General features: G+C 39.1%; 5 protein-coding genes across 19 annotated transcripts; 2 read left to right on the top strand and 3 right to left on the bottom strand.

Annotated features, from left to right (window-relative positions):
• Positions 1–417: 417 nt before the first annotated feature.
• Positions 418–46,309, bottom strand: FNIP2 (folliculin interacting protein 2). 5 transcript variants are annotated; one of them, XM_085222005.1, is made up of 18 exons: positions 45,994–46,309; positions 25,776–25,902; positions 23,319–23,453; positions 22,181–22,281; positions 22,030–22,101; positions 21,292–21,392; positions 21,050–21,139; positions 19,800–19,871; positions 19,050–19,179; positions 16,272–16,473; positions 15,613–15,701; positions 14,666–14,812; positions 14,350–14,519; positions 10,228–11,548; positions 9,368–9,524; positions 8,396–8,596; positions 4,903–5,018; positions 418–4,209 (listed from the first exon to the last, which is right to left on the bottom strand). In XM_085222005.1, exons 1-18 carry the CDS (start codon positions 46,086–46,088, stop codon positions 4,131–4,133), a joined length of 3,405 nt encoding a protein of 1,134 aa, XP_085078131.1. In that variant the 5' UTR covers positions 46,089–46,309; the 3' UTR covers positions 418–4,130. The 5 variants fall into 5 exon arrangements, 4 of the variants coding, with proteins under 4 accessions (XP_085078131.1, XP_085078130.1, XP_085078133.1 ...); XM_085222004.1 differs by lacking the exon at positions 45,994–46,309 and adding an exon at positions 32,570–33,079; XR_014882809.1 differs by lacking the exon at positions 45,994–46,309 and adding an exon at positions 32,570–33,082 and having other exon boundaries at positions 4,070–4,209; positions 4,903–5,801.
• A 5,700-nt stretch (positions 46,310–52,009) lies between these two features.
• PPID (peptidylprolyl isomerase D) lies at positions 52,010–62,560 on the top strand. The gene is made up of 10 exons (XM_085222018.1): positions 52,010–52,169; positions 52,679–52,819; positions 52,911–53,017; positions 54,514–54,702; positions 54,814–54,936; positions 55,942–56,048; positions 59,198–59,339; positions 61,566–61,652; positions 61,739–61,781; positions 62,313–62,560. Exons 1-10 carry the CDS (start codon positions 52,085–52,087, stop codon positions 62,399–62,401), a joined length of 1,113 nt encoding a protein of 370 aa, XP_085078144.1. The 5' UTR covers positions 52,010–52,084; the 3' UTR covers positions 62,402–62,560.
• Positions 62,561–62,696: 136 nt separating this feature from the next.
• On the bottom strand, positions 62,697–77,869 carry ETFDH (electron transfer flavoprotein dehydrogenase). Of its 2 annotated transcripts, none has more exons than XM_010709442.3 (13): positions 77,717–77,869; positions 75,568–75,714; positions 74,545–74,774; positions 74,247–74,328; positions 73,851–73,969; positions 73,481–73,558; positions 71,575–71,721; positions 69,840–69,980; positions 68,638–68,781; positions 66,218–66,386; positions 64,375–64,557; positions 63,828–64,049; positions 62,697–63,546 (listed from the first exon to the last, which is right to left on the bottom strand). In XM_010709442.3, the coding sequence occupies exons 1-13, from the start codon at positions 77,748–77,750 to the stop codon at positions 63,383–63,385; spliced, it is 1,860 nt and encodes a 619-aa protein (XP_010707744.1). In that variant the 5' UTR covers positions 77,751–77,869; the 3' UTR covers positions 62,697–63,382. The 2 variants fall into 2 exon arrangements, with proteins under 2 accessions (XP_010707744.1, XP_085078143.1); XM_085222017.1 differs by lacking the exon at positions 77,717–77,869 and adding an exon at positions 76,826–76,948.
• Positions 77,870–77,918: 49 nt separating this feature from the next.
• Positions 77,919–80,356, top strand: C4H4orf46 (chromosome 4 C4orf46 homolog). Its single transcript, XM_010709454.3, has 2 exons — positions 77,919–78,097; positions 79,281–80,356. Exons 1-2 carry the CDS (start codon positions 77,987–77,989, stop codon positions 79,434–79,436), a joined length of 267 nt encoding a protein of 88 aa, XP_010707756.2. The 5' UTR covers positions 77,919–77,986; the 3' UTR covers positions 79,437–80,356.
• A 293-nt stretch (positions 80,357–80,649) lies between these two features.
• Positions 80,650–137,713, bottom strand: RXFP1 (relaxin family peptide receptor 1). 10 transcript variants are annotated; one of them, XM_085222009.1, is made up of 20 exons: positions 137,536–137,713; positions 134,594–134,697; positions 133,082–133,522; positions 111,710–111,865; positions 99,980–100,084; positions 99,112–99,217; positions 96,870–96,941; positions 95,537–95,608; positions 94,292–94,363; positions 93,832–93,903; positions 92,749–92,823; positions 92,391–92,462; positions 91,253–91,324; positions 90,817–90,888; positions 89,348–89,419; positions 87,489–87,560; positions 87,025–87,254; positions 84,564–84,974; positions 83,885–84,103; positions 80,650–82,360 (listed from the first exon to the last, which is right to left on the bottom strand). In XM_085222009.1, exons 5-20 carry the CDS (start codon positions 100,020–100,022, stop codon positions 82,059–82,061), a joined length of 2,034 nt encoding a protein of 677 aa, XP_085078135.1. In that variant the 5' UTR covers positions 100,023–100,084; positions 111,710–111,865; positions 133,082–133,522; positions 134,594–134,697; positions 137,536–137,713; the 3' UTR covers positions 80,650–82,058. The 10 variants fall into 10 exon arrangements, with proteins under 10 accessions (XP_085078135.1, XP_085078140.1, XP_085078136.1 ...); XM_085222014.1 differs by lacking the exon at positions 111,710–111,865; XM_085222010.1 differs by lacking the exon at positions 133,082–133,522.
• Positions 137,714–144,179: the final 6,466 nt, after the last annotated feature.

Here is a 144,179-nt window from a genome sequence, read left to right as displayed (position 1 = left end):
GGCACTTATTTTCTGTTAGACTGAGTGATTTCAAAATAGGAAAAGGACATATAATGCAACAGTGGCATTCTTCTGACAGCTCTTTTCACACGCATTTGAGCTCAGTGCCAACCACACACGTGGAACCTCTGAAGAAGCTGTACTAACAGCCAGAGTCTTGATTAGCTGCAAGGAACAGTGCAAAGCAAAACTTTGCCAGAGTTCTTTTCTTACACATATAAACAGAGTAAGGCTTCCAAAGCTACGAATAGTACTTATGTTTCAAATCTTGGAAAGCCTTCCTGCTGGATGATTCTTGCAACTCTCACTTATGTCACTAATAGGTAATTGGATGCACTGTTAGCCATCAGTTACAAAAACAAGCACAACTTCTTCAGAAGTCAACTTGAAGAAAGAAGATACCAAATACCATTTACATTAATTTCAGAAAGTTTATTGCACCAAATGCAGCAGAGAAATAGACCAAAGTGGTAATGTACATAAACAACTATATGAAAAAAGCCATCAAAAACATGTAGTCTGACATCTGTATTCAGTCATTCCTAAATAAAAAAAAAAAGCTTGTGCTCTCCAAACATGCAAAATAGCAACACATGTTTTTATCTATATGGAAATCCTACTGTGTATGACAAATTAGCATACTCAATATAAAAAAAAAACACATCTAGAGTGCATTCAGCAGTTCAGACTTCGGTTTGATCCGGGTCTTCTTAACTCAAGTAGAATTTATACTTGAGGAATAACTGATCATTTTGTGTAAACTATATACAAGAGTTCGATGCATCGAAAAAGGCTTTTTGACTTTTAAAAAATGCATTCGGTAGGGGGTGGGAAAGTCCAATCTGTTACTCTGAAGATGTAACTAGAAATATGAGTTAAATAATTATAGAGTAAGTATGCGTTTGTTTCTTTTGGGGAGAAGACAGTTGCATACGTTAGATCAGAAAATACTTATTTAAATTAAAATAACTCAATCTTGGTACTGTTTTAGGTTAAGGAGCTCATTAAGATGCTACGAAATTTAGTAGTTCATTCCTCCCCTCTGTGTAGCAATGCTGAGTCTTGCCTGAAAAAAAAAAAGAATACATTCTGAAATTGCATTGTGTAAACTGCATTTCCGTGGGATTCTGGAAAGAGTGTGCACTCCCACTTAAAGTATGCATTTATTAAGTTTACAGAAAAACCTACATAATACTGATAAAAACTTTGGAGTATTTGAAAACTAAGCTACATAATCAACTTTCAGCTCCTCTGTACATTCATATCATCTCATTCAATTAAAACAAAAACATGCCCTATAAGATGTCTAACAGCGCCTGTGAACACCTACTGCCCCGTCATGCCATACTACATCACATAAATGGCAAGATGCTACCAAAAACAAGTTAAAGACTGAGTCAAAAAAGCCCTAGAAGGTGGAATCCCATCAACTGAGGTAGTACCTTTGGTGGAGGGGAGAGAGATGTATTTAACTTTCTTTAGACTAAAACCTTTTTAACGGTAATAGAACAGATTTCATGTTGATTTCCCCCTCCCCAAACTAAAACTGTCAGAACAAGGTAGTTCTTCATATCGTTTCTGAAGAGCAGCAAAATGTTGGAGAAAGCAGCAAGAACTGTCAAGTTTTAGCCTGGGCTGAAGAAATCCAAGCACTTTGTCCATCAGCACACATGCCACTCCTAGATTAGTTTAATATCTTGCCAAAAAGGCAGATTTTTTATTTATTTTTATTTTTTTTTTAATAATCTGTGTAGTAAAAATCAGATGTTACTTGTTATGGTATTCGCCTTGAAATCACTAAGTGTGTTCTAAGGAAGTCAAAGTCAGCCAACTATGATAGCAAAGGTGTCTCTGCACACTTTGAAAAACTGTCAGTCTGTTCAGATAAAAAGCCTACCAATGCCTTAGGAGAACTGGAACCGTCTTTTAATAAATTCAACTACTAATTAAGAATGACATGAAGAAGTACATGAGAATTTTTATATACACTCAGGGAAGGAGTTTCGCAGTCCTACACACATGCACCCACACGCTCCCCATACAGGGACAGTTCAGGAATACACAACTTGCTCTATGGTTCTTACTTTGTTTTGACCTTGTGAAATAGAATGAAATCTGCTAACAAATAGATGCAGAGAAAAACTTGCCTTCCAGTAGATACAAGGATTCACAGACCAAAGATATGAAAAATTTGCTTAATTATTTGCAGCAGGAGTAGACCTGAACCACAAAAAGATTTTAGCTTCAGTAGGCTAGAGATAAGTCTATGAAAATACAATAAAAGAAACATCTGGAATGTCAGATCAGAAAGCCAGCATACAAGGAACAGCTTTAGAATCTTTGTATCAGAATATTAGGTATCCCTCTACTTGGAAACAACCCCTCTTCACAGTAAGTCAGCCTACCCATTTCCCCTCAGAAAGCAACACGAGGTTAATCAAGACCCCAGTCACGTTTAAACAACTCACAAAATGAACATTTCAGAGTTTCAAATCATTTAAAGTTTACTGTAGAAAAGTCCAAACATCAAGGTAGTATGAAATAAAACCACTTTTAATAAAAGTGCATCCCTTCAGTGTTAAAAATCTCCAATCACCAATGAGGACAACAAATAACTGGTGACCAGAAGTTTCTCAGTTTGCTATTCCCAAACAACTGTTTTGCCAGCGACTCGCTTGCAAGCTGTCAATTTCAGACCTCATTCATGCTGGCTCAGATCAAAATGGTCCAACATTTATTTTTCCTTTTCCTTAAGAATGCTTTTTTTGATTTCTTTTCTCTCCTCAGTCTGGTCTGTAATTTCACATCTGGCTCAACAGGGCTTTATGCTTTTTTTTTTTTTTTTTTTTTTTTACATTCATGTTATCACCAACATGAAAACAGTAAAATACAAAATTTCATTTTGCTTTCTAGAAATATAGAAGGCCAGTATCGACTCATGGAGAAGTAGTTTCTGGTCTCAAAGCAGTTAATCTACTAAGGAAAGGCACCTGTATGACAGTTTAGGATTTCTGTAGAATGAAAAAGGGTAATTGCAAACATTCATATTAATATCAAATACCAGGGGGGGGTTTGCTCTCTACATTTCATTTGACTTTAAGCAACGCTCACCTTTTACATCTAGTATGACCAACTAATAACCAGAAAGAAGTAATACTTTCGACTGAAGGTTCCATAAAGATTCTTCCCCCAGTAAGATTGTCTTCGGTTGGAGCCAATTGTCTGGTGTACGTGCGTACACGTGTGCACTACAGCACTGGTATCATACAGAAGTTTGTCAAATTCATACTCCTCAGGGATAGCAATACTTGATGACACCAAGACACAGGTTAAATTCATACAGAAACTCAAAAAGTTATTGAAGTTGCATCAGTAACAAATGTAAACTTGTAGCAGAAATTCCATAAGGCTTTCCTACAAAAGAATCTCAGAAGTTCATTCCATTTTCGGGGTAGAATTACTTCTAGTCATAAGCCATTTGAATGCCTCATTAAAAGAGAAGCAGTGGGAGCTTTCTTCATTTCTTGTCCTTCAAGGAAAAAGTCACATCACCTCACACACACCACTATTTCCAGATAACATTTGGCTGCTAAAAACAGATTCCTTTTCTGAGCTGGTCACTTTTACTATATAAAATCATGCTTATGCTCTGCAGGAAAATCATGTTCCATCAATATACTTGTGTATAGGAATGCTATATACATAGTTTACAGCTTTTCCTCCCCAGCAAAGAAACATACACCACACCACACTCAGAAGTACAGTGTGATGAAATCCTTTCCAGCCCACTTGTTCTTTAACTGTTACTTCATGGTTTTGAGCAGCGTTTTGGATGGCAGCTCACAGTCTGCCACATAGTGTTAGCTTTTGTCCTTTGATTAAAAACAAAATGCAAGGATGCAGTCACTAAGTCAGAAGAGAGATTATAAGAAACACCTGAATGCCTTTTATGTTATGTAAACTGATGTCCTCCAACCAAACATCCAGCTGAAATTGGAATGGAAAGTGGTAGAAGGTACAGTTATCTGCTTTTCTCAGTGTTCCCATTTACCAGTGTTTGGCACCTCTGTTCCTCTTCCAACATGCCCGTATTCTTTATTTTAAGGGAATGACTATCCTGAGATTTTAATTTATAAGAGTATCTGAGCAACATATGGGGAATGAGTACTTGCTATAGCAGCCAACAAAGGCAAGTCATTGGATTCAATCCTGGGGGAAGAAAAAAAAAAAAGACTTTAAAATATACAATCACTTTCACAAAAGAGTAGAAACAAGAGGATATTCCTCATACAATTTAAGGAAATTCAAAGTGTCTTACTGTAACCAAGGCCACTGCTTAGTGATTTGTTCCTAATGTATCAACAAAAGCATAAGGTACTTCAAAAAACAAACAAGAAGTACGTTATCATTTGAGTTAAAAAAAACAAAAAACAAAACTAGTCTCCTTACTTAAAGCTACACTTCTCAGAATGAGATCTTGAACAGCTGGGATAAAGACAAATTAAGTTTTAACTGCAGTGCTAAAAGTATCTTCTGAGAGTGTATGTTCACTTCTTGCCCCTTCCTCTCCTCCTGTTTTCACAGCAGGTGCATCCTTAAAGGTTGTGCTCCACTCAGGTATCATTTTTGGATGACCTTACAGTAACCAAGTCACAAACTTTCTTCATTCTTAAGATTTAAGAATGACTAATGATTAAGTCTTGACTTGAACTGTCTGCTGATTTTCAGATGGCTCACTGGAAGTTATTTCTACACTTTTAGACACGTAAGAGAAGGGGAATGCTAAGTATGGAATAAGCAGCAAGTCCCCATGGGAACAAAATGACTATTTTCAGAAAATGGAAAGGAAAATAATTGGTTTAAGTTTCACCATAAGCTAGGACTGATATCTACAATACTCACCCTAATACAATTCCTAGTTCTTTTATGTGCACTCTTGTATGTCCTCGCAGATATTCCGAAAGCATCTTGCTTTTGAGATACATCTCTTGTAGTCTATCCTCAAGATGCATTATGCACTGTAAACACACACCAAAAACTTCAGAATGACTTGAAAAACTGCAGCATCACAGAAATTAGCTAAAATAATACACTGACATATATTAGCAAGAACACGTCAAAAGTCCCCTCTCCAAAATGTGGAGAGGGTATGTTACAGTTCTGCTGGCAAGTTTAAAAAAAAAAAATACACTAGCCTTTCTCACCTCAAGGAATTGGAGCATTTCCAGTTTTCTTAGGAAGCAAGCTTGTTGCAAGAGTCAAAAAGAAACACACCCAACACAACCAGTTCCCCTCAAAGTCAGACACAGCATTTTGCCAACTTGGTTTTAAACAGGCCTATAGACAATTAAGACAGCTCATTATGTATCTAACTTTAAGACATTAGAGACATCTCTTTACTTTGAGGCTGACAGAACACTGGAACAAGTGGCCCGGGGAAGTTGTGGAGTCTCCTTCTCTGGAGATATTCAAAACCCCACCTGGGTGCCTTCCTGTGCACCTTGCTGTAGGAAACCTGCTTTATCAGGCAGGTTGGACTAGGTGATCTCCAGAGGCTGCTTACATGCCCCTCATGTTACTGTGTGATTCTGTGATTCATAAGGTGAGTAGATAGGATGCCTTATCAGGTATTTTGCACCAAAACACAAGGTAACTCAATTCAACATATTCCTTCTTCCCACAGGGATGTCCGCTTCAAAAGAAGTTAAATTAGTTCAGTTCTCCAAGCTCCAGAAGATGAAAACAAGAAGCACATGCAGAACCTCCTATTATCAAATACATAATCATCCAGCAGGTGGAGACTGCAATTAGAAACAGCAGTAAATATCTTCAGGCTATCGTCCTATGTATAGTTTAAGTTTAATGGAAACCATAAGCATTAGAAATGAGAACCTGTGAAAGCAGTTCTGCTAATTAAATAAAAAAAATAAGAAAAAAAGACATACTGGTAAGTAGCCTATTTTTCTGATGGTCTTGAGCAAGTTAAAGATTCTTAAAGATACTGTGAATTTTTATCAGGTCTTAATTGTGAAATGCAAAGAGACATTTTATCAAATGCATTCCATAACAGTAAAATAACAGCCACTAGTAGAGGAAAGGCAAAATCTTTTTGACAGCAGTTTGATCTGTCTGTTTCAAGCCAGTTTTCACCCAAGCCATTCTAATTATAATAGCACTCCTGGATTCTAGCCTAAAGCCATTCTTATCTTTTCCACTACAGGTAACACTAATGCACAAAGCCTGTTAGCACTTCCCCAGTGCTTCAGGAAGACATGCTGCTGGTTCCCAGAGTAGCAGCTCAACACACTTCAATTCCAGTACACTAGAACTAAACAATTACAGATACTCTTTTACTTTGAAGTTGAGGAAGCACCTAAACAAGACCTGCACATTGTCTTAAGAGAGATTCTTTATATAAAATTATCTGTTACTCCTGAAAGCTAAAAGAAAATACTTTTTTTTCCTTTTGATCTCAATCCATTTTGTTTAAAAATAATCATGTAAGCAAAGTACAATAAATAAGTCATAAGTCTTTTTTTTTTCCACTATTATTTTGACATTCAGCTTTCTCTGTGGCTTCTCACTGGTTAGATGAAACAAAAAATTGAAGACATTTAAAAACACACGAGAAGCTTAAAATGAGCTGGAAGGAGCAGGTGAAACTTTTGACGTGCTGCTGACAAGCAACAGTTGCAGTATCTACTACCCTCTCCCTCCTGCAAAGCTCTCTACAGGATAGCTGCCAACCTCAAGTCCTTCATTCAGACTCAGGTTGGGTTTAGACTACTGTTGTACCACAAAAAACTTAAAACCTATTATGTGGAAAGTAACTGCAGGCTTGTACGCTTGCAAAGGAATCTTCAAACATAAAGCATCATGTAGATGTTTGATCTATACTAGTACTTTTGTCAAAATTTAAGTCAGCATGACCATGATAAAAGAGCCACGCTTCTCCCCCTGGAGTTCAGTGGACCACTTCTCCATTCTTTCACTATTCTGCTCCTGTTGGCAAGAATCTGTACACTGGTGCTTCTGTCAGATTGTATCTTTAATGCAGACTACAGAAAAATTACAAGCTTCCATGATTGGAAGTCATTTTACTGCGACTATTCGTTTAAAAAAGGAAATAAAAATACTCCACTTCCTCAAAGCTTACAGAAATTGCATATAAGAATCCCAAAGCAATAATGGAAAAAACATTTAGTTGTAGAACCAACTGATGAGTTTCAAATTGCCAGAAGGTAAGGTGCTCCTAAGCAAGCACTACAATTAACCAAACCCACAAACTTTTCAGTGCCCAAAAGAATCCTGAAAGGACACTTATATTCACATTCTTGGTCTTAGTACTTGGCTTCAAGAACTTAAAGTAATCCATACCACTAATTTTATCCCAAACAGTGTCAACTAATACTATTTACAGCTGTTGATACTGAGCTCCATCATTCTCTTCCATCTACTAGCCCAGTCATTTCACAGGCTTCCTACAAAGAAAGTTTTTCAAGGTCTCTGCTGTAGAACAAACTGATTCTGCTTACTTAAAACTTAAACGCCTACTACTTAAACACCTAATCTTCCCCCAGATACAATGGTGTGTTTAAAACTGTATTATAATTATTGCAGTCATACTTGTGGGTAATTTGTTGTTTTGGCTCATTAGAGCAACTCAAGAAGAGCTACTTATTTGCTTTGATGAACTTTACTACGGAGGACAGGAGAGGATGCTGTGGGAAGAGCATTATGCAGTATAAAAAAAAAAACGTCCTCTGATGCAACCCATCCAACTCAAAGGGTTTTCAGATTTCAGTATCCTCCCAGAAATCCAGTGGGAAGCATGTCAGCAAGGTGATCTGAGGCAGGACTGGCTGACAGAGTTGCCTAGAATATGCATGAAATTGAAAGGTCAGGTAAACATGCACAGGTACACATATTTGGAGGGAAGAGAGAAGGCATCCACTAGCTGTTGTTTGAAAAAAGAATTGCCCAAGAACAGAAAACTGTATGGTAGAAACTGGCTTAGGTAGACAGAAGCTTCCAAAAGTAGGGAATTGAGAAAATTACAAAAAAAAAAATCTAAGTCAAATTTAACAACCCTAATCATAAATTTTAGCCATGCTAAAATTGCCTAAGTAACTTTAGTTCTGTCACATCTATTTTGGAGCACTTGATTTTAACTATTACAAGTAAATTAAGAAAACCAGTATGAGTAACCGAACTGTAGCATGTCTGTGTTTTTTTGTTTTGCTTTGTTTTTTTAAATCCGTTGTATCAACTTACCTAGATCAACAAACTAATACCTGGCAGGATCCAATAAAACACACAGCATACAAAAGTCTGCACCTGTTAACTAAGCTAAACAATTTTCATTAGCTTTGGTTTTCAGCAAAGTAATACTTACAAAGTCAGCTGGGAGGTTGAGTTTATAAAGCTGTAAAATAGACTGCAGTAAACTGGATACTTGACTTGACACCAAGACATCTTTGCCTAACTTCATATTGTCCATCATTTTTCTCTGGCTCGTAGCTACTTGTACATTCCATTTATCTGTGTCTGCAATAATACAGACAGCTTCTGCTATTGGTTCATCTAGCACTGGATGCTGCAATAGATACAAGACGAACATTATGCCACACTTCCAGACACATTTCCACAACTTAGTTTGCTGCTCCACTTTTATTCACGTTGTGCCAAGGGATAATGAAGTGATCCAGATGAATGTTTTTGTCCAATAGGATAATTCTTAACTGCTCTGTAAAGAAGCAGTGAGCAATCACTAGACAAACACATAAAATTGCACACTAGATGTTACTTTAGTGAAGGATTTGGGTACAAATTAATCCTTTGGTGTACCTAAGAGTAAGAATATCACAAAGATCTTATCTACAGTCAACTAACTTTATTTTTTTAAGTCAGTCATTCCTGCTACAGTCTAGTACAACACAAGCTTCCACAAGACTTATCTGCCTTGCAACAAATGCCACTCAGTGGCAAGCTGAGATGTTTCCAACAACTCACTTAATACCTTCATAAAATACTGGAGATAACTGTCTCCAATTGTGACTGAAAATAAGTGGTTTCACAGATTTTTTTCCTCGTAACTTCAAGCTGCAACCATTTTTCCCTGTGTTTATCTTTTAAGGGAAAACTGAAGAGAATACAAGGAAAAAAAAATGATTCTTGTGTGAATGGGTTTCCCATGCAGTGATTTAAGGGGCTTTCTTTCAAGAAGGATGATGTGTCAGGTGTGGCTGTTAAGAACTAGCAAACAGAAAAAAAAAAGCAAGTTCTAAAGTACAAAATACCACGTTTCTGGAGCTTCTCAGTAATATCAGCAACTTTTACTGTGACTTGGAGCAGTACTTGAACTCACATGCATTGCATGAAGTAGGTCTGCTAGTAGACACTGCTTAAGTTTTTCATCATTATTTACTCCATGCAGCACTAGATCAGGCACATATGTATGACAGTAACCACCTAGAAGCGATCTGCCGAAGTTTTTCACACACTGTCTGCTGACTGTGTTTGATCTGAAATAAAAAAAACAGAAAGCAGCTAGGATTTTCGCTTGACAGACTCCATTCAGATTATAAGAACGTTTGATTAACCCCCCTCTGCTTGGTTTTACTGCAAATGTTCATCAATAATTGTACTAAAAATACTGTGAATCAATTACTAATTACTCTTTGAAACCATAATTTTGTTACTTCTGTGCTGTATTGATTCCTTCAAATTTCAGAAAAGGCAAATCTACATGAACTAGAACTTGTGGTATGTATGACTCGTTTAACAGTCTTGCTAAATTTGAGTTCTCAAACTCAGCTCAAGCAGCAAAAATCTTTCTAGCTACCTAACATGCATCAGGAAGCTCCATGTGCCTCTGTAAAGCTCAGAAGTTTTCAAATGTGATGCTCTTATTCAAAGTTGCGTTTAGTCATCAGTTTAAACAACATTGAAGTTTGCTTGAATAGGACAAGACTACACTAAGTGTTTCAGGCAATTAGCCTCATCACTTTTATTAAGCATCTGAAGAACAGCACTGTCAAAAAAGTTCACTGCAAATAACAGCTTGGTCTTGGTCATCTTTTTGAAATACACTACCTGTGTCTGTTACGGATTTGTTTGCAAGCAACTTAACATCCCAGCAGGCTTCAGACTTGAAATTCTGAACACCTCTGACGTACCAACAACTTTTGACTCCCCTCAGTTCTAAGTTAATTAAAACTCCTTTACCTTGGTAAAGGAAGTTCCACTTCTGCAAACTCTTCAAGTCGCTTGCTGACGTTATCGTGACGCACTTCATCAGGAATACAGCAATCACCTTCTTCGTCGCTGGCTCCAAGAGCACTGTCTGAACTCTCATTCCTTGGAATGTCCCCCTCAACTCTGAAAGAGGTTTTTCTTCTAGCATCCCCACAGGGGACATCTTTAGCACCTAGTTTAAGGGACTCTTTTTTGACAGCAGAATCTATTTCTACACAGCCAGGTGAATAGCCCTCCAGATTGCCAGAGCATGAAGTTCTAGTTTCTTTTATGCTTGGCAATGTTACAGTTTCTACGTTATCAACTGACAAAAGTAGTTCACCTGGAACTGTGTTCTCTGAATTTACTTCAGTTCCTGTATTTTCCATACGTTGGTTATTAAGCATACTCCCCTGCCCCTCACAAGATGAGATCTGTGCGTAACAAATACTATGCTTACTGTATGGCAAAGAGGCAGCTTCACAGCTTTCTTTTTGATTCTGGGAAGCATCCACAGTCAGATTTGTAGAACTTGAGGCACAGTGTATTACCTCTGGATTTTCTCTCAATACCTTCAGATTCTCTTCCATTTCTCTCCTTCGAGTTTCTAAGTCTGACTCCGGTGATGCAGAGCTTCCAATCCGAAAGGTGACCTTTTCTAAATGTGAACTCCTGTGGCCAGACCTTTCAGGACAAGGTAAGGCAGACGACCTACTAGACAACTGCTTTTCCACTTTTCTTTCGTTCTGGTTTTTGTTCTTCCTCATATCTGTTAAATCCTCCAAATTAGATGGTTCTTCAAAGTGGTAGGGCACAGCTCCTGTATCAGTGACAGTTCTTTTCCCACTGTCAGTTGCTCCTTTATGTAAAGTGCTAGTTAGACAGTCGACAGATGTTTCAGAATTCTGACTGACTTTTCCTATTGTTTCTTTCTTTTCTTTTGAAGAGGCTGGCACAGGGTAAGTGCCTTTTGGGTTGTATACCCACTCTGCAATAGTATGGTTCTTACTTCGATCATTTTTTGGAGGTAGGATTGGAGGCACAAGAGCAGGTTCATTTTTGACAGTGACGACGACATAGTCAGACTCTTCTATCTCCCCTTTTTCTAGTGCAGTTGTGATCTTGCTTCCATTTAGCACTTGTTCTTCTTCTCCAACTGCCTCGCTCCATGTCAGCTGATTTTCCTGTAGCTCAGAGCACCGAATGAAGTAAGTTAGAACATAGAGCAAGCGCTGCACCAACTCTTTACGCTTCCCAACAACAACAGTTCGAGTCAATCTAACTGGAGAGCCTATGGCACCATAGAGATCACCTAGACAGGAAGATAAGAATTTCACATGGAATTCATTTTGAAACAGCGTTTGCTACAGACACAAACTGACAGAATTTATTTCATGGTCATTTGTAGGAATCTAAAGCACAGAATAACAAAAGAAATCCCTTGACATTTCCCACAACTGGCTCGCATCCAGAAGGTTTTTGCTGTTCTTGTGAGGGTTTGGCTGTTATTATTCAGTTTCTTCCTGTTCAGATTTTTATTTATAAAATGGTTACAAGATATTATCATGTAGAAATTGACATAACAGATGGTAAAGAAGGAAAAAAGTCTCTCTCTGAAGCCAGCTATGCTATTTCCTAATTTACTGCTAGCTATTTTTTATTCCCCTCATATAGATACTTTGTTTGATCGCAGTCGCTTTTTCTTCCCCTTTCTGTTAAACATACAAATTCTCATATAGATAGAGTCTATATCTTTCAGGACTGAGATATAAAAAAAAAGAGAAAGATCCAGTATCAGTTTAATAAATGAGATTAAAAAAATTAAAAAAAATAAAAAACCCTTTCCTTATTGGGCAAGGCACACGTGCTTCTGTATGTTAGTGAGGTTGACTCCAAGTAGGAACCTTTTACTTTGGCAGAGAGGAGGACTAGGAGATATATTTACTACTCAAAACACAACTGTAACGTGAAAGGGGGGTACTAGGACATAATCTGAAATAAAAATGCTAATTTCATCCAACAATCTGTTATATTCTACTTTCAATGCCTTTGTTGTGAAGACGTATTTGTCTTCCAGCTGCCTATTATTTTCTATCAGCTGGAGGGTTTCCACTCAATGTTCTGAGTGAAATAAACATAGGCAAACAGCCAATAAGGCAGTTTTTGCACACTCTACTATAGATACAGATGAACTCAAGATATGTCCACTGCCAGGTTGAGTTAACTTGAGTGCATCCTCTAAATGTCTTGGTTCAATCTAACTGGCTGTTAACACCAGCAGAAGGGAAATTGCTACCAAAAGCTCTGTTTTCTATAGCCAATCTAAGCGTTTACATTGAAACCAAGTTTCTCTAGTTTGGGCTTTATAAGCTGCAAGCTAACTTAGATTTCTCTAAGTACTAAGCACTTACCGAGGCTGCTCAAATGTTCTGAACCAAGTATCCCACCAGAATTCTTGTACAGACCTCATGAAAGCACACTAAATGAAACCTTTAAATGATACCTTTAGGAAGATTTCTACCAAGAGCAAGAGGAAATTTGGTTTCAACACGAGGAAGGTAAACTAGTGAAAGAAAATGCATGCCTAACCTCCTAACCTCCTGTGAGCCATAAAGGACTCAGAAGTAATAAGGCCCCTGACTTCATTCCTGCAGGAGAAGCATCAATGAGACTGTCTTATTTCCAGTTGTACCAATATGTAATTGCAATCAGTATATAGTGGGAACATAGCTTTGAAGGTGGAAAAAGCAGGTACATAAATTACTTGACAAGAAGTCATTTCCATTTTAAAGCACTAGGCTTCATGATTTTTTTTTCCCCTTTCTAAAGAAAGAGACCAGCAGAGGGCAACATCTTACTTCGCACATCAGTTACTGCAACCACTTGACAACAACTTCTGGGCTTTGAAAGAACAAGACCAAGTCAGAAAGCATTTTGAGAATTTGTCTGGGCTGGTAGCAACACACAGCTTAGGAGGGCAAGAGGAAGAAACGATTTCTTGACAAGTCACCTGTCGTACCTCTGGGAGTCACCATAAGACCTACTGCCCACTTCACACCTCCACTTCAGCTGGTTTGTTTACTTCCAGGCCTGGCTCCACCCTTAACACCCTGAGCAAGTTTGTCTTTTTCCTCCCTGGGAAGTCTAAGCCATTACTACTCCGTGTTACCTTTTAAAGACATGCTAAAACAGGAAACAATTCCACAACTAGGTAACAATTCTTAATTTCTCAATGACTGCAGAGAACTAAGCTAGACAATAAGCAAGAAAGAGCTGGTAGCTCATGGTGTGCCCATGTGTGACTTCATATGCCAATACAGTATATCATTTAAAGCTAAGGCTGATCTGATGCAAGATTCACACCTGTTGCCCAGACCACCAACAATTCTGTTGCCCACCAGTATTTTCAAGGTTTGATCACTGGCAGCATTATTCTCTCAGCTCTCTTTCACCAACTTGTTTGACATAATTAATCCCCAGTATCAAGATAATTTGTAAGCTGTGTTATGTTAGAGAACAGAGTGAGGAGCTGGGCATTAAAGAGAAATCCTATCCCAAGCCCCAATCCTGTAACTCTGAATGAATGGAGGCACTGCTAGTTGCTAGACTTTTACTCTGCTTCTCGGTGTCCATGCTAACTCTGTGAAGAAAAGGGGAGCCTGGACAGTCCCAACTGTATTCTCTCCATCCAGCCCATTTCCTTTTATTCTTCCCAGGCTGCTCAGGTCATTCACAGCACTTGTAGCCTTCTAAAGATGTCTAAAGAAGTTACCTTACCAAGCAGCGTTACCGAGAACAACAAAAAAACCAGGCCATACTAACAGATGTCCAAATACAACTTGCTTAGCTTGATTCAAGGCATCTGTTTGTAACTCTGCCCAGCTTATACCAAAGAAAATTAGCAAATGCGATCCAGACTTCTATTACCACTCAAGTTCCTGAAGTCAGTGGCAGAGGACAGCAATGACAATGAAGCTCAGCCATAGTAGTCCAGGTCTAGCCTGAGAAACAACATCTGATTTTAACATGAGGAATTCACACTTCCAAGTAGCTTACAGAAGAGTAGTGGATGTTAGTTACAGAGAAAACTGAAGCTTTCAAATTTTCACTGACCAAGCTGTGCCCAAAGAGGGTTATATGGATGGGATTTTGCCAGCATGTTCACAAAGTGCGAAGTACGCTTCTCAGAGAAGGCCTTTATAGGAGGATGGTCAACTGGCATTACTGTTGGGACCCAAGCCAGATGGTACGTCAGCACTGCAGTTAACAAAGCAGCAAAGAACCTAGGAAAAATAAGATAACATGACCAAAGTAGCACTGGCAAAAGAATATCACACATTAAATGCTTGGAATATCCACATGCTCTGAGAAGCACACGAGCTTTCAGGAAATATCGACGGTGGGAAATACAGAGCGGAAGAAAGCTTACTGATTTTTGTTGATCTGTTCTATCAGAAATGTAAATTCTTTAAGAAAACGCTGGCATAGCTGGTTCTTTTCCAGGGTATTGGACATCATATTAAGCCACACTGGCTCTGCAATCCGTGGAACAGAATAAAGGTTCCAGATGGTAATTCTGCTCAAAAAACAAAGAAATCCCCCAAGTCAGGTGTTAACATGTACACTTCAAATTTGCAAATACAAGTAGAACATTTTCTCTTCTATTGTCCAGTGCTTTTTATTTATGTAAGAACTAGGAGACAGAAAAGGTGTTTGCCTGGAAAACATCTCCAATTACCAGTGTCCCACAAAACTAGTCTGTTCAAATCTGTGTACAAATAGCAGTGTCTTCATACAAATCACATCTCCTTCTCTTGCATTTCTCTGTGAATTTGTATTTAGAGAAGTGCAAATCATTTACTGTGCGGGTTGCAGCACTTTTCATTCCACGTTCTGGACTTTACAGAACCTGCATCCCACCAATGCCTTGTCTCTCTGCTGGCCTGCCTTCCTTGAAGTGTGATTGTCCCTTTCTCCATCAAGTATCAAAAAGAAATTCACAGCAACTTTCCTCTCAGTTCCACTGCCCAGTGTCTAGCTAGGAATAAACAACTGATCTGTCTGAATATAACAATCAATCCACTTGTCTGCACAGACATCAGCAAAAGTCAAATCTTGACAAAGTCTTCAAGAACTGACAATTGAGCAAAACGAAGTATGTTTCACTTTCCTTCTGGAAATGGCTAAGACAGTTTTGTTTAAGTTCTCTAAAGAAAAATTTATGCAATACTCAGCACAAAAAGTTCATTCACAATAAATTCAAGACCAGCTAAATTACAAAACCCTGCAATCACTTGCTTATGATTCAAAGTGACAAATATCTTTAGAGACGCGTGAGAACAGCTCTCCTTGTAAGTCAGAATTCCATCAACTCACCTGAATTCTCCCAGGGCATCCATGACACGGCTGATATAAACCTGCACTCTCTGGCTGGATTCTGCTATTTTTCTACATGAGATCATGGCCTTGATTAAGAGTTAAAGACACAAAACAGCTTCTTAAAGGACTCGCATTCTTCAGTTTTTAAGCTTCATAAACATGTCAAAATAATTGAGATCTAGCCCCAATTTTATGCAGCCAGTCAGGACAGCAACGGCTGCCAACCTCCCTCCATCTCATGATGAAAGACCAATCCTAGAACTAAACAAGGGGAGATAATAAACCATTGCTGATAGTAAGGGGAAAGCAGCAACACAAATTTGTTGTCACTCTTTTAGTAACAGCAGGAAAAGGATAGAACATCGTTTCCACAGTCTCTAGGGAGTCAGGACAACCTCAGTGAAATATGACTAGAACAAAAGAAAAGCCACCCATAGCAGAAAATTCTCCATTTTCATTCTGACTAGAAAGGAAACCACACCTCCTTTTCAGCAAATGCCAAATTCCAACACTGGGCACAGGCTCAAGACTACATGTATAAGGAGGGAGGGAAGCTTCAAACCACGCATCTCCCACTCTTCATCTATCAGTCTCTAGAATTCTTCATTCTGTTTGACACTTATGTTTTCACATTAAAAGAAACCAGCGTTCTGTACCTTTTCTATTGCATACTTCAGTTTGTTCATGTGGGATTCAAAAAGAGGGAAGTGAGAGAAAAAGAAATCTTGGAAGTTCCTCTGAGCATCTTCTTTTTCAGGCAGAGAGAAGATTATGCTGATGGCAATTTTTTTCCTCCGGACCATTGCAGGATTGGAGCTGCAGCTCTCATCAGCCATACTAAACATTTCTTCAGTTGACCTAAAAGATATATATATATATATATTTTGGAACAGTTAGCTATGTATAGACAAGTCATTTGTCTTCTATCCTTAACTCTATACATTAGAAGGAAATTTATTCTTTGGTCTCCTTTGACTATTTATGTAAAACTGAAAAAACTATCTTAAGTATATTATACCAGTAAGTAAAACAATATTGTCAAAACTTCTTTTGGAAGGAATGTTTTAACTGAAAAACTGCTTTTAATCCACACTGAGGAACTATAAGGAGAGAACTGTAAGTAAAGACAAGAAAAAGCCACAGGAACAGAAAATGAACACATTTGTAGCAGCAGCTTTTAGAGAAGTGGCTTACTTTTGGACTTTGTGAATCTACATTGTCAGTGAGCAATAATTAAATGCTTGAAAGCTTTCAATATCAAAATTATCTTGAAATGAAACTCGTCACATTTTTAAACCACTCTGGAGCAATTATCAAGATGAAAGTCTGAATCCTAAGCTTTCATTCTAGGCTTATTCTAAAAAATAAGTGCTTTACAGTTTAATTGGTTTATTAAAGCTATATACACAAAAGTTTCTCATCACAAAGGTACAAGTCCAGGAACACAGGAAAAAATAAACAAAACAAAACCCCAGCAAAAACAGTCTGTGGGAAACTGGAGCTCAAGACAAAAACACAACCTCATTTGAACTTCATGAACTTGCATGCAGAGACAAAATTCCCAAGGAAGTTTGGAAATGATGGGTCAGTGAACATCTTAGAAACATCACAAGAATTCGTACTGCTTCCCAGGAACAGAAATTGAAGAATCGCAGTTGCCTTTCAACAAAGCAGCTGATCTAGCTTGTCTGCCAATTGACCACATGAAGTTCCAGCTACACATCTCATGTTCTGAGCTATTGGCCTAAAACATCACTCACTGAAACAGAAAATCTTGGCTGCACAAACTGAAATGCAAGCTCTGTTGTCATTGAAGTATTCAGCCAGAAACCTGCTGTTTCTCCATCAAGTGATCGTAAAACAAGTAAGTATTACAAAGAGGTCTTTTGGCATAGAAAAAAACCCCAGCCAAAGGTAATTCTAGACAATTGAACTAATAATGCCCTGTTTCTGAGATCTTTCTACAGTATGGATTCTCCATCACGGAATGAAAACAAGCTATTCCCACTAGTGATTAACAAGCCCAGTAGGAGTAGGGTAATGTTTAAGTAAGTTCTTGACAGAGAGAGTGGTGAGGTGCTGGAACAGCTGCCAGAGAGGCTGTGGATGCCCCGTCCATCCCTGGAGGTGTTCAAGGCCAGGTTGGATGGGGCCCTGGGCAGCCTGGGCTGGTATGAAATGTGGAGGTTGGTGGCCCTGCGTGTGGCAGGGGGTTGGAGATTCATCATCCTTGAGGTCCCTTCCAACCCTGGCCATTCTGTGATTCTGTGATAGTTTAGCAAACAATAAGCCCGCTTTCCTTTAAAAAATATTTTTCTAACACTTCAACACCACATTTTGTTCCTTAATGTATTAGATTCAATTATTTCAAAGAGGAAATAATTTATTTCCCTCTCAATGTTTTAACTTCTTCTGCATATACGCATAACCTTATTGCTCTAGGAAACTAGACAAAAGAGTATTTTCATTTACTGAAAGCAAAATGTTTGTTAGCTCATTCTCAACTGGAAGTGTGCTTGATTTAGAAAGCATGACTGCTATGTGAGCACAACTGCACAATTAACATTAAAAATATTTCTGCAAGAACACCCAAGAAAACCATTGAAGGGTTGAAAGAAGTCGATTCTGAACTAGGACATATTTCAAACTGGGCTTTTCAAAAAGATGTGGTTTTATTTTTGACTGACCACGTTTCAACTGGCAGCTTTCAAGATTCTCCTAACCAAAGACAGCAAAGAGAGACAAGCCAAACAGTAGAAACTGCTCGTAGTTCTCCACTAATTCCACGCTGTCTCTGGGTACAGGTAGACGAGCACATATGAGCAGATAATCAAGACTCATTCACTATTTTGCAGCTGACAAGACAAGAATGTGCTTATTAGCTACAAAAGATCTGCTGCATTCCATGCTTTGTTGTGCCACTGAGCTGTAAAAGCTAATATAATTCCAAAACAGAAGCCAATTTTTTTTTTTTTATTTTTTTTAATCACAGCTCTTTTCCTCCTCCTGTTTTGGCAGAAGTCACACCAGGAACATCCTGTACCAGCCAAAAGAGCCATCATGAGCTATTACTCCAAGATTTCAATAAATGCTCAATAGTCAGACTTCATCATAATGTAACATAATTAAGGCAGTGGTGTTGTTACAGGCTTTCATCTCAATTGATTGTTCCTTCAGAAACTTTTCAGAGTGAGGTCTTTTGACACAACCTATCCATTCATTAAAAATGAGTATACTTGAAATCAGGCTTTGTAGCTCACATTCAGTTAAAATCTTTCCTCATATAGGCAATCTTACATAATAAGGACAAGTTAGAATGAATTGCCAGTATTTTTTAAACCATGATTTCTCACTTAAAAGAAAAGAGGCCTAAGATCTATTTAGCTTAAATTATTACCAAGCAACTGTGGTAAGCAGAAAGGTGTTACACTCACCATCTTGGAATAATTCCATTCTCTAAACTGGTTGTCTGGCTTCGGAGCCAACGACGCTGATAGCTGCTAGAAGATGATGATGAAGAGCTTGGAGATGGAAAAGGAGTAACCAGAAGACTGCTCAGAGATGCTATCAAAAAAAGAAGGAAAAAAGCAAACACATACTAAATTATACTGAGTGCCAGTTAAACACTTTTCTTTATACATTGCCTGGGAACAAATTCACACAAATATCGTTCTTGTTTGCTGATCTTTGTGATACAGCTAGAATAGTTTTCATTTAACTCGCTGCAAGAAGTGGCACGATTACTTAAACAACTATTCTCATCTTAGGACACGACTACATGTAGGGTCGGAGATCTTCCCTGCTAGAACATACTAAAAGCAGTCTTATTCTCAGTAAAAGCATTCTGAGATAAGAGGTGCTTGCAGACTAGATAGACCTCTTGGTTTCCCAAGGTTTCTCCTCTTTCTACTCTTCTCTTCCCTTGCTAAAGCAGAAGTTCCAGACAGTTCTTTCTATGTTTATAAACTGGTAAAGAGCCTGAAAGTCATGGCTGTAAAAAAAAAAAGAATATAATTACGAATATTCTTGCATGAAGGCTTATGACAAAAGCAGAAAGAAAACTCAACAGATGCTAAAAAAGATTGGATTTCAGTTCTTAAGGTGCCTAAATTCCAGGTGATCCAACAAGTCAAAGAACTGTAACATAATTACCAAAGGAGGCAAACAAGACAAACAGCAGATACCTGACCGAGCAATGCCACTGTCTCTGTCCTCATTTTGTCCTCTGCTGGGCATATCGACAGGTGTACTATGAGCTAAAACAAACAGATCAATAGAAAAACGTTACTTAATTTGTTGCATTACTTGTCAGCATTAAAAAAAAGTTTAAGATTAAAGGTCATAAAATACTGAAGTTACATCCTGAAATGTTACTTCAAATAAACAATATGTTGGGAGCAGAGGCAGTAGCAAACTCCATGCTCCATACTCATTTAGTTTTACCAGAGGAAATGAGTTACTTACCCAACCTAAAAGTTTCTCTAAAAAGCTTAAGAACATGAGTTCTCTTTCACCAGAAATCAGATCCACTTTGAAAAAGTGGACTGGTAGTACTCCCATCTGTCAATCTTGACATTTGTTTTGTGTGCAAGATTATAATTTTACAGAAGTTAATATTACAATGGAATAGCCAAACACGAGGTCCATTAAGCTCCTGATTCACTCTCCAGGCAGATTTATTAACTATAAAGTCTCACGAGTAAGAAACATTCACTTTATGTTGTGCTACGTTGAGGTGTTAGTAGTGGAGTCACCAGAATTGTAGAGCATGCAAGATTTGCAAAGGCTGTGAAGAAATGCACTGGCATTTTAGTTCACTTTTTTTTTTTTAACCATTAAAAAAACTAATTAAGCCCAGTATCTACCTACCTGCATGGATCATCATAAGCCTGTAGAAGGGCACTATGTAAAGCAGTCTTAATTTTAGGAAAATTAAAGAAACTGATACTGTAAAAACCTTAAAGCTGCTGACACTTGGGTGAAGAATACTGAAAGTCCACTGTCATATACATATATATATCATATACATATATATATATAATATGTATTTTGGGGGGGGGAGGGGAAGTAGTAAGGCACAAGAAAAGAAAAAGCAAGACACCTCCATACTAGCAAGAAATCAGCCATAAGGCAGGAAACAGTAGTTCTCTAAGAAACATAAGGGCTCGTTCAGTATTAGACACACTGCATAAAAGTATCTTTAAATACTGGAATTATAAACAAAAGATGAAGAAAACACAACTGATCCATCTAGGTTTTTTTGTTTGTTTGTTTTGAGGAAAAATTCTGATTATAAAGCCAGATCTCTGCTGTCACCATCTTAGCCCTTTCTATTTCTAGAGAGTGATTATGTATTCTTTGCAAGGATTCAGAAAGAGCTGAATTTGTGTGTGCTTATGGATGGGTCACACTTTGGTTGGCATTCCACACAAACCTGCAAAGAAAGAAGCACTGCGGATGAGCCGGAGGGGACCTCCTTCAGACACACCCTGCAGCAGTTTGCTGCTACACAGCTGTAACACACCTAGGAAACAAAAGCAATGTAGAGAAAATACAATGCAAAGGAAAAAAAAAAAAAAAAAAAGGTGATGCACAAGAGAAAAAAAAAAGAAACCAACCCTAAATGAACAGATGGTATCAAGGTATCAGAAAGACACAGAATATGGAAATATTTACCTAAATTACTTCCACTGCGACAGGTACCCAAGCCATTCTGATTAGAGCTCAGCTTTCCAAGGCTGGGATCTTGGTTAATGTATTCAAAGCTATCCTGTAGGCTATAAGAAAACCAAGTGAAAAACGGGAAGTTTCTAACTTGATCAACAGTCATTAATATCAGCTTGAACAATAGGTTCTCTTTACAAAAAAAGAAAAGCTGAAGATTAACTTCACAATAAAACTGAAAGAACCAGTATGTTTTCTGAAACTAAAAGGAAATAGTCACTGATATTCTATGTAAATTCCCTCTTCGAATCACACGTGGGATTGAGTTTATTTAAATTTGCAAGTTTTGAGACAAAAAGGGAACAAGTGAGAAACAGTGCCTATTCTGTTAATATTAAAGGAAACTGAATGGACATAAAGCTACTTCAACATACAGGGTTGCATGCTTCTGTCAGAAGGAAGAGACAGAAGTTTTGAAACTATAATCTCTGGAGCTTGTTGCCTTGGATAAAGTTAGTAGCACAAACTAAATCTTTTTTTTGGAAGTTGAATAGCCTGACAGAGATCTATCGAGTCAACACTTCTTTGCAATACAGCTTCCATTTTTCAGTTTTCTACATCTTTCCACTTGAGCTAAATCAACTTTAAAAGCAGTGACAGAAGATCTACAAAAAGAAAGACGAAGGAAAGACAAAAGCATTGGAGAGGAAACAGGGTGCCAAGGAAGGAAAAAAAAAAGGATGTTCTTACTTGTTGTTGCTTCCACTGAAGCTTCCTACCCTGGCTGAGAAGACTTTACTTATCATCAGCTGTGGGGGAGAGCTGAAAGGATAAACAACCATTTCAGTGAGTCATCAGTTCCAAGCGCCTGACAGAGCACACCACAGAAAAGGACACTCACCGTATGTAGTGAATTTTCAAGGTGGAGCCTTTGTAACTCATTGCCACTGAGCCAAACATCATTTCTCCCAGCATATTGACGTCAGAAGCTGGTCTGGTGTACTACACAGTTAAGAAGGGAAGAGTCAGTAGTGACTATTTCAGTATTACTTCAATTTCAAGTAGTGCTATAACGATAAATTGTGCATGGAGAAGACAAATAAATTCTCCTTTCCCACGAAAACTAGGATCTGGTGAGGTTCTAACACAGGGAATTCAAGTACAATCAAGGACAGTGAAGTTGCAGTTGATTTTGATCACAAAGGGTTCACTGTTACATTTCTTGCCGGGGTGACTCCAGAAAGAAATAAGACAATTTACCATCCTTCCAAACTAAACAAACAAGCACACACCAAAGAAAACCAGCTACATGTCCAGCAACATTCCTATATAACAGAGTGTCAAAAGAGAACTGTAGATGCTTGCAGGATCCAGATCCTATGGCCTGGATCCCCACATATCAAACCATCTTACTGATTTAAATTTTTTAAGTACTTCTTCCCAGCCCCCACAGAAAGCTTTTTGAAAGCATCTTCAATCAGAAAGTATTTTGTGAAGACTGTTTCCAAGACTGACCATCAACAACAAATATTGAGAGAAGTTTGTCAATTCTGAATGAAGTTTACCTTCTCTTTAAATGTAATTCTACCCTAATCTGTGGATGCTTCAACCTACATTTTACTAGATGAAATACTTACGCTTTCACTTAAAGACAGCTAGAATATCTTAAAAATAGTTATCTTAAAAATTTCATGTTACAGTAAGATATATTAAGAGTCCCTTTGGTCCATGCTCAACAACATTTTTTTTTTTTTAACAGCTGACCTGAAGCACAGACAGTCACATTTGTAAGAACAGATAGATGTCTAGTGACAATTTCCTATGACTTTCAGAATAATGCTATGAAGTACTTCTGTAATGCCTTAAGACATGTCCATGCATTCTTACTCAGCAACATTTTAAAGATAACCACAAGCTTGAGCTATCTTCTCAAACCTGTAATAGACTGTAACTATAGGTTCAGCCCATGCAAGGTAAAGTCTCTTTATATGAGCTTGTTCAGTAAAAGAGATAAATACAAGAAAAGTAACAAACATTACCTGATACTTTGGTATTTGCTCTTTGACATTTTGTGTAACACTTATTGAGAGATTATGGGAAGAAATACTGTTGTTCCCACTGCTTGCTTGACAGGTCCTGACAGAAGTCTTTACAGGAGCATCCTCTGCCATTTTCTATGTCAAAACAGGGCAATACAACGAAAACAATCAAAGCAAATATGAAAATCCTCATCTGTAGAAATACCATGACAAAAGTTTTTCCTAAAATACATTTCAGCAACAGAAGCTAAAGTAATTATTTGGTCTGAAATACACACACCAGTTTCTAAAGACAAGAAGGCCCATGAGACAGGAAGTGGTTACTCTCACATTTAGATCCTCACACAAATTTTCACAGTAACACAGAATAATTAGACAAAATCATATTGGAACAGCATTCCCAATTGTTATGAACACACGCTCTGTGTAATGTTTGCCAAAGTTTACATAAACAAATCTCAGCTTACGAGTTGCTTATAAACCAACTTCTCTAACCATCTGCACAATTAGTCACTCTAACTGTATATTATTTTTGCTCTCTGATCAACAGATCCTTAAACAGAAGACAATAAAAAAAAACAAGAAATACAACACATCATTTGGTAGAATCAGCTATTGGTTAAACCTGAATAGGAGTTACAAAAAACAATCTAATGGATGCTCAGCTGTTTAAGTTTACTCTTAAGTCACTATGACACAACATCCTAGAACTGATCAAAACAATGTAATGGAAGCCTTGGAAAAATGTCAATTACATTAACAGTGTTTGTATATGTTTCATAAGAAAAGATGCATTTAATTCATGGAATTTTCTTCCAATAAGTTTTCTGGAATGAAACAATTTCATGATGTTTTTTCTTCTTTAAACTTAAAGTCAAGGAGATGTCAGTTAAGGTGACCAGATCACGACAACCTTGCAATGAAGACTGCTTACACGGCCTCAGAAACCTATCAATTGCACATTTAAGAAATTTTAAATCTGTTAATAACGGTATACTGGGGATATATTCACGTAAGCATTCCTTCCTTTAGTGCACATTAAATTGAAGTGCACTTTTATAAATCTCATTTCAAGCCAGTTTGTACTTCATTGGGAATACGCACTGGCAGAGGTCAAGTTAATTAGGTTTATTTTCTTGTAGGAGACTACATTAACAACACTGAAAAGAAATTGAGTACATAAAACAAACGTATGGTTAAATGGAATATAAATCTGCCAGTTATCCCAGGTAAGTTGATGACACTGTCTGTTTTCAAGCTATGTATTTGAAAACCTAATGTTAAAAGATCTAGTGTATTTCAACAGGGTGGGTAAATGCACAGTATATACACAATCTTGACTTCAGTTTAAACAGAACAGACCTTAAGAGTAATTCTCTTATATTTGACTAAATCAATTTCTAGGTTCACTAGTAACACAAACGTTTAAGAGTGATCTTGACTTTTTTCTTTTAAAAGTGCACCTAGACCAGTGTTTGCCAAGCAAACAGACAATATTATTTGTCATCTTCTATGAGAAAGGTTATACTCTGCTTTATGCCAGGGTTGCATAGCTTTTGACAAAACATTTTGCAGCTAACCTTTAAAGTGTTAAAAGCAAGCACAACAACGTGCGCTTTTAGATGGAGCCAGAAACATTTCTTCCATTCATTTACTTCCCACATGTTGTGTGTTTTAAACCAACTTGAAGATATAAACTAACAGCCTGGATACTTGGATTCTTATCACAGTGGGTGGTGGAGAGATTAACAGACCAGTCTAACCCACATACCCTCATAAAAGGATGATCAGTCATCAGCTGGTGATGCTCAGTCCTACTGATTTGGAACCATTATATATTTGCAGAATGAAGTTGTTGAAATTATTTAGCAAAACCAGCAATTTCTGACAAGTCACAGCCATTTCAGTATAGCTAGTAATTCTACAAGAAACAATGTTGGTCTGTTGGATTAAAACTCCTGAACTTAATAAAGACTTATGAATTTAAAAAAAATAAGTAATTGAGCATAAGAAAAAAAGCCATATGTTATTTTTCTTCATCTTTCACAATCACCAAATTTTACCTGAAATGTTTTAATTCACGTAAAACCAACAGTTCTACTAATCTAAACACCAAAGCAAGTCTAGCACATTTAGAGATATACTAGACATCAGTGGAACAACAGGCCTGAACAATGAGAGCTAAGAACTAAGCCAAATCCCATCCAACACTGAAAAGGCTAAGGTAGTTCTCAATTTAAAGATCACTTGGCTTTGAATTAACTTAGGCTTAAGTTCTTAAGTTTCAATACCATATTTGTATTTAAAACTACCAAATAACAAATGTGTGTTCACAGACTTCTTGGAACTTAACATTCTTACTGTAACTTTCACAGAAAAAGATTAAGAAATTGAAATTGACATTTTAAAATTCCTGCTTTTTGCAAAGGAAACAAAAGCCAAATTAGCATTTCATACCTGAATCACAGCTTCATCAATTTTGCGGACTGCTTTGGAATCAAATAAGACCTGTCTGCCTCTTCTCTCACAGTCCTGGTAAACTATCAGACGAATTTCATTCAAGTCAAACTCTGATGAGGACCAGCTGCAGATTATAAACAAGATGTTAAAATAGAATGCTTACTTTGCATTAAGCAAACAAATATATTTAGCAAACACATCTTCTACTCAGCATTTACAAGAACCAAGCTGCAATAACAGCACTTGGACAGAGAAGGAACTGAAAGGACAGACACACAACACAGTCAAGGCTTTTTCGAAATTTTCAAGAATATGATCTAACACACCAGCTCAGTAATCTGGTGCTTAAATATATTAAACTTATTCCGTTCTCCATACACAGTTTTGATCACTTCCACTGCAAGTTAGATGTACTTTTTTATGCAATTCTCTTGGCAGCGATAAGAGGCAATGGATTATCATCCAGCCTTGCACGCACTGGGAGGTCTGCACAGTTCTTCATCCCTATCTTCTCTAAACAACAGAAAACCAAATCTTCTCAAGCTTTTCAGTGACAATGAGTAATGATTTTTTCTGGTATTTAATTTTGCAACTGAAAGACAAGGTTTATGTTGATCCTTTATTCCCCCTCCCTTCTCCAAACTGTTTCAGGTTTAAGAAAGCCATTGGATTAACAAGAGAATGACGAAACTCCTTCAGAACTGCTGAGATTCTCTCTCAAGTAAAAGAATTCCCTAACCTGGAGTGCATCTGCCTCTGCGAGGCAGGCCCTGAGATGCAACTTGGCTCCTCCAGCCACCACATGAAGCTGAAGAGCACAAGTGACCACGGCTACAATGGTGAGAAACACTCCTCCCAAATTCTTGATGCACTTGGTGTATGTTGGAGCAGGGAGGTTTGCTTTGCCCCTGATTCAGCGCAGAAAACGCTTGTCACATCCAGCAGCTGACAAGCTGGAATTAATGGAAAAAAACTAGTGCTACATAAAGCACTGCCACACAGCTCTGGCAGCAACCTGGTGCCCAGTCACACTGCCTCGTCCCTGACCTGCGTAGTCCACATCCAGGGGTAAGAGTACAGCTGTTATTATTAGCTGCTGGTTCAACAAATTGCATAACAGACTTCAAGTCAAGGCTGCCCCGATCTCCACCATTTAGGAATTTCCCCAAATTATGCCTGATGGAGAACAAAGGTGGAGAACTGAGGAAAGAGCACACAACTGCTACACAGCTGGAAGGCGGGGGCTTCTGAAGCGTCTTCTTTGATTCCATGCTCCAGTAGTCATAAATCATTAATGAAGTAATAGCATCAGCTCCTGCTAGGCAGTAAGGTAACCAGGGCAACTGCTTTTGAAGCACGCTCAGAACTACAAACAGCCATTACAAGACAACTCAGCCTAGTTTCTTCGTACTTCATCTTGGATTTCAGGGAACAGCTTCCCTTTTCTACTTAGAAAGAAATTAGGCTGAGTAACAGAACAGTAGGGGTTGCATGAGACCTCTGGAGATCATCGCTTGGAATGTGCCAGAGCATCTTTTTCCTTCACCTGGAGGATTTAATCCTAATTTTGAATACGTTTGAACAGAATAAACCCATCTCCACTTAAAAACGGCAGTGCAAATACATGATATCTAATGGCCCGGCACACAAAGTTAGATGGTGGAACAATGCTAAAGGCTGTTTTGCCATCAACAGTAAGGAAACTCGAAACATCTGGAACGCCTTACCTCAAAAACTCCAGGAGTGCCAGCCATTACTTTTCAAGTTTCCCCTTTGAGAGGGAATCACAGCGTTAAGCTAACCTGCATGACAGCAGTCCTGATTCCACAGCTGACAGCTGCCTGAAGATCTTGTGCACCTCACATACACACAGAGCTGCAAGTAAACCATCTGTTTTACAAGCTTTTCAATAGTTTCTCAGGTGACCACCTGTGCAACCCTATTACAAAATCCAGTTATATCAAATACAAGAGTCAGAGCCATCAACAGACTTCACGCTGTTCTAACCAATGAACTAAGCTCTTTTCAACACCTGGTACTCTGAGACCTCTTCAGTACACAGCTGATCACTTACTGACACATTTTTGTAGCACATAATACCACAAGCATTCCTGAATTAAACGTGCTACTTTATTAAGAAGGCCAGAGGTCACCCTTCTTTTCAACAACAAAGAAAACATACATCTTGACATCTTTAATTTAAAACGCATGCAAGAACAAAGCTTCCTAAAACCAAAAGAAAATTCCAGGACAGGCACAACAGGGTCAATAGTTGAGACCATAGGACTGCAAGTCAAATCTGAGAAACATTCATCTCGGGCACAGATCGAGGCAGTGCAGTCTTGCATTGGACCACCAACGCTAAAAGCACATTTATCACACAATCTCAGAATCAAAGGACTCGGAAGGGACCTCAAGGGATCAAGTCCAACTCTCCTGCCAAAGCAGGTTCCCTACAATAGATTGCAAGGGTAGGGATCCAGATAAGTCTTGAATATCTCCTTAGGAGGAGACTCCTCAGCCTCTCTGGCAGCCTGCTCCCTCACCCATACCATAAAGTTCTTCTGCATGTTAGCACGGAACTTCCTACGCTCAAGTTTTAGGTCACTGCTCCCTGTCCTATCTCTATACACCACTGAGAAGAGCCTGGCCTCAGCCATTTGCCTCCCACCTTCCTTTAGATATTTATAAACATTTATCAGAACCCATCTCAGTCTTCTCATCCCCAGGCTGAACAGACCCAGGTTACTCAGCCTCCCTTCACACGGGAGATGCTTCGAGGCCCTTAATCATCTGTAAGGCCCTCCGCTGGACTCTCTCTAGGAGGCCCTTGTCTTTTTGGACTGGGGAGCCCAGTTATACTTGTGTTGCATGAGTTTAGGTTTCTTTATGAATATGTGAACTCCCTTACTCTGCACAAAAGCAAGATTCACGTTCGTGCAGCACTCACTTAAGTAAGAAACAAACAGGGTTTTATAACAGAAGCTGAAGCCAGTTTGAGAGCCTGCTCAGATGCCTTTTCCATGAAGCAAAGCAGAATTAAAGATATCTGCAATCTTTCAGAACTTCAGGAAGCAACAAGTTAAGGCATCTATTAAAACGCATCATACAAAGCTTCATGTGAGTAACAGATCCACAGTAGGGAAGTAACTTCAGATAACGCTCCTGGCAGCACTCAGCAAGCATCAGACTTATTTCAGCAAGGCCTTCACTTTGAGGCTCAGCATTGCACAGAACGCAGATGCAGTCCTCACAGCAGTCTTACACATTACAGAAATGATCCACCCTATTAAACATCATTTGGTAAGCTCAAGGACATCTACAGGCAAGCTTACAGGCATATAAATCCATCATCTCATTACCTGCACGTGGAAGCAGGCACAAGACTAGGCTTTTTCCCCCTTACACAAAAGTTGATGAGCAGACTGATTACAGTACTTCCACCCCTTATTGTTTAAGCCAGTCTGTATAACATACAGCCCTCAAAACAAAGACAGCACTATTCAACCATTTCCTAAAAGCAATGCTGAAGATACACAGTACACAGACTCGCAGTACACAAACTCTGATTTCACGTGCATGGAAGCCAAACTTTTGTTTGGCTTAAACCACTGTTTACGTATCTTTAAATAAGCAAGAAGTTAACACAGCAATGCTGAAAGACCTGCTGCTTTTTCTTCCTTCACTGATACCTTATGATAAAAAGGGAAGATTCTTTTACACAAAGTACCACTCATTTGAAAATGAAGCTCATTTCTGCATAGCTTGACTTCCTTTATGTTTAAGTAAAAGAAAAACCCTTTCACTCTCTTGCATTGGTTGTTTCTAAAAAGAGACATGAAAATACCTGAAATAAGCAGAGATATTTTAGTCTATTTTTCCTAAGGAAAAAAAAAAGCTCCTATGTGTGTACAATGTGTTGACCTTGATCGATTATTTACAAATTTCTTAATCAATTTCCACTGCCAAGCTTGACCAAAGGACATACGTCTCTATTCATACCATAAAAATAAATCCTGAAGGAAAGAACAGACTTTCCCCTCTTGTTGCAAGACGACAAAATAAACTGATGTTAATTTCAAGGCAACAAAAACTCTGTTTTAGATGATGTGTTTGTGAAAGATATGTATAAGGTGGGGAAACAGAAGATTCTGAAAACATTATATGAAAAATTTACACCGGTTTGCATGTTATTAAATTCTCATTTGTCAGCGAAAATAAAAAGCCACCCATACCTAGAGCTTTATTCATTCTTCTGCTTATGGACTAGAAAATCAACACCCAACATGCTTACAAAAAGCCTCCTGCTTGCTGGCTGCAGCACATGACAAGATGCTGGCAGTCCATTCCACTCCCAGCTACTAAATGCTGACAGCTAATCAAACCAGAATTGCCTTTTCAGTTCTTCAGCACCATTCCTAACACTCCCCAACTTCATCTCTCAAGACTGTGTTCCTTATACTCATTTGGTAATTATACTCATTTGGTAAAATCAAATTGGGCACATTCTTGATTGTTTCCTTTTTCTCTGCTTTTGTCTAAAACAGCTTACCTAACTACACTTTAAGTACCCAAGGAAATTATGTGATAGTTCTATTTTACATATGCACCTACTAATCGAAGTGTTACTTCTTGTCAGCAAACAAGGTAATTCCCCAGGTAAGCATCAGTCTTGATAACGTTTTGTATAGAATGTGATACAGTCATTACTTCTGAAAAACAACTGCTGCTTCTTACAGGGACTTTAAAGTCTCCCAAAAAAAGTTCTCCTAAACACTGAAACACCACCTGCCACGGCCATGTCTAACTGCAAGCAGAATGAGACAAATTTTTACAAGTGAAGATTTTACATCTTCAATTCTTACTAGAGAACTACTTAACAAAACACAATGCGAAAGTCTCCCACACAAAAACAACGTGTTCTGTGCTGGAAGAACTGCTTATTGCTTAAAAAGCACATTTTGATTTAAAAGGAAATTTTGCAAACAAAATAAACAGGGTTTGGTTTTCCTGGTATTTTTTAAGCCCTTGAACATCAAAATACTGCATTACATTCAAATGGAATTCTGGTAACAGCAGGCTATAGAAAAGTAAGAAAGTGAAGAGACTAAAACCTAACCAATTTGTTTCACTTCAGCTTACAAACCATCATTATGTGAGACCCTAAATATTCTTTAAAATTAGATAAATTCAGAAAGATGAACAACTTTGTGTAGTTGTTCATCTTTCATGTTAAAGAAGGCTAACTGGACTGAACAGTTTTCTTAGTCAAGAGTAAATACAAAAGCTTACTGTAACCTTTCTCCCCTTTTCCTAACTATGTGACCATCCTCTGTCACTCGTGTTGGCTGTGGTAACTGCTGGACTCTGGCTAAAGTCTCCATAACAGCAAAAATTTATCCCAGATAAAAGCAAGCAGCTCAAAAACGTAGCTGAAAAAGGGGATAAGTAGAAGGCAATGCAACCTCCACCTCCTGGTGGCAGCATGAGTTACGCTAACTCACCTCATCCTTGGAGCTGGATATCTCCAGGAAAGGGTGCAAGTGCCCTGTGTACTTCAACTGAGTATTGAGGCTACTGAGAGCGTTAATTGGGTTCTCTTGTTCCCGGCGTCTGCTTTCTGTCTGCTTACCAAGGTGAGCTGACTCCCTAAGGGAAGTCGGTTCCAGAAGGTTTGGAACCACTGGAGCCAGCAAACGGGGAAAGAGGACACAAGCGTGTTGCCAGAAAGCAAAGGACACAGAGGCAATGTCACTACTCCCTTTAGCATCAGCAGTCTGTTTGAACCATTCAGCTTATCTAATCTCATCTTCACAGTGGATCTTTCCCACATCTAGAAGATGCTAGAATAAAGAAATAACATCAAGCTGTCTACGGTCATACAACAGGAAAACCAGCTTACCTATGCCTGCAACATTAATAAGGACAATTCCTGTTAAATTTAAGTCTACTTTATTTCTCCAATGATGGCACATACGTCACTGTCCTTTGGCTTTTTCACAATTTCTTCCATTACAGATCACAGACACTGAGGCTCAAGTCTCAATAAGGGGAAAGCAGAACTGTTTACTTCTGGAAGGGAGCCACAACAGCTTGCCCCATACTGTCTTAAATCAGTATTCTCAGTTAATAGAGATGTAGAGATCTCCAAACTCTTAAAAAAAAGAAAAAAGCAGATAAAGCTTTTAGCTCACTTTTAAAGCAATCAGAATGCATGCAATAACTGAAAAAAGTGACCTATTTATTTGTATTTGAAGATTACTTCAGCAGACCTTAGAAAGTGACTAATCACCACTTCAGCACAACACCTTCAGGTTAGAGAAAGAAGAAGCCCAAAAATCTACAGACCGATCTGCTGCTTTTTCTAAAAGCAATACTGAATGTACAAGAATTATTCTAACACTGTTTTAGAAGAAATTGGAAAAGGCTGCCCTCAACCACATTTCCACATATAGTCAAGTAGCATGCTGGCACACACCTGAAAGAAGACACAACATAAATGCTGTTGATGCTCGTTTACTCAGACATAGTGCTCAATCTAGACATCGTTTACAAGCAAAGCAGAGGGTTGCCTCCCCTGTTCCTCCCCCCACTTCAGAGCACTCTCTCCTGCCTGCAAACCAGTGCTATCTGACCCACTAATGCAGAAGGTGGCAAAAAAAAAAATAAAATTAAGAAGTGGAAAAGCAATTAGAAAAGGAAGGTAAGGTTATATAACCTTAAGTGAAAAGAGTCCATTATTCTTCAGAGAACATCAGATGTCTTACATCTCAACAAAATTCCATACATACCTGTTTTGCAGCAGCCTAGTCACTCTGCTCACACAGCTGACACTTCTGTCTCTCAGAGATTTTCTAATCCTTTCATCTAATTTGGTACAAGAGAAATCACTTCCAAGCGGTACATCACTGTTGTTTCTTGCTCTTTCTATTTGTTCCCCTGCATTTGTAGCCTTTGGTGTACCCCCACACATTTTCTTTTCAGCTTCTTGCAAGAGGATTTGTAGCAAGAGATACAGCCTCAAGCAGGTTTCTTTACTATAGATCAACCATTAACGATGATAATTCCTATCAGATTTCTTCCCTACACAGGAACACAATCCAACGATTTCTTGTTGGAGGAAGAGGAGGCAAATACACGCCATTCATGAAGAAATACAGCTGAAGCTACAGTACCAATGCAATCATTCCAGAGAGAAGAGCAGACACTACTTCCAAGTTTCAGAAGCCATTCTCTTGCTGTGTTAGTTTCCTACCAAGCCTGGCGCAAAGCTGCAGCAGATACAACAGCTAATATTGACTTAAACTGTGTTTGTTTCCTGGTATGTGATTAGGTAGCTGGCAATTATGTAGTCACAAGACCAAACCATATGGCCTCTTAAAAAAAAAAAAAAAAGCATAGTTGCTTTTGCAGTGACTCGCCCTTCGTTGCAAGGTTGTTCTAACACTGGCTACAACACCCTGTTAATGGCTCTCATGTGAGCAAGTGTCATCTGACAACTCCTAGCAACCTCATATAGCATAGGAGCAAATAAGAGTCTGTCATCATCGCCATATGGTTAAGGGGGGGGAAGGGGGTTGGAAACTACCACCAAGAAACACTAGCTGTTTTGCACTGTAATGGTTTTACTTTCAAGGACAATTGACATTTACACCTGAAGGAGAATTTCAAAGTACCCTTTTGAGAAGCTTTTAGAAAGAAGGGAAAACAAGTTTGTCATAGATATTGCCCGTTTATGAGAACTTACAGTCACAGGCCTATTAAAACAACTCAGTGGCAGTACTGGTAACAAATACCTAATAAAACACTTCTGGCAAAGATCACATAAAATTTTAAACAGACCAATGGAACTTCACACTTGGTTCAAGTTCATGGAGTTCTGCTGGAGAATTGAGTCTTCTTTCCCACCATTGCTCTTAAAGAAACTAAATAAAACAAACACATCCAGACAACTGCTAGTAACTCCTCTTACACAGCTTTTTTTCCAATCAGTACAGTTTTAGACACTTTATGAGATGACAGCCAAGGAGCTATTCCCCTTCTGAATTAAAAAAGGAAACTAACCTTGCTAATGGTCACCCAGAAATACAGCAGGAGAGTGAGACAAGATGTCAAAACCCAGTGATACACGCTAACTGCTGAATATCAGAGCATCCTCCTTAAAGGCTTTTTGTAAGCTCTGTAAACCACAACATCTAAACCCTGGAAAAAAAGACAAGTGATCAACTAGAGCATAGCAATATTGAACATCTTGCCCAGACACACAGGAGGAAACCTGAAGCAGGAAAAAAAAAAAAAAAAAGAAGAATACTGAGCGAAATATGACTGGAAATCTACGGAACATGTCAAGTCTAAGGAGCAGATACTACAGAAAATGGAAGAAGGCACCCTCAGAAGTTATCCTCTGAGAAGCAGAGTTAAATCATTCTTCTTTTTCTAGGCAGTGTGACAGCACATAACCTGTTCTGTTTGTAGGTCATTTCCTGCCCTTCATCTCAGCTCTTACAGAGTTGTATACATTATTCCAATCCATTCCCAGTAAGGAGATCCAAGGCGAGGGGCGGTAAGAGGAAATATATATGATGGAAATTATTTAAGAATTTTCTGTAAAAGTTACAGTTGTCCTCTAAAGTCTAAACACTGTTTTCAAATAATAAAATATGTGAAGTGTCCAACAAGGTTTTGTTTCCCAGATATCTTTACAAAACGTAGAAAAACAGAAAGTTCGCATCATACCTGCTGTTTCAGTGAGAATTTCATTTTATGAGTCATACTTACAGAACTGATACACAAAAAAACAATGCCCACAACCCAGACATTTGGGATGAGTGCCAGAATACATCTGTAAGTAAAGTGAAATCTATTTCGGATTGCTTAAAGATGAATTTCCCTCTTTAAGACTATTTAACAGACAACGTAGATGTGTTTTCCCTTCTCTCCCAAGATAGTATTTACTCCACGCTGCTCCTCTTCTTTTTACTGCCTCGGAAGAGCCGTGCCAATGCCACACTGCATTCGTTTTCCACAATCATTTAGAGTAGTCCTAATAAGGTAAAGCACTGTTTAACCTTAGCTGAACCGCCTTGTTCCAGCATGATACATACTTACTAGTTTCATACAAGTTAGGCTGGATATATTGCAGATTAGTCACGCAACAAGTGAAGGAACATGTCATTTGCAGCACTTCCCTCACCTCGAGTTTTCCTACTGAAAGACTTGTGGTACAGTTCTCAATATTAGATCACTGCCCACAGATGTTGCCTTTTTAGAAGATTAATTTCGTATGTTACTTCATGAAAAAGAAAACAACACTGGGTGTATTTGTTCACTGCAAACGCAGAACTAAACTGAACTATCTGCTTACTGTTAGAGAATACACTGAATTTTTGCAAGGTTGGAATCATTTTTCACCATCTTCGTCCAAAAGCAGTATCGTCACATATACATATAAGACACACACCTGATAGAAGCTAACAAACAGTTCCATGCCAAGTTAAAGTCACCATAAGCTGCCCACATCAGCTTTTCACAATCAATGAGAAGAGCCTACTAAACCAGCATTTCGCAACTCAGCCAACTTTCATAAGTTTGGATTCACTGTTCAGAGGCTTATCTGTAAGTCAAAAGTCTGGGAGCTAGGTTCCATGCAATGTCTCAATGATAATATTAAATTAAACAGGAAAAAAAAAACATACCAAGAACAACATGTTTGAAGTAGGACCATAACCAGCACAAGACAATGTTTTGAGTTGCTAGCCCCCAAAACAGAGTGCAAGAAGAGCACAAGGGTGTTATTAGGGGGTAACTGTAACTCCAATAGCTTTCTAGCAGCTAGGAGATCTGTTTGTCCAAATTAAGCCACAAAAGTGGTTTTACAGCATTAATCTTGATGACGGCAAAGAACCAAGGGCTCACTTATCCACAGAACATTCTTTGAGCTTTTTTCTGCTTTAGAAAGATAAGGAAACCTCCAGGAAGCAGCTCCCAGCTGTCTCTGGAGCCAAAGCAGCCGTGCCAAGCGGCAGCGGCCTGGCAGGAGCAAGCAGTGCAGGTTCCAGCCCTCCGCCAGGAGCAGGCCGCCCGCCTCCTGCTGCCTCAGAGCCAGGCCTGGCCTAACGCAGCACTCACATGTCCCTTGCTCCAGCAGCACCATGTGACTGGGCCGGCAGCCAGGAACAGAGCTACTAAATGCAGACACTGCCAAGGCATGTTGGGCAGCTGCCTCAGCCAGAACACGAGACCAGTACTAGTCTCTTACCCCACCAGAGTTACTGCCTATGCTTTCACCCTCCTTTTAACAGAGGGAAGGAGAACTGAATGTTGCAAAAAAAAATAAAAATAAAAATGCAGCAATGCAAGGCAAAATCTGGTATGCATAATGCTGAACCAGCTCATGTAGCATTTCAGCGCTATGTGAAAGTATGGGCTGATCTCAGACCTATCATCTGCACAGGCAAGCAGGCCCACACAGACACCACCACCACAGCTCCAGGCTGCATCCCTAGGCACTGGCTTGGTTGCCTGCTCCTTCTTCCTCTTCTGCAAAACTTTGATTTGTTTTCTTTTTCTTTTTTTTTTTCCAAGTCCGTATGCTGCTTTCCAACACACGCTCAAAGCAGTAGGTTTAGTACGTGAAAATAAAAGCTATTCAGAAGCAATATTGTTTATTAGAAATAAGTAAATGCATCCCCACGCCAACTGATACAGAAAGATATGAACAACATATCATTTGTTGACATTCAAAGATTCTACCAGCTTGCCAAAAAAAGAACTGCTCCCATGTTGTTATGTTGGTGCGCTATGTCACAGGCAGCTGCTGGTGGCATAGAAGTAGAGGCTGAACCTTCCCACTAATATTCCGCTCCATGCTATTGCTGTGCAACAACAGATGGCAGCAGAGGGGCCGTCTGACAAAATGGTGTCTGACATGGAAGTGTGTATGGAGCAAAACTGTGCCAGGGAACTCCTCCAGACAGAAGAAAAGGCGCCCAGTGACACTGCTGAACACGTACAGAGACCAAACAGTGGATGTGAGCACAATGAGGCCATGAGCAGCGCATTTCAGTAGTGGCAGCAGTGGCTCACCTCTGCTGGTACAGACTTCCATGAGAATGGCATGCAGGCCGTTGTTCATAACTGTCAAAAATGCACAGCTAGTGGTGGTGTCCACACTGAAAAATAGTGTTCCAGAGCTGAGAATCTGCTCTATCAAGTAGTGTTGTTGTGCTCTTTGTACCTGCTGCAGTTTCCATGGAAATACAAGCAAGGCATTACTTTCAGAGCCATCAACATATCTTTTTGGTAAGAACTCCAGCACTTGGAACTCAAAATAACTAAAAACACTTGCATGTCAAACTGAATAGAACACAGTTTAGTAACAAATTGTGTCATCAAGTTCACAAGTAAAAGGTCTTCCTTTTCATTTGGCTAGGTTTTTTTCCTTTACTTCTTAATATCCAGCACTGTGGTTTTACAACTCTACTTTTCTGTTTCATTAATACCTGCGACAAATAAACCTTAAGACAGCAAATGTGGCACACCAGCACTGCTGAGAGCTGAAGCAGCTCGAATTGATCAGCCAGCAAAACATTGCTGAGTTCTCCGTAAATAGTTACAGCCAGCTGCCGTAAGAGCAAGATGTTTCTTAACTCTTTTGGAAAATAAAAAGAGAATCAAGAGGTAACTGGAAAGTTAACCTGCAATAATGGGAATGAGAATGAATAAAGTACGTTGAATACTTATGGAAATGTGCTGATTTACCCTGCTGGCAGGAATATGGAAAAGAGCACAAGAAGCCAATACATGATCATCCAAAAGTTGCTCATGCTATATAGCATGAACAGCAAAGTCCATCGTCTCTCCATAGATGAATGCCAGGAAATCCTGACTTAGATTGAATGAAGTGATAACACAGATGGATATAACGTCAGCTCCGGCGTTTTTCATTAGTTATGGCCAAAAATACTGTGTTTTTGTCTTTGTTCTTGTTGTTATGACCATTTGTCTATTCCATCCAAAACACTTTCCTTAACCCTCAATTGCAGATGGTACTGAAAGTAGTTCTCCAGCACTGAATCCTGAAAGCCTTCTATCTATTTATTTTTACATTTCACTACAAAGGAAAGAAGCCACGTCTTAGAACGCTGTATGAGTTCAGAGTAGTTAAATCACTTATAATTTAGTACCTTCTCAATGAAATAAGAGAAACAAAACCAAACAAACCACAGTTTAGCCACAGCCTGGCATGGCAAATGCAGCCTTATTGCAAGACACTATCCAAGAGACTTATGTTTTGTTTACTATACCAATTGCATAGGATTTTGAATGTATAAATAGTCATTAAGTTATGAAATAACCTCTTGCTTAAAGTAGGCAACCACTCCAACTACTCGCATAGATTCCTGAACATTTCATCCAATATGATGGGATTACATTAAAAGTTTATGCAGTCAGGTTTATAAGTACAAGTTGCCCATGCCCAGAAACATGCTAAAAAAGAGTTTGTCAAACGTGAAATACATAGACCAAAAGCAAGAAACACACAGAAAAGAGCCACGTGCAACCTTGCTGTGCAATAGGAACATGTCTCACACATCTGGTAATAGAAACAACCTAAGACTTCTAAAACATCAAACTCATGTAGCAATTGTCTACTTACCTAAATCAGAAACCATTCTCCTCGTGAGCAAGTAAGAATTGCTCAAGGTCCGTCAGTGATCCTCAGTGAAATGTTGCATAACCAGGTACTTTATAATAGATATAACTTTCTCCTGAGATTAAACCTACAAGAGCAGGCTTATAAGGAACCTTCTTAACCACTACAGATTCAGGACAACTTCATTAAAAACAAACAAACAAACAAAAAAACCACAACACAGAATTCTCACTTTCTTTCCTAGTCAAAACAGGGCCAGAAATCAGACAGAGATCAGGCAGATGCAGTGTAAATTGTGTAGAAAGATTTGCACAAGTGATTGACAAAAAAAAACAACAAAACAAAACACATCACTCATATCCATTATGAGATCCAATATTCTCTTCCCACTCTTTCCATTCCACTCCCACTCTAGCCCTGGACTCATTGTCCAGTCCAGCTACATGTAGCCCTTTTATGAAGTTATCACATGCCACCATAAAATGACAAAAAAGCTTAGATTTAGATACTCATTCTTGCATCTCCATTCAGAACTACTCCCAAACATATTTGTATCTGTAAAACTTCTCATTAGAACCATTCAAGTCATCAGATGTCATTCACTCACTCTCCTCAAACTTGGAATTGCATGAGAAACTGTTCAGTGCTCAGTAAGTACAGACAGATGTTATGAATGGTATCCTGACAAAGGGAGTTAATTTTTCCAACTCTTTAGCTTGATGCTATTTAGCAACTCATTTAATGGGTGGTAAGGCAGAAGCTGGCACTCCCGAATCTGTTTGAGCTGACTACCACATGAGAGCAACCCTCCTCCAGTCTGAAAGCCAACATCCAGTAAGGGTTCAGATGCACGTTACCACGGCTACCAGCCAAGTGAACCAAAGTGGTTACCAATTCCCAGGTCTTTATTACAGTCATCTCAATGCAGCTGAGAACCAGAACATACGAGCCCTCGATAGCTATTTCTGCCTGAAGTCTGATAGTTGAACACAAAGTGCTGCAGGAGATGGTTGTGTCACTGACCTTTACACAGACAGGGCTGTCAACGCTGCTGTAGAAGTGACAAGTATCCAGTGAATAACTCTCGCATGGGAGAAAGTGACATCATCCTACAACCACTGCAGCCTGTTTTCCAAGAACAGACCCTTAACACACACAGACTCAACTTTTCTGCTGCTGCACAGCTGGACAAAACTGCACCTAACTCCCTTCTTCTTTGTGCCTCCTTTACGGAAGGTGAACAGATCACTGCCCACATCGTTGAAAAAGCTGTGACTTGTAAGAAATAAAAGCCCATCAGCTTTCCAGTGGAGCAAAGCATTAAAAATGAAGATTATAGATGGTCATTTTGTGGGAAAGGCAAGGGAAGATGACAGATACAAGCACTCCATTCAATAACAGTTGAATGAGTTAATATGGCCACACACAGAAACAAAGAAAACAGACTGTGTGACCATAGGCTCATTCACAAGTTGCAGATTTTGAAAAGTTTCCATAATTGTCTTTTCTCAGAATTTAATATAATGTTGTAATGTGAATGCAGCAAGCACTGCCTGACCTGGAAGCGATCCACTTTTAATGAAAGAACCTACTTAGAACTACGTATTCAACAGTTTCTAAGTCACTCTCTTGAGGGTTTCCTTCAAAAACCATTAACTAGTGTACTCTGCTCAAATCTCTTGTGCTCCTGAAGTTTTGCATTCACATACCCAGGCCCTCAAATCAAGCAACTTCGGTTGTCAGACAACATTCAGATTCAGAACTCAGTGCAAACGCTTTGCACAGAAATCCAATGCACCAAATTTGTTCAAGCCACTGTTTTCTTTCATAAATCAGTATGCTTAATACTAGTAGAAGCTAGGAGATACTGTGTAAGAAGCTTTTGACTTCGTTCTAAAATATATTGTAATAAAGCATTCAGAATTCCAATTGTGAAGTGCTAATATCCAACTCAGCCCTTAGCACCTCTATTAGACAATTAAATATTGACCATTTGTTTACATAATACACCTAATTTCATTAGCACATCTGAGGCTTCCCTGAGCACCTGGGAGGAGAAAAATTGAGCCGCATGACATTTAGATAAGAACTGCAGAGGAAGCTCCATACGGATTCGATAATTGCATGACATATACGTAGCACAAGTTTCATTTCAGCACAATTCATGGAAAGAAAACCATGAGTCAGTTTTAACAACAGTAAATGTTTTTTAAAACTCTCATGCCTATTAATCACTGCAATTCTAACCACCTCCCCACCATCCAGGATGCGTGTTGACCAGCAAAACAGAAATATTTTGGCTGCAGTCAAGTGAAAGCACCACTACTTGCCCTAATCAGGTCTGGAAAGACAGATCTAGAACCAAACTCCCTAAGCCAGCCTCCTCGGTGACTCAGAATGCATCACCTTGCAGCCTGTGATGAAGCTTGTCTTGTGACCTCAGTCTTGTATATAAAGCATGACACTGCTACAAATGTTTGCACAGCTGATGCATGCAAATAGGGCAAACGGAGCACTGGAAGAAAGGCGGTGAGAACTGTCAGCATGAGGAGAAAGCCAAATGGAGAAGAACTGAGCCTGAAGGTTAAGAAAACTTGGCGGTAGAAGACACACAGAAGTGGTTCACAACAGGCAAACATGGGGAATTGCCATGTCCAGGCTGCTTAATCACACTGGTGGTAGTCAGATACTTCATCGGACGAAGTGCTTGTAAAGGGACACACCAGCCACATTTGGTGCCCCCACACACAAAATGCCCGATTCAAAGTCCTCCTTTTCTCACATACTGCTGCAACTGTAGTCATGAGAAGCCTCACATGGCAAAGAGTGATAATTAGGATAACATAAGAACGTTCTTCTTACGGCACTTTGTCCAAGTGGCATTCAGGACGATGCTGCTCTCCTAATCAAGGGTGCACTTAGTAGAACCAACAGTTGGCAAATACAGAACAGAGCATGCTGCTCTGAAGCTGAGTCTTCTGTTCAGGAGACATCCCTGAATGCTGCTCAAGAGCAAAGCAGATTACAGAAGAGAGCAAACGATTGTCAGCATCACAGGGAATACCTAGGAATGAGTACGCAGCTGCTACTAACCCAAGGAATTCACTCGGAAAAAAGAAAAAAGAAAGGTCTGAGCAGCTTCAATGAAAACAAGAGACACATTGCTTTTGTGGAAACAGCTACTCCATTTTCTGGCCCACCCGACCCCAGCTGTTTTGTCACACCTGATCTCACTGGCCTTTCAGTGGGCTGTCACTGAATCACAACAAGAAGTCACTACTACAAATGAGAACATCTACATCCAGCAGTGTCAAAATAGGACAACATAACTTAATGACTACAACGTTCCTGTCAAATCTCTGCTACCTTCCATCCTCCTCAACTTTTAATAAAGCTTTCTAGTTATTTCAACAGAGCTTACTGAAGAGTCTACTAAAGCACACCTACACCACTTCTTTTGGTTTCTCCATGAGTGAATGTCCAATTTTCTACTCAGCACAGTGTGTGGCAGAGCACTCACCTATGAGCCTTTGGCATAAGAACAGCAGAAGTACTCTAAGAATCAGGCCTCAAGCACCTGGTATCCAACTGCACATCAATTTAAGAGTCAAGCATGTAGGAAACACGTTATTAGCTTGTTATGCCACACAGTTAAGTTACCTGTAAATCAGAAACAAGATAACCCACTGCTAAAACCAATTTGTTCAGTCAAGCAAGAACATGCCTTTTTATGGGAGTAAATAAAATGATCAAGGTGATCTCTCTCAATGTCAACTGTGGTGTATAAAGAGAACAACAACAAAAAACCAACAGAAATGCCATATAGAGGGTTTCTTCTTGCAACCTTAAGAAAGAAGAAGAGCTAGCCTCAGAGCAAAGCCAGAGGAAACCAAGAGGTTGTTCAGTGGTGGAAGCCTCTGGTGGAAGGGAAAGCCAAACAGCTTTAAAAGGGAGAACAGCCTTGGTTCCTGCAAAGCTCAAAAGCCAGAGGACTTGGGTCTTCTTTATCTTCCTCCAAAACAGCCCCAGGCTGGAAGTGTGGTTTCCATGTCAGAAGACCATCCTTTCAATCACTTCCTCGCTAAGCTGTTTCTTGGGTGAGACTGCTTGCAATAATCTCCTTCCAAGGAGCACACTCCTTAGCTCTCATTACTGAGGAGAGGCCAGGCCAGAACACAGGCAATAATTCTGCACCTTAAGGCTCACCTTCAGCCATCAGCAAAGAGATAAAAGGCCAAGACTTCCTTTAAGCCTTCCCACACCCATGCTCAGCTCTGGCCCTGGGCTGCATCTCCCTTCCAATAGGATAGGGATTTTTTTTCCCCCCAAAATGACTTTTTTTTTTTTTTTAAAAGGGCTCACAATCAGATTTTTAGTGATACTTCCACGCATAGAGACATACGTGTGTGCTCAGCATCTCTACTGCTGCATGGGACACTTACAAAGCTGCAAGAAGCGTAAGAGAAACCTAATTAGGCTAGAGGAATTTACCGAGGAGTGTTTCATTGTAACAGAGAAAGATACAACAAACTGACACGGCAAGCATATGCAAAGCTCACCACTGCTTTCTTTCCTTTTTCAGAGGGTGGAACACTGCTAGGCTGGTAATAAGTACTGTGAAATAACGCCTAGTGAGTAGGATCTCGCTGAGCATTTCAGCGCTATGACCAAAGGAATTATTAATATCAACTGCCAGACAAATGATCTCATATACCAACACCAACAAACTGTTACCAGATAGATATCCTGCAGCTACAACATGACATCCGTTCCGTTACAGGCACCAGAAGGAGCAGCTGATATTTAAAGCTAAAGAAGTAAGAGCCTGTTTGCAAGTTTTGAACCCAGCTGAAATAACACATTTTTTATAGAATCCATGTAAAATAAAATTATTGCCTGTTTCGCAACGTTTCTTCACGAAACATACAAAATAAATCTTATCAGTGGTTGCAGCACAAAAATTACATGTTTTCCAGTGAGAGAGCAATCTCTCAAGAACTCCAGTATATGTCCTTTCATTTTTATATCCCTGATACAGGTGCTTCATAATCAAAAACAGCAACAAACCACACAAAATATGAAACTATTGTGAAATCTTAGCCCTCTGTTTAACAGATAACTTCTATCTTTTGCGTTTGAAAGTACAGCAAAACACTGCTGTGCGATCTCATCCCGGAGCCAAGCGAGAACTACTAACTGCTGTAAGCAGAAGTACAAGCTATCTACAATAGCTGATTTTTTGAAAGCCACCCAAAACCAACGCCAACATGTTTAGCCCTTGAGACATTCTAGTCTCGACATAAACTTTGTGGTAATTAAATTAGAAATTCTAGGGGAGGAGGATGCTTTGTTCCTGCCGTAATAGCCATGCTGCACACGAACCTGGTAGCACTCCAAAATCTGTACAAACTACTCTAAATCTATCTTGGAAGGGAAGTGACATTTGATAAGCAAATAAGAAATACGTATATACACACACATGCAGATATTTTTACTTAAGGGAAGCAAAAAAAAAAAACAAAACACCGGTAGTAATAAAAAACAGAAGCTGAAAATCTGCGTTCAAAACTGCTTAGAACAAATACAATATCATGTCACGAATACTCATCTGCTCCCCAGCTGTTTTTATCTTTTCTGAAGAGAAATCAGATATTCTACAGTTCTACACACTGCCCTTTCTCCACCTTGTAGTGCCATTATTCTGAAGGGTGGTGCAGGCCAGTAGTAAGTCCTAACAGCACCTCATTAAAGCCTACACCTCGTGTTTACCTCCTTCTCACCCAGCAGGTAAGGGCTGTGTTTCCATTAGCATGCAGTGCAGCCCAGCAGGACTAGATCCACGCAGAGCAATAAAATAATTGGTGCTAAGGACCTGACACCCACACTGTGCATGTTGTGAGGTTTTCTGTTTCAGCAGCAGCCTGCTCCAAGGACTGAACATTCAGTGGTTGGGGCACTTTCTAATTTCATTCAGTCCAACAGGAATCCAGTTTGCACAACGAAGCCACTTAGCTACGGGAGCCAAAGTTCTGTAAGAGGAGACAATTGAGAGGATTTCTTTAAAAGAGTGCTCCTGGTCCAAATTAAAATGTTAATTCTCCTGCAGCCAAGAATCATTTCATGTGGCTCAACATTCAGCTACAGGGACCACAGCTCTCTTTGCTGACTGTGCCAGCTCATCTTGGTAAGCAGCATCCATGACAGCCTGCTTTTCTCTCCAGAACCAAAGAGAGGAAGCAGCTCTGATGCTCAGTCAAGTTGTAGCTCCAGTGAAAGGAAAACAGCACAAGCATTCACAGGCAGGCCTCAAGTCTGGTCCAATGCCCTCTTCAACAAAGCTTCTCCTGCTTATCCGGAAAACACTATAAAATGCAAGGCTTGCTAGTGATGTACTGAGAGGGAAAAAAAAAGTTGTCATATTAGGTAAACTTGGGGATTTGTTATCCACAGGAATCATTTTTAGCAAGTCTGTTACTGCTTTGGGTGAGGGGCACACATGAAGACACTCAGGCTTTCAGGAGTTCTGTAACAATCCAAGGGCCAAGGATAATCACTGGTCTCAGAGCTCCATGTTACAGCAAAACTCACACCAAATGCGGAATGATCTCATTAATTAATAAAATTTACTAAAATCCTTAAAAATATAGGCTTGCCATTAGACCAGAAAGCGATCCTGCCACTCTCCCTCTAACAGTGACCAGCACAATATGCTTAATACAGAAGTTACCAAAGGATTAAGATTTCACTTCTACTTCCAATCACGCATGGCTGTTCAGTCAGAAATTATTGTTCAACAGAAAGCCTAATGAAAATGTTGCTTTTAAGATCCACTGACTATACTCCTGCAGGTCACAAATGACCACTGGAAAATAATAATAATAATAATAATTAAAAAAAAGAAATTATTGCAGCACATTTGGAAGTCATGAGGAAGAATTTTAATGCAATATTAACATTAAAAAAAAAAAAAAAAAGCAAAAAACGTCCCCCCAAAATCTTTAAGATGCCAAAACCTAATCAGGAATCAGACAGTAAAAGATTTCCTGGGATGGGGAATAAAGAGTGATGAGTGCCTACAATAAAATTTTAATTATTACTATTTTTCTTTTAAGCGCCATACCATCTAAACACTATGAAACCGGTGTGGAATATCTTACCCGGCGAGCAGGAAAAAGAAATACATAGGCCCTAAGCTCATAAGATACCGCAAACAGAAGAAACACAGCTTTTAACAGGGGATACACTACGCAGGGAAACGTGGACATCCTCGATGCACCCAAGGGAAGGAACGGAGCGTCAGGCTCTGATACAAAGCGCTCGGTGAGGCTGGAGCAAAACAGCAGGGCAGGCACGGAAAACGTGCCTTCTTTCCAACGGAGAGACTCGACTGTACCTTACGTGCTGCACAGAGTGAGCAGCAGGGCGTTCCGGCTGCCCCAGATAACCCATCCCCGCTCCGTAACAAGAACGCAGCCAAAGCGATCACGCTGCGACCCAGCCGCCCTAACGCCGCTCAAACCACGCGGAGCCCCGCGCCGCTCCTCGCGCTCCGCCGCTCACCTGAAAGCGGGTCCCTCCCCTGGAGCCCGGCCGCTGGGGGCCGCCGCGCCGCCGCCCCTTTTGTTGAAGAGCTTCTGCAGCAGAGTGGGGGCCATGCTGCCGCCCCGCCCCGCCTGCGGCCCCTCGCCGTGCGGCTCAGTTCGCGGAGGGCGGCCGCGGCTTCATTCCCGCCGAGCCGCCCAGCATCGCGAGGAGGAGGCGAGGGGCGCCGGCGGCCGCCCGTCACCTAACAGCGCCCGCTGCCCACCGGCGGGGACGCGGACGCGGAGGCGCCGCGCCCCACGGACGGCTCTGATTGGCTGGGCGCCGCGCCAGACCCCGCCCCCAGCGCTGGGAGCCAGCCTTAAAGGGACACGAGCATCTCTGCGCGTGCGGGCACGTGAATGCATTCATACCTTCGCTTATAACCCGAATGCTATTCTGATGGTCCTCTATTTGCGTTTGCTTGACGTGGCTGGTTTCATAGAATTGCAGAACATCCCAAGCTGGAGGGGCTCCTAAGGGTCATCGAGTCAAACCCTTGGCTCCACCCTGGACACCCAGTATTCCAGCCCTAGGTTTGAGAGAGGTATTCAAATGCTGCTTGAACTCCAGCAGTTCAGAGCCACGCCTGTTGCCCTGGGCAGCCCGTTCCATGCCCACCTCCCTCTGCTGAAGAACCTTTCCCTAACCCCCAGCTGCCCCTCCCCTGACGTCATGCTGCGTCCTTCAGGCCGTGAGAGCAAAGCTCAGAGCTGCAGCTGCCACCAGGCCTCCCCTCAACCCTCTTTGCTCTGGGCTGAACAAACCGAGGGACCTCAGATGCCTCTCATACAGCTTGGCCTCCAGAGACTTCACCACCTCTGCAGCCCTCCTTTGGATGTTCTCTGATAGCTTTATGTGTGGTCTTGTCCACCAGCAGGACCCTATGTCCACCCAGCCACTAAGAGAACGTAAATCTGAATGCTCGCCTTTAACCAGCTGAGCAATAGCAAATAAAGCAGAATCCCACTCTTCTTCAGTAACATAAGAGACAGGACGTGGAGAATGGCAAGACAGACGCAGGACCATCACAAAACCTGACGTCAACTCAACATCCAGCAGTGCCAAAAGACACAGACAACCTGCACCTTGGAGCCAAATTTCCAGTTAGGAGTAGCTGATGTATCTTTAAAATAAAAGCCAGGAGATGACAGCCCGCTGGCCTGATCAGGTCCTCCCTCTGAAACATGGTCCAACCCATCAAAAAAGGACAGAAACACGAGGGCACAGCGCCCTGCGAGGGAGTGAGCAGCAGGGTGCAGCTATATAAAATGACAGCCATCGTGGCTGGTGGAATAGACAATGTCAGCGAGGAGCCGGGCAGCCAGATCCAGAAATAAACACCGTAATTCTCACAGAACAGTCCTGAGAGACTTCAAGTTGCAAATGCTGTGACTGCCACCACATCAAGCAGGGCTGCGTCAAAGTGGTGGTGGCCAGTGAGGGAAGAACCGCAGACTGAACCAGTTGGCTTGGAGAGCCCGAAGCCCACACCATGAACACTTCACTGGGTTTTATTTTGGACTGGCTGTAGGCTGGTCCTGTGGGTAGAATGATTGGCGGTGGCTGGAGGGCGTTGAGTGTGTTTCTGCAAAAAAAAAAGCCTGGTTTAGTTTTATCTGAAAATGATTTTCATAGTCCGTATGCACTATTCCATCCCAATTCGAGTTTGGCTGCAAAGAAGACCCGACAAAGAAAATGCAGTGACTTTTTACTATCCCAGGAGTGCAAAATATGAGCAGATATAAAGAAAAATGCCACACCATCTCCCAGGCAAAGACCGTTTACAGCAAGGTAGTATCTCTGCAGCCCTCACTCTCCTTAGAATACATGAAATAAAAATGTGGCATAGGAGAATCAAAACCTCATTTACAACATCTCCTAAGGGGCAGGGAGAGCACGTTGTGATTGATGAAACTTGGAACACACGAGGAGATCGATTCTTAAAAATTGTAGAAAAATATGACTCTGCCTTAGAAAGCTGTCAATACATTCAAAAGATCCATCAAATCCAGGAATATCTAGATGTTCGGGTGTTTCTGTGTTCCACAGACCATAAATCTCTCTGAAGACTCTCTCCTGAAAATGTAGGAACTAGGCTTTATAGCCAGGACAAACTGACTTAAAATCCCACTCTCCTAAGTCAGACTCATCCTCGCTGGCACTGAGCCCCAGATGAAACTTTGAGTTCCATTATGGCTGTTTTCTTTCCATCCCTCAGTCCCAAACACATAAGCATTTCTAAACCTTCCTTGTTAGAATGAGGCTTTGGAGTGACCACAAAATGAAGCCGGAACATGTAAGCTCTGAAGATTTTTCCAAAGGCTCACTAACTGAGGGTACTTGGTAATTACTTGCTGCTTAGTGATTGCACTGCGTGAAGTTTCACAAGGGCAGATTAAATCTTGCCACACTTTGTAAAGCATCAGCCACATTTTGGATTGGATAAAATAAATAAAATCTCATTTTTATTGCTGCCGAGGAAAATGTGTTATCCATTAATGTCTAGAATTATTGCCTCTGCATATTGTTATTACTACTGTTTAGCACAGTAAGTCTAAATTACTCTCCAGAGAGAACTTTAAAAGCCTATTCCAAAATGCATTCCACTTTTCAGGCAAGGGTAGAGACTGACAGCAACAGAGCGCCTGGGACCGCAGCCCCTGCAAAGCAGCTCCATCATCCTTCACCGAATGGAGCCTTATGTAATGTGTGCTGTTGCTGCAGCAACTTTTCCCAGCCCCTGAAAAATGCCACAGAGATGCTGTCTTAATATAGATAAGCAGTTTCTCTCTCTTTTTACATGGAAGATATAGTCAGTTAAAAAGGAAAGTCTAAAGAGAAGCAATAATGTAAGAAAATTGTTTCAAAAATACCAGTAATTATTGATGTATGAAATGAAATATTCAGTTTTTAACAGTCTTCGGTATTAAAAATAGGAAGATCAGATAAAGGATCTTTTCTCTCAATCACCAAAATACAAATATTGAAGTTTGGGAAGAATTGTGTACAGGCTGATAGGTATTTACAGGCCTTTGTAATCACTGCTTTTACTTACGTATTCTGTCAGGTTTCCTGAAGCAAAGGTACAGAAGTGCCTGAAGATGAACGTGACTGTGGATGTTCAAGCACTTGCCTAGGACCTGCCTGGTTCCTCTATACAGCAGGACTGTCAGCATTGGTTTCTCAGCCTCCTGCCTGGGACTTCATCCAAAGCTTAGCAGGAGATTCTCCTACCCTAGATTTTCAAAGTCAAAATCCACTGTGGAACCTCCTCTTTGCAGGCTGTGCTCTTGTCTTCAAATCCGTGTCAACGTGCTTCATCTTGGACTCCATCCTACCCACATCATGCTTTCTATATCATAACAAATAGTTATCCTAACTGGATATTTTAATGTCTCTGAATGACCAATAACAACAGTAAATAGCATCATACACTTGCATGGAATTACAGTAGCATACAGGACATATGTTTGTACCAAAAGAGAGAGCACAGAGCCCAGCTACAGAATTAATGTCCCACCCTAGCACAGTGACACCACCACTCAGAGGGCAGCCAACACTCCACTGCATCTCTCCTTCATCCCAGCCCTGCCTTGTACCACTAAAAAAAGCCATGGTGATGCTGCTGTGCCTCTACACGTCCCAAGGTTCTATGTGATGCCCTGCTTGGTCATGTCTACAGAATGCACTAAGCAGAGATAAAATAGCAATTAAAAAGTTTTCCTTCCTATTTTTGTCTGGTTCTTAACTAAATGATGTGAAAGTCAGTGACCAGTACCTGCCTGACTTCTCTTTCAATTTCTGGCATGTCAGCACTGCAGACACTTTGCTTATTAAAGCATGATGAGGAAAGAACATACCATTCTTTCTTTGGTTACTGTTGCGTTTTAATTCAGCTGAGAGGCATCCCAAGCACAGATACAGATTTGGCAGAGAATGGCTTGAGAGCAACCCTGCAGAGGATCTGGGGGGTGCTGGTTGATGTAAAGTTCAATATGAGCCAACAAAGCATGCTTGCAGCCCAGAAGAACAACTCTATCCTGGGTTGCATCAAGAGAAGATCAGCAGGTTGAGGGAAGTGGCTCTGTACCTCTGCTCTGCTCTCGTGAGAACCCGTGGAGTACTGCATCCAGTTCTGGGTTCATCAGCACAAGAAGGAGATGGAGATGTTGGAGCAGGTCCAGAGGACGGCCATGAAGATAATCAGAGGGCTGAAGAACCTTCCCTCTGAGGACAGGCTGAAAGAGATGGGGCTCTGCAGACTGGAGAAGAAAAGGCTTTGGGGAACATTATAGCAGCCTTCCAGTACCTGAGGAGGGCCTACCTGAGGAAAGATGGGGAGGGCTGTCAGCCTGTCAGTTGGTTACAGGGTAAGCAGGTGAAAAACCATCAGCTTTACACAAACTAATGTGGCTGTTAGCATCCCTAGCCAAGGCATTTCTGTGCCGAGCTGAAGCATTCCTCTGTAGGGAGGTGAAACTTAAGAGCTTCTGTTTTCAAATACAATATGGAGGCAAAAACAAAACAAAAACAAAAACAAAACAACCCAAACAAATAATAGCCAACACTCTTACTGTGAAATTGCACGTGTTTGTCAACCTGTGCAAAGCAGCAACAATTGTAAGCAATCCTAATTTTACAGGTTGTTCTGTGGAGTAAGATTTGCCAGGCTCCACTGTAACAGGACACGCTTGCTCACGGTGTCTGTCAACACAGCACAAGAACATCGCTCAGAAAACTGTTGTCAGAAGTCACACTGTACGTTTTGTTTTACAGTCTGTCACTGGCTACACACCGATACGTAATGATACCACTGCAGTGCTGGGGAGGTACTCACTTGGCTCACGTACTTTCCAGTCTCTTCTAATGACTCAGAGGGTTGCTTCAATTCCTTCTTGTTCAGCTCGCATCTCAGAATGAGCACAGCAGTATTTGTTAATCTTTCTCTTGCCTTTAGCTCAGACACAGCTGGTGGATTGCAAGCTGCTTGGGACACGGATTGCTTCTACCTCTGAAGTACATTGCACACGGGGACTTCTGAGCAACTACTGTAATACAAATTACTAATCTGGAGTATAAACTGTTCCAGCTTGGCCAGGAGCGTGGCTGCAGCAGTGTGTGAGCCTGCTGCTGGAGGAATGAATCACTGCTTCTTCCCGAATGCAAGCTGCCAGCAGCTCTTGTGGAGGACACACACACAGCGCGCTTCACTCTGATGTCTGCCAAAGACAACCATACTCATGGCTTGACCATTCCTCAGTGATACTGTTAGTCCTGCCTCTCTGCATCTCGCCTATGCGAAGTGTAATGATGAAAAAATCTCAGCCTGTGCCCGTGGCCTGATGCCTGCTGACTTGCACGTGGCTCACAGCGCTGGTGGCCTCTGACACCGGGGCATGTGAAATCCCTGACACAGCTGCACGGCCTGGCTCAGAGAACAGAATGCCTTCGCGTGGTTCCACTAATTCCTCACTAAGCGCTCCCAGATGGTGCCTTGATGACTTTTCCTTCTGTCCAGGCTTCCCAGATGTGACACACAAGAGCACTTGGTGCCGATCACCTCCAACCATCTGCACGGCGGCTGTGGGAACCATCAGCACGCAGCACAGGTCCTGCAGGGTTATTAATATCAGCGCTACCTCATTTCTCCTTTCGGTCTGGGAATCAGGTTGCGAGGAGAGTGTGCCTTTCCTGATGGCTTCCGCAGCCCCCGTCCAACACTGGTGGCTGGGAGGGATGGTCTGCCTCAAACACGGGTGGCTGAGAGAGACTGCTTCAGAGCGGCTACTGCGATAGTCACGATTTGAGACGGATTTTGCTTTCAGACCTTAAGAAAACCGGGATTTTGTCAGCGTTTCCAAACATTTTTGACCGTAAACCCACACTAAGTTAGGAAACCTCCCTCCCCCTCTCTCCGCGCACCCACACAGCCGCACAACGCTCCCCAGCCCCATCGGCCGCCACTCGTCGCACTGCCGCCGGTGGGCGGAGCGGGCCGCGGCCCCGCGACGGCCGGAACGGGGGGGGGGAACGGGCGGAGCCAGAGCGGACGGCGGGCGGCTGCAGAATGTCGCACCCGTCCCCTGCGGAGCGGCCCGGCAACCCCCGCAACCCCCGCGCCTTCTTCGATGTAGACATCGGGGGAGAGCGAGGTGGGCGCGAAGGGCGCGGGAGCGTTCGGGACGTGCGTGAGCGCTGCGGAGCCGGGGAGCGGGCTCGTCTCGGAGCGAGTCCTCGCGGGAGGGGATCGGAGCGGCGCGGGGGTATCGCACGGCGGGGTGGTGGGCTCCTCGCCGTTCGTGCCTTGCCGGAATCGATAAGCCGAGGGAGGGGGGGGACGGGCAGAAAGGCAACATGGCAGCCGCGCCGGAGCCGAGCGAGAGCGGGGCGGTGCCGCGTGCGCGGCCTTGCGCGCCTCCACGTGCGGCGCGGCCGCCATCAGCCGCCATCAGCCGCCGAGCGGCCGGCGTGGGGCGGCACGAACCTCGGCTGTGCTGCCTTGGGAGCCCCTGTGCCGGCGATATCCGACGTGTAACGGCGGTCAGAATGAAAACAGGCCGTTCTGAAACGTTTAATTCCCTTTGCCCTGCGATACGCGGTGCAGCACCGTGCCGAGGACGGGACTAACGCGTCGTTAATCGTTTTCCCTCTGTCCTTCCAGTCGGACGAATCGTCTTTGAGTTATTTGCTGACATCGTACCTAAAACTGCCGAAAATTTCCGCGCATTATGTACGGGAGAGAAAGGAACGGGGCCGACAACCGGAAAACCCCTCCATTACAAAGGCTGCCCTTTCCATAGAAGTGAGTCGTCTGAAGTTCCCTTAAGCATCAACCTTTGTGCCTTTCCTGACTTGCTGCTATAATAAATAATAAAAAATATTTTCTTTTACAGTAATTAAACAGTTCATGGTCCAGGGTGGAGATTTCTCAAATCAAAATGGTACAGGTGGAGAAAGTATATACGGCGAAAAATTCGAAGATGAAAACTTTCATTACAAGGTACTCTGTTGGAAAGTGTAATTTCATTTCAGTTTTTGGATTTCCAGCGGTGTTTAGTTGTCTTGCTGTGTGAGACCCCATCACAACAGCAACTGAACAATTGGCAAGCATCACTATCCAGTGGTTGAAACAAGCCTGTGTGCAGTTCCATCAATTACAGCTGTCAGATGTTAAGTCTGACATTTTATCTGGTGGTGCCCATAGCACTGCTGCACTAAGACCCTTTTGGAGGACTCCATAGCCCTCTGATGAAGGACATCTTTTGGCATCATTGCTTTTTTGTAATCTGGGGCTGATTTTGAATGGAGTGAAAACAAGCCCTACTTCTGTGCTTCTGTAGCAAAAGTTCAGTGTGTCAGTGATGAGCTGGAGAGCTCATTGGGTCTTGTCCAGCATTTCTTTCCCATTCTCCTCATCGTGGGTTGCTTGACAAAGTCTGTTAGGATTATAGTTGGAGTTAACTTGCCTCTACAGAAATTCACTGGACGGTGCACTTAGTATCTAGCAATCCTGAACAACATCTTCAAACCACTGTCTGGCCAACAGTCAGCTGCTTTTGTTCATGCTGGACAACACAGCTGCTGTCTGTCGGATTTTGTTGTATTTATATAGATATCCTGTGAACTGGCATCATTTGCAAGACTTGGCCAGTGGCAAGCTTACCAAGGCTGACTACTCCCAGAAGGCTTTTTTTGTGTTACATCTCCAGCTAATGGGTGTGCCATTGTGCAAGTCCCCTTTGTGCAGTCGTGAAGCTGTGTTGTTATTGTGCCAGAGTTTGCAAGCTGAGAGTCTGTCACAGTCTGATTTTTCCAGACTTTTCACTTGTTTTGCAAGCCAATACCAAATGAAAGCTGAAACCATCATGGCAGATCCACTTTATCTGTACTGTTTTTCCAAACAAGAAAATGCATGCATTTTAAGATGAAGTTATTAGCTGACAAGTAGGACTCTTCATGGGACTGATGCTGAGACTTGGCCCCAAACAAGATGGAGTTGCCTGGAAATGTTCTGAAGATCAGAGCCACCAGATGTCCATCTGTAACTTTCTGACTTGCTCTCTGAATCTTTACAGACAAAAAGTAACACAACACCAGAGCTTACTGTTGGCTTTTTGTATACTGGTCAGCAGTGCCTAGTGTTAGTTCTAATTAAAAAAAAAAAAACACACAGAGAACCAAGGTGAGACATTCACATCTCTGTTCCAATTCAATGGGGTGCACTGACTGGACAAGAAGCAGACAGGAAATGTTAAGAGCATCAAGTCATGTGCAAGTGACTCTGCTTGCTAGAACACTGGGTGGCAAGTAGAGATGCAGGACTGAGTGTTGGCCCCTTTTGGTCATGATAAGTAAGATTAGCAGCCAACTGAGTGTAACTGTGATATACCAAGTTTTTATTGTGTCTGTTCTTGTGACATACATTACAGTGATTTTGTATATGTTGGTTGTGATGTATTGTTTTTTTGTTGTGTTTTTTTTTTTTTTCAAATGCAGCATGATAAACCAGGGCTGCTGAGCATGGCCAATGCAGGACCTGGTACTAATGGCTCCCAGTTCTTTATTACAACAGTGCCTACTTCACACCTGGATGGTAAACACGTGGTCTTCGGCCAAGTGATCAAAGGAATGGGTGTTGTAAAAATACTAGAAAACGTTGAAGTGAATGGAGAAAATCCTGCTAAGGTAAGCAAAATCTAAGGCAACGAGGGATGAGATGGAGCTTTTTTTGGGGTGGGAGGGGAAGGAGCTGTTTTAATAAGCAAAACTGCTATTGACACTTTTTTTCTTCCCTAGTTGTGTGTCATTGCAGAATGTGGAGAGCTAAAGGAGGGAGATGACTGGGGAATTGTTCCCCAGGATGGTTCAGGAGACACTTACCCAGATTTTCCAGAAGATTCAGATGTAGACTTAAAGGATGTAAGTATTTTTCTTTTAAGGTACTTATTTTACAGATGCAAGACCTGTAAGTACTCCAAGCTACATGGTGTCTGTGATGGTGTTCACTCAGCCTTTATTTCTAATAATCAAGATTCTGACTGACTGGTAATGTCCATTTTTAGGACACTGAATGCTGGGGGAGGAAACTGCTATCTCTTTATTCAGTGCTAATTACAACTGATTTTTTTCCCAGTAACTAACAACACAATATTGCACTTATTTCTTCTTCTGTTCATTTCTTTTTACTCATTTTTTGCTTGTGCTGTAGTGACAAATAGTAATTATTAGATTTCCAGCTAAGAGACAACTAACTTGATATCATATATATGGACTTTATGCAGCTTTTAAAATATCCACCCTTAAAATGTTGCCTTACAAAAAATGACAAAGGACCAACGTTTAAAAATATTTTTAGTATATAGTTAGCTAGGTGCTACTATACACTTGAAATATGTGCCACTCTGGAAATAGAAATGATGGATTTGATGCACACAGGCAGTTTTCTCATTCCATAGAGGTTTGAAGCATTTTCAGAAAAAGAAATGAAATGTGTGTTGGTAGAACTTTTAGTTTAGAATGTGCAGAGTTCAGGTATCATTTTCAGAGACAGAAGTGAAATATCCTTGCAAATAAAGCTGTCTTACATGAGTAGTTCGATTTTTGAGGTATAATTCTTTCTATGAATAATGATCAACACTGCTCTATGTAGCATTTAGGGGAAGGGTGAACTGCTGTATTATCTCTGGTGTTTTCTCCCTTATGCTGTAGAAAACCCATTACGAGTTTAATCTTTCTACTGCATACCATAAAGCAGAGAATATTACAGGAGAGGTTTGAAGCTAGGATTTACCTAAAACTGAAATACTTCTGAGAGTTCATTGTAGTCTGTGAAAGAGAATGGACATGGAATCCTACTGTTAAAAATTAGGTAAGCCAAGACTATTTTCACAAGTAAATTTATCTGTTATATTTTCCATCTACTAGGTTGACAAGATTGTGGCCATAGCAGAAGACATAAAGAATATAGGAAATACTTTCTTCAAATCGCAAAATTGGGCAGTGGCAGCTAAAAAGTATAGTAAAAGTTTACGGTAAGGCTATCATCATTAAATGAGGTAGTTCCTGTAATCCAAATCAGTATTGCTATCAAGCAGTTATACGTGCATTTAAAAAATGCGTGGTGCTCTGCTTTTTTTTGTGTTCTAAACAATGACTTTCAGAGTTTGGAAGACATTTGGTTGAGTTTTAGCTACTTGTTCATGTAGATCTTCTGCTTACTGCTAGGTAAGAGCTATAGGCAATAAGCAATTGTCTAGAATTGGCTAAATGTTCCTCTGTTAATGTTCCTGCAGTGCTGGTGCATACCTAAGAAGAAAAGTACAACAGTATACTGGGTGTTCAGAAGGGAAAGGAGGGAGGGAGGGAGTGTTGATCTGCCAGAGGGGAGAAAGGCACTACAGGGGGACCTGGATAGACTGGATCAATGGGTCAAGGTAAACTGTAGGAGTTTCAATAGGGCCAAGCGTCAGGTCCTGCATTTTGGTTGCAACCCCAGGAAACCCTGCAGGCTGGGGAGGACTGTATGGAAAGCTGCCTGATGGAAAGGGACCTTGTGTACTGATGGACAGTGGGCTGAATATGAGCCAGCAGTGTGCCCAGGTGGCCAAGAAGGCCAATGGCATCCTGGCTTGTATCAGGAATGGAGTGGTGAGCAGGACCAGGGAAGTCATCCTGCCCCTGGACTCAGCACTGGTGAGGCCTCACCTCGAGTGCTGTGTTCAGTTTTGGGCACCTCAGTACAGAAAGGACATGGAGGTGCTGGAGCAGGTCCAGAGAAGGGCAACAAGGCTGGTGAAGGGCTTGGAGAATATGGCCTATGAGGAGAGAGTGAAGGAACTGGGGCTGCTCAATCTGGGGAAGAGGAGGCTGAGGGGAGACTGTATTGCTCTCTTCCAGTACCTGAAAGTGCTTGCAGTGAGAGCGAGGTTGGTCTCTTCTCACTGGTGACAGGATGAGGGGAAATAGCCTGAAGTTGCACCAGAAGAGGTTTAGGTTGGATATCAGGAAAACCTTCTTTACAGAAAGGGTTGTTAAGCACTGGAATGGGCTGCCCAGGGAGGTGGTGATTCCCTGGGTGTGTTTAAAAACGTTTGGATGTGGTGCTCGAGACATGATTTAGCAGAGGGTTGGTAGAGTTAGGGCAGGATGGTTAGGTTGTGGTTGGACTTGATGATCTTTAAGGTCTTTTCCAACCTGAGTAATTCTATGAAAAGAGGGAGATACTTCTTAGATTTCTAATAATCAGTAGGTTTAGGAGATTCCGATGTTCAAGAGAGAACACTCCCTAACACGATGCTTAATTTGTTAATATTTATTATTTTGAGGCTCCATGCCATCATCCTGACTCCATGTATAAATTAGACTTGCCTTCAAAATCATAGTTTTCATCGTTTTGTTCCCATTCTGCTCCTTTTTCACGATATTAGCTTCATTTAAGTGCGGTTCTCCCAGTAACTTTATACTGGCCTTTAACTTCCTTTATAATCACTGGTTTATCAGCAGTAACAACAATGAAAGGAAATGTGTTCAGGAATACTTAATGCTGTGTTTTAAATTATGGATTTCGTACAAGTGATGTCTTCCTGAAGCATAAAAATTCATCTTTTAATTATAGATATTAACTCAAGATGCAGCTTCTCTTGGTGTCAAGAATCTTTTCACACTTCAGTAGCAAATGTGAAATAACTGATTGACACAGAAACTTTTTAGAAATCATAAAGAAAAAAGGCTGGAATGAGCCTCAAGGAACTTTGCATTTTAACTAACTATTCTAAGAAAAGTAACAGGTATAATTATGCCATCACTCCCATTTAGTTGTCATGCCAACACGAACACATCTAACAAAGGCTCTTTCGGGTTGTGTAGACCTCTTTTTTATACTAATTATTTATCCTAGCAAATAGAAAGTAGCTTCTCTAACTAGACGTGTCTGTTTTACCCATAAAGAAGAGCTGGAACCTGTTTTCATCCTTGAGTGGACATGCCTCACAGTTCTATCATAAAGTCTAATACCTTAGGTAGTATGGAATAGTTTTGACACATCTCTCACCAGAGGCAGCTCCCTTAGTTATAGCTCACCTAGTAAAGAATGACAACATCTGGCAACAATGTTTTAAAAGTAGTGTTGCATTGTGTTAGATTCTGTTACAACCTCCAGTTCTTTGTTTTCCCATCTTACTGATGCGTAAGCAGTTGTTTTTAATGTAAGAATTCACAGGTTTTCATGCAAATGTATTATTCCCTCGTTTCCCTTCATATCGAACTTAGAGATGTATTTGACTTGAGAGTTCTAATTTTGTTTCTAGAATGGTTGCGGTCTTTCATGCTTTAGTGTGATGTCTACATCCCATAGCTGTACTCTATTTGCTTTGAACATACTAATTTTCTTACTGTTTTCCATTGCTGTTGCACCTTTGTTCTCTCTTCTGGCTTCACATCTTGCATGATGCACAGCAAACAGACAAATCAGTGTATCGTGTCTAATTTGTATTTTAAACATTGCTTATTTCCATACTCCAAAATTATATACAAACCATCCAGTACTCAAAAGATAAGAATACAAAACTGAAATCAGATTGGCACTAATCTGCAAAGATTGCGTGTTACTCGTGGCACAATGAAAATCTGAATGTCTGCAAACATGATTTTGGTCAACTTGCTCTGTGTATTTTGAAACAAAAAGGAGTTCTGTAAGTGGGTCATTAAAGAGTCAGAACTTTTATATCCACAACAGACCTTTGACATTTGAAACAAAGCCTGCCAGCATTAGCACACTGTAAATTAAGAAAAAGGAAATACAACTTACCTGCCAGTCCACCTGTGATAGACACAGGTAAGCAGTATGGTTGTTGGGAATAAACAATCACAGAGATAAATGCTAATGGTTTAGTGTCATCTAAAGCAGTCTTTTCTAAGAAAAAAAAAGATACTGTTAGTACAACGTGGGGACAGGAGTATGTTCCTCCTGTGTTTTTACACTCAGCTGTAATTTCACCCTTTGTTAGGATAAGTCTCACATATTGTGGTGCAAAAATATTTGTGATAACGGAATTGTAACTGCATTAAAAATGCCACTTCGGAGAAGGCAGCTTGTGCCTAACCGTGGCAAGTTAGCTAAGGGCAGAACAAAACTGAAGCTGCAACAGTAACGCATGTTCTTTGTGAACCTGTTTCTCTCCAGGTATGTAGAAGCTTCTGAAGCGGTGGCAGAGGAGGGAGACAAGGCAAAGCTGAAGACCATCGGGTTAAGCTGTGTTTTAAACATTGGCGCTTGTAAACTGAAACTGTCGGATTGGCAGGGAGCCATCGAAAGTTGTTCAGAGGTAAAATTAGCGTTAAGTAATTTGATGAACGATTAGACCTTGGAGAGAATGGAGACTGAAAGTGCTTTTTTAAAGAGTCTTAGGACAACATCCTGCCCTGAAAACAAAGCAAAAGGCGGATCGTGAAGTTAGTGCTAAGTTTCTAGTATTGGTCCTTTCAGAAAGATTTTGAAATGTAAATGAATTACTAGGAACAAACAGAAGAGGGCTGTTACTTACTGCCAGGAAAAAAAAGTACACATTGCGGTTGTGTCAGTTTTGTTCCCTAAGAACAGAGCTAATGTTTATAGTATAAAGAGTTATAAACTGTCCATGGTGAAAAAAAGATCTATTTTTTAGAAGATTATGAGCAAACACTTGTTTGAAGATTCAATAGGCTTGTATTTTATTCCTTGAAGTTAGTTTTCTAACTAACTAGAGCTCTTTTGGCTGGGTTTAGTGATGAAATTGTTGAATGGGAAGAAAGAAGGAAGGAAACAAATGGAAATACTGAAAGAATAGAATTAGAGGCAAGAAAAAAAACAGGAAAACAACAGAACTGAGTACATATTGGTAAACTTGAAATAACTCATCTAACTCTGAAATTTTGGAAAATAAGCAAAAAACAAACAAGTATTAGAACACTTATCTGTTAGTAGAGGATCATAATGAGCATCTGCTAGGGCTACCTGCTGCAAACAGGAGTCTCAGCTGATCTGCATGTGGGGTGTTTTTAAAGAGCTGGCTCTCTTCTGCCTGCTGATGGTGTTCTACAGTTCTGTAGAACTTTCACTATTCAGGATGGACAAATGGAAGAAACAAAGTGTAATATGGCATCTGTCCTCCAGAAAATGATAAAAATCAAAATAGCATTTAAGTGTTACTTACAGAAATCATTAATCACGATACTTGCAATACTTGCAAGTCTGAAAAATACATTTGTACGTATTTATGATTGCAAAATTGCTGAAGGCAGCTCCATAACTACAGTAGCTATCTGTAATGTGCTCCGTTTTGGTATCATAACAAATGTAAATCAGTATTTCAATCAGAACAGCAGTTTTCTAAAACAAACTAGTAGAGTTCAAGGAATTGTTAATGAGAAATTAGACATTTCTAGTTAGGATTTCTTGCGGCCAAAAGTTTTTTGAATAACCAGTCTGTAATACATGCATCGTTTGGTGCAAATAACAAAGAGCCAAACCTGTTCATACAAACCTTGCCTAAATGAGCTATAAGCTACAACTAAGGCATGCTACGTGTGTGTACGTGGGGCAGGCACCTCATTTTTTGAACTCAGGGCTCCAAAGAGGCTTCCAGGCTTTGCAGCAGACAGATGACGATGAACTTCCAGAACAATACTTACTTTATATGAAAAGCTGATGGTAAAGTGATTGGAAATACAGCTGGATACTGCTCCTAGTGTCTAGATTTCCTAATGAGTTAAAGTTAATAAAACTAATAAAGCCTCACATTTACACAAAGATTTCCCCTAAATCATAAAAAGCTGTATTTTCAGAAAGGTATAACAGAACTATCTTTGTAGTAAGAAAAAAGACACTGATTTTCACAGGCAAGAAAATAAAAGCTCCTAAAGAATGGAAGTAGCCTGATTAACTGAAGCGCTCTACAAAATAGTTAGTGATGAAATTGTTCCACTTGTTTTTCTCCTCATCATTTTATTTCCTATTTTGATACTGTCATGGATGTCAGCAGGAACACGTTTATCAATGAAACCATTCAGTTCAGCAAAGCTGCAATGACTGAAACTTGACAAGGTTCCTGAATCCTATGACTATCTGCATCTTTGTCATCTAGTGAAAATGTCCTGTCCTTTTTCACCAAAGGACAGGAACAGAAAGTTCTGTTTTACTTAGGATATCATTTTTCAGTTTTGTTTTTGTGAGTGGAGGAAGGAGCTGTAATATAGAGCTGTACACCGAGCCTCGGGCTTAGGATAATTTGAACTGCAGCAGCACTTTGATAGCTGTACAGATGCAGTTCCATTTTATCTTAATGTCTGCTGGTCCTTGACAAAAGCCTGCTTGTGGTACAGCAGCAGTAGAACTGATTAGATAGCTATTGAGCGTGTTACATTCTAGTGCTTTTTTTTTCCTCCTGGTAATCTCTGAAAGCTTACCCTTAAATCAAACATGGAGATTGTCTACTGGTGGGAACGGTGCCATTTGTAGAGATGAGAGCTGTGAAGTACTGCATGTTAACGTGACAACTTTATTAAATCCACAGGCTCTTCAAATAGATCCAGCGAATACTAAAGCTCTCTACAGACGGGCTCAAGGATGGCAGGGAATAAAAGATCTTGATCAGGCACTGGTAATGATCACAATATTTAATAATAATTCTTATTTTAATATAAACATGTAATCAGAACATTCATTTACATTTCTCTTTCTATTAAGGCTGATCTTAAAAAGGCTCATGAAATTGCCCCCGAGGACAAAGGTAAAAATAAAGCTGTTTCTTACAGATTATTTCCAGAATGTAACAAAGGGTAGTACTTACATAGAAAATCATACCACTGAGATGTCTGAAATGGAGGTTTCTACAGGCTGCTGAAACTTAAAATGCTGCTGTGTTAAGCACAAGTCTGCTGACATGGAAACATGTTTTGTACAGCACTGATGCTTCTGGCGCCCTGCACAACCTGCTTATGTAGGTACAGAGGTCAACAGCATAGCTCAGAGTGGTCTTAGGAATTCCCAGGTTGCAGTAACATCTAATAGGAAAAGATTTTTACATCGTAAGTCCAGTATGAGTATCAGCAGTGTGCTTCTTACACCCTTCTCTACCTGGTTACCTTACCAAAGTATGGGACAGAGTCTGTTTGCTGCTAGTATCTGACCTAATAGAAAATGAAATGTAGTGCTAGTATATAAAATAGTATTTGCAGCACTGAGATCTGGTCTTGACAGACTGAGAAACCTAATGTAAAGGCATTGCTATAACCGTGTCATGGATTTTCTTTTCAAACAGCTATCCAGACAGAAACACTCAAAATCAAACAGAAGATAAAAGCTCAGAAGGAGAAAGAGAAGGCAGCTTATGCTAAAATGTTTGCTTGATTTTTTTTATTCCTAAATGTTGAATTCTATGCACTAACTCATGCAAAATGCTAAACAGAGCTGTATGTAAGTAAGTGTTCCTTCTTTCATTTGCCCTGTACTGCAGTTCTGTGTTTACAACTTACAAGTCTAATAATAAAGACATTGGTCAAAGGTCAAGTGTTCTTTTAACCTGTAAATAACTTGTGTTTGGTGATTCAGATACATCGTTAATGCATAAAAGCAGCAGTGGTGTTTTTGTGGCTTAATGGTGCTTCCTAAGAAGTCTGGTTTACCACTGAAGCAATTTGGGCAGTTTCTGGTTTTTTGTTTTTTTTTTTTTTTTTTTTTTTTTTTCCTTTCTTTCTTTATTAGTGCAGACCTGATTCCTTGCAAGAAACAAGTGCTGGCACACATCACGGGGTGAAACTATTAAGCATTTGTTAAACCTCCTTGCAGACTGTATTGCAGATGGGCTCCCCATCATCATCAGGAAGAAAAACAGAAACAAATCTAACTTTTATGTAAAATGTGTAACACAAACAGTGACAGTTTTCTAGATTAATGTATTTCCCCTACTGTGAGGTAGGATTACAAGTAAAGCACTTCAGGTAGACAGAGAAAGGCTTTTTTTTTTTTTTTTAAGGATAGTCACTAGACTCTTCCACCACAGCAAACCAATGACTTCAGCTATGGCTCCTATCAACACTGAATTTCAGCAGCATATCTAAGATGCCAAGTTCATGTGTTAGTCCAGAGAATAACTTTCTTCTGCCTGCCACAAGACTCCTGAAAAGTTGTTCTATTTAAATAAGTTGTTCTATTTGAATAACCAAAGCACACTCACTTTCTGTTTTATGCAATGGTCATACCTAAAATTGAGAATGGCACATTAGTCTCAAACTGAAACATTCAAATCAGTGCTGTACTTTACACTTCAGCAGAAAATACTCCAACCTAGCTGCTGGTTGATCAGAAGTCACAGAAAAGTTTTCTGCCTGTTTACATCCCATTATAAGCTGGTCCTCCACCACCTTCGGGCACTACCCAGTTAATGTTCTGACTTGGGTCTTTAATATCACATGTTTTGCAGTGGACACAGTTTTGAGCATTTATCTGCAGTCTTGATCCTTCTCCTGTTTCCAGAGGAATATATTCATAAACGCCTGGGAAAAACACAAGAGTTTGTCACTTCACTGACCAGTTTCTCCTTGCATGTATGGTCAAATACATTGCAAGCATAAGGACAGAAGTGTACTAGAAGTGTCACTGAATAGCTTTCTTTTTTGTCATGAAAGTATTTTTAACAACATAAGTTTAAAGATTGCCCCTTGAACTCTCTTCTGGGGAGAGGAATGGAACAGAATACTTGTACTCAGAAGGCCAGAAGGAATTTTCTTGAACTACTTTTTTTAAACGTACAAAATGCTTTGTTTTTATTACCTACCTGCTGGGCAAAATCTTTGTTCTGGTCCATCAAATACAGCCAGATTCCTGCTCACAGGGATGCTGTCATCTTTCAGAGTCAAATGAGCAGGCTGGTCATGTTCGTGATTTGTGCCACTTAAAGCCACAGATGACAGGAGATCAAAACTGATTTTTCCATCAGGCTTTGGGTATTCAATAGGTGTGCAGTCTTTGGCTGGCTTCAGCTGAGCAAAATCTGATCCTAACACATTATTACAAATAAGATTCAGAATAGAATTACAATAATTTGCAGTCACTCTTGAACAATTTAATCAAGCTTTTTTGACTTCCCTCCTTACCAGAATGAACTATTTCCTAAGAGGAAGTCCTTTTCAAAAGACACCCCTATGCCCAAGTGGAAAACTGCTTTAATGCCTTTGTGTATGTGATGCACTAGGTAATGTAACAAGTCTGCTTCACCAATTAGCCATTGATTTCTAGAGTCTTGCCACTTGCCCACGAATGCTCTAGCTTTAACTAAGATCAGGAGTGACACATGCATTTTTTTCAGGAAATAATGAAATTACCTGGATGTTTTAATGTCCATGGTTCCTTTCCTCTGAGCAGCCAATAAAAAATACCTGTGTAAATCATCCCTCCATACACACCAAGCATGCTATGGCAGGATGGTCGGATGTTTCTAACTGAGTACAGCTCTTTCCAGACCCAGGACTTCTTCAGGTTCTCTTCGTATTCTTGCACATCAAGTCCTACAGCAGGACATTACTTGTTAGGTACCTAGAGTATGTAAAGCTATCCTTAAAACACAAAACGATTGTTGAATAAAGACAGTCGTTAACAACGAAGGAAGAAAATCAGAATTTCAAATTATTAAGGTAAGAGTATCCTAAAGAGTGTATTTCAGCCTCCTGAAAAGTCTGGTTTGTTGGCAGTTGCAAGCGTCTACTGTGAAGCAGACAGTTATACTGGCACCTCTATTGGAAAGCAACTACTCTCTTGGACTCTAAGATTTGACCAGAACTGTTTACTTGCAATTCAAGACTCAGGTTTTTCATTTTAAATTGTCAAGTTACAAGATTTTTCTTTACAAGTTAAGCAACCACAAACGTGCTGTTGTCAGTAACTTTGGCTGTGGCCTAAGCGGAGGACACCAGTGCTAGACAATGTTATTTCTCTCCCTCAGGAGCCAGCAAGTTAACAAGGTTCGTTTGACTACAAATTCCTGATTTTTGTTAAAAATACTATGGACACTGCACATGCCACATCTACTACAGTATACATAAAGCCAAGTGATTAGGAAAAAAACAAGTTTCCTATCAATAAAGTTTCCCGAGAGCTTCTCCATCACCATTCAGTTACTACTGCACAGGATTAAATGTTGTAAATAATTAAGTTCTAAGGGTTTGTCTGTATGTGAAAACATGCTTCGGTCCCTATTTTCTGCCTCCTTATCTATGCCCAAAGCAGTAACTGGGCAGTAATACCCTGTGTAGACAGAACTGGTAGCAGCTTATAAAATCTGCTGATGATCAGTGAGTGCCACAGTAACCCAGTAAGACAGATTATCTCAGATGGGTCCTAAGCACTTTATCACGTTATGCTAAACTAGGAGTTTAATTTATTTGTTCAGCATACTCTGTGCTATCTTTTGCTGAGTGTTACACTTGAACAAGAGCTCACTAAGAATGATCCACTGCTGCAAAGAGATTTCTGAAATAATTATCACGTGCCACATGGCTACGGTGTCCACTTCCAGAGTAACTGAAATCTTAACGAGGTTATCTCCTGTTCAGCCTTTGTTAACAGACTTAAGGGAACAAGCAAGGCTTAAGTATAACACTACATGTGGTCAGGTCAGATGGTCACTTGAGCATGTTTAAATTACATAATAGAGAATACACAATCTTGCACAGACTACTGCAAAGACTGAAGCATCCTACCACAGAAGGAAAAAAAATTATCCTACTAATGAAATAGTGAAGAATAAACTTGAGAAACTGCACCCTCTTTTGCTTACATTTCATCAGCTCCATGTAATTTTTTTGCTTTCTGATTGTAGTCTTTCAGTAAGACTTTTTGAATAAAGAAGCACATTTTAACATTTGTAGGACAAGATATACCATTCTTGTTTTCTTGTATAGGCAGTATAAGCTTACTTTTCAGATGCTCATTAGAGGCTTACTTGCTCTAGCTCTAGCAGCAGGATCAGTATTTACTGATCACTAAATAAAAGCTTATTTCTTAAATCAATTTACCACATAAATAGTAAATAAACATTACGTATCTTTTTAAACCACCACAATCATTTCAGGATTTACTCGTATTTCCTTCAGACATTAAGTTACAGCTAAGCTACTGGTGGTTCAACTGAACACAAGGTAATTCCACATGACAGTACAGTGATCTTACCTATTGTCTTTGACTGGAGATTTTCATTGGTTAATTGGCTAAAGATGGCTTCTGAAGCCAATATGCCACTTTTCATTGCAGTATGTGTCCCTTTAATCTTAGGCACATTCATGAGTCCAGGACTGCAACCAATTAACAATCCACCTGGGAAGGTGAGCTTGGGTATTGACTGGAGAGGAAAAAAGAAAGAAAGTTGTTTTCTGTTTGATTTTGAAGTGAATACAACATTCTGACAAACTGGCATGAGACTTGACTGTCCTTTACACTTGGATCTGTATTACCTAAAAATATACAGAGTTGCTCAATTTTTTGCATGGTAAGCCAGTAAGAATGCAGCCATCGTAGTACACCTGGGTATAAAATAACAGCACTTGTTCTTTCCTCATACCCTCTTTCTAGTTGCTTCATTTGTAACATGACTGGTTACTGTCACCCACAAACATCACATTCCACCTTCAATTTCGAGTGAATTGTTTTTTAAATGACATTTGTGCTTCCATTTTTCACACAGTCTCACCTCACAGTATATTACAGACTGCTATCTTTGTTCTATTTCACAAATCTTCTCTGTTAAACTGCATAGTGCCCTCTCTCCTAAAACGTGTTATTTGAGAGAAGTTGCTCAGCAGCCAACAAACCTATGTTTTGGTGCTAAATCATTTCCTTACCCCTGTTCAGCAAGGAGCAAGATGTCACTGAGCACAATTAACTCAAACCTAAGACAAGAAGATGATTTGCAAGCATCATGTGTATTTCATTAATATACATCTATCCTCTTGTACTAACTACAAAAAAAGTATCCCTTGGAATTCAAGATAATCTGAAATAACTTACTTTCCTTCTGCTTGTTTTGTCAGTATCTGTTCACTACCAGGACAACCCAGTTTTGAATATCCAAACAGTGCTCACTAAAAAGCTTTACTTCATGGCATTCCCTGTGTCTTGGGCAATTTGTTGAATCACAGATGTTAATTTGGTTCTACTTCTCATACCAGTTATTTTAAAGACTAAAGAACATGAAATAAGGTTGTAGAGAACAGACAAATAATCTTACATCAGTAGAAATGTTACAGATCTATTTGATGCAATGCTGTCATCAAAATGAAAAGCGGAGCTACAGAACCAGTTTATGTAAGGGAATCTTCCTGTAGTCCAGTGACATGAATTAGTCAGACTGCTACAGTTATCAAAGCAACATATGCAAAAGAGAAGTTACTCTTTTAAAAAATCTTCAGTGATTTTCAGTGAAAAAGTGACTCATCTGTCAGTTTTTCTTCTTTTTTTTTTAAACTGCACATATTACAGAAAATACATATACAGAGGTATAATTTATACATATATTTTACATTATAGTTACTTAAAAATGTAACTTCACGATCAAATAGACAACTAACTACAGAAAGTTAACTTCTTTTGTATTAGTAGTGCAAAGTAAGGGATGTGTTGGTTTAAGTCCAGAAAAGAAGTCCAATAATTTGGAGATAGAGAAGTGAAAAAGCCATACCTCCTGTAACTCAGCCCTCCAATGGCTGTAAGTGACAATAAAATTACCACATTCTTTTAGCTGTATGTTTGAAGCACTGTAAGCACACAAGTGCTCCGAATGTGACTACTTCATCCAAGCCAGAAATTCAAGAATGACTCTCTGTGATGGAGAAACGAGGGCACCGCAAAGAGCAGCCTTTATTCTGAGATAAGCCAGTGACACTGCAGTTATCATGAACCCATTGCAAAGACACAACATACTTCCAGTTCAGACTGCAGAGCAGACTGACTGAACATGTTATCACAAGCATGAGCAGTGAGTTACTTCACGAACCCACATGACTCAGTCCCAGGCATTCACACTTGCATCAAGGCTCCAAAAGATTACACCAATAATTATCTTGCTGCTGAAGTTGTAGTTGTATTGCAAAAGCTGCCTTACGCCACGTTTATATTAAAGAAGGGATTCAAATTAAAAAGAAAAGTCAAAGCTGTCAGAGAACAGAGGGTAACAGCCCCTTGAATTGGCTGGAGATAGCAAACAGCCTGGCTACCATCGCTGACTTAAGGGTCAAGCACACAAAAGAACACTCAATTAGGAACATCCCACCACCCTCCACTCACCCAGAAAAACAGAAAGGTTAAGTGCTGCCTCCTTCTCCCCCAGGTTTCCAAGCAAAATGAAGAGTCACCTGTAGCTCTTTCATTGCTAAACACATTTGCTTGCAATACAAACCCCATTAACAAAGTAGAAAGTGAAGTGATTGTGTCAGAAGGCTGCTAGCATTACAGAATCCAAGTCTAGCAAATCACAGCAGCTGCCTCCAGCCAGAGAACACATTTCTGTCATTTCCCCACAGCACGCAATCTGAATCTGCAGTGCTACAAACGTGGCTATCAAGATCTGAAAGTGAATCATTCCATTAAACAATTACCTGGAGACCACCTTCATTCAGCGCTCTGGCACCATACGCAATCCTTTTTCCACCCTCCAAAGTAGGTTCTACAGTAGGATGGTGCTTCCACCTCTGAAACTCCCTAAACGGATTCAAATAGGGATTTTGATAATCTAAGCCAACCTTAAAAAGAAGCGTAACATTAATGAAAATGAATTATGAAATTTCAAAAAAGTTAGGAGCAGAAAACAACCGCGTATTAGCACAACCGCTTCTGTTATTTCACACTGAACCAACCTTAGGATCTTTGTACTTAAAGCACTGCCAAAAACAGGACGGTGCCAAGCAAGTCTGAGAATTTGCTGCCATAAGACTATGAGCTACCTAAAACCTGAAGAACTGAGGTACTTAATTGCATTGTAACCACTTCCATCTGCCTTTGAAATACATCTGTGAAATTAAATTAAGCATGGCTTAATGGGTAGGATAAGTAGGAAAACTCGTATCAAATTTGTGTTTCAAAAACTGCCCTAAGCAAGCTGAAAGAAGGGTTAAACAATTATTTCTAGATAGTTATCTCCTCACACTCATATATTGAAAACAGTTCACATCATTTAGCCCAGTCAATTATTTCCCATTAGGTGAACACTGGGAAAAGAATGATGAAAGAAGAAAATGGGAAGAGACATGCATTTGCTGAATGGCCACAATTTGCATTTTACTCATTTGAGAACTTGTTCAAAGGTTTATCCAGATTTCCCATCTTTATCATATAAAATACAGAAAAATATAAGTTGTTGAATTTTCTCTTTTGTCCAGTGGAATAATTTCTGGATCCTCTAAGTTTTATTTGAGAAAAATCAGCAAAATACACTATGAGTCAGCATCAAACAGTACTTGATTTCTCTCTGTTCCCTGCTTTTAGAGGACTATTTGCATCCACTTTCATCACTGAGCTTCATGAAAGTGCAACATAATAACTAGTACAAGAATCAGCTCAGACTGACAGAGACATCAACTTCAAAGGCAAGAAGTGACCTGATTTTGACATTTCTTAACTTTCAAATATAATTAATCTTGCCTTATACAGGACTAAGTGCACTCAAAACAGTGGAAGTACTAAATTTGGTCTGTTGCTGCCCTTGTGTTTTCATCTTCACATTAAAACAAAGAAAATGTTCAGTCTTCATTTTTATACAACAACAACAACCACATATGAGAGAAAATATAACTTCACATACCACAAATCCAAGAGCAACTAAAGGTTCACCCTCATTTAAGTGATAAAGAAAGGATCCTCCGTAGGTATGTCTGTCTAAAGGCCAGCCTACGGTATGTTCTACTCTTCCTGGTTTCCATTTCTTTTCATCAATAGTCCATAACTGAAATGAAGATCACCAATAATTATTTTATACTGCAAAGCAACAGGCTTTCAGTAGCATAAAAGACAAACACACAATTAAGTGCTGAGGGGAAAAAAAAAAAAAAAAAAGATAAATTATTTTACTGCTGAAATTATAAACTCATTCACCTGAAAGCCAGGTAACAAAGTATATATATATTTTTTTAGGTTACCACTTACAAATTTGTCAGCACTTTTCTTCCTTGAAAAACTGCACATTAGAAAATATGACTGAGTCTCCAGTGTTATATCCAAAATTCTCATTCAAACACAATTGGATTCTTTTAATGAAAGACTTTTTTCTACTAAAATTGTGGGGTTTTTTCATATGATTTGCTACAATTCCTCACAAGATTTTCAAAGTCAGGCTTAACCACATGGCTGAATTGACCCAGATGTTGCTGCCCAACTAATTGCCCTCTCTTCTCTCTCCTGCACATCTCCACCACTCATTTAACCCATGGCACACTCACAGAAGCACTTTCATGTTTTCATTAACAGGTCAATTTTCTGCTTACTTCACAAAACATCTCTTCTGTATGAAGTTCTGTGTCTAGTGTAATCTAGTGATGAAAGGGGAATGGAACTACTCCTTCCAGCAGCTCAGTGCCATTAGAGCACCTCAAGCACAGAGGATACATACACATGGGTGTTTCAGTTTGGATTAAGAGGTACATTTTAAGCTGGACTCCTGGTTGCTCCCACTTACTGTGCTTTAGTTCACATTAAAGAGCAGACACAGAAGACATGATCTGAATTCCTTTCAGATGAAACTCAACTCCAAGACTGGCTCCAGAAGCCCAGCTAAAGCATTCCAGTCACAAAAGAGTACTCAGATCACAGGACTCAGAGCTAGTCCAAAGTAAAAATAACCCTCAGATGTGCATAGCATGGTTATTGGCTGATCAGCATCACTTTATTTCACTTTATAGCTCTACCTCCTATTGGACTATTTCCCAAAGCAGACAGCTATGCTGAAACCAGTCTTAATCGTACAACTGAAGTATGAGAAATTTTAATTAAGACTATGTCACCTGTAGGTATTTTTCATGACTAATATTCCCTGAACATAAAAGATTTTAAAAACAAAACCCAATCCCTATCTTGATTTTACAAGCCCAGTGAAAGAATTGGCAGGGGGTGGAGACAGAAAGTAAGTTGAGAAGCTCAGAGCATAACTCATCTGAAACAGCACGTTCCTCTGTAATGAATATACGAGAAAAATCAGACAACCATTCTTCCCATCCTCAGGTAATAAAATACCGTAAGATTAGGCAGCAAGAAATCCCCTCTTATTCACTAGAAGTACTGAAAGCAGATTTCACAAATGAGAAGGATTTTAAAGAAGTGAAAATGGTTTTACAGATATCTCTGGATAAAAGGAGAAACAGCAGCTGAAACAAGCATTCAGTTAAGACATTCAGGGAATGCCATTAGCTTCAAAACTGCAAAGCTTCTGACATCTGAAACTGTTATTCAAATCATTGCAACAACTTATACAAAGTAGTTTGAATGCAAACTACATTGTATCTTGACATTATTCTCCTTTATCATTAAAATAACGCAGATCATACCTCTTTCAACCCAATGCCATAGCTCTGGGGTTGGCATTTCTCCCTTAGATTGTATTTTGTGTACAGTTGTTTGGCTAGATGTCCATGACAGCCTTCAGCAAAGACAGTGACCTTAGCATGGAGTTCCAAGCCTCGTTCAAAAGTAGCCTGCAAAAATAGAGCATCTGGTAAGAAGTTACAGCTGTGTCACAACAAACTCCCAGGAAGAAAACGGAGAGCAGTAAGGTGATTTTACAGTACTGTGTGGTCCAGACCAGAGTCTACAAACCACTGCAAGCTACGGCTCTTGTCCAGTTGTATTTTACAGCCATCTATGATACAGTTCCAGCAAACCCTGCAAGGGGATTCCAGTAGAACAGCACTGCACTGAATCACCACCCTGTACAGGAAGGGCTTCTCGTATCAGATCAGTTTGCTCACACCATGCAGAGGAATCCCCACAGAGCAAAGAAACTTAACCTCTAACTTCACTTTTAGCATTAGGCTAGAATAGGCTAGTTGATTAATCCTGCAATTTAAGGATACTAGATTCTAAACACATATTATCTAAATACTAATCATGTATTCTTCCCTTCACTGTTTTTTGTTTGATCAGTGCTGACCACAAGATGAAACTATATTTGTTAACCACAGTGCTTGATTAGGCTCTGCATAAACACACTGAAGGCAATTTTGCTTTGAAGACTATGCAAAGTCTATTTATCTGGATCTTAATGCTCGGGAAGTACTAAGAGCTGACAGCTAAAGCACTTGAATACTCAGTTTACTGTAGCTGCACCTTAATTATGTACAAATTAATGAACTTAACAGACAATATTATTTTCACAGATATTTTCTACAAGAATGAGTGGCAATTAAAAAAATTCAGATCTTCAGGATTCCTTAAAAAAAAAAAAAATTCCTCCTGAATTAAACCAAAACTATCTTTTATTACTGTAGCATATTACTTGCACCTCCTACTGGATGAAATGTATACCTGGAAATTGTGTGTATCCACTGTGGAAGACAGACAACATTATACTGAGAAAAATATATTATTTTCCCCCACCACTGCTTCCTCCTCCATTGCTTTTTTGCCTCTTAAAACAAGGATGAGTCTTTTCTTCTCAATCCCTGCCTTACATGAGAAAAATAGCCCAGATTTTTACATGAAAGTAAATACTTCTTGGAAACATTATGTAAACTAGTAAGAAAATTCATCTAAGACTAAGGAACAACAACAAAAAAACCAACAACTTGCACCCAGAATTTCTGTAGCCTCATAACTGTGCAAAAATTGAGCTATTCTGAGGTGCTGAACTCTCCCTGTATACTGCATGAGGGGGAAACATGCTTACCACAGGTTATAGATTCCTCTAAAAATCAGCTGAAGTCTGAAACTGAGGACAGAGGGTCACATTTCGTGGTGGTTGGACAGCTGCTGCATCCAAAGTACAAAAACTGAGAATGTACCTTGCCCCAGCAAGGCAGACAGACCGTCAACAAATGAGGCAGCAGTTGCATGGAAGAAAATAAATCAGCCAGAAGTACACTCTCTTATGCATTGATAGCCACCAGCTGGACAACAGCTTCTGTTCCACCTCTGCATCTTTTTTCTAGGTGTTCCTAGAATTCTTTCCCTTGTTTCCTGATCTCTCGTATGTCAAAGCATCCTTTCAGACTTTCCTTCAAGTCATCCACAGCCAAACTTCCTTTTTTCAAAGGCTTTTTCTGCTCATCTCAGAAGGAATTTATGATGTTCTGAGACCAGAACTTTCCTGTGTAATTAATCAATTCCATATAGAAAGGAAAAACAGGCACTGAATTTTGTTTCTTGGGCTGCAGTGAGATCACCGACACCATTAGAAGCAGATACATCACAATTACAAGAATCAGATCTCTAGTTAAAGAAAACATAGCTACTTACTTTAGGTGCTCCATCCTTTTGAATGCCTACATCGTTAGTTGCTATTCCTTTCACACTACCATCTTCATGAAAAAGAACCTTTGGAAATATTTAAACAAACAAACAATCAAAATATTTAAATGATCTGTATTCCATTCACAAGACCTAATACACAACTTCTAAACACCATGTCTTTCCGCTGTCTAATGGTACAACATGGACGATAGAGTAATTATTAGTGTACTTTATGATCTGCTTTGCTGGATTTGAGCCTGGGAGTTTAGTCACTGAATGTTGTGACTGTACAAATGCTGTTAATGTACAAATAATATGGGGTCCAGCACAGGGGGTTCCAAAATGCTTCTCATATGCATGCTGATGTCATTATTACCTCAGCAGCTGCATAGCCTGGATACAGCTCCACACCCAGTGCTTCTGCTTGTTCACCCAACCATCTCACAAAGTGTCCCAGACGTACTATGTAATTCCCATGATTAACCATTGGAAGTCCTGGGCAAGAAACAAATAAGCATACAAACACACCTGAAACAGAACACTAAGCAAACAAACACCAGCTGTACACATCAGATGTTATACCTTCTTCTACAACTACTATTTTCAAAATAATACCACTGTGTTATTACATCTATCATCTACATAGATACAAACACTGCAAGCGATTCTCCATACGTTCACAATGCTACACTGAAGCAAAATCGTTTGAGGCACAAAAAACCTGAAAAGGAAACTGAAAAGACAGTACAAAGAGCTCCTCCCCACACCCTACCTGGCAGAATTGGTACTGGAATTCTAGATTTCTTTGTTAAAATTCCAAACTTGTCTTCAGTTACAGGAGTATGAAGTGGAGCCTACATAAGAAAGAGAACAGAAACAGGGCAGCAAGGTTTTCACAGCCAATCCAGACCAACAAAAAAAAAAAAAACCCAACACTGCAAAGCAAAAAAACAAATACTGCTTGCACCTTGCAAGATCAACATATTTTATACAGTACTACACAACACAAGATTGAGTCGAATGGATGAATTTATTACACACTAGTAACGTGCTTGTATGTTCATACATACCCCCCGCTCCTTCCAGTCTGGAAAGAGTTCTTCTAAGGATCGTGGCTCAAGACAAGCACCAGACAGGGTATGTGCACCAATCTGAGATGCCTTTTCCACCAGACAGACACGTATTTCTTTGCCCTGCTCAGCAGCTAACTGTTTGAGACGAATAGCGGCAGAAAGACCTGCAGGGCCTCCTCCAACAATGACAACATCAGCTTCCTCTGCAAATCTTTCCATGTTTATCCCTTTAATAGGAAAAAAAAAGATGATAATTAGATAGTCCAATCTTTGATTTCTCCCAACCTCTTTCTGCTAAACCTTGTTTAGTGATACTGGCTATTTGGTATCTGAGAAGTATTACCTGTCGTAAAAGGCAGCTAAAGATTTAACAGAATCCCTTTGGTATTTGGAACAGTGCACAAGGACATTAGCCTTTCAGTGTAAAAGTAGCTCTTTTTAAGTTGTAAGAAAACAAGCCACGAAAAACAATCTCTATGCACTGTAAATATCAGGAAGTTAACACTGAAGTTAATTAGGAGCCCAATTGGCTAGCTACATCAGAGACAGCTGGTGAAATTCTAGGGAAGGGAGAAAGAACTAAAAAAAGAGCCTTAGTTAGAACAAATTCCTTTATTTTACACTAATTAATCAGAGTCTTCCAGAAGTGAAACCACTAAAACTGATAAATGCAGAGACTGGAATGCCCAGAGATGAATATTCATCTTATTTTCTCACACTCTTACAGTAAACACAACTGAGAAGTCCAACACATACATACATGACAGAACTAAAACTTGCTATGTTAGTCACTAACACTAAAGTTGATTGTAGATTTTCTTGAAATATCTAGGATTGGATTTAATCTAATTTCATTTCAGAGCAATAAAGACACTCACGAGATGGCAAGCATAACATTTCATTTGCAATAAGTACTGTACTTAATACAATCTCTGTTAAAAAGAAAAACAGCAGCAAATTTCAGTGCTATTAAAGCTCATTCAGAATAGAAGTTTTAAAAATGCATTTTTCCCCACTAACCTTCCCATCGTTTGTCTTTGTCCCGAGGATGAATGGTATAATGTGTGGTTATACGAGGCACAGCAGCAGTGGATGCCCATCCTGCTGTATGCAGCGACGGAAGGCAGTCCCTCTTTATGAGCTTCAGAGCATGAAAGCACTGACGTGCTGCAAAAACAGAAAACAGGTTTGCCAAAACAGACCTTTCTGAAAGCTTTCCATTTTTCCCAGCACAAGCAGTACAACAAATACGACAGTCCCTCCCCTCCCTCAAGTCTGCCAGAAAAGGAAGAGTCAAACACAGATTCTTAGATTTTTAGCAGTTAGGATCACATTGAATCAGCAACATTCTTATCATAATACCACTCAACATACTAGCCAACCATTTCTGATAGCTGACAAAAGAAAGCATGCACAGGATAGAAAGGAACATATATTTCAAGTTCCTATTTGACTTTGAACTTCAACAGTAACCCTTCGGCCAGTTCAGGTCAGCTGTCCAGGTTCTGTCCTCTCCCACTTCCCTGTGCCCCCACCCTGGCAAGATGAGAAGCTGAAAAACTGAAACATCCTTGGCTTCTCACAGGACTGCTCAACAACAACTAAAACACTGGTGTGTTATCAACACTGTTTTTTTTTTTTTTTTTCTTTCCTAAAACCAAAATGTCACAGCTGAAACCACGATAGGTGATTAGAAGGCCAATAAAAACATCTCCTATCACAGTCCTGCACAGAAAGAGCCAGGACACACCAAGCAGTAAGCATTGGCTGTGATGAATTTTTTATGTGAACTCTGTACATAGCCAAAAGGGCATGAGAGCTATAAGCCTGTCTTCTCACAACCCTCAAGCATCCTTTGCCTGCAACTGGAAGCTGTGTGGCATGGCTGACACATCCAAGGGATGGGATGCCATTAAGAGACCTAAACAGGCTTGAGCAGTGGCCCAGGCGAACCTCAAGAATCATAGAATGGCCTAGATTGAAAAGGAACTTGTGGATCATCAAGTTCTAACCCCTGTTGTGGGTTCAATAAGTCCAAGTGCAAAGTCTTGCACCTGGTCACAGCAACCTTCCACTGTCAGTGCAAGTTGTAAGGATGGAGCATAGCCCTGCCAAAAAGGACTTGGAAGTACTAGAGAATGGCAACCAGGACATGAGTCAGCAACATGCCTTCACGGCACACAGAGCCAACTGTATTCTGGACTGCATTGAAAGAAGCGTGGCCAGCAGGGCAAAGAAGGAGATCCTGCTTGCCTACTCTGTACTGGTGAGACCTCACCTGGAGTACTGCATATGGAGTTCTTGATGCAGAAGAGATAAGGATCTGTTGGAACTCATCCAGAGGAAGGCCACAGCAATGATCCCAAAGATAGAACATCTCTTCTGCAAGGACAGGCTGACAGCGCTGGAGAAGAGAAGGCCCTCAGGAGACCTGAGAGTAGCTTTTCATTATCTAATGGGGAGGCCATAAGAAAGAAGAAGACAGATTCTTCAGCAAGGTCTGTCATGGCAGGACAAGGGAAAAGAGCCGCAAACTAAAAGAGTGGATGTTTAGATTGAATATAAGTCAGAAGTTTTTTTTACAATAAGAGCAGTGAGGCACTGGGACAGCTGCCAGAGAGGTGGTGGGTGTCCCGTCACTGGAAACATTTAAGATCAGGCTGGATGGGACTCTTAGCAACCAATCTAGCTGAAGGTGCCCCTGTTTGCTGCAGGGGAATTGGATTAGGTGACTTTTAGGGGTTTGTTCCTACACAAACGGTTCTACAAGAAGCAGTACAAGGACATCAAAACCCACCCAGCTCCAGCTCCACTGTGTGAGAAGTTGTTTTCCCTTCTACTCATAAACATCTTTCGAGTACTACACGGCCGCAGCGATGTCTCCCCAGAGCCTTCTCTTTCTCCAGACTGAACAAATTCACAGGACGCATAGCTTCACTTCTGACAGGCCAGCAGGGCTGCAGGCACTCAGGGTTACACGGCCCAGACCTGCACCGTGGCTCCTTATCACACAAGTCCCCTCAGACAGCACCGAGGAGCCCCTAGAGCCGCCGGCCAGACAAGGGAACGACACCGGCTGCCACGCAGCGGCGACCTTTGCCCGCATTCCGCGCCAGACCCAACCCCACCGCGCCGTGCGTGCAGCCCTGCGGCCGGTTCCCCGAGTTACCTCGGCTAGAGGACGGACAGCGGGAAAACAACATGGCGGTACCACACAGCCCCACTCCGCGCCCTCAGCACCGCGGGCATCTGCCCCCTGCCCCGCCGCGCGTGCGCACTCCACCGCTCTCGCCCCGCCCCTTGGGGAAAACTACCGCTCCCGGCGTGCCGCGCGGCTCTCGCGAGACAGGACGAGATCGGAGCGGGGCGGGGCAGGGCGCGCGATTCTCGCGAGATTGGACGGGATCGAAGCGGGGCGCGGCGCGGCGCGGCGCGGGCTATGGCGGAGGCTTCTCCCAGCACCGGTCCTCGGCGGGCTCGCAGCGGCAGTGAGGGAGCGGCGCCGGCTGGAGCCTCGCAGCTGGAGGAGGTGGAGATGCAGATCGGCGACGTGAGTGCGCGCCTAGTGGGCGGGAGGGGGGACCGTCTTTCTATCAGTCTATCTATCTCATACTGTTCTTCTGCGAAACTGGCAGCCCAGTTTGGACAGGTATAAGACAGGTAAGGAACTGGCTGAGGGCCGTGCCCAGAGAGTAGTAGTTAAAGGAGTTAAGTCCAGCTGGTGACCCGTTACAAGTGGTGTCCCTCAGGAGTCAGTACTGGGGCCCATCTTGTTTAATATCTTTATTGATGACCTAGATGAGGGGATTGAGTGCACCCTCAGTAAGTTTGCAGATGGCACCAAGTTGGGAGGTGGTGGTGATCTGCCTGAGGGTAGGGAGGCCCTTCAGAGGGATCTGGATAAGCTGGATCACTGGACTGAGGTGAATAGGATGAGGTTCAACAAGACCAAGTGCCGGGTCCTGCACTTTGGCCACAACAATTCCATGCAGCACTTGGGGTTGGGGATGAGTGGCTGGATGACTGTGAGGAGGAAAGGGATCTGGAGGTGTTGGTTGATGCTCAGCTGAACATGAGCCGTCAGTGTGCCCGGGTGGCCAAGAGGGCCAACAGCATCCTGGCCTGCATTAGAAATAGTGTGGCCAGCAGGAGCAGGGAGGTGATCATCCCCCTGTATTCAGCACTGGTGAGGCTGCACCTCAAGTATTGTGTTCAGTTTTGGGCCCCTCACTGCAGGAAAGACGTTGAGGCCCTGGAACGTGTCCAGAAAAGGACCGCGAAACTGGTGAGGGGTCTGGAGCACAAGTCTTATGAGGGGCGGCTGAGGGAGCTGGGATTTTTTAGTCTGGAGAAGAGGAGGCACAGGGGAGACTCATTGCACTCTACAGTTTCCTGAAGGGAGGTTGTGATGAGGAGGGGTTTGGCCTCTTCTCCCAGGCAACAAACAGGACCCGGGGAAATGGCCGCAAATTGTACCAGAGGAGATTCAGGTTAGACATAAGGAAGAACTTTTTCTGTCAGAGAGTGATCAGGCACTGGGATGGCTGCCCAGGGAGGTGGTGGAGTCACCGTCCCGGCAGTGTTCAAGAGGTGTCTGGATGAGGAGCTACGAAATATGGTTTAATGGCTTGTGGTAGCAATGGTGATGAGAAGACGGTTGGACTAGATGATCTTGCAGGTCGTTTCCAACCTTGTGATTCTATGATTCTATCTGTCTGTCTGCCCGCCCTCAGGCTGCCTTCTCGCTGAGCCGCGTCCTGCAGGCGACGAGTGCCGTGTCAGCACAGGTGGAAGCGCTGGCAGCTCGCTGCTTGGAGAACGCGCGCTGCCTGCGGACGTGGCGGGACCTGCTGAAGGAGGGCTACGACTCCCTGAAGCCCAGCGAGTGAACCGCCGATGGACCAAGTCATATGGGCACATGTTTTGTGTGCGTAAATCGCAATCGTGTGGAAATAATGTTGCGACTTTGGACTTCTCGGAGGCTCAGGTGATCTCAGGTTCGAGCTGAAGTAACGCACACGGAGTTACTCTGCTCCCTGTGCTTTGCGGCCTTTGAAGACTCCTCGTTGCTGTATGTCTTTGTGAGAACTTCCACAGCCTCCAGACTTCCCGTGCCTGTGCTCTTTCATTACTGAAAAGGATGGGATCGTGTGGCAGGTGGTGGCTTATTTACAAGCTTTAGGTAACCCCCCTATCCCAGACGTTATTATTTTATTGTGGTATATCTCTATGAGGCTGCATTTTTGTTTTACAGGAAGTTTTGTTACTGTCAACAGTTTTACACTATTTTCTGTTGTAATAAAGTGCCTTATGATGGTCCACGTAGCTCAGCAGTGTTTACTGTTAGGATGAATTGTTCTGAAGCACAAGGAAAAGCTTCCATCGGTTAGGACAGAACCTGTGAAATGAACTCTCCCATATTGGGGAAGAACTTTTTTTGTACTTGATGCTGTTTTTATGTCTTGCCTTAAGCAGTTACTAGTTAACTTGTTTGGTGCTAACTGTTAACAGGGCCTTTGGGTCTGGAAGATCATCTTTATGTAATAAATATCTGTATTGAAACTCCTGTGCCTTTACCATAGCTGCAAATGCTAAAATACTAGGGGAAGCTGCAGGAGAATGTAGCCTTATGTAATAAATATCTGTACTGAAACTCCTGTACCTTTACCACAGCTGCAAATGGTAAAATACAAGGGGAAGCTGCAGGAGAATGTAGCTATACCCTGGATCAGCCAAATTTTCCCTGGTAAGGCTATTTTAAAGAGAAGCTGTAGTTTTGTTATCAAAGCAATAAAGTTCTTACAACAAATTTTGAACTGATGAATATTCTTGGATTACTCATAGAAATGAAGATGACATTGAGTGCGTTCAGAATCAACTTAAAAGAAAAATAGGAATATTGATAAGGACAGACATCCTATTGAAAGCAGGGGAGCAGCTTTCTGAATGAGCCTTGGATTACACAAGCCCTGTTGAACTGAGTTCTGAGTGTCTGGGTTAAAGGTGATCTACATTGCCGGGTTCCACTTAGATATTCTTTTGTTTGTTTGTTTGTTTTCCCAGTAACTCAAAATGCTGCCAAACAACTTGGAACAGAAGTCATTTTGTTCAATGGACAATCTTTTATTTTGATTGAACGTACAGTAGATACTTGATTTCAAGATAATCCAAAGTTCTGTAAACAGCTGAAGTGTGAGTCACACTATTTTTAATTCTACTTCTTACATTATTAAGAAGTTAAGTGCAAACACTGGAAGTATTTTTTAACTTCATTTTAAAAAGCTTCAAATCACCAATACAAAAGAATTTATTTTATCTTCTTGGCTTCCAGGCCATTTGGGCTGTGAATACGGTACGAAAAGAACAAAAGAAATCATGGTAATTCTCAAGGGAAAAGATCTTCAGTATGTGTATGCAAAAGAACTGCCTCTACATCTATCCTTAACACTTTTTTGGGGGGGTGTAGAAGTTTGTTTCAGATGGATGACATTGTGCTGTTCTATTATAGGGAGGAAAATTCAGCCCACAAAGTGCTGAACTGTGGTGTTCCTAAAATTTTTTTAGCCGTAATGCATCCATTCAGGTATACAGGAGACTGAATGTATATGTGATGACACTGACATCCATCTCTTTGGCACTCTCCTGTTATTCAATATACAGAGATAGACAAAGGCTGAAACCTGTTGAAGTGTGTAAGCTGTTGGGAGCTATTTAGTGTAGCTCATAATGAAATGGTGAGGAGAAGAGCAGCATCAAGATATTGGGGTGCTTAGTTTGGGCTTCCTAACTCTTCCAAAAGGAGAAATTTCCTCAACAGCTGGAGGACACAGTTGAGAAACATTTAAAAAATAATATTCTGATTCTGCTTGAATTAGAACAATTGTATGGGTGAAACAGTTGATAAAAGGAATAACGTTTCCACCTGTTTGACCTTGACAAATATAATAAAGTCATTTAATTGTGAAATGAAAATCATAGTGCTATTCCCAGAAGCTTTTAAGAACTGTATGCAGTCTAAAAAGTCTGCTACTCAGAAATTTTGAGGAGTATGTTTTTAAAGATGAAACCAGTCAACCCTGAAAAATTAAACAGCTGTTGAAATGGATATTTTTTTTAATTATAAAAAGTTTATTGAAAATAGCCTTTTTTCCCCCAAAGATAGATGATTTTGAAATGTTCTGATTTCAGTATGAGATGTTTTAAATGTCACTTCATTTTTTTTTCCCCCACACTCCTGGCTTGCTGGAGGAAAAAAAGAAAGAAGAGGCTGACTTCTCATTCTGAACTAGAATGAGTTGTCAAAATAGCAGGAACTGTTGCAAGGTGGAAATAATACTTCATATATTGGTTCTACCTGCAAGCAGCCACACTATGCTTCTTCCTGCTTTGAGTTCTGGTGTGCAGAAACCCAGGCATCATACCTCCCTCACTTGTCATCGTTGTTGTAAAGCAGCAACTCCACAGGCGTGAAGCTAGCAGTGCAGATACCACTGTGAAGATTCCAAACGTATTTACGTGTAGGAATTTAGTCTTGTTGACTGTGTAGTGACAGAGGCATCAGAGGAGTCTGTACAAAGCACAGGCTTAGTTAGCTTTGGTGTGATTTCATGCGTTGGCCACATCTCTACCCAAATGAAAGATGGACCATAAGCTTTCTGACTGCCTTTGCCTCTTTTGGATCTTCTTTGCCTGTAGTTGTACCAAAACTGGTGAATCATTTCTTTGAAGGGTCGTGTAGTCAAAGTGTAGAGAAGAGGATTCAGAGCACTATTTATTGGCAAGATAAAAATCACTACCCAAGATGTTATGGTACCTTGGGGAGAGAAAAAGAAAGGAAGCTGTAGTAGGCGTTATAGCATTTCTACCCATTAATTAACATGAGCACTTGATGTTTATGAAACAGAACTTCCTGCTTAGAGGGATGGCTGCACGCTTCATATCACAACAGGTTGTTTCTTCTCACTATTATGTATGCACTACCCTTTGCTCTCGCATCTTCTCTCTACTTTGGTTCCTGTTTCTGCCTGTGATCTATATTCCCTCTCCTCAATATTATTCATTGTAAGTCCCCCCACAAAGTTGTATCTCCTAACTCTTTTTTCCCCTCAGATCCTGGCTTTGCTCTTCTGCACCACTACTCTGTTCTTTTCAGTGCATTTGATACACCTGTATTTCCTTTTTGCCCTGTTGGTAAGTGTCTCCATGTTTACACTTCCCTCCTTTATCATGGTTTCCTGTTCTCCTGCCTGTGTCAGTGCCCGTGTGCCCATTCTCATCCTTACTGTTTAGGATGTCAGGAACAGACACGAGAAGGAACAGAATTACTATCCTGAAAAAAGAAACCCCCAAAAAGAAATGGGGTTTAAAACTTCTGTAATCTTAGACAACCACCTGTGATGTCTTTCATTTGAGTTAGTTAAAATGAGTTAGTACTATTTAACCTAGTCTGCCTAATGCAGAATGTTTACTTGCCAGGACCACACTGTGGTTCAGCAAGTTTTATTGTAGATTTTCTGACTCAGAATACATCTGCTTCTGCTTGCAGTGCTTTCTTGAAAATTTCTGAAGTTGTTTGATAACTTCATGAAGAAGCATTTTACAAGACCTAACATAACCGAAAACTATTCTACATGATGAACCTGATTTTCACACATTTGACATTTAAGTCAAAACTTTGAAGAGGTAACTCCCAACACTGCTGGTCCTTATGCTAACGTGTTCTTTCCAACACAGTTTACAGGATCTACATAAGAAAGCTGTTTTTCTATCGTGTGCCAGCATTAAAATGAGAAAAAAGGAAATAAGGTATAGTTTTTAATCTTTTACTGGCTTTACACGGAATGTATTTTTAGCATGAAGAAGGTTAGCTTGATTTTACATAACTTAGTGCTTGAAGTGTCGGTTTGCACTAGAAAGTTATTTCAGGGTAAGAATGATATGGTTAAATCGAGATACGAAATTTTGTATTGTCTTGAGCCCTAGTTAGGCAACAGAATCTCCAAAAGCCAGAAGATGAGAAAGGCCAATCCAGTGCAAGCTTGGTTTACAAAATCATCTGATATATTTTATAAATATTCTATTGGGACAGACTTCAAAGATTTGATTTTTTTGTTGTTTTGTCCGAATTAAACGTGACTAAACTTGTTGATGATAGTAATATAGTCCAGTGCAGTAATAAAGCAAAGTATAATTCATTATATTGTGTGTTCATCTATGGAGATAAATAAGCATATAGTTCATTATAGTAATATAATTCAATAATTCAATTCTTTGTTCTTCTAAATGAGAAACTATCTTCATGCACAGTCAAAACAGCATCGCAAAGGGAAGAACGTACCTGGTATGTCTACTTGCAGTAAAGAAAGGAGTTTCAAAATAAAAATGGGTATCCAACAAAGTGCGTCAGTAAATACAATGAAGAAAAAACGTTTGGCCAGTGTCATCTCTTTTTTGATATGATTCCGAATCTCAGTAGCCATAATAGCTGTTTGGTGAACACTGTAGAACATACTTCCATAGGAAAAGACAATGATGAGAAAAGCTGCCAAGTTTACACCTGTTGAAAAAGCTTAAATTAGTTACTTCTTAAAAGCAGAACGGCAATTCCACATCGCTTGTTTGCAAGTTGGATAATAAAGAAAAATCCTTGCTCTAAACTGCCAATCCCATAGAATTAAACGGTCTTCACTCAAACATGGAATCTCTACTCCAGTTATTACATTATCATCACCTGACAAATGTTTGCTATTGGAGCCAAACAGCGCAGTTCTTCTCTTTACTTCCCTGGCAAAAATCTATTCCTTCAGGAACTCAATGATCCTACCTTCTTTCCAACTTCTGAGCCATTCATACATTTTAAGATACCTAAGTATCAACCTAATATAACAAAATAGATTGGAAAATGTCTGTGTGAAACATGAACATCCCAACAAAGCTGTCAAATCTGTTTGAAAATCAGGTCCATTATTGTATATAAGGAAGGCTCTAATCACGTATCAGGAAGAAAGGCAACTTACCTAAAAAAATGACAACAGAATAAATCTGACTTCCTGAACTTTCTGATTGCTCTGAGTGAAGAGGGAAACAGACGCCATTGGTGCCATAGTAGTTCCTGAAAAATTCCTTATTGCTCAGTGGAATAAAAGCAACAACAAACCCAATTATCCAGATAAGAACTAAAATGGAAATTGTCCTGCATTTTCTGGGCTTCAAACACCTAAAAGGATAAACTATGCAGATGTATTTCTCCAAAGTCAGGTAAGTCAACAGTAAGACTGACACCTCTGTAGACAGAATAGCCAGCGATCCCACCAATTGACAATGAATACTGTCCATCCACAACTGAGCGTGCTTGTTGTATTCTCCACGATATTTAAGATCAAAAGCTCCAATCACAAATAAATATATTCCCATCAGACAGTCAGCACCTGTGGGCATAGTGCTTAACATCATTATTTACACATCTGAATTTCCCATTCTCTTTGTGTATATGTCTGTTGAAAAACAGACATGCACACATTAGTACACATTTGTAAGTCAGCTAATACATAGTTATAAAATCAATGTTAGAGTTGGAATGATATCTGTGAGTTATAGTGAAGGCCACATAATTCAGCTCTGTTACTCCTTTTTGTCAGCTTTTCTTTGAACTAATAGTCTATGTTTCATAGCTGTTCTCAGCCTTATATATTGAATTCTTGAATAAAATTGGTTTTCAAGCTGAAAAAGCATACTTCAATTTTGTAGAAATATGCTTTCAACCCTTTTCTGGGTTGGACTAAAAGTTTAGTTCTGATTTGTCCATCTTAAAATAATTCAAAACTGATGTGCACAGGCTTCTACTAAGACTTGAAAGCAGTCAGCAAACATAAACAATGCTCTTCCTCCTGATTAGCTTAGCAGGGAAGGGCAGAAGGAAGCTCCTACGCATGCCTAGGGTAACACTAGAGGGATTGCTGTAACATTCATTGAGCTCCTTTTGGAGCATTAGAATGAGTGAGCTGGTATTGTAGATTGCTTAGGATGTGCTCACCAGTCCTCAAATGCTCAATAATGATGTCAGGGTAAAAATAATTATTAAATTCTAGCATTTGCTTCACATTTTCAAGTCTAGTGCAGCAAGAGAAACAATGAGCCTTGATTGCTTATATTGAAATATCATGACACCTCTTCTTTCCCCTATTGTATTTTACATGGACTTACCAAGAAAAGGCTCAGTGACAAATATTTCTGCAATGCTAACACTATAAATTGAAGAGGAGCTGTCAACACAGAGCTGAAGGTATCTCATGTATACACACACACATACATGCTTATATATATAGTCTCAGTGACTAGAAGTTTTGCGTGGTGCTCAGATTTTTCCAGTGGTTAAGTAATAACAATTTAAGAATCACTGACATGCAGTATATAGAAATGCTGCAATTTTATACCCTGCTGACAATTACATTTAAAAATGCAACTAATACCACTCATGAAATATTTAAGTTTAGATGGATTTGTACTGAGATGGGGTATTAGAAATGGTAACAGAATCCCGTGTAATTGTTTAGATTGTTTAGTCTGGAGGAGACTCAAGGGAGACCTCATTGCACTCTACAGCTTCCTGAAGGGAGGTTGTGACGAGGAGGGTTTTGGCCTCTTCTCCCAGGCAACAAACAGGACCTGGGGAAATAGCTGCAAGCTGTACCAGAGGAGGTTTAGGTTAGACATAAGGAAGAACTTTTTCTCTCAGAGAGTGGTCAGGCACTGCAGTGTCCTGCCAAGGGAGGTGGAGTCGCCATCCCTGGCAGTGTTCAAGAGGCATCTGGATGAGGAGCTATGAGATCTGGTTTAGTGCTTGTGCTAGCAATGGTAATAGGAGGATGGTTGGACTAGATGATCTTGTAGGTCCTTTCCAACCTTGTGATTCTATGATTCATTAAGAGGAAATTGTTTACCCAGGGGGTGGAGAGGCCCTGGCACAGCTGCCCAGATGGCTGCGGGTGCCCCATTCCTGGAAGGACTCAAGATCAGGCTGGATGGGTCCCCTGGCAGCTGAGCTGGTGGGGGGTAACCAGCCCACAGCAGGGGTTGAGGGTGGGTTGGGCATCACTCTGTGATGCTGTGAATAGTGTTTACAGATGCAATTTGCTATTTACTCAAACACACATACCAGAATTTAGGTTTTTGGGCCTTTGAAAAAAATTTGATTTTTTCTTCTTGCTGAAGAAATTGAGAACTTGACACAATGTCTACAGAACTAGAATCATGAAACCTTTGGAATTTATCAACAGTTTGTTGTTACAAAACAAAGGTAGCATCCAACAAGACTTCCTGATGTGTAAGATATGGCATTTTGTATTGCCGTTCAGATGAGCATGAAGGTTCAGTAAATCTAATGCTGGAAATGTGTCACCATATTGTAATAACAAATACTGTACACACTATGAGCAGATTAAAACAATATTCTTCTACTTTCATGCATGGAATACTCACAGCAGAGAGACATTATTGAGATGCCGTGGAGCTTATTTTCCGATCTGATGTAAGGCCTCATACAGATAACAAAAATATTTCCAAAGCAAGTGATGGCAGATACAACCCAGACAAATACTCTCTGTATAATGCTAGCTAAAAGATTCTCCAGGGATGAAATCCCATCAGTATTAGGCTTACAGCTGCGCACATGTGGGGCATATCCACAGTACTGGAACTTCTTGAAATATCTGGTCGTGAGAAAGAAAGACAGAAAATAAATGGCTCTATCTTTGTAGCCAGAGAATAAAACCTGTTTGGTAAACATTCTGAAAACATATCTCAAAAGAAGAAAAATGAATTTTAAATTATCTAATAACTGTTTGTGTGCCACTTTTCTGACAGTTTTATTTTTTCTTACTCAGTAATCTGCAAACTATGAAATTACAACCAAAGAAAAAAAGCTGAAATGATGATCTACTTACATGTGGGAAAGGTTTCTCAGTGGTATGAACATTCTTCTCTGGATATTTGCAATTTCAATGCCCTCCAAGCTGCTGTAAACAATATATTCTCAATAAAATGCAATAGAGACTCAGTAGCAGAAAGACAAATTTGGTGAGCATTTACATTGTATTCATATGATGAAACTGGGTATTCATGTTATGAAATTAGAGATGAACTTAATTGTGTCTACTCCATCATTCTTTTGGATAAAAATAAATAAAAGCTAAAGTGGAACAAAATGAATCACACTTAATTTTACTAAACTCGCTATTTTTTCCAGTATCTCAAAGAAGGCAGTTTTGGTGCTCTCAGCAGCGCGATCAATGATTGCCCTTCCCAAGTGTTGCTCTACCAACGCTCTCTCACCATCCCTGGAAAAATCATAACTTGTTCCAGTAGTGATATTTTACATTTCTGACTTCTATCCCAAATATTGCTTTACTAGGCAAACACATCACTGCAGACATGCAGTATTTTATTATTGTGTCAAGGAAGCAGCAGGAAGCCGGTACACAGAATTCTGCATATTAGGGAAAACATTGGACTTCTAGTGACAAATACATAGGATTTCTTATTTGATTTTTTAAAATATATTTTAATACTCCCACAGTAGTAGACCAATAAAGCGTAACTGTGCAGTTACAGAACTTCAGTTTCTGTATTCTAGTCTAAAATAATTAGATGTGTAACCTGAGAAAACCTTTGGTTTTCCTTGTGTGGAACTCTGTTTGAATCCACTTTTAAATGCCTGAGTGCAAAATGCTTGTGAGTTCTGGGTATATTTAGGCAAAAGAGGATAAAAGTATCAATCTTAATGGTTTTTAGTTTGGGAAAATTCTGCTATGAGACAAGAATAAATCCCCAAATATAGAAACCTATAAATTTTAGTTAAGCCCTGAAATTAATCCTGGGCTTGATTTCCCTAGCTATACCTACTATTTTAAGCTGGAAAAGAGGCAATGGATATTCTACAGGCTGAGGGCTGAAACGTACTGTTTCATGTAGATCTGTCTTAAGGTTCATCAGCTGTTCCAACTTGAAATATGGAAGATCCTGAGCACTCAGTTGCACGAGTTCTTTGAGTGTTAAATAATGAATGAAGGATATGCTGTAACTTGAATGCTAAAGAGGTAACTTATAATTCTTTTCAGTGCTCAGATACTTGTTTTTCCTGTAACTTGTACAGACCTACTCACACAGTCTTTACAAGCTGGCAGAATTCGCGTTAGAGCTGCTGTGTTAGCCAATATACAAAATTCTCCTCTCAACTCTTTAACAAAGATTTGTAAAATCCCACCCCCTCTGACAAGACAGCCAAACCATGATTGCTTTGTGGGTTTTTCTTTTCTTTTTTTTTTTTTAATGGTGTTAGTAGTAGATTCTGTAAGAGGTGAAATAGACCCCCAATAAAACCTGTACGTACATCAATGTCCTTTTGAATTCCTGCCTTTATAGATTCTAATGTTGTCTACCCATGGCATTTCAGTAGCCCCTACTGAGCTTCACATGACTCTTAACCCCATGAACAGGTTGTGCAAGATCAAAGCTGGGTTGCATTAATCTTGCTCTTTAACAGTTGAGAAGACAATATCCTTTGTGGATATTCATAATTTCTTTTCGTTTGAGAAATATCCATTAAGAACCTTGTATTTAAATGAAGGTATATTTGAATATTGCTAGTAGTTACTTTCCAGGCTGAAATTTTTGAATAGTTACAATCTGGTTCAAAGGAAATTTCTTTTAAAACACGTTTTGTATTATGAACTTCTGAAGAAGATGTGCTTTATCACAAAGAAAACATAGCTGAAGTATTTGAATAGAAAAACTTGATACTTACAGGGACTTGAGTTTGGTTAGAAAATCAAACTGGTCTATTTGTATTTTCTTGATTGGATTATAAGAAAGGTTCCTGTAAATACAACAGAGACTTAAAGTAACGTTATACATCTTCTTTACAGCCTCTTCAAAGATAAAGTAAAACTACTTTTCAGCCCTCTAGGAAGGACCTGCTCTATTGGCAGTTGTGAATATAAATAACATCATTTCTGTAGTGTTATTCAGCTTGCTAAATACTCTTCCAATGGAAAGAGTAGCCAGATGCTTCATAGCTATGCTACTGCCACATACATTCACATGCATATCTGCATCCCCAACCTGACATCTGAAGGTTTTGAGTAAGTAAAAGAATGTAGTTGAACTGCACACGTTTAGAAACAAAGTTTAGTTTGGTAGTTGACAAAATCCAGCTTTTCTAATCATTTCTGTGAATATAGGTAGATATAGTTCTAATCTCTTCTCCCTATAACTCTTCCTTATGTTTTTGTTTAGATAAGGTAAATTTAACATGAAAGCTCAGTATCTGCAGCTGGTTACACTTGATTATCCCAGCCTGTTGTGATTGATCCCAAGAGTGCTGGAAAAGCAGAAAAATAAGGTATTGCACATGCTGGGTCCTGGGTAGAAACAAAGATGTTCTCAGTTGTGTCTGGCAAGGGTAAGAACAGGGACTTTGCACAGGTGGGTTAACCTGCAGTAAAACTATTGCTCATGGCAATGAAAAACAACAACAAAAAAAAAAAAAAAATAAAATAATAAAAAAAAAACAATGCTTTCTTAAAAGGTACTTTGGGTTTACACAGCTATAGAGTGCGCTGGGGAGTCTTGCTGCCTCCCCATACTGTCTTCCTACTTTAAAATCAATGCAGGATTAAATGTACAATCTCTCTGTGGAGAGATCTTCAGTTTTGTGACATAATCTTGCAGATTATGTAAGAAAGACTGGAACTTTTCAGCACTTGAGAATTTTTCCATGCACGTTATGGAAAAGAAAGAATGCCTTTTGTTTGTTTCATAATATCTTACACTTTTTTGGATCTCTTTTACAAGAGGGAAACACTTGCTAACAAGGCATCTCTATCAAGTTCTTACCCTTTTAATTTTTAGAGCCAAATCATAACATCATGTTAAAAACTCCCATCAAAACGATGAAGTTCTCCTGATATAGCTAGCATAGGTCATTTTGCATACACTAACAAGATCTAGAAAAAAAATAGAATTTGACTTTGGTCTTTTTTTGGATATGAAAATTACATATTTTACAAAATTATTCTGGGCAAAATGGTGAACATAAAATTAAATGTAAGTGACGTCTGAAATTGCTTTTGAGTCAAGTGTTTTTTAGGCAAAGCTTAAATGATTTATACAAACAGAGATGCTCTTTTTTTCCCTGGCTTTCATGAATGAAAGCATATCATATGAGTAATATACAGTCTAATAATAATAATAATAATAACAGAGAATCCTTACAGTTGTGAAAGCTCCTTTAGATCCTTAAACACATATGCAGGAAGTGATTCAATCTCATTGCTAGCCAAGTCCCTGCAGAAACAGCCATAGGTGAGATGTAGTAAGTTCTCAGTAGGTTCAACAATTCTGCTGAAGAGTTTTGTAATTTCAAGACACAGAGTTTCATTCTATTTGACAAATAGGACATTACGTATTAGATAGATTTTACAACACTTGAACTATAGAAGAATGCTGTTAAAATAACATGGAAACCTAGATACACCAGATTTCTCTTGGTCTAGTTATTTCAGAGATATCATTAAATACATAATTTATTATTATTTTATTTGCATCAAAAAGAAAGTAAAATACCTTTAATTTATGGTAATTGATATATGGAAAATAAACTATGAAAGTTTGTGACTTGTTCTACAAGAAAGAGAAGAAATGGACTCACAGTTCATCTAGCATTTGGAGAGAAGAAAAGCTGTTTTCATTCAAAGATCTGATTTTATTTTGCCTCATCACCCTGGAAGGAGAAAACAAACATATATTTCTGCTGCTCAAGGTCTACTTGGCTTTGAAGAAAACTTTTCAAAACTTTTAAGATTCTTTCTTATCTGGATCTTCAGAAATCTGCCTCACTTGTTCAGTTAACAAGCTCATCAGATACTCAATTGCACAAATTACTTTAGCTGCACGTATGTGAATATATTGTGTGCTCTTTCAGCTGTGTTGGTATACCTACCAACAACTAAAATACAGAAGTATTGCAGAATAACAGAAAGGCACAATTAACTACTGACTGCTTTGAGATTTCAAGATTATTCCAGGAATAAAACTAATTGTTGGGAGAAGTTTGAATGTTTAGGCTGTTCTTTCTGGCAAGCTCATTTAGCGAGGCTGCTGTTCTAGTGCTCTTTATTCGCCCCAAACATTCCTTTTCCATAGGAAATCAAAATAAATCTGAGAGCAGGAGAAAGATAAACTGGGCTAGAAGGCTTGGGACCTAACAGCCTTCTAGACATAGGCTCATGGCTGTGCAACTCCTCCTTCACCCATATATCATCTGCTACTGCACTTGATCTTTGATTGAACGATCTGGATTCAATGAACAAAGAGAAAACCAAGAATAGGAGTACCGCGGAAGAATTAAAAATTGGAAGTGAACAGGCAGGCTACTAATCTATCAGATGGCTGACAGGATTTGTGAAGTCATTGTGACATTACAAAATAAACTTTGAAGAGAATTCTACAATTCTAAAATTGTTGGGCCAACCAACCAGGCTTGAACTTTTTGAAATGAAGAAATGAGCCACGTGGTTTGCGCTTTTGCTGCTTTCTGTTCTGTATTTTTTTTTCCCTTCTTTTCCAAGTAAAATGTCAGACTGAAAACTTCTAAATCTTAATATTGGTCATAATCACTTCAGCGAAATTTAGCTGGACATTCGAAGGCTGAGTTTTGATACAAATTTAAACAGTGGTTATTCTGTATGGTGCTCATTTATAATTAAGCTTCCTTACATGTAAATAACCATGATATTAAAGGAAAATTTCAGCTCATTCTCTCTAGCTAATATATCCCTATTACTTACAATACAGTTAAATTGCTGCAGGAGATGAAAGTGATGTTTCTTAAGTGATGAATATGGTTGCCTTCCAAGTCTCTAGGACATAAAAACAAAACATGCAAATAAATTTATTGCAATCAGGCTGTTATTCTAATGTAATTAAAGCTACTACCAGAACATTATGACTGCAAGAAAGAGAACAGAAACCAGACATCTAATTTCTCTGCGCACCTGACTAATGACTCCAGGTCATCAACCCCGCTGTGAACCAGCAGGCATTCTGTAAGATCATTCCATTCCACTGTCCATTATGAAAAGTGCTACAGAAGTGCGATACAAAGAAAAGAAAATATTTTTCTAGTGGAAAACAAGGTATACTTACAGCCAGTTCAGTCTTGGCATATATTGGCACAGAGGTTTGTCAGGCAAATGAGCAAGAGAATTATTCATCATCTCACTGGAAACAACAACAAACAGTATAGGTGGCTATATTTGCAAAAAATGACATTGTGGAAAAAAACAATCTCTTACACTTGTGCTTTTGAAAAAAAGGCAGAAAGCACGCAAAGCTTCATTCATTTCTCACAGCTTTAGGGATACTATTATTTTCTTGAAATTCTATACAAGTCTGTGAAACACTGCTTTTTTCCTTATCGCATCAGTTACCGGGTGAAGGAAAAATATTTATTTCATAGCTTTTAAAATTAAACAAAGCAAGTCATTGCGAGTATTTTGACTGTGCTGTCATAACATGTAATTTCTCTTAGTGACGTGGGAAGGAGGAGGTGGAGGGAGGCTTCTCTCTGGGCTGCAGGAGACCAGGGGCAGGTTATGGGCAGGGTTTTGGAAAGGGAAGTAAGAGCAGGAGCTATGGGGCAGTGCTGGCTCCCCATAACCTCCCAGAGGGCAACCAGCACCCACTGCTGCAGCTGGCATGTTTTTGTCCTCTCAGGGCTGTAAGTTTGTGCTTCACTTTCCCCACCTATCTTCCTACACTTTTCCAGATAATGTATGTCCACTGATGCCCACTGGTGCCCAAATCTACTCTGGCATGCAAGAAAAAGCAGCAGGTTCACTGCCATCCTTCTTGCTTGCATACTTGCTAAGAAAATTTTGTGGACTTTCTTGGGACTGAGTTTAGTGCTTGCCCAGGGTATTTATTGTAGATTCACTTTACAGAGTGTAGGGTCTCACACATCCCCTCTGACCTGTGTCGTGGCTTCAGGAAAAGCAATTCCATTCCTATTGATTGTGATAGTTCACAAGCACAGTTGGGCAGTTTGTCTATGTGTGAAAAGATGGGCTCCACAGGCGTGGAGATGCTTCTGAAATAGAAGCTCTTCTACAACAGCAGACAATACAGTGTGATGAGCAATCACAGCCATTATAAACAGATGTATGTATTTATTATATATGATCTTTCTGTTCTTTTAAGTAACGCTTTTGGTTCTTATTCCATACTTACAGGAGAATAAGTGATTTGAGCCCATAAAATGTCGATGGAGAGATCCGATTTATCCTATTGTTTTCAATTATCCTGTAAATTGTAGCAAAACACATGTCAGACTGAGAGCTGTCTACAGTCTTAAATTAAACAGATGATAAAAGACAACATAATTTGAAGTCGCATTCTTCAAATACTCACTCAAACTACTTAGATGGTATTGGCACACTACTGCATAGCAGGTCAGGGTACTCATATTCACTTTCTTTCAGAATAATGTAATATTTTTTAGAAATATTTTTAACTTAGAGGAAGTAATTGCTTTCCATTTTTTCCCCACAAAGTGCAGCATGAGTTCCTTAAATATTATCTGGTACAAAAGTACTGCTATGCACAAAAGTTTAAACAGTCCAAATATTTCCTTTAATTTGCTTTAATTACTGCTTGAGAAGACAAACATATCAATGAGAAAGTTACATACAGCCATTCAAGTTTATGGAGATCTTCAAAGACATGAGGCTTCAAGTTGGTTATCTTGTTGTTACTCAGGTATCTGAATCAAGATCAATAAAAGACAAACAAATGAGATGCATCAGATGCATGAAAACGTGTTTTAAGATTTTTCCTTGATAATTGATGCAATTTCTTATTATTGCTATTTTTGACTGTGGAAAATTTCTTTTTTTTTTTCTTTTTGAAAAATAGCCCACTTATAAGCAAACACACACTGGTATGTGATTCCAGCCTCTGTCTCCCCAGGAAAACCAGCTTTCTTTGGCATCAGGAGATGTTTAGGCATGTGTCTTTCATTGAAATGCCAGAGCAACTCATATAGATAGATAGCAAGAGAGGAACTCACCACAGTAAGGACTTTCTGAACATTTATGTGAAATATTTTGTCTTATAGATAAGAAAACAACGCATGCTGAGCCCTTCACCATGCTAATTTTGAGCCCCATTCCAGTTTCATTATGTGGAATGATTAGTTCCATGAATTTTCTGGGGTCACATCCAGTCTTTGCTAAGGATATTCGTCATAAATGGAGATGCCCAAACTATGGAAAAAGAAATGTGAGGAAACAAAAGCAGCACTATAAAAGATCTGGGAAGGTAATAAAGGCAGCTGCAAGAGCAGATAACCAAACACACTTGTGAAGGAAATGTAAGATGTACAACACTAAAAAAAAAAAAAAAAATCCCTTCACAAACACTGCAGAGACAAAAGACTGAACTGAATGATGGAATTTATGCATCTTCTCTTTGACTCAGCTCTTTCCTTAGAAGTCTGAACTCCATTACAAAAAGATACTGCAAAATTATGGGAAAAGTGTTCTTTTCATTCCTGATACTGGCTGCTCGTGTTCACTTCCATGAACCAGAATAGCACATTAAAGAGTTCTAATTCAGTGCAAGATCTTGCTTGTATTTCACTCCTTTTTCCATTCTTTCTGACTATCATATTGTCTCCTTCTTCCATTCTGCATATTTGGGCAATAGGAGTGATTTATGTAGCCCACTTGTATTGTCAGAGTATTGTCCTGTCAGATAAATGTACATAGACAGAGCAGAGATAGCTCTCAATCTTTGTTTTCTCGTTCATACCATGGAGATAAAGATTTGGACCGTTATATAATTTCCTAATGTTACAACAAATAAGAGAGAGATATCCGCAGCAATTCTCAGAGCTGTTCCAGTTCCTCTTAAATATTCCTAAAGCAATACTTACAATTTTGTCAAGTTGTATAAACCTTTGAATGCATGTTTGGACACAGCTCTGATTTTATTATCCTGAAGATACCTAGGAAGATAGAACAAAACCAACAAAAATCAATTCTCTGTAGCACGCAAAGTCAAAGGAAGCGTAAGGAAATAATTACAGTTTATCAGCTAAACTGGAAAAGAGGCTGTCAAACTTTCTGGCATCCTAAATTTGACAATTATCATTTCAGAACTAGAGTTGCAGAGACTGCAGAGGTGTTTTAAAAGAAATAAAAAAATCGTGGCAGAAATATAAAATGTGTTTAAAGGGACATTTGGTTTGCCTACAATGAACAGGGAAATGGTTACACTCAATCTCCACATGGATCAGCCCTGAGATTCCTGCTGCAGTGACAAAAACACCAGTTTTTACAAAATGGGTCCATGACATTCACTGCTCAAGAGCTTTCTAAACACATACACTCAGAGACGTGTGAAGTTCATGTTAGCAACATATACCTTCCTCGGGGAGGTATGTTTATACTCTTAGTGAAAACACATCTTTAAAGTCCTTAAGGCAATGGTACTTAATTAACATCGTGGACACAAGATGGTGCTGCAGTATAGAACACTTGCCATAAAAGTTGACATCCATGTATATTTCCTAGGAACGTTTGGTTTTAGAATTTTGCATGTAATCCTTAATGGAACTAATTTTATTTCAATCAAACTCATTAAAAGCTACAATTTTCGAACAACATAAGCACTGCACATCATAAACACACACCCTATTATACTGCTATGATAACTTGACCAGTTGAGCCTATAGCAGGGGGTTGGAACTAGATGAAGTCCTTTCCAACCCAGATCATTCTATGATTCTACAACATCAGCAGATTGGTAGCAGACACATTCAGAGGTAAAAACTAATGCCATGTGAGTAAGCTTCCCATTCCAGTGGAAAGGCTAACTCTTCAAACTTTGATTTTGCTGAGTAAATGATTCATGCTTCCACTTCCTTTGGCACGTTGCCATTCATTATAAATCTAACTTCATTCAGACACGATGAAATTTTAACATTTTGCTAGTACAAACCAATCAATATAAGAAAAGTTAAATACACAGAAATTGTAGCTTTGGGGAAAAAAAAAAAAAAAAAAAAAAAAAAAGGATGCCAATCGAATTATTTGAACCAAACAGGTTACATGATTAGTGAAGTACTGGAGTGTAGGACAAAACAGAATTCTGAGTGCAAACTGAAGCCTGTCACATTAAGGCTTGTATAGTGTTCAGAGAAAATGAGAGAAAGAATGAATATTTAAAGATCTTAATAGATATTTTAAGTTTAAATGCTTCCTTACAGGTTTTTAAGGTCTTGGTATTTTCTGAAAACGTCAGCATAAAGTTTTCTTAGCAGATTCTTCTGAAGAGACCTGTAGGAATGAATGCACACAGTAAATCTGCTCTGTAGGTATATCGAGGATGAATTTATCCTATTTCACACATTTGTAACAATTTCACAGATTCTGATGCATTTTCACAGTAAATCAAAGGATTCGGCAGAAATTTCTATAATAATTGGCTTTTTCCAGTAGAGTCAGGTTATATGTTTTGGGCTGCCTCTGCATAGCTCATTAACCAAAAGATGTAGCTGTGCTTTTTACTGTCATACTCTCTTTTTAAAGTTAAACAGAATCAAATCCATTTGCATCAACCAATCCAAGTAAAGTGTTTATGCTAGAAGTGAGTTTGAGTTAATGGAGACTGTAAAAAGGCACGAAAGGAGAAATTATTTTACTCAATGTAATTTTGTAAGCAGCTGTTATTCCCATTTTCCACTTTTCATACAGACAGTATCCATTCAATCCTCCCTGTCCAGACGATTAAAAAAATGTGATTAAAACAGCATGAACTAATTTTAAGAGTGTAAGACCAAGAATATCATCTGTAGACCTGTGACAGGGTCTCTATCACTACACGGTTGATCCAAGATGTGTCACAGGGCACTCTAAAGAGCTGGCAGATTCCCAGTCAGGGTGGAAAGTAGTTTTCACTCTGAGAAAAAAAACACACTCTTCGAGAAAAGAAGCTTCCTTTGGAAACTTGCTGTTCATTCAGCCCTCATGTCAGATAACTGACATGAGAAAAATAAAAGGTCTGTTCATTGGGAATTGAAGGAGTGAAAGAAAGACAAACACCAGGTGAAGACCATGGAGACACCGATGCATAACCTTGCCTTGGGCCTAAAAAAGTGGTGGTGTGTTGCTGTTGTTTGCTTATGGGATAGGATTCTGCAGCTCTGTTGTCTGCCATTTTGCTGTCCTAGGGTTGGTGATGCAGGCAGTAAATATACATATATATTTTTTTGCTTTTGTCTCCTGGCAGCCAACAACTGCAATGGGTTGGGCTCACTGAGACTAGCAGTCCTCACTAGCTTCCAACAGTGCTGCAATGATTTTTTACTCTGTAAGAGCATCTTTCATGCTGCTAATTAATAAAAACACAACGAGGCTCTCAGTATTCATACTCAATTAAGCAGTAAGCCCAATACTTTATCATCTAAGAATACTCTTCAATGTTCTTGAGGAAGAAGACAAAATATTGGTTAAATCCAATAATTGAAAATATTTGAGCATAAAATAAAACACAGATCTATTTCAAACTTCAAATGCATATACAGCTTATTTCCCTATTTGTGTTTCTCTACATCCCCGTCTGCACTGGGCACTGACTTAGGTGTTCTGACTAGAGCAAAAACCATTTAGGCTTCATGTCCTAGTCAGCTTCACTGCTTTTTTCTAAAGTCATAGCTGCACCTTTATTTTTGAAACCTTTGCTGTCTCTGAGCCAGCAGCCAGTTTAAATACGTATTAAATACATATGACATTCTGCACTGTATTTGAACTCCTGAACGTGAACCAACAAGAATCCCATCCAAACACAAACAGAAACTCAACAGAGATCTGTACCTTTGATTCTTCAGGAAAGATCCTTGGGACATTTGATACTGCTCTTCATCATACAGAAAGTGGCCTCTCAAAGAAGTGCTGGCAAACAAAGAGCAATACCAGCCACTCTCTGATCTCTTCTAGGAGTGCGTAGTACACCTATGTATCTGTATGATGACTCACCTCAGATTAAATCCTGCTAAATAACAGCCTGTTCAGAGGCACTGAATTGAGAGCTATTTGCTCAAGGAGGTAGTTTTACTAGAATCAAGGCTATTGGCAAGAATATAGAGGGGGAATATTGCCAGGATCGTAGAACAATGAAACAATGAAAAAGTCCTAAATGAAATATTTATTTTTAAAATTTCTTTAGATTTCCTGATTTATGTATTTATTTATTTATTTTGCTAGCACAAGTCACTGTTACAAATACGGAACGACCACTTTAAGCGGTTTTTCAGTTCCTTTTCTCCTGCGGTATGCAGTGAAAATCTGTACTTCAAACCTCAGTGGACTTGTCAACAGAGAGTCTCAATGCTTTCAAAAACACCAGCTGAGCCAACTGGTTGTAATTACACTGCTGTAGTTCTAAAATGGCTGTAGAACCTATTGTCAAACCTGAACGTAGCACAAGACCCTATCATGCTCTACTCACATCATGGTGATGTTTGAAGGGACCAAAGGGACAGCACGCAGTTTGGCAGCATCGCAGGAGACCTCCAGTCCTTGGCATGTACATTCTGCTGGTACAGCACCCGCCACTGCAGGAAGGCATGAACGTGGTGGGAGATTGGGTTTGCGTTGTGATGGGATGCGGAGGAAAGAAATACAGTGTGAAAGAACAGTGAAGCTCAAAGATGGATCTACCTGCCTGTGTCAAATGGAATTTAAATTAAGGAATACTCTGTTTTTACATCATTTATATAGATCTAGGAATACCCTAATAATAAACATAAAGGGACGTTAAGAAAACATTTCAACTCCTAGCTACAGAGAAAGAGTTTTTACAACAGAGCTTTAGGCTTGATACAAGAAGATGGCATGCTATATTTTTTCAAAATTTTTTTGACTTTTTAGATTATTTGAATCTTTTACATCTACCAGAATGAGCAAAGTTCCATCTCTGTGATTAATCTTAGTGCTCATACTAGACCACTTCTGTATGAATGGACAAACGACTGTAGGTGCAACAGAGAGTAGGGTTCAATAAATATTTGTTGAGTCAAAAAGTGAATTTGAAGGAACGTTGCCTTCATTTCACTCTGAAAAATGTGCATTTCATGATCTTTTCAGCTGTATTCATGTATTCAATTAAACACTTATATTGCCCTCCTAACTGGCAAACATTTAGCACTCCTTTAACAGAAAACGAGTCACCCCTATTGCAACTGAAATTAGCTTAAATACTTAGTCTGAGACATTAATTTTATTTTACTACAAATGAAACTGCACTACATTTCTATTTCTGATAAGCCCATTTGCTAAATATTTATTTCCAGGAGTTGTCAATAATAACAACTTACAGCACTCCGATATCCTGGTCTGAAATGCGTACAGGGATTGCATTTTGTTGTATTTGCTCTTTGCGTAGTGTTTGTCAAACTGTAGAGACCATCCATTGTTGTCTTCTAACCAAAAAAAAAAAAAAAAAAAAAAAAGCACACACATTAGAATAATACCTTCACTAAATTTAGTAGCATCTATTTTTTGCTTTTTTTTTTTAATTTATTTCAATAATGTGATTATTCTAGAAGATTTCATGGAACAGTAAATGAGCTTGTTTGAATATATCTGTCCAATTACTTCTATGTACTAAGTTTGTAGGTTGCACAGAAGGAATATCTTCTGATGCCTTAAGCAACTCAACACTTTCTGTGACAGTTGAAGAAAAGGAAAAAGGAAAAAATATCTCACTTCTGAACTTTTTGTCTACATTGGTCCAACTGTATTTTCCTAGCCTCTTGAGTGTGCATGTCTGTCACTTTGTACAGGAAAGCTTTAGCCTCACATTTCTTTCCTGAAAACGTAGATGGAGGCCAAGCAAACAACTTTTCTCAAGACAACATGTGAGATCCAGTAATACATTCAATCCAGTATTCAACACTGCACCAAAAAGAAATAAAAAAAAACCTTTGACATCTGCGGTCTGCTTTTTGTCTTGCTAGTTTGAGTCCGACCTCTCGTCAGCTCTGATAATGTCCAAACGTTTCTAGTTTAAAGCATCTCCTTTGAATAAATTTGCCTGTAGCAGCAGTGCTCCTTAGGATGGCACTCGCTATCTGGTGAGCTGAAGTGTCAGTAGTAATCAGAAACATCATTTTGTAATGATACCTGCTGTCAAAAAATATTTATATGAGAACCCCAAGGATGGCTCTGCTGATTTTATTATTACACTCTTAGTTCATTTGTTTAATACACTAACACTGGCTTCCTCCATTTTGCATGGTTAATAGTCTAATTGTACTAGTTAAATACCATTCCTCATGGACATTTTCTTATAACTTTTTTTTTTAATGTTCAAGCAAGAACTGTTGTCTCAAAAAATAGGTAGGGAGAAGTGAAAAGTGTTTAATTTTTTGTAAATTCTCCCATGCTGAAATGGTCCTTATTCCTCATGTCACATTACAATGCATTTTGCTCAGCTATGCAGGGAAATTACCTTGCAAGCGTCTCCTTAAAGCTGCCCGCAGTGTCAGCAGATGGAGCTCTTCTGAGAGATGCTTAAGCTGAAAAGCTGCACTGTGCATTCTAATTAACAGATATTTTGAATGAGTAGGAACTTCAGGCAAACTATCTTTAATCTTTTATTCATTTGTTATGCATAAATTGAAAAAAATTGAGGCAATAAGGAACTGCTTTATAAAGAGGAAAAAAAAGACTTGATTTGAAAATACAAGTCAACCATACCATGCCCTGCAAGAATGTCAGTTTCCTCCCCAAGAGAAAGCACTTTTTTCATTAATTTCCTTGAGAGCACCTGGTGTCTGCTGAAGCACTAGCAATTTTGCCAGGTCAGATCATTAAGCTGATTATCAGAAGCTGCATAATTCATTTTAGACAAAACAAAGGGAGTCTAAATCTGCTGAAAGATTGCTCTGCTTGTTTTAAATACTCAGCAGAAGTTCAGCTTTAGGTCTGGATTACAAACCCGAAATACAGAACCTATAATCGATGAAATGAGGAAAACAGATCCTCTGTCAAGCAGTGAGTGATTATAGACCTCCTGTCCTGCAGTTGGAGCTGTAACAGGGTTTCCCCACCACCATTTCTGTGTAGTTGGTTTTTGTTTGTTTGTTTGTTTTTTATTTTTATTTTTTTTTTAATTTTAAAAAGAATTTCACTCTTTCATATGCAAAACTGGACCCAGCGACTGGGGAGCTGGTGGAACTCGTAGTAATAGCACGTATACAAGGAGGTAAGATTTAAGAGGAATCTTTCATTGAGGGTTGTGAAATAGAGACTTTTAAACATGTATTAAAACTGAGTTTATTCTCAGAGTATAGCTACAGCAAACAAATACTTTGCAGCCAGGAATACAGTCTCAAAACATGGAACTTCTAATCCATAATTAGAATCATAGAAAAGTTTGGGCAACTAACTGCTTCTCTGAATTTATAGTTAAAAGCCATAAATTCCAATCCTCTTGTAAGCTGACGTTTAAGGCATCAATTTTTATTTATTTATTTATTTATTTATTTTTGTCTATACTTCTCTGCTTCTGATGCTAAAGGGTGGATGGATAGAATTTGATTCCACTTTTTAGTATTCCTAAATTGCATTTGCCATGTGACAAAGCATTTACAAAGGATGACCTCTGCAGTTTTTATTTGCAGAGAGAAGGCACGAGCAGAGCCTCCTATGCTAAAAGAAATGAGGGAACAGTTCACTATGAAGTGGAAGTTCACCAGTGGTTCCAAGTAAGCCAAGAGACAGCTGAGTATTTTTGAGTGGTCATAAAAGAGAAGGGGGGAAAAAAGAAAAACAAAGACTGATTATTTTGTACTGGAACCATTATGGCTGTCCAGAATGTATAAGTTCATTAAAAAGAAAGAGCATTTTTTTTCCTCCCTATGGCTTTTTTTTTTTTTTTTTTTTTTTTTTAACATTGAAAAATATTTGGTTTGGGCCAAGTCTTGTGTTAAGTGTGGAACAGTCTTTATTTTATGTGAATTGTTTTGTCAAATCCCAGATGAATGCACTGTATGAATAACTATTTTGTACAACCACTCAGTGGAACACCAAATGCCAGAACTCTGAAACGCTTTGTAATTATTTAGGGTTTATATGGTAGGTTTGCGACCTGTTTACTACTGTTGAGATGAGGTTCTCCAAACTGTTTAAGAAATGACTGGCAATAGCACTGGTCTTGAAATTCAAAATCTATCATTTGAGGGAGTTTAGCTCAGATGAAAAGTTACTTTTTCCTGAGCCAGTTCTAAAATAGTTTATGTTGGCCGTACTTCAGTAAGAAGGAGATCTGAGAAAACAAGGAGTGAGTGAATATTCCCCTGTGTGGGAGAAATGAACTAAATAATTGTAAACTGGACTTATTTGAAGGAAGATTAACATACTGTTCCTTCCCAGAGGTTGTCAATTACCATTTCTGATGGGAATGAGAATGACTATGTTAATCTTGTCGAATAATCCTTTCAATTACAAATCCAAGAAAAATATCCCTTTTGCTCATTTTTTAAATGTAACTCACATATAATACATGTACACACTGTATTAATAAGTACAGGCCTTATAGAAAGAACATTCTCTATAAAACTTTCTCCTTCTCTTGACTATGTGTTCATTATTATGAAGAGAAATTATATCAGTGAAAAGCACAAACACTTCTGCATTCTAAAGAGCCATTGGGTCACTCTTTGATTTTGCCTTTGCTGTTGATGGACATAATTCATGGATGTATTTATTCCAATATATTTTCTCTCACCATAAGAAATGTCTTCAGGATTTAAAAAAAATACTTTTTAGTACAACAAGGAAAATCTGTGTTCTCTGAGCAAGAATGCAGGAGCAACTCCTTCTAAAACATTCACATAACTGCCCTTTTCCAGCACAAGGATATGCTGATACATTTCAATAACTTATGGCAAGACCAAACCCATACTGACATTTTACAGAGAGGAGTCTTGCAGAGCCTGGAACATCTGACTGTGAGAGTAAATTTCTCATCCCAATTTAGATATCCAGGTGAAGAAAATTGACTTACTTGTCAAAGCAAAGGCAATATGCCCCACACCAAAACGTGTGCTGCTGTACACTGACCCTTTTCTGTACCTGCTAATGAATTTAAATGTAACATGCCTATTTATATGTGACAATGTTATCTCCAAAACAAACAAACAAAAAGGTATTACATCCATTCAAATGAGATTTACACTTTTCTGAATGAGCTCGATTTCCTGCTTACATGAGTTTATTCTTGATTTTAAGGATAGCCATATTAATCAACTGCAGATTTGAGGAGATAAGCAGGCTCCAATTTCCAAAAGATAAATCTCATCCCAATATTGTACATTTATTCCTGTAAAACATTTGCAGAGTGTTTTCTAGTTTATAGAACAGAATTTTTTATCTATATACATTATTCAATTTTTCTGTTCCGTTTTTCTAGAACTATTTACCAGTTTTGAGATAAATGTGGCAATAAATTAATACAAGCTAATAGCACAGATATGTACATAAAACCTTGCATTGTTCTGAAGATCCACTATGAGTAAGCCATGACTTTGGAGACCCAAAAGACAAAAAAAGTTTAGAAAAGAGCTTCCCTTAGCTGTCAACAATCTTTAAAGATCTGATTGGTTGACTGATTAAAAACCTCCAGATCTTCAGCAAATCTATTTGACAGTTTTAGATCAGTGTAAATCTACTAATTTCATTGGTGTGTGCAGCTGGATGAATAACAAAGAAGAAAAAACTTGTCCATATACAATTGCATATATAAAAAATGTAATGTGACACTCAAAGATCTGATCTTTTACCAAATATTTGCTACAATATGAACACACGCTGCTGAATTCCAACTGTTTTTTTTTGCTTTATAAAGAGAATTTACAGGCTCAAAGCTGAGTGTTGTCTCACATGTTTAAATCTCACATTTTAAGCAATATGTACATAAATGGCATGCCAGGAAAACGTTAGACTAAGCATAAATATCATTCATTATTTGAAAAACAGAATTGTCCAGCTCATCTGCAATCTGCTGAGGCAAAGCCAAGAATGTCATATTCTCTGAAATTTCCCATTTCTTAACAAGCAATTTTGCAGTATTAAAGCATGTATTTTTCAGACATCCCATAGAAATTTAGTTTTCTGCTAGGGAAATCTAAAATATGATTTACCAAATCTGTGAACTGCAGTCATTCTCTCTAATTTTGTAGATCCTCAAAGAAATACATGAGGGAAAACAATGACAACTGTACAGAATTTCATCACTTTCATCCTGTCAAATTTTATAGGCCCTTTTATAGAAGGGGTAATAACTCTTGACGTAAGACCAGCCTGATGACACAGCACACAGTAACAGGTGAGGCCGTTGCTTGTAAATGGAAATAGGCGCAAGACCTCAAAGAGTTTACTGCCTCATTTCTTTCAGCAATCCACATCTGTGATTTCCATTGTATATCCAGCATAGCAGCTAGAGAGACCGTAACAAACATCTATACATGAACGCTAAATCTGGGGAACTGAATGCTGCCTTTTGTTCTGAGACCTCTTAGGTCTGGGAGCAATACAATGGTAAGAGCATTTAGCCAGTGACGAACTCCTCTGGAGAGTCAGAAACATCTTAAATTAAATCTGCATGCCTGTTCTTGCTTCACTGGACTGGAAAAACATGGCTATGACACTGTGATTAAAAAACAAATGCACACACACTACAATCACTGCCTAACCGCCAAAAAACAGTTTTGCAGAACTATCAGCTAAATTGTCCAGAAGCCAAATTTCTGAACACTGAGGAAACTCTCAAAATAGCTTCAGCAATTTTTTTTTCCATTAATTATTGCATAATTAAAGATACTGCTAGTGAAAAAAAAAAAAATAAAACACCTCAGTGTTGGTGTTGGTGTTCTTTCTATTCCCTTTTTATTATTGCTTGTAAGTGGAGTTACAGTCAAATACATAACCGTAGTTTTTCTACTGGCTTATTCACTATGCAAAAATCCAGCCTAGAGAAATGCAAGTAATTAGGCACAAAGCACGCAGATTTTTTGCTTTGAAATGAATATGAATGCTAAAGTGTTTTATTTATTTGTTTAGTACAATTTTTACTCTAAATATTTTTACTCTACTTCTGATATTTGCAACCTGCAGACTTAGTGGTTGTTTGCTAGTAATAAATGAAGAATCCATTTCAGTAAACAGCTACAAGACTGAGCATAAAAACTATTCAGTAGCATGAAACAACACTTACACTAATGTTGAGCAGAGTATAAGGCATATCCACTCAGTTACAAATTAAGTCTAAGAGAAGAATTAAGGCATTTATTTATGATGTCTATCACGGACAATTGAGAGGACACATTCTCTATTTCCTGTTTCCACTACAGGTTGCAGATCACAATCTAGAATTCATCTCATTGAGAGAAAAAATAAACAAAATAAATCACTGCTAGCACAGTGTTTCTATAAATGGCATGAAATGCTAACACGAGTCACAAACGCACTTTGAAACATCCGAGATTTTCATTAGTTTCCTAATTTAGGGAAGTTATGAATCTTTGCTCACTGATGCCAGTGGGAGCCTTTCCATTGGTGTTAGTGGAGTCAATCCAGATTAGCCCTCACCAGGCACACCTGGTGTATTGTAAATTTGTAAATAAAATGTATTGTCATCAAAGCCCAGGAGGTATGACTGAAGGCTTTATGTTGGCCTTATTGTTTGCATTTCTAAACTGGAACACAACATCATAAATCCAATAACTAAATAGATATAGATTGCATGCTCGCGTGCTATGAAACCCTAATGGAAGTTAGGAAAAAGTGCTAGATCTGAAAGCAGAAGGATTATTTACAAAGAAGTGAGCGCACAGGTAATTTTCATCCAAGAGATTTTTCAGAGCCTGTAACAGACTCAGAGTTCTAAATGTATTAGAGACAAACCAGCAGGGCTTTGTCTTAGACTTCAAGAAATACCGTAATGTGCTTTACCTGGGCAATTTGAAAGCACAGCGTTCTCTGGAAACAGAAAAGCTCAGTACCTTTTGGAATATGATTCCATTTCTGTATTTCTCCATGTACAGTTTTGTACCAAACTGAACTCAAGAGCTGATGGTTGGGTTTGGAGCAAAAAACTGAGGTAAGTGGCTCTGCTCTTTGCTGGAAGACTTTCCATCATAGGCCATTCGCTGCCATCTTATCAGCAAAACAACTAGTCCACACATATATGAACAAATCATTGATCGTATGGAGGAATGCTAGGAACACTAGAGGCCATTGCAACAAAGATCTTAGAAGATCACATGTAAAGCACCACACTGATGTAAAGTTTAGCTGCGTTGGAAATTTTTGCAGAACCTTTTAATAAGAGTGCAAAAGGATAACTGACCTACTGATTTATCTAGAGTTGATAATTACACAGAGGTTATTAGACTGATAATGCTACATTTTTATCACTATGAGTAATTAAAATATTTATTCAAGAAAACTGATTTTTATCTAGGACAGAGGTTTGCTCATTCAGCCCTCTTAGGTTAGATTGCACGAAAATGAACAATGAAGTTCTAAATGTAATCCTCAATCGAGGAGCAGATTAAGGGGAAAAAAAAAATGTCTAAAGATACTCAGACTTGGTGATTTAAAAAATATCCATTGATGATTTCTGGCAACTTTACTGCTTTCTGTCCAAAGAGTACATTTGTGTTATGATCTAACTTTTCATACACATCAGGATTTGTTCATATAAACAAACGTACTTCAAGATAATAAAACACAGGTGGACTTGCTGAAGAGCTACATCAGAAATACTATTCTGTTATTTTTGTTTTGATTTCAAGAGCTGTTGCTTTTGTCTAGCACTGCTGGTTTTAGTTCTGTTTTGCTTATCTCTGCGTATCATTGTCAAGCCAGAGATCTCAAAATGCTTCTCTGCACGAGCATGCACTTGGCTCTTTCAACATGCCATTGGGCTTCAAATGACCAGTGTTAGCAGTAACACTGTAGTCTTCAATGTGAGAAATAACTTTTTATTCTACTTACTTCATAGACAATTCCCATATCAACCTGACCAAAGTTTGAAAATTAAGCTGAAGCCATTATGAGTGAAATCAAACATATCCTTGGTGGGACAATCCAACTCAAGCTGTTTTGCCTACTTGACTTAAATCAGGCTTGAGCACAGAAGGATGCTGGAATTGCCACCTTTGTGACTATTATGTTAGCATAATACAAAAATAGTTCCAAGAGAAACACGATTTAGGCTATACTGCTACACATCATACTTGGTCGCTTTGTGAAGAACTTGGTATTTCAGAAAGAATGAGTGCTGGGCAGAAGAGCAGGGAAAAATTTACTGCCATACTTAACCTTAAAAAGGAAAATTCCTCAAAGCCACAAGCGTTTATGATAAATGATAAAACTTTACATAAATCATTTTTGTTTAAAAATATTGTATTTATGGAAAATGTGCTGAGCCACCCGCTACTTGATGGACTATGTTTTCAAGTTCATAAGGTAAGACTGTATTTTCCATGCACATTTAAGGTTATCTAATGTTAGTTTGAAAAGAACCTGTCATCACTTAGGGCTTGATAAATTGCTGCTCTCCTTCTCTTATAGCTGCCTCAAGCTCTTCCCCACTAGGATATCACACACACTACTTTATTGATTGAAAACCTAACTGGGTGAAAAAAGCAAGTGAATTTTCAAAGATGAGCAGCTTCGTTCTGGATATCCCCTCTACCGAAGAGTTGTGAAGTGGAAGAAATGCTGAAGCTTAACTGCCAAACAGAACATCCTCACCCTGAGGTTAAGAACGGCCATCTCAGATCTAAATGTGACTCTGTCCATTATTCTAATTTCGGGCTGCATCTCTTAGTTTTTAATTTATTATTCTGATAGAGATCTCAGTGGAAAGGAAAGAGAAAACAGGTGTAAAGGAGGCTCCACAAAGCCAATTATTACATGCTTGGATTTAACAGAAAGTGCTATTACTGAACAACTGAAGACAGCTACCAGTGAGTGAAGAATCCTTTTAATTTCAACTATTTGTAATCATATTTTAGTGCTATAGGGCATGCAGCGTGTGAAAGAGAACAAACATTGCAAATCTTCTCAAAGATAATAAGTATCATCATATGAATAAAGAGGGAAACTACGGAATTCTGCTCAAGATAAGAGGAAAGGGGCAGAATTGCCAGAAGATACCTGGAATATTTAGTGAAGTCTCTGATGGTTTCTGATCTACATCTATAAAACGTTTGTAGTATGCACACAGCGGGGGCACAGAGTAAAGATGTCTGGGTCTAGAGGAACATCCAAGAGGCCAAGGGGCCAGCACACACGTTCTCAGTAGCCTGGTAAGCTTGCAGAATATATTAATGGGGACCATTAATAACAGGGTCCAGACACCAGCCTTCTTCTGACTAACAAATGTCAGTATTTTCAGACTCCTGTTTCTGGCCTCTCTTGCACCAACGCATGGAGAGGAGATGTTTCTTTCACCTTTTATTTCCAGCCTACCATAAAGCCATGTGAGATGTAAATATGGGTTTGTACATCACCTAATAACTATTAAACAAATCAAGAAAAATCAATAATCTAGCAAGTTACCAGGCAGACAGATTTTCAGCTGTGCTGCTGATTAACCACACTGCATGTGGAATTTCAAGATTCCAACTTAAGTAATTTGCAAGACCAGAACACCCAGGTAGCTTCTGTATCTCACTGTAATTGACAACCATAGAAGAAAAATCTATGTCTTTTTGTTGTAATGTCATTTAAAGTTTTTTACAAAGCTACTCTCTCTGAATATCTAAGAATGCTTTTAAGCTAATTACTTCTCTGCTTGTTTAATTCATTGATATTTCTTCAAAGTGCTATTTTGGTAATCAGTTTCTATTAATACTCTGCACATCTAGCAGTTACTGTTGAACAGCTGGATCTTGGGTTGTCTTATGTTCAGAGTATCTCTTTTTTTGAGCAATTTCACCCAATTTTTGCAATGGCATTATTATGCTCTTCAAAAGAAGTGCTTTTTTTAAAAAAAAAAAAATAATAAAAGTTGTCTTCATTGATATCATCCTTCCCATCAGAGAAAGGACTACTGTTTGTGATAAATTATTTTTGCTTTGCATCTTCTTTCTTCACAAGACTGGTTTAAAATAAACGCAAACCTTTGCTATAATATTTTTCTGTAGGCTTAAGATAGAGCTTTGTCATTACTGAAGACATAATTTGTGGAGCAGTTGTTCTAGCTAGCTGTATTTGAGAAGCATGTATCTAGTATATCTGAATTCCTTCTAGGGCCCACACTATTTTTTCCCATCCCCACATGTGCTGGCTTGAATGTTGTAGACTTACCACCTCAAAAGTCTCACTTAAATTTATGCAAGACAGAAGCATGCAAGAATTTAAAAGTTGAGTTACTTAATTGGAATACCTTGTGGATAAAAGTTCCTAAAGTGCTGCACAAAACAATTACTTCAGTGAAATAATCTAATTTTGAATTGCTTTTCTGTAACTAGGAGCAATGATTTCAACTGAAAACTGTAAATTAAAAAAAAAAAAAAAAAAAGGGTATAAAGAACTAGCCATTACTCCTGGCATAATGGCAGGCACACTGAAACAGTCCTGGGAAACTGCAGCATAAAGACATAGCTGGATAGCATCCCTGTCTTGGGAACTAATTGGTGACACTTTCTTTGATTTTAAGCAAGATGAATGGTTGGAAAAAAACCTATCCAACAATGATTTCCACACATAGTTCAGTGTAGGAATGTTACAGAAACCCCAAGAGAGCATTTCAAGTTCTCAGGCAATGTAATTACTCTTCTTTTAGTCAAACAATAAAATTTGACTGCTATATCAGTGTTAGAGCTGAATATGACCACAGTGCATTATACAAGGTATGCATTTTGAGAATATCGGGTTAAGATGCAAAAAGAAAACACTAATTTCTCAGAGTGCTGACTTATCATCCTTTACAGAAATGGTCTCTAGCTCATTGTTGTGCTTGGAAATAGATTCTATATTGCGGCTGAATTGCTCTGCAGGCTCTGTTGTCCTGTATATCCTGTTGCAAAACTGTGTGTCCCCGAATCCCTACTTGATCAATCTGTACACTTTTAGCAAGTCCTTGCAAATAGATTTTCTGGTACTTTACAGAAATTGAACATGCATCAGCTGTTTAAGAAGCAACTTATACACAAAAGAACAATAGAACAAGAGGCAATTTTGTTCAAGATTTAAATCACTGGCAATGAAAAGTATGTTTATGGTGGAAGTGACATAAATCTAGAAGGTGGCACAGGTCTTTTAAATGGGATTAGAGCCAAAAGTAATTTTCACATGGAGTAATATGGTAGAATTTCATAGGCAGAGAAAGGCACAATTTTCAGCTCTGAAAATATGGAGTGAAAACAAACATGGTTTCAATATCTCATTGATTTTGCTGAGATTGTTAACGAAAAATACACGTACCACATTTTGTTTCAAATTATACCTTTCAGAAAAATTAGTGTATATATATATATACACTATATATAGTTTTTATTCTGTGGCAGCCTCACTCCATGGAGCTGGAGGCAGCAGCAGTGGCCTATGTGCATTTCCTCAGATATCTACGTTTCCAAAATCTGGCAGCCTTGCAGCTTGCAGAACTCGTACAAGCATGGCTCTGTTTTTTCTCCTGTTTTAGGACATGAAAGATTTCTGGCCAACTTTGAAAATTTATTTTAAATTATGCTTCCCAGCCAGCTTTAACAGTTATGTCAAGCATTATAAACCGTCAGCATGCAGGTCCATCTTTCTGCAGCCTTTTCTAGTTCACACACACACAAGTACACATCAAAATGAAATGTAAAAGTGATAAAATTTGATAAACTTCTACGATATTCAAATGTAGTCCTTTCTTCCTAGCAAATGGCTTGTTGAGTGGCTTTATCAGGGAAAGCCAATATCTACTACATCCTCTGAAAACACGTAACATTCATATGGCTTCTACTCTGTAACCCTCCACTTGGTGCAAACAGTGCATGGGTTTTAGTGACTGCCGGAAACAAAGAAAAGCCTTAACAACATACCACAGTTGTCTTCATCAGCATGATTCCCACAGTCATCCTCACCATTACAATGAAGTTGTTGGGGCAAGCACTTTGTGATATTGCCACAGGGAAAGTAGCCCAAGGGGCAGGCGGCACTGCCTCTGGAAACAGGATCTTCCAAAGTGTCACGAATGACTAGAGACAGAAGAAATATGTTTACTTTCAGATATGCTCTTAGAAGTATATGGATCATTGAGATTATGTTTTTATAAATATTCATTTTCATTTGAGTGTGAATATCAAGTCATAAATACATGCCAGTTCATGGGATGTGCAATTACAAGAGAATATTAAACACTCTTGGCAAAAAAACTTTTATATAGTGAGATAATTAAAATTTGCTTTGATATAAAGCGCCCAGGTAATTCCCCGCCATGCATCCTAGTAAGAAATGCAAATGCTAATCAAACAAGAGAAATGACCTAAGGCCAATATTTAAAAGGATAATTTTGCTTTGCGCTAAAAATTAATTTACTACAGCAATAATCCAGATAAGCTATATAGATATGGACTATATTAATTTGTGCTGCAATTTGAGACCCAGGTGGATAAATCCTTTTTATACCGTCAGAATGATATACTTCTAAACTTATTCTAATTTTAAAGCAATTACTGGACATAAACTGCTCAGGGATCAAAGAACAATGACAGTAAGCTCAAGTCTGTGACACAGTTTTGCCAAAGAATGACTAAGACACAGAGGCACAGCCAGAAATCCTGTTCAAAATCTTTGGAGGCACGGTTCAGAATTTATTGGTCTGAAGTTGACAGAAAACAGGATCTGTGCATTTAAGTCCACAGCTTATAGGTAATCTACTCAAAGAATCCAGGGAACTCATGGAAGAAATGAAGGAAAATGCTGATGAGGGTCAGCCAGGGCAGCTGGAGGATGTAGCAATTGGATTCTACCAGTCCTCTGCTCTCAATTTGACAGCAGCTTCAGCTCTCCACGTTTACAGATGCACAATGCCTTACCAGACTCCTCAGGGACAAATTCTGCCACTCTCAACAGTTTTCCAGGACAAGTGCAACTGATCTACAAAGAGCTTTTGTAGTGGTTACAGAGTGCTAGCTCAAATTTCCTTTCCATACCAACTTCTTTCCATTAGCAGACGACAGAGTTTAAAATTACACTGGAATGCAACTGATTCTGTTTCCGATGTATCAAAAAGAGAGGGAAGTACCAGCAGCTCACAGTGCTACCTGGGGCTCTTCCCACTCCCAAGGCTTCGTGGTATCATTCTGCAAAGGACTGCTAATTTCATTTTTTAAGTACTTTCAAAATATGTCAGATCATCTTTATAGGTAACATTTGATTTGGTGGATGCTGTGGTGAAAAGATGAAAGTTCTAATTTAATTTTAATTGCTTCTCAGGGCACTTGAAAGACTCTATACAATCTTTACTATATGTAAAGGAATACTTGTTGTGTAAGTGGCACTACTGTATCTGCTCATGCAAATTTTTTTTTTTTTCAAAGTTACAGTCATAAGACAAAACATGATTCTTCTCTGAAGCTTTATATGGTTAAGAATGGGAATGTTTTTATACAACACTATTTTTGTCCTTGTTTTCTCCTAAACTAAGGGAATCACCTGTAAGTGAATTAAATACTTCAAATCATAATTCTTTAAGAACTTTCACCTGTTAAAGCCTTGATAACATTTACAACTTTTGCAAACCGAAATGTAGGAGTGGCAGGAGGAAGAAATTCTGGGATCAATATTTTGTTTGTTCCCATAGATACAGAATCCAGCTTTGCTATAAGAGATGTCCTGCCATATATTCCAGCTAACAATCACCATATGATTTTCTGATTTTAAAAACTTGATTGACTTCTACGCACCACTCTGTAACTTAAGTAATGACTCAAATGGACTTTTGCTTTAGGTCTCTATAGGTGCAACAGGGACAGAGAGGAACTGATGATAAAGCTACATTTTAATCCTAGGCTGAATCTGCTCATGTGTTGTTCTCTGCTGCTCTGTGCTCATACTAATAGTGTCTTTTGTTTTAATTTATTCCACTTAATAATAATTAGAAAAAGTCTTAAGCAGCCTGATGATATAGCATTAAATAGACAAACACAGAAGCACAGAAACACAGGTGGTCCTTAGTGCCTGAAGCCTCATGCTGCACAAAAACACAGAAATCACAGACAATTAAGGCAGTAATCTGTCACAGTCTGAGCAACTGATGTACCTGGTAAGAAACACCAATATGCAAGAATCAAATAGAAATGAAGAACAAACAAAAAAAAAGCAACCTCAAAATCTCTGTATTTTGTTATGCCTTCTGCACTATACACCAGAGATTAATCAAACTGAAATCACTGAAAGCACAGGTCTTTGTCCACTGACTTGTTAATAACATATTGTTTATGCAAAAAAAAAAAAAAAAAAAAAAAAAAAGAGAAGTTTGCACCATACAGAGCATAGGGGATTTATGAGTGGGAAACCTCTTGGGAATTATTTGTTCAAGTTGACAAAGGAGGAAGGAGATAAGAAAGCAAAATCCTCTGTAAAATGCTAGACAATATCCAAATGTTTCTCTTTAGGATTAAGGAACATAAAATAGTTTTCTATGTGAGGAAAAAAAGAAAAAAGAACTACGTCAACAATAGCAAAAAAATAAAAATAAAAATCTACACTTCCTGTTTTGTGAATGCAGACTGTTCTGACTCCGGAGTTCATCACGTCAAGAAAAGGATCTATGATGTCATGTCATGCATCAAAGGTGTCAACATTCCTACCTGTTACTGTTCTTCCAATATGAAAAAATTGAACCACCTAAATTTCCTGATAAAGTAACTCCAAAATTATTGATTAATGATTATTTAATAATGTCACTAGCTGTTTCACGCTGGTGCTAAATCTGAAAAAGAAACAGATTATTTTGTTCTCATTTCCTTAACCCATATGTTAGGTCACTGCAGCATACGTGTCAATGTTCAAAGACAAACCTCTTTTGTTTTATACATTCACATACACATCCAGTGTGTGTTCGTGATTCTGCAAATCAGGATCTGTTCCTGACTATTGTGTACTTTGTGATCTCCCCCCCCCCACCAACTCAATTGCTCTCAAACTTTCAAAAAGAGAACAAGAATTCATGCTGTACACCTTTCAAACTTGTCCAGACTTGCTGCTTCGAGGCACTTATTTCTACAGCATCTATAATCTTTGCCTTGGAGAATGCAGAAAACTCTTCCTATTGTTCTTTAAAATGTGAGACTAATTTAACACTGCCCAAGTTTTCCTTTCTTAAAGGAATTACCAAAACTGGCTTGATATCTAGTATAAGATAAACTTGACTTCTCTAGGGATGCAGAAATAACGTGGAAAGGACATGTCAGCCCTTCTTTAAGCTCTTGTAAGGAGAATTCAAGAGAACACATCAGGGTAAGCCAAAGAACAAGACATTCCCAGTAGAACACAGCTTTCCATCAAGATAAACTGATTAATGAAGCTCACTACTTATGTGCATTCTCTTAAAAACACAAGAAACAAACAACCAACCCTCAACAAAACAAACAAACAAACACACAAAAAAAAAAACCCTCGAAAACAAACAAAACCTCATGAGCTCTTGGGAACAGGCAATGGTTCACAAGCAGTTTTTGAGAAGCAAGAGAGATGCACGAGAAGAACAACTCGTTCATGCAGTCACATGTAGCTGTCATAAAACAAGTGACTATTACACAGTAATGAAAACAAGACTGGGCTGATTAGACAGTGCAATTAAGCTAATCAAAGCATCGTGACTCACTGCTTGGTACCTGCTAGTCACATGAGTCTCAGATGTATTATTGTAGGTTCAAGTAAGGTCATATCATAATGTCAAGTAAATATTGCTGTGTTTTCCAAAATTACAACCAGATGAAGACATGCTGTCAGGAGTCCAAAATGACTCTCAAATACCATCAGCTAAGCAACCTAATGTTTTTCTTCACTTTGAATTAGTTATCAGTTTGAAAGTGCGGAAGTTGATGAAATTCGATGTTTTCTTTTAAAAGTGAGATTACAAGTTTAAAAGATTATGACAATCTTGGTAGCAAAGAATCCACCCTGTACTTACTATCATGCAAAGCTATTTTACTTACAAAAGTCTTAGAGACCATTGTGAATTTATCACATCCTAAGACTTTTTCATCCCATAACTTTTTAAATCGCTACAGTACCTCTAGACACAGTGGCAAATGGATTAGATCAAGAGAGGATTGCAAATTTCCTTTTGAAAAAGCTGTTTTGATGTTTTCCTCAACTAAAGTCGTCAAAGAAAACTTTCAAGTTAATATTGATTTTTCCTGTCATTTTTGTACTAACCTGAACACTTCAAAATGACAGGAGATAAAAATATTTCTTCTCTGCTGAAAGATATTTGAAGGGCCTATGAACTGGCTTCCAAAAACCTGTGTGATATAGAGGAGGTGAGCTCATGGGATTGTAACCTTTGTTTTCAAAGGCAAATAATTAGAATAATATTATAAAACGAGTTTATAACTGAATTTCTTTAGCTTGAAAAAAAAAAATGGGTGAGTGATAAAGAATAGTAATGTCAAGGGGCTGATGAGATGTAATCAGAAGCATTTAAATCACTATTTGGCAGGAAAAAAGATGAGATGATTGTGAAAAAACAACAGCTGTTTGTCTTTGTCTTTTAAATGAACTATTATCTGAATTTGTGCTTGCAATAATATCTAGAAATGAATGATATTTAGCTATTTGTTCCAAATTACTTAGCTTATTCCCATTCAAAAGAACATTTTGGGGCAAATAAAATGTGGGATGAAATTAATCCAGTTCCTGGATGAGAACACAAAATTAACTTTTGACGCTTTTCTTTGACTTGCTGCAGTTTTCTCATGTAAACTGTGGAAATACTTTCAGCACCTGATTTTAAAAAGGCTCTAATAAAGTTGATTAAGAAAACCTAAAGATTTCTCTCAATGAGAATGTCATTCTATTGAAGTTATAGTTATTAACATAAAAAAGCTGTCAATAAGTAATTATTGAAAACAGATTCTATTTTTTATATAAGAATAAGAAACAATTTACACAGTTGAACACTGTTATTATGTTCATTTGGAGCAACCACCCAGGGCAAAAATTGTAGGCCAATACACTCCATGTTCAAGTGCTGAAAGATAGTATAATACTAATCCTGGAGGCATCACTGGCTTGAAAGATTTCCACATCCATACAAGATCTCCACAGGAATATTAATTCAACTGTTATCATCACCATTGCCTTTTCTGTAACTTGCTTCTCTTTTCCACTGCTAATTTTTCAAATCTGATGTCTATAATTTATTCAGAAGCTCAAATGGTTGCAACAGCTTCATTTCTAATGCCCTGGCCATTTTTTAATATATTGACTGTTGCAATACCAGAATTACAATTTTCAGCTGCAAAGCACCATGTTTACACTTACTTGACCATATCAGCTGTAATTCTACGAATGTATAGTACTTGAACTACAGTCATAAGTTTAAAGAGTGTGTAAAACATTTGCTCCACTAAACACAAGGATTTTAGCAAAAAAGATGCATAAATTTGACTGTCTATGTGGCACGTCAATCTTGAGTTTTAATTTCATATTGTATCTTCATATTTTGCTATGCATATGAAAATGCCTTTGTACTAGGAAGTTTCCAAAGCACAAAATTTGCACTATCTTTTGCAAAATATAGACTCCAATCTCATAGCAACATTACTCAAGTTATTTATCAGTTATGCTGCAGATAATTCAGTCTAATTAATCCAGCTATAGCACTGGAAGATCCTCTTTGTCTAACTGCCAGATAAATCTGCTCTGAGGCCAGAAATTGTGAGCAGAGCAATTCAGCAATGGTACCTCGCCAGAGGATTTGGCTGTACACCTTTTATTAATTTGCCTTTTTGTTCCACTTATACAACTTAGGATAAAATGATTCTGATGCATATAAAAGATCTTAAAAACCTACTACTGTCTGAGAAAATTTCCATACATAGTATAAAGAGTTTTGTCTACAAACTCAAATTTTGGAAGGCACTCCCAGAGGACGAACGTTCAATGGTATCTGACAAAGTGCAAATTACTCAGCAGGAACAAACCTCTTTGCTAACCCCCTTCCCCTCTTCTTTCTTTCCTCAAATATGCAGAATTACAGTGATGTCTGACTATTACTTTTGTTAAAAATAAGCTTTCTCTCCCTGTATTCTGACATCTTTTTCAACATACTAAGGTAGGTTTTCATTTGCCCTAGCATTTTCATTTTATTTTTTTTTTAATTAGCATTTCTCTGTTGGTGCCACCAATTTTTATTTCATATTGTTGCAATACCAAGTCTGAGGCTAGACATATGAAATGCATGGCCTAGGCTAACAATGAAGGCACCAGTGTAAATGTATTAAAGAGTAATACCAGACCAGGCAGTACCACCCCACCTGGAAGGCTCAGAAAGGCATTAACTAGCCATCTGAAACAGGGAAAAATCCCCTGTTGGAGACAAATCCTTCCTCACAGTCGCCGAGAAGGCTTGGGCTGGTTTTCCAAGGCCTAAAGAGAGAAGAAATCGATCACTTCCCCTCTCTCCCCCGCTTTTGTAACACCTCATTTATAACAGTTAATGATCGTTTATCTCAGCAATCAAATAATTTGAGATGTGCTTAAGCCAAGAAGATCAAGAACTGGTACTTACTGATAAATTGGTGTCCCTTAAGCAACAACCACTCGTGACATCTGGATAACCAGCACTCAAAATTTCAATACAAAGTGGTGGTGACGAGGAATTACTGTGAAGGAGCTCACCTCAGACTTCCTGTTCAGTCATAAGCCATTGTATAGTTAAGCCAAAGTGAAACGCTGATAGGTGGAAACTCATCTGTTTAGATTAACAAACAACAGACATTTATAACAGACCTCTTAAGTTTCCATGAAGGAAAGACAGCTATAGTTTATTTTCATGGAACACTGGCATACACAGAGGTCTGTGTATGCACGTTCTCGTGTCCATGCATGCATGGAAGTAGGAAGTTATCTCTGAGATGAACAAGAAGTACTTGTCCCAAGGGACAGCCGCAACAAAAACATGAAAGAAATTAGAAAGGAAACAAGCAGGGAAATTACTTGATGCTACTCATCAAGTGGTACTATTGCTATTTTCAGCTGGAAAATGGTGTGTTTGACCTATACTATCACATATAATCTATCTAGAGAAGACATAGGAAGTATTTTTACTCCTAATGCTTCCCTATATAATATAGAGAATATTGTTGGACATGTCTGGAGTTGCCATGCTGTAGTTGTACTTGATCTCTGCCGAGCCAGATCTATCACTTCATAAAGAAACACCCTGACTGAGCAAAGCCTTCAGGATTGCTACTGGACACATAGGGGGAAACTCAGGGGCCTGTGATATATAGGGCTGGGTGATTCAGTGCTCTCTTTGGATAAGCTCTACTCAGTTGTTTCACGTGTACTCATCCACAGTATCAGTGGGCTCTCCCTCCTCACTGCCTGGCCACCTCCTGCCCCAGTGTGAGCTATGTAGGAACAACTCTGTATCCCAGGGCCAGCTCCCCATATCAGGCCACAGCTGATTGCTGTGGAGCCTCTTTCAGATCCACGCTTTCCCTAAGAAGCCATGCTTCCTTGTATCTGTACTGACCTGTCACACAGGCTAACTGCACACTGGATCCCTCACAAGCACTGAGGGGACGAGTGCAGTGGGTAATCAGCATTATTTTTGTCTTACTTCTTAGAATATACAAAGCCACTTCTTCATATCACATTGTCTTGCTGGCTTGGCTTATAACACACTTTCAAAGCTGTGCTTCATATTTTTTTTTTCCTCCCCTACGATAGGAACCAAGTGCAAACATCAGTTATTAGTGTACTTTGCAATTCTGTCACATACATTTAAATTTCATACATTTCTGCTGATGCACATCCACACAATGCTATGGATGCTTTCCCTTCACTTTGATGACCCTTCCAACAGATTACTGGCATCCTGCTGCTTAGTCTGCTTTCTACCCACTTGTAAGTTACAGTATTAAATCTACAATAATTAGAGAATATTATCTACAATAATCAGACTTCCTTTTTTCAAGTCCCCATAGACTTTAGATTGCAGTTTAGAATAAGGACTTTTTATTCAGATAGAGAGCTTGACATAACACAGTAAATGTTTCTCCTAATTTTAGGTTTCAGAATCAGCTTCATAGGTTACTTAAAGCACAGCTTTCACACATTTCACTGAAATGATGTGAAATATTCACTGCTACGTCAGGATTATCAAGCTGACAACTTGAAAACCCGACATATAATTATTATCTATTTACGAAGCATTTAGAGAATCCCTGTTGGGAGAAAGATGCAGGAAGAGAAATCAGTTTTCCAAAGCAGAGTTCAGTCGCCTTCATCCCAGGAACATCATTTTATAATCCTCAGCCTCAATCATAATTTATCTTTATCTTCTGCCACAAATTAATAAGTACTCACACAGACAACATAACTGACTGCACATTTCTGACTCATTCTTCAAATGCAGACCACAAAGAACAAATTCTCAGGAAGTTACAGTGTGAAGAAAACGTACTATGGGTACATAAGAGAAAGCAAGCATAAGAATCAAGATGATGCAAACAGCATTTGCAAAATTGATAATGCTGCTTGATACAGATAACATCCTGGAATCTTAAAGAGGAAATCAATTTTCCTTCCACATTTCATAAAATGACACCATGTCACATCACCAGTCCATGACCTTTAGCTCTCCAGACCTGAAGGCTTTAATTATCAGCCCCTGATCAGAGATGTTATGCAGGAGGTGGAGACATTTTGCAGTGAGATGATCTTGAGCTTCCTTTCCAGCTCTATAGAAGACCGCTCACCTCAGCAAGCACAGATCCTTTTTTCTCTACTTGGCCACGGCTGCTTACCCCACTTCCACCTCTTCTTGCCTAACACCACTACCTACTTCCCCTCCTCTCATCTCCTCCTGGCAGCATGGGATCACCATTCTCGCAGCTTATTCTCCAGGCACTCTGGTTTCCTCTCTGAGCTCCTCATCCTTTAATTCACTGTTCCCTGACAGCTCCCTTTTACACAGCCTTTTTGTCAGTTTCTGGCTTCCGAGATTTACAGCTTTTCTGATTTCCATTTCCTTTTCTAAGTAGTGTTAGACTTTCCCTTCACATCTCTTCTCTCTTGTCCCACCTCCTCCTTTTAATCTCTACTTACTCAGTCCTTTCCAATACATTTTAACCTTTCTGCTTTTCACACACAACCCCGGTGACTCTCGGCTTCTCATAACCCCAAAATGTTGTTTGAGGTGGTGATGCCTGATTTGATGGCTTCAAACGATAGGGAATACAGTGTTACCAAGAAATCCTCTCTGAGATCACTAGTGACAGTTCTGATGAATTCCACATTGGTCTCTAGGGTTCAGGAAAGTCTGTTGGAAACAAGTGATTTTTAAGTAATTTTTTACATGGGCTTTACATGAGTATAACTAAGCTTGAATAAGCTCTTCTGGTCTAGCAGGGCAGCTTGTAAGAGCACCATCTCTCATACAAAGGGATTTTACAGAGAAATATTGCAGATGCTCTTATTCTTTTAAGAAATGGCACTTTCTACTTTAAGCACTAAGGAAAAGAAATATTTAAAAAAATTTAGATTCCAGGCGATTACAAAGCATCAGAGAAAGTACCTGTGGGCATAAAAGGATTTGGTATCCTCCCTCACACTGTGCTGATGGTGCACTGGTAATTTGCTTTGCATGGAAAATTACTACATTCAAATTTGGACTTTACTTAGGAAGCACAGAATATTGAAATTTCTATTGATTAGTTGCAGAAATCTTTATAGTAGGCATGTCAGTTATCTAAGTTTTGTATAGAAAGCTGAAAGTACACTTTGGTGCAAGATTATTCTCTTTGTCAATAAATTTCAAGCATCTGATTCCAAGCAAGAAGTATTTGATTAATATAAGATTACCAGAATCATTCAACGTGTGAATTATCAATTCCTCTTTTTTTTGGAAAATTCCAGTGCTTTTGGCAGCTTTACACAAGTATCTTTTCATTTAAGGTGGAAAAGAAATGAAGTCCATATTGCACGTTACGTGTCAGAGCAAGTAGTTAAAGCCTGGTAGAGTTGCTATAAGAATTAAGATAGGTTTGCAAGTCAGGTAGCCCTGAGCTTTTATTACCAAAGGGGCAGAAGCAGCCTTGCCCAAAGGTGGACGCAGACAGCCTGTGCAGATGATAATGCTCTGACTTTCAGAGCTTTACTTGGTCAGTGCATAAACTTTTCACTATCACTAACTGAAAGTAAAGGAAGCCTTTCTCAGGAAATCTAGTCTTCATCAAATCAGCTGTAAGGATCTTGTATTTTGTTGCACATATCTATATACAAGGTGCACAAGTGAAAGCAAAGAGAAATTAACCAAAAATTATTATTACACAGTGATAAGAGCTCATGCAGTGGTTGAGTAATTTCACTTTCCTGTTTATAAATCTGGAAGCAATCTCAAAATATGTTACATAAAATGTAACCAAGAGCACTATCCTGCATTATCATAAGCATACACTTCTGTAGATGATTTGGGTTGGTCTCTGTCCCACATTTGACAGAAAGCATTTGCTACAAGAGATCTTGGCCTTGAAAACAGCTGTCATGTGCAGGAAGAGCAAGATGGGCTAACAAGTTTCAGATGGCTTTAAGAAAGCTTCCCTTGTCATTTTGAAATGAGGGTAAGGAAAGGAAGGGGAAAAAAAAAAAAGAAAAGAAATAAGGACATAAAGAAGAGAGGGAGTTATAGGGATGAGAAGAAATAGGATTGGAAGACTTCAGGTAGGGGCACAGATTGTACAGACAGACACAGGTTTAAGACAATGAGCGATCCCTTTTGCATTCCGCTTTGAGTAGTTTTAGACACTAATGTTCTTCAGCTTTTCTTAGTGGTTGATAAATGGATTGTTAGAAAGTCTGCCTGTGAAATGGCAAGTTTAGGATGTTGAAGTAGCTTTTGTCCCCAGAAGGTAAATCAAAATGGCTCTAGAGACAAATACCCACACTGTGATCATTACAGCTGGTGGTTTTAACAACAGGGAAGATGCAGCAGCACTCAGTGCAGGGCCAACCACGTGCCTAAGCAGCCTCTGAGGGTCAGTAGGCAAGCAAGCACTCGGGCAGACATTCATCCTAAGTACCCATGGGATGCTGTCAGCTCCAAAACCCAACCCTTTTACACTGGTGAAGATCATAGTACAGATGTTTTCAAAGAAAATCCTCCATACGGTATAAAATAGCCTGCATGAGATTATACTGCAGTCAGGCAGTTGCCAAGATTTACTGGTATATAAAAAGCTACGTCTCCACCAGTTGTTTACTGTTTTTTTTTTTTCTTAGTTCTTTTTATGAAGAATGAAAAAATGGAAAGTTTTCACATAAAAAGAATTCATGAGGAATTTAAAGTCAGAGTAAGGTGAATCGGCAGTTGAAATTATTTAGGTGCAACCATAGCTAATGAATGTTAAAATAATGGAATGGATATGGGTGGGTCAGGTAAGAGTAACTTTTGATGGATTCCTATTTCTCATTTAACTCCTTTACGAGCATCTGTGAGATGTGGAAATTAAGAAAATGAATAAATACATTCCCTACTTCTAGCAGCCCAATACAAACAAATTCAAATTCCAAAAACAACTATAATTCCTTCAGAAGAGTTTGTTTTAAAATCAGCTAGAGACTGGAGCAGGATTTGAATTCATCATGAGGAAGAAGGTGTAAGTGAGGTTACAACACAGATTGCTGGCCAAAGCTCTGGAGGGCAATGGAGCCACAGACTGCCTTGAGTGAGTTCAGGAGAAGTGGCATTAAATGAGAAGCGTGCAAAACAGAGCCCTAACAGGTTGCAGAGAGCGTAGGCATGCACAATCTGGTCTGCAGCTGCGCTGCTCATCTATCACATCTAGATAAGCCATGTGATTTTCTCCTATGGTTGTAATATGCCAGGTATGAAGAGGCAATGAGTACCTAAGAATGGAATGGCCGTCAGAAGCACAGCACTGGAAGGCCTGTAGTCATTCACAGACCCCATCAGCAATCCCATTTTGCAAAATGCTTTAAAATATTTCATTAAATTTTATAAATTCTACAGCTGAGGTGAATGTAATGCAACAGAAATGATGCCAACAATAATTTGCACGTCTTGTATGAATGTTTCAACATTTTCCTGCTTTGCTATAGCAACAAGAATGCAAAAGGCTTAATTTGTTTGAAATTCTGCAGTTTATATTCTGCATAACTTAAAGTACTATCTTTAAATATAGGATTACTGCTCGTGGAGAATGCAGACACATATGAAGCCATACTTTTCTCATAGGCTTGTTAAGATCTCATTACCACAGCCTGCTTAATTCCTAATAAATTAACATTGCTGTTTTCTTTTTCCCCCCACATTTGCAGCACTCATATCATATATTCCTCCAAAACATTATAGAACCACTTAGAGTTTTCCACAGATTTAACTGAGCTTTGCTACCATAAAAATGACAATAAATGGCCCCGTATTTCCCACTCTTAATGAGAGCAACGTCCCTTATATATCCTGTGTTACGTGGCTTAGTATGCAGTATACAGGAAAACTGAAACAGGTTTAATTTAAAAGCAGCAGAGAGCCAGCTGTCGTTCCATACAAAAGAATTCAGCCTTACACTATTAGCTACCCTACAAAATTACTGGAGCATTACTATCATGTTTACTACTGCAACAACGAGCAATGCTTAACATAAAAATCAGAATTCGAAGGAAATGATAGCCAATACAACAATCCCATGTGCAGATCTGTATCAGCAGCTGCACAGGGTCAGCTTTACCCGAGTAGCAAGCAGCACCTACACACAGGGTACTCAGCTGGAATGAGGAAAGTGTTACTAAAGCAAGCAGGAGGGAAGGTGAAACTCCCACCTTACTGAAGTGTTTTGCATCTGAGGGGAAACTTGAATTTAATTCATTCTTCACCTTTCGTGCTACTGGAATACCACATGCTGAATCAGCCGGTACGATTTCTGCTACCTGAGCACGATCTACTTTTCAGGAACGATCAGTTCCAATAGCACTGTGCAGTATTGTGGCAAACTACTGAACGAAGTCTAAAATGTGGATTTCAAGGCAGATAAAAGGAATTGGCTCTACAGGTACCTTCATGAAATATTTACGCAAGCCTGTTTGCAGCTTAACTGTTCCTTTTATTTGCACTCTGGCTCATAATTAGTAATAGCAACTCTCAAAGCATTAAACAAAAAAATCAGTTGATCCCAGAGCGTAGCTACTAACATTGAGAGACTGTATTATACTTAGGTTCCATAAAAGAATAATTGCCATCACGAAGCATAAAATAGCACTGAGATACTGTAGTTCAAAATCTGCTACTTAAGTTTATTAGCTGTATGCTTTGCGATGCTCAAAGAAAAGGAGACAGAGGTACTTACCCTTCGTTCCAATAAGCAAGAACATATAGACGCACCAGTCAGATGTCATATCTGTCCTTCAGCAATTCAGTGAATAAAGTCAATAAGCGTTGTCCCTTAAACTGCACCCCAACCAGCGAGCTGCTGGTACGCTCTGCCTCTGACAGCCTTCAGCAGTGCATGAAACAAGCTCCCTTCTCTCCCTTGGCTTCCTCGCCTGCTCTCCTTTGCACTGGGTCTCTCTCTCCCCCTCCTTGGCACACGAACACACCCCACAGCAGAGATGAGGGAGAAAGTTTCAGGGGGACACGCCAGCTCCTCAGCTCTGCCACACGCACCGGGGCTGCTCTGTTCAGTGGCAGGAGAAGGCTGGGCTGTGTGCATGGACATAGGTCCACCCTGGGGAGAGCTGCTGCTGCACAAAACACAGCCAGATCCAGAGAACTGTCATCATTGTCATCAATAGTCCAGGGTTGTTTTTTTTTTTTTTTTTTTCCCTTTTTTAAAGTTGCAATACTGCAAGAAGCCTGAAAAGTACAATTTTATTAAGGCAACTCTGTTTGAAACTAAATATTTTGTACAGTTTAGATAAAAGCTGGTGGCTTCTCGAGTAAGGGGAAGTGAAACATATAAACACAGCCCTTTCTACCCATCCGGCCCCTCTCTGAAATGCAGAAAAACTCACAGTGTAATTTATTTCCAATAACAGCACGTCACTATTTTTACACATCGCGACCATAGCGAAAAGAACTAATCTGAGAGAACAAAGAGAGATGTTCGGAATTATATGCTATGTGGAAGTAAGTTTTTTTCAGATTCTCCCCTTATTTAAGTACTTTGAAAGTTCCCCTCTGCCCCTTGGCTTGGCAGTTTCCAGTAGATCCAGCAGGTATCACCTAAACTCAATCACATACATACACAGGCAGTTTTTAAAATCTTTTCCAATCTTGTGAAGGCTGACATCACCAGAACAGTGAGATATATTTCAGAAAGAGTCAGTACACTGAGATGAACTCAAGGGGAGGAGCTAAATTTTATCTGTCCTGAAAGAGATTCTGAATATTTATTTCGTTTCAAAATATCTCGGTATTTCTAACAGCTTGTGAGGATGGCTCAGGCCATACCAGGAATGCTGGTAACATGTCACCAGCCACATCAGGTCCTCGGGAGGAAAGCATCTCAGACTAAGGAAGCATCTCAAACTAAGGAAGTATACACATGCATGAACACGTGCATGAAAAGGCATATTTAGAGACTGGGAAAAACCTACACCATAGGCAAGAGCAAAGCCTGCATTGTTGCTATGGCAAAGTTGTCTGCAAAATAGATATTACAAGCTGTCAGTCATCTTGTTTCTAAGCTAAAAAGAAGACAAAATATAAGGGGTAAACCAAAAGGTTCTTGCTTATGGAAGCCCCCGAAAAACCTGTTCACATCCATTATGCCAATGCTAGTATTTGGCATGCCTGAATAAAAATGGGTTAGGAAACTATAGAAGATTTATTTTATGAGGTGAAAACTACTTTTGAAGCATTTCAAATAAAGCCATGAACAACCTTACAAAGGTTGACACTTAGACAGCCTACGGCTAATGTCTGAGCTACACAAAATGGGCTTCCGAGGTGTGAGAATTAGAGAAAGAATTTGAGCATGAAGAATGACAAATACACTTTCAATAAATATACTTAGGAAAAAATAAAATAAAAGCTCTACACCTTTACTGCAGGATGAGATAGGTTGTAGAGAAAACTTCCAGAGAAGCTCTTTAGCACAGCTTCCTCTTTGGCCTTCTCATCTAGTCACCTCCATTTGAGATTGGAATTCATATGTTTTGGGAATATGATACTTTCACATAATGAAATGAGAGAGCTGTTTCTGAAGAACTGATCTACTACAAGAACTTCAATATTCTCTAGCTCAAAATAAACATGGAAAAAAAATATCTATATCTATATCACAAAATGAAGACATATCACCCGCATGTTTTCTGAAGCTGTTCCCCAGTGGGAATTGTCACTGCCAGCTAACGCCTTCCTTTTTTTCCAAAGACCTTTAGCAAGTATACTCATTAGAGTTAATTCTGCTGCTAACGCATGCTCTATGGAAAATCCACTGAGATCTTCCCTCTTCTAAACTTCATCTACATTCTTAATAAGAATACATAAAACAGCAGAACTTTCTGGTATTTAGGAGAGAACCGTAAGAGAGGCACCCGTTCCCTCAGTGTAATTATATTCAAACCAAGGAGCTACAGTTAGACAAAAACAAGCATGCTTTGAAATACAGAGCAAAAGAATCAGAAGGAAGCTCTCATTATTAGAAAATTAAATAGGACGTTATTGGCTTTTAAAAAATAGTTCAGCCTTACCTTACTGCAAAACGTCTACACATTTTTGTGCATTAGAAAGGCAGTAAGAACTTCCCTTTTGTCTAAACCATAAAAAGCTATAAATATTGGTGTTCTAGAGTTCTGTTTTCAAGAAAACAATAGTCTTTACATGTTAATTCCTTTTAGAGTGAGGAAATAACATATTAGAATAACATATTACTGCTAAAGAAGACATTCAGCTTCAGTAGGATGGTCATCATTTGCTTACATTACTACTTAATTCTGTAATGAAACTCCAAAAACATCAGAGAAACCCATAGTATGGGTTATGATGTTTCCTTTACCTCATCTTAAACTGAAAGCACTACAAAACAAAAGGTACTATTTAACATTTTCTGCTTAGTTATACAGGCTAGCAGTTTGACCTTGTCCTGACAGATATATAGTGTTGGTCTAAAATTTCAGAGCTTTAAAACTCTGCTATTTGTCAGGTAAATGGGGAAAAAAGACCCAAACGTTCAACGCTGTGCCACAAGCTATCAGAAAATATTCATGAACTAAATCCAAATAATTACCATTATTATTTTACTGAGAAGAGTCACCTGATGTGAGCACCAGAAATCTAATTAAGTATACAGGGGCTAGAATAAAATTATCCTAACTTTGAAGCACTTTCAGATAAACATTTCTAGAGAAAAATTAGCACCTTGCAGTCTTATTTTCTACAGTTCACATTCGATGCTGTATAGAAGGAATCTCATACAAGTAAACAAATCATACTTGTGTATATAACCTTTGTAAATGTCACAATTAAAAAAAAAACCACCAATCTGTAAATCATCTCTACTGTGGAAATAAGGTAGAATTTATTTTCAGCTTGGAGAATAAGGTGTACTTATCCACAGGCTACAGCTTCACCCTTGGAGGTTATCAAATATTTTATCTCAAACTCTGAGTGTGGCATACATACATTACAGCTGATAAACTTCAAGCAGATTCACCAGTACAGGTGGAAGCAAGGATATTGCTATGTTTTAATCTATGGGGAGAAGGTAAATGCATATAAACTCCACCTGCTGCTGCACTGCTCCAAGTACTGAGTAGTACAGACCTACCTAAGAGTTATTTTTACTCTTTTCTAATGTGGGAATTTCGCCTGGTTTTATTAAGAGATGTTGTATTGCATACTAAGTTAAGGACTGACGAGACAATAACTATGTCAATGGTGATTTCATAACCCTAAGAGCTGCTCTTTAAGCAAAGGAAAACTTTAGATTAAAATATTGTCACCTGTTGTCAACTGCTTCACTTCCCCAGTGAAACACTGAAAGCAATGGGACCATCCAGTCACAGAGAATATGTAGTTCATGTGTAGGAAGGAAGAGAACCTTTTGCTTTCTCAGCTATTTGATAGATAGCACTTAGGTTCCGTATTATAGCAAATGGAACAATTAATATACAGACAAAACTTCAGAACATAGCATTTAAAATGTAAATTCATTATGCATGTCAATCCTACAATCCCAATCATTTAATTATGCAAATGAACTTAATTGGCTAAATTATAATTAATTTACATTGCTTTCAAAGCCCCCATCAGCATGCTTTGCAGATATTGTGATTAAGACGTTTATATTTCACACGGTGACTGTTATCTTTGGAGGATACACTCTTCACTTAACACTTCCCTAAATTTGAAGAAAGGTAAGCTAAAGAACTCCCTAGGAAAAGTGCAAGAATATGCAAGTAGCATAAGCAGAGACAGTACCTCATCCTCAGCAGTTATTCCCTAACCATAAGATGTACTCAGTGCTTTTATTTATCTCAGACACTTGTGGCTCAATCAGTATTGTAAGAGAATGTTATCTTTTCACAAAGATTACTGTTCCCCATTGCACAGCTGCAGAGATTTAATAGGATTTACCTTCCAAAATCCAAAGAGTTTAGGGCACCAGGCCTAACAGTCCAGGCTAACCACAGAAGGACCTCTGCAGCAGTATCTTCTGAATTCTCATTTCTCCCTCCAGACCTCTTATCAGCACAGCTGCAGCTGAGTTGGGATTACAGGCATTTGCTTCTGGAGGAAGGGAAGAGACCTTCCTCTGTTGGAGGAATTATGTGAACTTGATGTTTTCTCTTGGAGGGGTTTATTACAGGATAACAGATTATTTTTTTTCTCCAGCATATATATATGTCCAATAAGTGTCTCAGAACAGAAAGTGGCAGGTACCAGTTCTGCCATGTTTATTTTAAGCTAAAGTAATTGTACAAAATTTGGCTGTATGCCACAGGAGAAGGTCAGCAGAGAGTAAGATTGGTCCAGGACAACAAAGGGGAAGAAGCTACTTAGATAAAAAACATCAGCACTCAGTCAGTTAATCTATCCTCCCAGTGAACAGGATTCCTCTTGCACCTTTTATTTTCCTAAGGCATTGTTTCCAGAGCTTTCTGGTCCCTGCCCTTGCCAACTGCCCCTTGCCTCTTCCTGATGCTATAGGAGTTCACTTCCCAGCTGTGGTGCAATCCTTCAGGTTTTAGCTGAAGACAAACTTCTCAAATGCAAAGAGCTGAATAAACAATATTGGAAGATGTGAGATTCATAGAACATTGGCTAGTGATGTATTAACATGAAATGGTACCAGTTAGGTCATGCTTTGAGAGAGTGAACTCTAAAAACATGGAGTATATAAACCATCGAGAAGGCAAAACAAAGGCTTCAATAACTCAACTATAAGGACCTTTGTGCTAGAGAACTGTCAAAGCCAATTTCAAAGTTGGAGAGAAATATTCATGTGGTACCAGGATGGCCAATCCTAGCAAGGTAGAGTTCATGAAGGGAATATTTGGGTCCATGTAAAGGCAAGCATAAGGAAGGCATTGCCTTTGAAGGCCATTGTGAAAAACCCTGTTCAACTTCCATCAACTGTCTAAACATCAGTAGTTTCTATATGTATTAAGATTCAGCTAAAGTCAATATCCATCTACCACTAAATTTATGATTGTGCATATTTCTTCTAAGCAAAAGGGAAAACCAAAACATGCTGCTATGAACGTTTGAAAATGCCATCTGTGTCACTTCCATTTAACTCCATGCAAACACAAAGAGTCAAGACTATTCACCCGTGGAGGTATGTGGAGCCCATGTTATAAAAGGAGCCACTGAAATGAGAAATTATCTGTAAGAAAATCCATATCCACAGTTTGCTACTGGATTATTGTGAAGAAAATAAAATTCTGTAAAATGAACCAGCCTGTTGTAAAGTAGGTCTGGTTCTAATCCTGCAGCTTCTATGTAACAGCTGAAATTACAATCCTGATTTTGTGTTTCTGGAACAGCCTTCAGAAAACAGAACTGAAAGGGCAGAGAGAGAGCTGTGAAATTCAGAAATCCCAAGGTCATTACTATATAATTGCAGGTGACCAATAAAATATCATTTTGCTACTGTTAGTAAATATTCAGGACCTAAATACACTGTGGCTTTAAATTCATTGTTTGGGCTTGCATTTAGATTGTACTTTTGCATGTACACACATTTGATTCAATCGGCGAAGGAAGTACAGCATTTATCTGTATCTAATACTGCTGTCTTTGAAAAGCATCAAATGAAAATTGCTTGTTAGAGCTAGAGGAGATGTTGGTTTTCGAAACAGCTGTTAACACTGATAGCCTGTGGCAAAGGAGTTGACATTAGCAGAGTTTTTTTTTATTTATTTAGATGAGCTGCTCTTTCCTCCAAGTTATTCATGAAAAAAATCAATATTTCCATGAGCAGTTTGAACCAACATGAGGAATTGATTTCAATTTAATCATACAATTCGAAAGCACTGTTCATGATACAAGTGGAGAAAATACTTTCAAAGTAATCATGCAGAATGAAGGGTTAAACCACAGGACGTTATGATCTCTAATTCTTTCTTACTTGTTTTCAGATTTTATATTTAAGTAGAACTGAAACTGCTAGGCTTGCAAGACTGATAGTTTTGCATAATCAGCAATTAAAGCAAAAATATATGGTATTTTCTCCAACTGTTTGGATGACTAACACTACATATTGTTTTCCCCTTGGTGATACTTTATTCCAATTATCTCAAATGTTCTGACACTATTAAGAATATAAATTACAATTTTTATGAATAGTACGATAACTAAATATTACATTTAGCGTTTTTTTTCCTTTTTTTTTTTTTTTTTTCTTTTTAATCTGAAGCTGATTTCTGTGTTAATTCAAGAAAAAATCTTCATGGTAGAGACAAAAACCATAGAAAACCTTAGGCAACCACTAGCATTGTAGTGGCATGTTGCAACTCGTGCTCTCCTTTCTGGCTCAGTTCGGGATTATTTTTGGTCCCAAAATGTGCCTCCAATAAGGGAAACAGTTCAATGTCTTCCCTTTGATCCCTTGTACATTCCTCTATGATATAAGAGAATTGAACCGAATCTTCTGCATCCTGCTAAAAAGCTTTAGATGTTGGTCTATGGCATGAAAGGAAGCAATACGATCAGTGCTGGTCAGTGCTGACACATGCTTATGTTAAAGAAAGCAGCAGGAACCATCATTATGCTTTGTACAGATGCTGACACTATTTTGGTGCATAGGTGTGCTCTGAAATTAAGTTTTCAGTGTGCTCAGGCAGATGAATGCCTAGTTTCTGCATGCTGTTGAAGCAGAGTGAAATAAAACTTTCAGGTGCTTTCACTTAAACATTACAGGCCACATCTGCAGTGACCCAGAAGACATAATACAGCATTTTACTCACATAGAAGCTATATGATTTCAGTAATCTAGCACCCTTTTTAGCTGTAGCCTTTATGAAGTGCTTAAAATAAATGGTATTTTTCTACAGGTTTTGATCAGTGATGTTTTTTTTTTTTGACTACCTACACTTCTATTCATCTTCTTTTATCTTCAGACTTGTGAGAAAACACAAATTAACAGTTGTCATTCTTTATTGATTTTATAATTGTTTCAAATGGTAAACAAATAATCAGAAACTCGTGGACTCAGCTCTAAGGAGAAATAATTACTATCTTTCTGGTCTATGTCTGCTTTACTCAGGCATCATTTCAATGCCCTTGCAGTAGAGCTGCCTTCTTCCAGCTCTCTATTTATCAACACACACAGCCTTACTATTTTTTTATTACAAAAGATGAATCAATGACTGCGTGCTGAAATGGTTTTAGTGTAATTAATTAAATTCAAATAATGTTGAGTATAAATCCAACATCCTGAGCAGAAGGCACTCAGTATGAGGGCTGTCCACGTCCCTGTTTCGAGTCAAGGATTTGGTGTGTCATCTCATGCCCTCAGCACTTACAATATTTGTGCTAACAAAAATGCTGAGGAGAAGGTTGTGCCTTATGGACTCTCCTGAGCTGGGGCTGGCATGAGCAGCCCTTACTATCACAAATTCCCCCTGAAATAGCTTTTCCCTACAAGAATGATGTGTTTCTTCATAAAACCATCGAAGGAAAAGCACATATGTTTTTATCCCTTCTTCCAGCCACTTGCTTTAGAGTACTGCTCCCATGTGCAACAGAGTAAAACTCAAACATCACTGACCTGTGAATCCTGCAGTACCAGGGACATGGAGCACCTGTTGAGACTGATGTTTTTAAAGCAGGTAAAAGGAGTTCTTCTTCACTTTAGGAAGTAATTGTGAAGGTGCTCGGGACAAACTCTGGCACGGTGAGAGTAGAATCTCTAATTGTTCCCTACTGGGAAGTCCAGCTATCCTTAGAGGGGCTATCTCATGGTCACAGCCAGCAATTTCTCATGTCGTGTCCAGAATTCTGTGTGTCCTAGCACTTTGGGCTAGGGCCTTGTCAGGAGGTAGGAAGTAAGGGCATAGCTCTGGGTTATCACCATTTTTCTCTTCCATAGGTGAGAAGGCTGAAGATCATGTTTCATACTGTCCTCCAGTTAACAAATATTCCTTCCTCGAGAACAATCATAATTCTGTACCACATAGAAAACCACAAGGAGAGAATAACTCTTTCTCACCTGCCAAAAGACAGATTTCAGAGGGAAGAGTTTTAAGCGGTTGTTCTTGTGTGATGATTCATTTATTTCTAGCTGACCTTTGGTGTAAAATCTTTCCACTGTACTTCTTTCCGAAACGTAATAAAATGGAAAAAAAAGTAAGAAGTAATGAAACTGTGAAGTTAATTTTCAGAAGAATATAAAAAACATAATAGTATTTTCAAGTTATGAACAAAAGCTCAGTATTATTTACCTATGTTTCACCTTAGTTTAACTCTTTAGTCCCTGTTTTCTAGTGATCTGAAAAACTGCCAAAATTCCTGCGTGGATCAGGCAATACAAAATATCAGAAGGTAGTGAAAATTTGGGTGATGCATTAATGAATTTGTCCTCCCCACCTTGAGCACCTGACCAGTGGCAATTAGTAATTCAATTTTCCGTCACAGATGGAGCAATTCTTTTCAGAGATATCTGTAAGTGTCGCACTGGTAATCTAATCCATTATCTAATTCAAGGATTGCAGGCAGCACTTGAAAATGACTCTCTATAAACTACACATTGTTGTAGCTTTATCTTTGCTGTTAATAACGACACCTCTATCCTGAAGTGGGGGGATGTGACTTAAGCTAATTCATCCTGCAGTCACATGAAGCTTATTACTTTGAAAGGAAATGGCCAAAGACACTGGGTTTTGTGGTTGAAATAGTCTGCTACAGAATATCATTCAGTCACCATGTTATTATCTGGCTCACACTTGTCATTTCTTTTTGTCTTTAATTTTGGGAATAGTTCCCTCTCCCCTAAATTTATACCTTTGCAAATACATTGGTCACTTTGAAAGTAATGGCTCCTATTTATTTCCATGGAAACTGCAACAGACAGAAAAAGTACAATAACACTATTTGATAGAGCAAAAATTCTCAGCTACAAAGCACTATTTTGCAACGTAGTCGCCACAATTAGCTATGGATTATCACCAGTGATGAACAAGAGCCTGCATCTCATGCCTGTAAATATCTGCAGCAATGGAAGTGACCCACTCTCGCTGTCACCACTGCTGAAATGCACCATTCACTGCCTCACTGTACTCACATCCACTGGTAGGTCTCCAGAAACATTCAACAAGTGTCAGTGAATGTTGGTAGACGCCATTTTTTCCACGTGGAGGAATTTCCAAACTGCCCCTCTGCTGCCATCTGTAGCACAGTAACAAAATGTAACGGGATTTCAGTATGTGGGCCAACATAATAAAATAGGAAGCATTACTTTCAGACCATCCAACATACTACCCTGTTACCAAAATATCTTGAAGGAAAATACATTTGGAATCGGAAATCAGATTACTTCTGTAAAAGGGAACCTCAGGCAACGATAAAGTATTATAGCATCAAGGTTATTATCTATGACAGAAGGACTGGATTTTCAAACAAAAAGCATATTTATGGAGGTTCTTTGTTGCAAATTCTAGGAAATTGTGTTGGGATTTTGTGTGTTTACGTGTGTGCGTATGAGGCAGTGATGAGGAAAGAGTTTTTCTCAAGTTTTCAGTATCTGCTTACGTGAATTAAAGGTGAAAGATTCTGCATGAGATTCATGCTCTTTCTATTCCTTCAGAAATCTTTTCTTTGTTAAGGTGCTACAGATGAGATCTGTTCTAGGACATCTCATAATCAAAGGATAATTCCTACCGTAAGAACTTAAGATAAAAGTTTTTTCAAAGAATTTTTCTTCAGGCATCTATCCTGAAAAGTCATTAGATGGGATGCACTGCTTGTTAGCTTTTTTTAAATGACTTTTTTGTTTGTTTTACTTCAAGTGAATTTTGTGTTTCTTTTGGCATAAGATTCCCATTTAGCTCAGTTCATATGGTTTTAGCCATGGGACAGCATGCATATTTTTCATGTCACAACTATGCTGCAATGACATGCAGTTTTGCCTTTGAGGTCAGGTTTCTTCTGTTTATTTCCTCATGGAATGAAATAACAAATAACACAAAATACTTTGACAAAGAAGCTACCACCTTTAGGCAGACATTGTTCCCTGCATGTTGATCACATGTACGATTGCGATTGCTCCTTTACAGCATCTGTAAGTAATTTAACAATAACAGAAATCTCTAAAACTTCTGACATGTTTGGAGAAAATACAGCTGCAAGGAAGCTATGGCTTGGAAAGCTGGTGCAGTACAGAATAAAAATAGCAGGCTTCAAAAAAGCAGACTTCATAAATCAGAGGTTTCGTAGGTGGACTCTCCTGGGATACTGATTTGAGAAAAAAAAAAAAAAGCTGAAAAAAGTCTGGCAACTCTTCAGAGATGAAGTATTTAGAATTAAAGTGTAAGCTATGCAACTGTGGGGGGGGAAGAAAGGCAGAGTAATAAGAAATTAATTTTGTTACTCTCTCATATAAAACTGGACTGTACTAGAAAAGGAAACGAAATCAGATTGCTGAAGATGATTTCAAAAGTATAGATCAGGCATGAGGCTCAAAATCTGAATAGCCAAGGGGATTAAGTGAGGTGCAACTAGCAAGGGGCATCAAGAGGAACAAGAAATTATTGGGCACATAACTGACAAACAAAGGACAGGTTTGGGACCGTGCTTCGTGGTAAATGTACTGTCAAGGCTCTTTGCACAATTGCATTTGAAGTATTTAATGACTTTTTCACTCAAAACTGCAAGGAGATCATGTGCCTGGCAAACAAAAAGGGCAAGATCTATGGTCAAGACATTAAATTACAGTTTGAGGAATATATAAATAAGTCAGATACATTCCTACAGTCCTGCCCAATAATCTTTGTTCTAAATTGCCTTGAACTTCTAGCCAAGCTGATTAGAGAGGTTAATGGTTATCTTCGGAGTCAGGAAAGTTCATGAATACATGACCTATTTTACTATTCGTTTGTTTAAATTAATATCTGTGGAAAGGGGAGTTAAAAACTAGGAAAATATGCTGCAAAAATACTAAAAATAATTAAAGATCTTTAGTGAGTCATGCTCTGTACTTTATCAAAACAGAGATCAAAAGATAACTTGATTATGGTTTATAAACACTTTCATGTGGTTACTTTAGCTTGATACAAATGGGCTGTTTAGTATAACAGAGAAAGACATAATGAAAAGCAGCACTGAAAAGCTGAAAGACAGACAAACGCAAAGTGGAAATAATGTGTGGCTTTTTAACAGTGAGGACAATTAATTGGTGGAATAAATTACCACAGGAAGTACCACATAAGCTGTTCTTTAGTCAGTATACCCCAAATTCGTGCTCCTTCTGGGGGAAGCTTCTGTCGAATTGTATGTATGGTATTTCTTCCTCCCTCTTGCTAGTGCATGTGAACTTAAAATCTGTTAGTTTCTTCTCACTTACCCACATGGCTAACTATGGCTTAAATCCACTTTCTCATTTGGGTCCGTGGCAGAACTCTAGATCACATATCAGAACAATGACTGCACATTATTAATTATTACCCAATTACTTCGACTGTATTTTAGCCAAGATTTGGGCATTTTATTTAGATTATGACACGCTTTTAAAATCTTAAAATGTCATATAACATTTGCCACGTGTTCTACGTCATTGTGGCATGGCAGATACTGTAACGTAGAATCACATCCATCCACAGACACTACATAGATGCCAGTGAGAATACAGAAAAATACTGTTTCTTTATTTCAAAGAATAAAGCCACAACAATAATACCTCTAAAAACTCCATATTTTTTAGCAAGAAATGTCCTTTTCAGCAAAGGTCCAACCCAGTATGTGACACATGTAGAACTGCAAGTTTCATAATGTAATGAGAAAAAATTCAGTACAGTCCACATAGACAGCTTAGTGGATATTGTTATCAATAGTTCAATAGAGACGTCAATTAAAAGTGTGAAGAAGAAATAGAGAAAGATAGGTACACATCTTAAGGTGTCAACGTGTAATTTATTTGGAGCCAGCAGGCAAAGCTGGTGTAAAAATAGAACAAACAACATTAATCAAGTGAGTACTACTATTGAAAGTTTGCACAGAAGCAGAACTTACCGTGTTAGGAACTCTGAAAATTCCTATTAACTAACCGTTGAAGCAACAGGAAGTCTGTTTTCCCTTGCATAAGTCTTAAGTATAAAACTTGGGATATGACATTACAGTGAAGATACTGTATGAAGAAGTGCTTGCTAAGTTAGAGCTTGGGACTTCAAAGGAGTGGTTACTCTCCCTGGAAACAGTCAGCAGACCTGTTTTGTTTTCTAACAGCAGAGCTCAGGAGTGTAGCAGTTGTGAATGAGTGGCAATGTTCAGATCAGTTCATTTTTCTCTTTCCTCTTCTGAAATGGTTCTCAAGACTGAAGAAAATCCAAGCAATTGAGTGGTATTATTTCAGTGGTTGTATGAATTTTAGAAAAACCTTTCTTATGCATTTCCTCCCCATCGTGAGAGATGCCATTTGCAGAGCATTTAGTTGCTTATTAAATTGACAAGGCAGTCTTTAGTTGAACACTGCACTAATAATGGGACACTGGTTTGAAAAATTTCTATACAGACAGAAGAGCTATTTTATTTATCCAAATTTCTGCAAATATTTTATAAATGCTTGATGAACTTAGGAGATACTGTGGGCACCCATTCTTTCATTCTCTTGGTGCACTGCTGTTAACTCAGTTCAGAACCTGTGGTATTTCCTTGGGACGCAGAAATACGAAGCACCACATAAGGAAGAAAGAAGTTCCACTTTTCTGTTGTGTGTTCATTTTTTAGATTTCAATTTGTCCATAGCTTAAAAACTAGAGTATACAAATGCACTTTTTTGTACACCCATATATAGAGAAGTGAAAAAGGTGGCTAGAATTCTGTCAGTAATTACCTTTCTTTCCATTTATAGGAAGGAAGCAGAAGTCTACTGCTTTGTCAAAACACTGTATTAAACGAATAAGCACTTTCAAACAATCAATGCGAGCCAATTAAATGTGACTCCATGCTTCTAAGCTAACAACCAGAGAGTTAGATTTAAATTGGGATTTTAGTCTGCAAAGACATAAGCTGCTCTTCAATGTAGCCTATAAAATTTACCAGCTATAAATGTCCTGCTCGGATTAGCAGTTTCCCCTCTGTAGGAGCATAACAAAGACACCCAACAGACACCTGAAAGCTCTGAAGGATATTAGTACAATGCTCAAAATCAGCAAAATGAAGTGTGACATAGAAGCTGATCATTCAAAATCTCCCTGCGTGGCACGGACAGCTGCATCTCTTCTTTCCTGTGCCACCTTGAGACATTAAAGCCTGTGTTATTACATCAGACACAGGTTTCCCAGCCTCACGTGCTACGAGGAGACGGACACTGTGAAAGATGCAGCATGCCACAGTCATGCTGAAGACGTTTGCCAGTACTCATAAGCTAGTTTTCCTCAGACTGCTGTCAAATACTGTTCAGTGACTTTCATGAGAGTGCAGCAAATATTCCATATGGCTGGAGAGCAGTGTCCAAATGCTGCTTGAACTCCGGCAGCTTGGGGTCATGCCCACTGCCCTGGGGAGCCTGATCTATGCCCACAGCCCTCTGCCTAAGAACCTTTTTCTCACCCTCCCCTGACACAGCACTGTTCTGCTGCTCCCTGGGGTTCTATCATATCCTAACCTCCCTGTACCCAAGTAGAGTAGCAAAGAGAAGACAATTTTTTGTGCTGACTTATCAGTAGCTCCTTCTGTCAAAAAATAATGCAAATTAATGCAACCAAGAAAGATGATTCACATCTAATTTAGACCCAATATAGATGTTTGTAAAGGAAATCTCATGTGTATCCCGTGGCATTTACAAGGATTATTCAAAGATTCTTGGACTCCTCAGCTGTCTATAGGGAACTGTAAGAGCTTACTTAAAGGTTAGCTTCTATATATGCCCTCCCAGAAGCCTTAGACAGCCATTACAAAGTGCCAGAAAGTGCTGAACAGTGTAAAGTAAAATTTAACTGTGTTTACATTTTTACTCACACTCACCAAATACTGGTTGGTAACATTGCACATTAATGTCTTCCAGACTGCTTTCAACATGGCTCAAGTTAATCTCCTTGATGAAAACAACCACCTTGGCATTCCTATGATGATATTTCTTCCTTTTTCATTCTCTTCACCTGTGGCATCCATTCTCACATGTCAGATGTATTTTCCTGGAAAAAAAATTGTCCTGAGGAAATAGGATACATTACAGACTCCTTCTGTTGGAAACGTTACAAGCTCTTGCCCAAAACTACTTTTAAATTAAGAATATTGCTTAAAAAAATAATCGACCAAGTTATCTTTAAAGTTTGAACTGTACAAACCGTAGTATAACATTGAAATTTGAGTATTAAAATATTTGGTTAGGCACAGTCATTTAAATACAAGTAATAACAGAATGTAAGAATAACAGTGCTTTCTTTCATATTTTCTATTTAAGAATAATTGGCTGTAGGGTATACAATTTATCTGCTTTTGTGCTTTCATCCCTCAATGAGGTAGCCTTCAGCCAGTACAGTAAAAAAACCCAGCACAATAAAAAATATTCAGGCTTATATACTTCATTTAATTCTACAAACTTAAAAATAAAAGATAAAAGACGTGTGTGCTTATTATTTAATGTTGTTTCTCAGAAATGTTTGTATTTAAAACATTACTTTGACTCTCAATCAGATTCAGAGAGGAGGGAGCATTAAAGAGTTAGTGAAAAACATGCTTGGTTTCTCTGAAGTCTGCAGCTCTCGATAGAATGGTAAGCAAGCATTTTTGTGATGCAGAGGCACTTTTCATACTGTTTCCAGCTGTCACTCATAGTATCTACACTGCAAGTCAAAAATGGTAGTCGAACTCCCATATGTGCAATATAAGTCACAGAGGCAAAAAGCTATCCTCAGAATACAGGTGAACATAAAGTTTAGTCCAACATCAAGCTACCACATGCCAGTGAAAGCATGGTAATATCACAGGTATACTGAATAGCCCAGGGGGATGTCAGGATGAGTGATTGCACTGTGCTCCAATTTATTTGTTCAGCATGTTATGTGCACAAAGAGTTATTGGAGGGGTTCATGACTGATTACACATACATTATAAGGGTGATTTTTATTTACTTTTATGTATTTATTTTTAAAACCACACAAAGGAAGAATAAAAAGGGAAACCGTCCCCATTGTCTTCAGGGAAAAGAAGCAGCAGAGTCTTCCAGTCCCTCTGCAGACAAACACACATTCCTGCATGGGACTTTTCCCACAGTATCCTTGTAGTCTCTACCATACCCATTCAAACACCACTTCCATCAGGTGCGGGTGTTTTATTCTTGTTTGCTGCTCAGCTTTTCTTTGCTTCCCCCAGTGTAAATTAGTGGTTGGAAAAAAGCAGGAGGGGGGTAAGTGTGATTCTCACATTAGTGCCAACTGCTTCCCAGGAGAACATGCCATGGCAACATTATTAGGTTCTCTCAAAACAATATTGGGTTCTGCAGGTGATAAAGGCCAAGAGACACTGTGATTTAAATAAGAAAATGTTTAGCTTAAAAAGCTGCAGCGAGTTCTCTGGAGATTCTGGAAATTTTAAATCTAAGGGATAGGAGAATGAAGAAGATTACATCTTGTGCAATGCTTTTACTGTGAAGAGAGTTAAACAATTATGACTTTGATCCTGCAATCAGATTTGGCAGTGTGAAATCGTAGCTAGAACATAGATGGGCAATAATACAACACTGTAAAACGGGAAAATAGATTTTTTTTTTTAAAACTCTTCTTTCAAAAGCCCAGCACTCCCCTGGGTAGCCATTTTCCTCAGTCGATTGATTAGAAAACTGAAGAAAAGTTATCAAGAAAAATCATTATGTTGTCTCTCCTTAGGTATGCTGGCCAGCCAGCACCGAGAGAGGCAATCAGTGTGCATGGATTCATTTGTCACTTTTACGAGATTCATGGACGCAGACTTTAATAGCTAAATTTCCTCTGGTTCTGGCAGAAATTTGAAAAAAAAGTTGGATTTGGTTTTGCTGTCTTTCTGGAATTATAATTTTAGAATATTACAACAAGGAATCTCATGAATTTCTGTTAAGCATAACTTTTCAGATTAAAAAAAAAAAGAAAAAGATTATGTCTATAATTCTATTACCATCTCAAGAAATAGATGTTGGTGGTATTTTTTTCCTTTACTGCTACAGACATCCGTGTTTTCTACAGAATCTTCTTCATTAGCACAATCTATTCTTGCCTCTGCACATACTATGGAATTTCTGTCTGATCAAAAATCAACTCACTGTGATTCTGTCCTGAGGCCCATGATTAAAATCCTTATGTGTTAACCAGCTGGAGAGGACAGTGGTAGCAGCTGCAGCTGGTCTAGACGATTTCTCTGTTCATCCTGCAGAAAAACCCAACAAAATACAAACAGATTTTTTCAGGATTTTAGCATTTGACTGCTTTTAAAAATTCTCCGTGAACTTCTCCTATATTTTTAATAGGGAATGACAGAATATTTAGTTGTTTTATAAATACAGAATACCACACGTCTGAGAGTGTTATTACAACAGTAACACTGAAAATATTGTTTATGAAAAATTTTACTGAGCCTCAAATAAAATACAAACTGTAGGAGTATAAAAATTTAGCATCTGATGTTACCTACCAATCACTTTAAAAATGTTAGCAAATTAAATTTCACATGATAACTAATATAAATATCTACCTCTTACCGATTAAAAATATTCAGATGAAACTATTCTCTTCATGTAATTTAAATTCTGAATTAATGTGAAAATTTCCTTGTTTTAAGATTTACTTGAATTTCACAGATAATCCTATTCTTTTTCCACATCCACACTTTTTTATATAGCTGTTGTAAAGTCAGATTAAAGCTTGTGTTTCTTCTTTTTGTTATAGCTTTGAGTAATAGTCTGTCATTAAGCTAACCAAGCATTTCTTTAGTCTGGACAGCAAGGTCAATGTCTAGAAAGAGGAAACCTGCACTAAGATTTATTTACATATTTTCAGTATTACAGAGATCTAAAATAAATAAAGCATTCTTGTGCTTAGTTAAAAGTGTGTGTTAAATAACAGTAAGATATGCTTGATATGTAACTAACAAAATTATCTCAGACCACAGAGAAAGCATGAAGCAGGACGTGAAATGCTAAACCTATGAAAGACATGAATTAAAGCATTAATTTGCATAATTAATTTTTAAACCGAGGTTCTTTTTTGTGTACATTGGTGTGTAGGCAAACCCACTGGGGAAGAAAAATCACACTGGCAATTCTTGGACAGGAAAAGGAAATGGTTTCCTGATCTTTATTTCTTCCAGTGTGGCACCATCATTCCTTGCAATACCATTTAATGGAGCAACTCCTGTTATATTGTCTGTACAATTGCTACCTTATGCAACTGACAAAGCCCATACGTATGAGTTAGTGACTATCTTCCACTTTCCGATCTCTGGTACCTGTTTAATTCACAGTGCCCGACATCTAAACAGAATAACTTCTGGTAACAGAAATGAATTATAATGAAAGATTCATAATGAGGTATTTTGAGCATCTGAAAACTGTACTTTTCTTCTCTATCTTAATATTGAATCAAAAATCATTATCTTTCTCAAGTTTTCTTAAAGTTCTATCTGAATGAAGGTTGTTGCTTAGGAAAGTGCAGCAAATTCCTCCCCATACTTCGCTGACTAATGGTATTGATGGCAGCTTTTTCCAGAAGATCTCACCTTGACTCATTGAAGCCTGGGCTGGTATTAAATGAGGAGGTTGGTGGCCCTGCCTGTGACAGGGAGTTGGAGATTCATGATCCTTGAGGTCCCTTCCAACCCAGGTCATTCTGTGATTCTGTGAAGCCATGGCCACAATTGTCCTATGTTATTTATTTGTACATCACCCATATGTGTGTTCTTCCAAGTTTCATTCATTTTGCTTGCAGCTGATTCAGCTTAGCAGTACAGGAAAAAAACTGGTAATGAGAAAGGGCTGGTAACACACTGCCTAAACATGGCTTCTAAAAGGAAGAAGGAAAGATTGACATAGATCCCAGCTGAAGCGTGGGCCAGGGTGCATGTAGGCCTCACACGATCAAAGCTTGTCCTAAGAAATGAACAGGAAGAATTCTTGATTGAATTTCAAACCACTCATCTACAAGTTAGTCCTTGGTTTTGCCAGATTTCAAAGTACATTCTATTTGTGCGATAACTTACCTTATGCAAAAGCAAAGGAGATGAAGGTCACTGATTTACACAGTAATTTTCATTTCAGATATTCCCATAAATCATTTCCCTGAGGTAGCACACAGAAATTACACAGATCCCACAGCACTATAGAATGTTTTAATATATCATTAAAAGCAAAGAGGACAAAATTAAATAGTTCAATGATTTGAGCAGTCAGGCTTGCAGACCCTTCTTGAATGGGTGTCTTTCTTTCCACGGTAACCTTTTCTTTAAATCATTTGTAGATTTTCAGTCCCCAAAGTTTTTTCCTTTAATTAAGATGAAGTTTGGCCAAGAACAGTAAAGCTCCTTCCACCTGCTCTTCCAACAAATCATGTTTAATGTCTTTGAGCCTTTTCTGACTAAGTAAAGGTACTGAAATCAGATGAGATGAGAAACCTCTCCTTTTCATTTCTCTCTGAATTTCCAACCATCTGCTCGCAGTTTCTGGCACTCAAGAGCCTCATTTTACATTG

This window comes from Meleagris gallopavo, chromosome 4, assembly GCF_905368555.1.
Source record: "Meleagris gallopavo chromosome 4, MGAL_WU_HG_1.1, whole genome shotgun sequence".
NCBI lineage: Eukaryota > Metazoa > Chordata > Aves > Galliformes > Phasianidae > Meleagris > Meleagris gallopavo.
The sequence above is the reverse complement of the archived record's forward strand: the minus strand, read 5'-3'. Positions and strand labels throughout refer to the sequence as shown.

Coding starts and splice junctions, on each gene's coding strand:
- FNIP2 (XM_085222004.1), bottom strand. CDS start 32,751: ATGTGTGGGGGTACACCAAAGGCTACAAATGCAGGGGAACAAATAGAA. Junction 15,702..16,271: donor TGAAGTATGCAATAGAAAAG/GTACAGAACGCT, acceptor CTCTTAATCAAG/GCCATGATCTCATGTAGAAA. Junction 4,210..4,902: donor GAACTAGGAATTGTATTAGG/GTGAGTATTGTA, acceptor TTCTTCCCCCAG/GATTGAATCCAATGACTTGC.
- PPID (XM_085222018.1), top strand. CDS start 52,085: ATGTCGCACCCGTCCCCTGCGGAGCGGCCCGGCAACCCCCGCAACCCC. Junction 54,703..54,813: donor ATGGAGAAAATCCTGCTAAG/GTAAGCAAAATC, acceptor TTTCTTCCCTAG/TTGTGTGTCATTGCAGAATG. Junction 61,653..61,738: donor AAGATCTTGATCAGGCACTG/GTAATGATCACA, acceptor CTTTCTATTAAG/GCTGATCTTAAAAAGGCTCA.
- ETFDH (XM_010709442.3), bottom strand. CDS start 77,750: ATGTTGTTTTCCCGCTGTCCGTCCTCTAGCCGAG. Junction 69,981..71,574: donor ATGGCATTGGGTTGAAAGAG/GTATGATCTGCG, acceptor TCTTCATTTCAG/TTATGGACTATTGATGAAAA. Junction 63,547..63,827: donor ACAAAGATTTTGCCCAGCAG/GTAGGTAATAAA, acceptor TGTTTTTCCCAG/GCGTTTATGAATATATTCCT.
- C4H4orf46 (XM_010709454.3), top strand. CDS start 77,987: ATGGCGGAGGCTTCTCCCAGCACCGGTCCTCGGCGGGCTCGCAGCGGC. Junction 78,098..79,280: donor TGGAGATGCAGATCGGCGAC/GTGAGTGCGCGC, acceptor GCCCGCCCTCAG/GCTGCCTTCTCGCTGAGCCG.
- RXFP1 (XM_010709440.4), bottom strand. CDS start 125,261: ATGACATCTGACTGGTGCGTCTATATGTTCTTGCTTATTGGAACGAAG. Junction 90,889..91,252: donor CTCCAAATGCTAGATGAACT/GTGAGTCCATTT, acceptor CTGTTTCTGCAG/GGACTTGGCTAGCAATGAGA. Junction 87,561..89,347: donor CTAACCAAACTCAAGTCCCT/GTAAGTATCAAG, acceptor TATTGTTTACAG/CAGCTTGGAGGGCATTGAAA.